The sequence below is a fragment of the Ciconia boyciana genome, chromosome 2, assembly GCF_034638445.1.
Source record: "Ciconia boyciana chromosome 2, ASM3463844v1, whole genome shotgun sequence".
In the NCBI taxonomy this organism is placed as follows: domain Eukaryota; kingdom Metazoa; phylum Chordata; class Aves; order Ciconiiformes; family Ciconiidae; genus Ciconia; species Ciconia boyciana.
This window is the reverse complement of record NC_132935.1, coordinates 160650434-160794612: the sequence shown is the minus strand read 5'-3', so window position 1 is coordinate 160794612 and position 144179 is coordinate 160650434.

Here is a 144179-nt window from a genome sequence, read left to right as displayed (position 1 = left end):
CAGGTTCACTGTCTTTCAGTCACTCTGAGGGCAAAATCTCTCAGCCGAGTGCTGTGGAAATGAATAGGCTACATCCCCTGACAAAGTGGCTGGTTTATCTGCATGTACCTCTTCACTTATATTAAATTAGGTGCCAAATGCAGGCCTCTTCCCAAATTTAGAAAAGAATTAGTTGGATGCAACCAAATGCAATTTGAACAAGGCCGAGAGAATTAATGATCTGTCAAATCTGTGTTTAGTAAATAACAAAGCAAAAATTAAGAGACTGTCAAAAAGATTTGCTTCAAAAGGTAAGTAAGAAGGTTCTGTTATAAAGTGTAAATCAAACCCTTTATGTTTTGCTAATTCATACTGTCATGCTTAGTATTTATTATGTATCCTATGGTTTTCTGACCACCTTACCTTTAATTCAGTGAGACAAACTTAGTAGGTGACTGATTCAGTAGTAATGTAATTAAAATCCCATATATCGTATTGGCCCAGTGTTTAGCAGTGTTTGTCTTTCAGTCCTTTTTGAGAACTTGTTCCTGAAGCATTAGGACATGATTTAGTGGAGATGAGGGATTAATCTTTCTTTACTGTTCTTGTTTTTACAAGACTGTTTCAAAGAACAAATTAAAAAAAGTTATTTGAGTCACATTATAGTGCTAACACAAAAAAAACACAAAAGAAATTATTCTCAGCATAATTACTGCTGAAACTCCAGTGCCTGGTCCCACCCTGTTTACCGTATAGTAAGAAAACTGTGCCGGAGTCATGTGATACAAAATTTTAGTTTCCTTAGCTGTGCACAGTGGGGATCACAATGTACTTGTTCCCTAACCACTCCTAAAGGGTATAAGGGGTTCATCAGTCTGATCCTTCAGCAATCCCTGAATTACACAGCCTGGATTTCAGAGAGTCCTCCAACAGCTCCATTTCAGCCAAATTTCCCCCCAGAACTGGGAAAGTGCTTTTCTCATGAGCAGGCTATAGATTGCTCCATATATCAAACTGAGCACAGATTTGTCCTATGTCAAGAAAGGCTCTTCCCCTGGAAGAGTGTGGTACTAGTGGCAGCTCTGGACTCCCCTGGGCGTCCTTGCTCCTGGGACCTGTGACAGAGAGTGTGCTGGGATGGCTGGTACTCAGTTTCTTGATCTGAAGGGGGTCTTTCCCTTCCCTGCCTTTAAACTAAGCCCAGTCTCTCTGGAGAAGTCTTGTAGATGCTACAGTAATGATGTTGTTCATCTTGCAGCACAAGCATGTGCTCTCGTTGCAACTCCTAAGGTAACTCTAAAAGTTAAAGGATTGTAAAAGCACAGAGGTGGATAATTTGCACCCAAAAATTTTAAAGGAAATGGCCAAGGTACTCTTAGATTCGTTAAAACTGATGGTTAGCAAGGCCATGAAACTGCAGGAAAGTGAATACACTGATGTTTTTAAAGGATAAATAGAATGACTTGGGTAATTACAGTTCTTTCAGCATGACATTGATCCCAGAGAAGATAATGGAACATTCAATCTGGGATTTGACTGATAAAGGATTAAAAAACAGTAATGTAATTAATGCTAATCTACCTAGGATTATTTGAAATAGATCTTGTCAAACTAAAGTGGATGACTTTAACTGATGGCTTTACAGACTGTGCTGAGAAGGGGAATAGTATCCGTTTGATGGACTTGGGCTTTGCTAAAACATTTGCCTTAGTCCCACACAGAAAAATAGAAAATCAACATGGATGGATTAAATTGATTAAAAGTTGCTAATGGGAAGAACTCAAAACATTCCTGTAAATTGGGGATCGTTACTGGGCAGGCGAACTGCTAGTTAAGACTGCTATTTAACACTTCTGTCAACGTTTTGAAAGAAAGCATAAAATCCTTCCTGATAAACATGGTGATGACAGTAATATTGTGGGACTGATAAATAATGAGAGGAGGGGTGATGGACATGGAGTGGTCTGAATCGATTGGTAAACTGAGCTTGGCCAAGCAATGTGCCTTTTACAACAGCAAATATAAAGTCATAAATGGAACAAAGAACAAAGGCATTGATGCTGGACGGAGGCTGCTGCTCGAGCTGATTCCCTGGAAAGTCTGGTCATGGTGGATAAAACGGACTCAACATGGCCTCCTGGCTTGGGAAGTCACCAGATGAGCTGAGGGGTTCCTTACATTATCAAATAGGGGACTATCCAATTTGCTTTGTGAAGTTTTAACATCCCACATCCAGCTAGGTTGTTGCTGTGGCCTGTTTTTGTTTTATTATATGTCTATACACAACTAAAGCCTTCATTTTGCAAGATACATAGGGACATGCTAAGTCCTTTCTTCCATTAAGCATATGCTTAAAGAGTTTGCTGAGCTCGGGACCTTCACCACAAGATAGTCTTCCATTGTCTTGTGGTTGTTTTTTTTCCCCTTGGTTTCATAAACTCATTTGGATGCCGTGGTTTCTGTGGTTTAATTTACTTTCTCTGTGTTATTATTGTCTCCAAACTGTGTATATTTACAAAAGGAATTAAATGAGTACTATTTATTTTACAGCCTGTAATGGCCCTTTTGGAGGGAAGCCATTATGTAGATACTTATAACATACATCTTTTCCTATTAGAGAGCTCTCATGACATAAATACAACAAAACAAATATCGGGCTCAGTCCTGCGAACAGTTTTTCACAAAAAAGGCTTTATTTCCAAGAACAGCTCTGTAAAAACACTAAAGTATTCATTCAGCTTAATAGAGGCTGGGAGAGTCTCCTGATTTTATCCCATTAAAGCAGATGTTTGGTTATAGATGTCTGGGTAAAAGTGTAATTAAAAAATGAATGTGCTTGTGTGTGAGCAAGTGCATGTGCAAAAATCTCAACCAATTTCAGTAGGACTGTTCCTGTTGCTCCCAGTTTCAGCTCAGTAAGCAAACTTAAGGTGATTTTAAAACCCTTTTGTGCTGCAGAGTCAGTACAGAAAACCTAAGCAGAAAACTAAATCTGGACCAATGTATTGAACTTTATATTAAAATGGTGAAAAAGTATTTCTGTTAATAGAGGAGAGGAGAGGAGAGGAGAGGAGAGGAGAGGAGAGGAGAGGAGAGGAGAGGAGAGGAGAGGAGAGGAGAGGAGAGGAGAGGAGAGGTAAAAGAGAAAGGAAAGGGGAAGGGGAATGAGAAGGAAAAGGAAAAGGAAAAGAAGAAAAAAAAAAGGAGAACAAAGGAATGGCAAGAAATAAACTGTTTCCTTTCTGCCAAATAATATGCTAAGTTTGTTCCTTTTAGAAAGCTAATAAAAATAAAATCATTACAGACACCTGCAAACATATTTTTGTCTTTGAACAAAATATGTTAAAATCTTGAGATAATTCAGGTTGGAAGAGACCTCAGCAGGTCTCTAGCCCAATCTCCTGCTCAAAGCAGGTCAGCTCTGAAGTCAGACCAGATCATTCAGGGCTTTATCCAGTCAGGTCTTGAAAACCTCCAAGGACAGAGACTGTAGAACCTCACTGGGAAATCTATCCCACTGCTTGACTGTCCTCATGGAGAAAAATATCCCTCTGGATGGCAACCTTGCCCTCAAGTATATCATCTGGTCATCCTAGTTTGGTGTCTACTGCAAATTTTTGAGCAAGTACTCCATCAGCTCCTCCAGGTCATTGATAAAGATGTAAGGACAGGACATCTCCCAGGATACGCTCTTGCAGTACCTCACTGACTGCTGGCCTCCAAGTGGATTATGACCCATTAACCATGATGCTCTGAGGCCGATCATCCAACCAGCTTTTTATCCAACTGGTTGTCTATCCATCTAGACTGTAACATCCTGACTTGGATACGAGAATATTGTGGAAGATGGTTTTGAAAGCCTTGCTAAAGGTGAGGTAAATGATATCCATTGCTCTTCTCTTGTCCACAAATCCCTTTGTTTTATCGTAGAAGGCAATCGGGTGGATCAGGCATGAATTACTCTGATCCATAGAACTGTTTCCAATCACCTTCTTCTCCTCTATGTGCTGTGAAATTGCTCCATAATTTTCCCAGGGACTGGAGTGAGGTTGACTGGCTTGTTCTTTTGATCATTTTTGAAGATGGGTTCAACATTTGCCTTTCTCCACTCACTGGTCACCCCTATTATTTCTGTGACCTTTCAACAATTATGGAAAGTGGACTCTGTTATGAAATTGGCCAGTTCTTTTGGCACATTCAGATGCAGCCCATCTGGTCCCATGGACTTGTATGTGTTGAGTTTATAAAATCCAGGGTCTGTGGCATGGAGGCTTCTCTGAGCTGCTTAAAGAAGGTTTTATCCCCGTCCTCGCCCCTGTCTGCCGGTTGGTAACATGCTCCCACCCCAATATTACCCTCACAGGCTTCTCCTCTGATCCTGACCCCCAAGCTCTCACCTCCCATCAAGTCCCATACAAGAGCTCCATATATCTGAGCTGCTGCTTCACGTAGTGGAATCCCTCCTCATTTTCCATATGTGTGCCTCCTGAAGAGTCTGCATCCATCCATTACAGCACTCCAGTCATGTGAGCTATCCCATCACCTCTCAGTTATGCCAGAGATATTTTAGTTTGCTGACAGATGGTAATAAAAGATATTCAAATGTTTATTATATGTCTCCTGGAAGCACCTACACCCCCTCAGGGTTAAGCCAGCATCCCAGACTGTAAGATGCTGTACAAATGCAGAGCAAAAAGTAGTCCTTGCCTTGAAAGCGCAAGGCAGTCCTCACCCCTGGCTTGTTGGCAGCAGGTTGTTTGGGAGAACTTTGCATGTTCCTCGCAGCCACAGGAACCAATTTAGCAGAGGGAGAGAAAAGTATGAAGTTGCCTGCAGTGGGTGCCTTGCTCCACTGCCTTGTGTCAGGGGTAGCGATGACTGCTCTTTCAAATTTTGGCTAGGGGTCTATCCATTTTGTCAAAAATACATATGTCTGCTTCAGCCTGGATGAAATGGTGTTGTTTTTAAAATGAGTGTACTAGGGAAGTTTTGCGGAGTGAGTATCATATCTTCTGCCTACAGTCAGTTTTCAAAATAATTGGAATAGGCTTAAATGCAATTAGTCTATCACAGATGAAGCCAAAGGGTCTTATATTAAACATAAAAATTATCTGGATTTATTGACCTTAATGGGACAACAATGATTTATCCCAGCTGAGAATCCGGCCCTGCATGATTATTTATTTCCTTTGTTTTCCTTCTCTTCCTTACTGTGCCTATGCTTTGCTTCTCTCATCCCTCTCTGCTCGTTTTGCACACAGACATATATATACATCTAGACTTGTTTCTCATTCATGGATTTTTCATTTTGCTATCAAGCTTAAGGCTGATTTCTGAACAGAGCCAGGAGTGCTTCAGGTTTTAAGCTCAAGATTTTTTTGCACTCTTTATGCTACTCAAACCCAACAATTGTATGAGATAAAGGCAGACTGTGACTAGCCAGGCTCAAAGATTGTTTCTTGACAGCATTTTAATGCCAGAAATCTTGGTTATTTTATTCTGGTCATTGCTGCTCTGTGGACACAGGAAAACGGTTTTATTCTTTTTGTATGTCCTGGAAAATCAACTCAATTTTCTTTGAAACCCTCTCTTGCCAGAATGTATCCCTCTGATGCAAAGCCTGATATGTTGATATTATGCCTAACTCACAGCTGGGTACCAAAGACCTTGAATAATTTACTTCAGAAGTGAGATGAAACAGATTTATCACCTACTGAATTGATACTTCATGGAGAAAAAAACTTTTTTTTTAATGATATCCGCCTGGTCTGATCCTGAAAATATAGCAACTTAGGACTTTTCTTGTCACACATTGATCAGCTGAGGCACTGGAGCCACCCACGGGACTTGTACTCTTAATAGTGATAAGCTGGTCAATCTTACGACTTTATTCTGGCCATATCACCTTCCTGCTCCAATCTTGGTGACTTTCTGTATTATATATCAGAGCTATTGGACTCTGCACAGCTTCTTGTTTTATCCCATGCTCCAACTCAAGCATTAGACTTTGCCCAGGTTGCTGCCTATTCCACTCAGGAAGGCAAAAGCATGTCCAAAATTAACTTATGGAAAATGGGGAATGTGATGTTGTTTCCAAAATGATTTCTTTGTAATGGAGAGTCCCAGAAAGGGATGAAATGGAGAATAGTCGTAGTATAAGTATTACAAAGCATTTTGCCTGAATTCTTGCAAATACGACAAGTTACAATTAAATGAGCCCCTTTATATTTCCTCCCTCTTGCATGTGTTGGACTGGCTCTTACTTCCTCTTGCCAATGGCTTTGGGAGCTCCCTGTTTGTTTTGATTTAGCTGTGCAGATCTTTGAGGTTCATTGCAAGGAGTAGGTTCATTGCAAAGAGCATTTTTCTGCTTCTACCTTAGCTTGAAATTCACTCTGACAACACTGATAGTTGGTGGAAAGGGAACAGAGGAAAGAGTCAAATTCCTTCAGTCCTTGGGCACTAGCTCAGTTCACCCAGGAGAGCCAGCCTGTGCTCAGCCTCATGTGCCAAAACCCAGCACTTGGCACAGGGGCAGGAGGAGCAGAGGCAGATCGAGGCAGATCAAGGCAGGTAGTGCCTCGTACAGTTTAGTTTTGTGGCATTTCCCATTCTAACTCCTGATTTCGTTTGCTGGTAAGTTTGTCAAACTAACTATTCCAAGTGAGTTCTCCAAGCAAGATGCCACCTCAGGTTGATGTCTTTTTCCTTTTTTTTTTCTTTTCTAATTACAACTAAAAGTATTCGGAGAATGAATCTAGGGATAAAAATGTCATGTTAGCTGTTAGACTTCTTTGCAGTCATGCTGTTGAGAAGCTATAGCCTCCTATGTTTTAAGCCAAAGACTGAAGTCTGCAGCTAGAAGGGCTGTGTTTCAGATCTGTGCTTTTGCCCTTCCTCTGAAAAATCTGCCAACACCAATCTTATGTAATAATCTTCGAAAAACTGCAGTTTGTACATGTTTCTCATCGGATACAGAGATCTCAGCAGCAGAGAGAGTAGGGTGGAACAAGGATCATGGGACGTGAAGTGCAAGGAGGTAGGAGACCAAAGATGGGTCTGGAATAAGAGAGGTCTAGTGATGGGATACCTGAGATGATACTTTGTGGGAAACAGCAGAAGACAGCACCATAACCATTGCAGTGCACTTGTCAGCTTGTAACCCAGCTTTCAGAGACTCAATAACCTTTGGTTGATAGGAAACAATTGCCAAATCTAGTAGTGAATGTGTACCCTAACTGCATTTGATGCTGCTTCTGTATAGGTTGATGACTGCTGATGCGGGTAATGCTACTATCTCATCTGACAAGGGTTTCAGGTGAGATTTTAGCTGAGGTCTAAAGACTTTGTCCTTTGCAAGAAGAAAGGAAAACAAAGAGAACAAGTTAGCCGGGAAACTGATGATTTCAGAGAGCACAGCTAGGGGAAACTGTTGCCTAAAATTGAATGAGAGGAAAAGGTGCCATAGCAGAAGGCAGTAGAAAAATTCTGGTGACCAAAACATTGAGTGAGTAAAGGGGAAGAGCCATACTGTCACAGTGGCTAGAAGGCCGGAAGTCCTTGCTGAGAGACGGACAATAATATTTTAGTTGCTGTTCTCTATTATGAGGCTAGCAGGTATTTGCTGATCAGTTGGCAGAGCTGTAAAGTTTACACGTTATGCATTGGATCCAAAATATTCCTAAAGGTTTCTTCTAATGGTGCCATGAATTCAAGACTTCTTTGCTTCGTGCCCTTCCAGAAAGGGGAGAGCAGGCAGATTCAAACCTTGTAAAACCAGGAAATATGTAGGCAAGCTGTTGTCTTGGAGGCTGGGAAGGGACCAGAGCATCTAAAGGACACAGCCTTAAGAGTTTTGCCTTCCTCCATCTATTTCACCTTCACTTAAACACTTGTATAATGTAGAATCCCCTATGTTTGTAGACATCGCTGGGCTTCATCTTTCTGCAAACGGCACTGACACCTCCAGCTTATAACAAAGGCTACTTTCATGGTGAACTGACAGCCAGACTTGGATCTGGGCAGTGAAGAAAATGAGAAATTTAACAAGTTAACAGGGGAACTGGTGGCTTTGCTGTTTCCTGCAGCCTTCAAATCACGACTGGATGCCTTTCTGGAAGGCAGGCTTTAGCCAGACTAATTATTTGACTTAGCACAAGAGTAACCAGATGGAATGGGATGACTTCTGTTCTGCTGGAGTATCAGGTGATCCCTGCTGACCTTAAAATCTATGAATCTCTAACAAGCAGGCATAAAGAGACACTCAGGCAATGTGCTGTTGTCAACCTGTTGCCAGTGTGGAGTGTTTGTGGAGAACAGGAACTCTTCTTGGTCTACTAGAGCTAAATTTCACTGTGGCTTTGGCAAAGAGCAGTTCAGCTCTGCTCCATCATGGCTGTGTGGTCGACTCACTGTCTTCTGTGAGGCCTGAAGTGGGACTGCACAGGTACCAGTGTTATCCATGTGCTGATAACTGGAGCAGGGCAAAGTTAGCATCACATTATGAGCTTTGCATTTCCTTGTTTCAGTTAACCTCGAATATTCCAGAAGGGCCTAGGGTATAAACAGTTAGTCTTTCTTCAGCACTTTTTGGAGCTGTAGTAAACAATACTATTTACATAGAAAGACATTATGAAGGGGTTAAATTTAGCCACCAATCATATTTTTGTGGCTGCAGTAGTAAGAGTTTTGTCCATACTGAAGTTCATGGAAAGCTTGAGTTATTGACTTCAGTGGGATTTGGACAAGACCTGGTGACCTTCTGCTTCCATTCTTACAGTTAATAATGATGCTTCATTGTCAATAGTGGGGACAGAAGGAAGCCATGAGGAAAGTGTTTACTTTTAAATGATTTGTCTTTAAATGATTTCCACTCTACAAGGTACCAGGCCATAGAGCCTTCTTAAAAAAATGGCTTGGCATTGCAATTAAATGGGTGCAGCTTTTTTCCCTGTACAATACTCATCAGTCTCATAAATCTAAAGAAAATAAATGCTATAAAGCAAATTTATGTGGCTCCATGGATTGATCAACGGATTAGTCAATGTAAGAGGGTTTAGCATCTCTCACAAACACTTCATTCTAGTAGCTGTTGATCATCTGCCTAGGAAAGGGTTGCTAGACTCCCAAATGCATCTCCTGCATACATCTCACACTACTCTGAACAGTGGAGAAAGGGATCTCTAGGATGAAGAGATTAGGCTGTGGACTTAACAGGTAAGCAGAAGGAATGGCCAAATCTAAGGAGAAGATCTGGCGTGAACTTTGTTAAATTATCACACTTTTTTTTGGTATGTGAGGTCCAAGTCAAGGGTATCGTTGCTCTATTGTGCTTTATAGGTTAAAAGGTACCTGGCATTTATAAATACCTGACAGAAATTCAATAGTTACTGTTTATGTTCAAGGTCATGGGCCTGGGAAATTGGAACACAGCCAGAAGTGTGCCCTTGACTGAGGTACCTTGGAAATCTTTCAAAGAGAGGGTGGGCTGCCTTTTATAATATCTTCTGGAGAAGTACCTGATCTCTGAGCAATTGCAAGGAATGCTTTTGTTGGTTTGTTTTTGTTTTCTTTAATGAATGCATTGCAAATTACCACAGCCTCCAGATTTTTAGGGAAAAAAGTCATTAAGAGGTAACCATTCCACTTTTGTAGGATGGTTCGCTGGCAGCATTTGCACTAATTGATCCATTCAGGAGAGTTATGTTGGTAGTGTGAATATAATCGACCCACAGCAGATTATTATTTCTGTCACAGAGCTTCTCTGCAGATGTGATAGAAAGTAACTTTGGCAGGGGCTTACGGGCTTTCAGAGAATCTCATCAGCCTTGAGCAGTACACATACTTGTATGCTACTGAGATAAACATGAAATACAACATTCATAAATACCAGACCCTTGGGCTCAGAACACCTAATGAATGTAGAATGTGTTTCTTATATTTAAGTAGATGTGGGGGAATGCTACACACTAACTGAAAATAGAATACTATTCATGAAACATCCTTTATAAAAATGTGTATTTATGCTTATCCTTAATTAATGCATTGCAATCACATCTCTTCACATTAACTTAGAAAAATTATTGACTCAAATACAAGTTATGTGATCAATCATAGGTCTCTGACTGACAGCTTGCTAGAAACATTTGCATTTTATACCTGTATCATGACAGGTCTGGCAAATTGTATCTTACTAGCTCATTAATATTCAGCAAAATATCGATAATGTCGTTTTGGAAGAGATTTATTTATTTTTGTCATCTCTCAAATAGAAACCAAAACCAAAATTAAGTGAGATTTGGCTCAGGTTACCATGAAAACACTGTACCTATAAAGAACAAACTGTAACTGAAATGTACTGAGGAGATTAATTAAAGAATATCTCTTGGTGTTGGACTTAATACTTTAATCAAGTCCTTTCTGAAATGATGGCATGCATGTAATCCTGCATTTATGGTGGTGGCACTACTAATATAGAGAAGCTGTCATGTGTCAACAGCTCCCCAAATCCTGACACTATTCTCTTCCTACCTACCGTCAGTACATTCCAGGAGTTTTTTGTATTTAAATTAAAAACGAAAATACAGCATGTGCAAAATCTGAAGTAAGCCAGTATATAGATCATTTAAACTGCAATGTATACTACTCCAGAAAGTGGTTTAGACTGCATTTCTGAAAAGAAAATTGTTTAAAAAAATGATACCTTCTTATCCATAGATTTGTGGCTTCCTATGTTTATTTCAAGAAGATTGCCTGTTTTTGGTGACAAATGCACTTTATTACTGTTGTAGCCAAGACAACTGCACAGCAAAGAGGTAATGAACTGTGCATTCAATTCTTTGTGCATGTTATCATCAGAGTCTCTTTCCTGCCTCCAAGAAGTTGTGCCTGTGCAAAGCCATTGAAAACGATGACATTGAAAAAAATGCTTCTGAGAGCAGCTAAGGCTGAAAAACTTTTGCCTTTGCTGCAAATTTAATTTAAGATTTCCAGCTCTTAGCTCAAGCCTTGCACACACAAAATAATCTATGAGATGGAACAAGATGGTGCTTTTAAGTACACAGAGTAGACTGGTCTTTATAGGTCACATAAGCCAGAGTCTAAGTTCATGCAACTCATCAGATTTTGCAAGGCAATTGTTTTGCGGTTCCATACAAATCCTACAAGTTTGTCAATGTCTTGCTCTGACATCATATCTTCCTTTCTGTTCCACCTGACCAGAGAGACAGAAAATTTTTCCCTCAAATGGAGGCATAGGAAGACACAGTTTACAGCAGCACCAAGAGTTTGGCATTCTGGGTCTGGATCAAAGCCTCTCTCTGTATCATCAGATGACTTAGGGATCAGTCCCTGGCTCCCTGATAATCCACACTGTAGTGCTCATTCAGGCTGGACACCAGCACATCCTGGCTGGCCATCCTAGCAGGGTGATGGGCTCTGATATGTTGTATGGATGCCAAAGCGTTGACAAGGTTGGATCTATATTAAATCTGGTCACCTCCTTGGCATCCCAGCAGGCTCTGCACCCTCCCATATTCACCCGTGTCCTCTGTGCACTTTCCATCACAGACCCCTTCTTGCCAACCATTGGCTGGCAACTCATTTCAGAAACACCACAGACTGTCAGTACTGAAGTAATGGAAACTCATGTTTTCATGGAGGCAGCATGGACACACCTGAAATTTTGCCACTGGCAAAACCTTTAGGTGTCAAGCTTTGATGTGGGATGCGATCTATGACATATCTCAGGGGAAAAGGGAGAGAAAAGGCAGGAAAGGGAAAAGAGAAGAGAAGTAGGATGAATGCAAGCCACAAAATTTTAAACATGCATACCTGTATGGCTGGAAGCTTTTGTATTTGCCTGCATATGAGACAAATATGATATTCCACAGCCAGGCCTCCTGGATCACCCCTCTTCAGTCCTTCAGAGCTCTAGGAGATTGACCAAACCCATCCTGGGCCATGTGTGTGACCGGCATTTTGTGATGAAGCTGTTTTGCTATGAGAAATGAGCTCTCAGCAAGAGTACGGGGTATGATGAAGACCATGGTTAGTGGCAGTCTTGCTCAGAGAGAGCCCTGACCCCTCTTGATTTGTGAAGGCCACCCAGGCTGTGATCTTCAGGGCACCTTCATCTCAAAGCATCCTAGGAAAACAGACGGATACCTCCTCGGCTGACACCCCTGCACGCAAACAGCTGACTCAGCTAAGTCTAGGATGAGTAGGGATGCAGCCATATTATGGAAAGACTAGCAGATATGTTGGGATGTCAGTCTTGGGGCCACCATAACCTCCAGTATTATTTTTGGAGGGCTCAATTTCTCTTGGATTTTTTGATTTGACTCTCCAGCCAGACCAGACTGATATTTAAATTTATCTGGTCTCCAGAATATTGTACTGGCTCGTGGGAGGACTGTTTTATCTCTGTTGCGCTTGAGGCTCTACTGAGGTGGAAAGCCTTCATTTAAGTCTGCAGAACGGTTTGTGTCCGCATTAGCTACACACTGTTTTCTGCTTTTCTTTTGTCTCCTTCAGGAGAGTGTGTTTGAGACTGGAGTAGCCCCATGTGAAAATGACTCAGTTCCTGAGTCCATTTCATTTGGAAACCACTGAGAAGCAATAAACAGAGAATCCCACATTGGCATTAATGCAAAACCGCTTTTTAGAGCAGAAGTTGACATTACCAGGCGCCAACTGATGGCTTTTATGAGCCGCTGACAAGTGCTATTTGTGGAGACAATCCAGCATATTAACTGTGTGTAGGGAGCAAGAAACAGGGTTGCCTTGTTTTTATCAGATTATTTAGCATAAAACCATCACTTTTGCTTCTTGAATGTTGACTTACTCCTCTTGCTGCTGCTTTATTTGAACAGATTAAGCCAAATTTGTCTAGGGTGCAATTTTGACTTGAATTAAGATAAAAGCCACCTTTAGTCGAGTACCTCATGCTCTGTATCTTCCCAGCCATTCCTTATCTCTTATTTGAGCACATTACCTACCTCTTTATCATTTTAATTTTGTATCAACAATTGCCAAGATCAGTTGTTACTGCCCTCCCTGGCCAGCAGATACTTTATCAGAAATGATTTGGGATGCCAGACTCTTTCAAAAGAAGAAAGCCAAATTTTAGAAATATTTGTTAGTGTTTAAAGTGGTCCCTAGAGCCTTTTTGGCAAGTGAACAGAGTTCTGTTTTTTAGACAAACTCCTAGTTTTCCAGTGCCTTCTCTATTTCCATGCGAGTTTAATGCCTTGGCTGATAAAATGACAGAATTCTGGACATATTTCTCTATAGACAGATGTTTTCTCTCCTTGTAACCCTGGAGAGAAGGAGAAATTGCTCTGAGTGGCAGAGGGAAGCTCCCAGGGGAGTACATATGGCTGGGTTTTGAGCTTTTGACTTTGCAGGGGACCAGAGCATTATGCCTCTCGCATGTAAGCTTTCTGGTAAACAGAACTACTAGCAGGGCTTCTAAAGTAGGCTGTAGGACTTGGCACAAAAGCAATATCTCCAGTTTATTTGAGATGATTACTTTTTTTTTGCTGAACAACACTAAAACCTTTATTAGCATTTGCCTTCAGATTTCCCACTATTTCACCAAGACAATTCAAGTGGCAGCAGTAGGAGAACCAATGTTTGCAGAACTAGTACCATCTAAGCCAGGTCTTTGAAATGGAGTTGGTGACTTCAGGCTGGTCCTTATTTCAGAACCTAGACTGGGCTATGTTTCAGAGAGAAATAATTTGATGTGATTCTCTGGAGAGACTTACTATGTGATTCTCTGGAAAGACTTACTATGTTTCAGGTTATGCAGTTGGTAAAAGAGGTCTCCAGAATCACCATCAACTTTAGAAAGTGCAGAAGAGTAGCTGAAAATAATTGTTGTCACTGGAGGTCCCACTGCATATACCCCTGTTGGACTGGCTCTCATTTTCAGTGGGATATGGTGGGAAATGTGAGAAAGAGTGTGGGTAACAACACAAACAAACAGAAATGTATTGTCCTTGACCAGTTAATGAGATGTGCTGACCATACAGATCTGCTTTATAGTTTTTGAGATTTAGTTTCCTTCCTCTTCTCAAAATAAGTTGACAGATCAAGGCACAAAACAATCTCTCTGGGCTGTGATTTGGATTGCTATGGCTTGAGAGATGTATTGCTGTGACCAGGACATGAGCAAGACACTAGAATACAGTCCTTGTACAGACACCTGTCAGTAGAAGCTGGTCTATTCCTAATGATACCCAAATATATGCCAGCCTTCAGAGAAAATATCAGTCCAGGCACCCACCAGGTACTTGAAAAAAGGAGTGGCTTTGAGCTATTAGATGTTGAAAGCAAATCTTAATAAATGGAACATTTCTGATTTTGATGTACAGTATTCAAACTCTATGAGCCCCAACATGGTACTTTAAGAGCCTGTTTTGTTCTTGACTGGTTTTCAGTGCATTTGGAACAGGCTCTGAAAATGGGAGGGCATCATATAGATAGAGAGCTACAAATAGTCTGGGCTGGAGAGATACAGAAAAATCTATGTGGTTTGATTTTCAGTCTTTGGTCTGTGGTCCCCTGGAGGGAGGATGAGGGCAGGGGGCTAAGAGGGTCTGTGCTTACTTCTTAGGGATCCTGAAAGAGTAATTAGGAAAAAAAAATACTCAGGCTAACTTCACTATCAGGGGTTCCTGCCTCTGTGGGAAATGTCTGAAGGTCTGCAAATTAGAAAAAAAAAAGAAGAGCTGAAAACCACTAAAATACAGCAACATTGGAACAGCACAATGTTTCCAGACTTTGCTATGAATTCGCTTGCTTCCAGGGGATGCTGAATGAATAATGTGTAACAAATAATTTATTTGACCTGTTTATTTGGGTTTTTTCTTCTGCTTTTATTCTGTCTGTATATCGATCACAGTTTTCAACTGTGCCTCTGGGCTTGTTTGTAAAATGAGGGCCCTAATGCTCACCTATCACAGAGGGGTCTTATGAGCATAGCTGGGTGAACTCCACAGAGTCTGATGGTGCAGCCCAATGCTGCAGGCTCTTTGAAAGTTCAATGAACTTCAGTGTTGAAGAGGCCAGGTGGGATTTGCCTTATAGAGCTATGCAAACAGCCTCACTCTAGGTCTGAAAAGACTTTTGAGAATGTTACACTGGGGTCTGTCAGTGTAGATCCAGCTTGTACAGATTCAAGGCTCTATGCAAATACTTAGAGCAGCCCTAGTTACTAGACTTTTTTCATTCACTCTGTAAAGTCCTCTTGAAGGATTAAAGGTGTTACCAGAGAGCATGATGAATTATTAATTCATAATAAATGTATCTGATTTTAAGTATACTCTGTACATAAAGAGGCCATATCATCTATAAAACAAGCAAAAAGAAAAAAAAAAAGAAAGAATGGTACTTTGAACAATGGCACACGGGTAAGGACTGTATATTATTATCAACTCATGTAGAAAACATCCCAAGGCTTGCTTCTGTGTCTCATATAAATAGGAGTCCTGGGCTAATAGTTGTCTGCCAGCCAACGAGGTAACAATAATCATGGCCCACAAATCACCTGCATGACTTATTGACAGCTTGAGCATATGCTTATTTCAATAAGCAGAGCTCTTGATGGGAAACCTATGGTAGGAGGTCTAAGCTCTGGATCCTACAATGGGTTAAGGAGGACATTCCCAGAGGTCTTTGTTCTGGGAGAGTTCATCACTGGATTGGGACATCCTTCATTGTGTGCATGAGTGTAATGGTGAAGAAGAGGCAGTCTCATAGCTAATGCTAGTTACCTTTCTAAGACTTCCTTTTTGAAAAAAAAAAAAAAAAAAAAAGTGTAATTTTTCCACTTATAACTAATTTTATGTAAAAGAGACTCCTATAGGATCAGTCCTCAAGAAACCACACCCAAAATTTCAGAGAGGCAGATCTTTTCTGAGATATTTTAATAAACTTTCAGTCTGACAAAGCTGGGTACATCATGACAATAATCTCTCTGACAGTACTTTTTATTCTAATCATAGACAAATCAAGAGCTATAATTAAAAAAAAGCATGAAAGTTCACAGTATTTTTGTTTTTGTTTTTATTCCACCAGTTCGATATAGGTCTATGTGGCTTCTTGGCTCTAATCTGAGCTATTGACCATTACCAGCCAAAGACTGAACCCAGCTGATGGATTTATTAACAGACATGACAGAGGTCTGTGTTTGAGCTTGAATGTCTTGAGTTTAACTTCTCTTGACAATCACTCAACTTTGCTCTTAAACAATTTGAAGCAATTTGACCACAATTCCTGACTGCTGCTGAGCCAGCTCTAGTCAATATGTCTATCTCTTTGAGGAAAAACGTTGCAGTTTGTTCTCTGTGAAAGAAGTCCTGGTACTATTTTCACTGGGAAAAAAAAAAAAAAAAAAGTCCTGCATAAAGTAACATGATTTATCTGGCAGAGATATGATGAGGATGTTATTTTTGATGATAGCTCAGCTAAAATAAAATGTGCAATGACTCTAGGAGGTTATCATTTGAGAATCAGAATCTCACGAAGACAGAAAAAGGGCAGCATGAAAAATTGATCATAGGGATACTTATCTTACCCAGAAGACATTTTTCAAAGGGGAACACCTTTCATGCTTTCAAAGGGAGCCCTACCACTTGAAAAGGCATTTATCAGAGACAGGAAACAAGAGTACCGTGAAACTTGCCGCCTGAAACATAAAACTGCAGAAAACCATTCCTGGTTTTGTTGCAAACTTGAAATTTTGGATAAGTTCACTGAAAGCTCTGGGTAAATTTGTACTAATCTTTGAGTGAATCTGGGCAGGTTTATGAGTGTCACTGGAGCCTAGGTAGTTGCAGTAAGAGAACATTTTTGTTTTCCGTATCTTGAAACATCCCCCTCAATATAGAAATCTTCAGAGAAGTCCTGGCCTTAGCCCTGATATTTGGAAAGGGTCTATGTGAGGTACCAGAAGTACTGCCTTTTCTCTTTCATGGGATGCCAGGAAGTACCAAAGCGGCCTAATTATTGTATGAAAGCAATGCCCATTAAAATCAGTAGAAGCAGAAAGCACTTAAGAACCTCAGAAAAACAGGCCACATACCTACATGTTATTTATATATTTAAAAGCCTAATTTTAGTTTGATGCAATAAAAAAAACTGAGATAAAACATGGACTATACCTCAGTCTGTTCCTTGATTTCATCCCAAAGCCAAAGACACACAAGTCTGTGTGTCTTGAGTGCAGTTCTGCTCTACCAACTCAAGTTGGCCAAGCCTTTCGGTTCAAGCTCAAATTTTTAATCTTTAAAACCCAGTTAGATTTTCCCCTGTGAGCATATTCACAGTTATGACAGTCTGGGCGATAAAACTTCACAGATTTTGTAGCACTGCTGCTAGATCTGCTGTTAGGTCCCCTGGAGATGGTCCAGGACACAGGACATAGCTGTGTGATATTTTAAAGGCTGTTACCAATAATCTTCTTGAGCTTGCTGTGAACACAGTTTGCTCCTTGCACTTGTACACTGTATTTCTATTTTCCCTGTGCATTTGGTTTGGACCAGTATAACAACATTTGCTGATTTTGGTGATTTTTTTGTGTCAGACTGAAGGTGCTGGAACTTGGGTGTATTTCATGAATATCTGAGACTCTTTTGCATCACAGACAGATCAACACTAATCTCAGCAAAAACTCCAGGGATTCATATCTCTATGCAGAGGACAAGCACTTTCTTGAGCCAAACTCATGTTCTGACAGCCAATGGATTTAATGCTTTTGCTTTGCACACCACTGCCAGAGTAACTGATGCAGAATACAACAGTGACCTGTAACTTGTCCATTCATCAAAACCTGAACTGAACAGTTTCATGGTGTTTTCTGTACTACTGTATAAATGGCTTGATCCAAAAGCCACTGAAATCAGTGGCAAGATTGTGTTAACTTTGCCAGGATTTAGGCTGAAGCCACAGACACTAGGGATTTTTGAAGGGCAGGTATTTTTGTATGGCCTTTTGAAATCTGTCCTTTTAGACAGATATCCTACATAGAATGTGTGGTGAAGGTTTAAGAGCACAAATCATCAGAACTCATTAGGGCCATCACATAGAGATCCATAAACTTCTATATGGCTTGCTCAGCAGAACTAGATACTTTATAGTCTCTAGACTCTTAAGGTCTCCTCTAGAAGATTATGTTCTTGTAGTTCACACATGACTTCACAACCCAGGGATCCATGTTAAGCCCACGCTGCTTATGGCCTGCTAATGGATTTACTGTTAAAGGTCATAGTTCACTTGCTGTCATACAGAGATGAAACATTACCCATGATGCATGCATTTTATGGAATAAGTAAAACAGGCCAATTGTTGGACAATTCCTAACACCTGTACTGGATACTCAAAAATCCTGTGAAGCTAATGATATCCCATTCAGCTCATGGCAGTGTGCATCGTGCTGTGAATAGAAATGGTTTGCTGTAGTGTCTGTGCCTCATGCTCATTGCCATGTCAGGAAGTGAATGCATATGGACTCTTAGTCGTTGACAACCAACAACATGGTTTTGAAATAAATCACAGTTTTGACATGAATTTCCTTTTGTATAGCACTGCAAAGTCAATGAATATTTACACAAGGCCAAATTCACTCCAAGGACAGTGCTGAACTGAATTTAGCACAGGTACAGAGAAAACAGGAGCAAAGATACACCACTCCTTTTTCTTTTTTATGGTGTGAAGTCTGTAGACTGATTCAGATCTTCATACAAGCTACAGCATCTTCTTCAGACTTTGAAATCCCAGAACTGGTCATAGGAAAAGTTGGTGTCTTCTCTCTTTGGGGTCCCATCCCATTATTAGAGTTGTTTAGAGGGAAAAAAGCCCTCGTAGGTAAAAATTAGAGGGAAAAAAAGGCCTCACTGGTAATGAATGACCAAGGGTGACTGCTCCCCTAGCCCGCAGTAACACCCCAGAAGTGGGACTGGACTGCTGAGAGTCAGGAGAATCATTGAAGTTTCTTGACAAACAACCAGGCAGATGGCCAAGGAGCTGGGGCAAGGTGACAGGAAACCAGGTCTCCAAACATACGTGGCAGGCAGAGCTCGGTTGGCAGTTAACCTACGATCTGTTGGAGCATCTTCAGAACTAATACACCCCTGCAGAGCTTTTCCATTCCAACAAATCCATAAGGTCAAATAACAAAGGATCTATTAATACATATAGCATCGATCTCTGTCTGATCAGGCATCAGTTTTCTTCTCGCCGTTCAACTATGTCTCACTGTAAGGTCAATTTTTGATCTCAGCCTAGTACTAGACTCATATCCTTCCTTGAGCACAGCTTCAGACTGATGGAAAGTTGTTTTATTTCATACATTCTCAAAGGATTATATTTTTATTCCACCATCGTTTAACTATTTATTCTTCCAGCCTCCATTAGTGCATTTGATATCATATTCAAGTTTATGTGCTTCATTCTAATCTGTAGCAACTTCTTCCTCATGTGCATGACTTGCAGCAAGACTGATGTTTTAGTATTTTAAACTGTAGGGAAAGGTAGAGAAAAGCATAGAGAGAAGAAGACAGAAGTGTCTGGCTCACTTCAGCAGCCTTTAATAAAAATCTGGGACAATTCTGGTTCATTTTTGAAAGTGAGTTACCCCCTTGAAATTGCAGAACAACAATGCCATTAAAACAGAGCTATCTCTCTAGGCTCCTACCAGATGTAAATCCCTGTAATACCAAACTGGAGAAAGGAAGGACCAGTTTTAATTCCCTCTAACAAATGTTAGAGAAGAAAAATATTTTGCACTTTAAAATGGTTGGTTTCCAGCTGTGGACTGAACAGAGATGTATAAGGTTAGTTAAGCAGCATTTTTATTTTACAAATGAGGAGACTATGTGTTCATTTCCCCAGGCTGAAAAATGAGATGCTTTCTTCTCCCTTTTTGTCCTTTGGAGAAAAGCTGCACGTAGATGTTGTAGGAAACTGTTATTGCCTGTGACTATAACAGAGGGGAAAGCACAACTGAGGAGAAAGAACTGTTTCAGCCAAAGGTCAGAGCTGGAACAACACAACATTACTATAAATTTTCCATGCATAAATTTAGACTGGATTGCTTCAGTCAACAGAACTACCTTTCAGTTAGTTCAATAAGGGCAAAGCAACTTGTCAACTCTTGAAGCAGAGCTCAGTAAGCTTGCAAGATAAACTACGTAATGTGGTAACTGCAGTGGGAGTGCTGGAGCAGTGCCTGCAGTTGGCAGCAACTGCAGAGGTCCCCCTGGGAAGGACCTTCTGCCTGGCAGAAGACAGCCTGCAGTATGATGTGACTACTGGGCACAGGTGGCCAAACTCCTCTCCCTGGCCACATGTGCAGCCCCAAGCTGTTGCTGCTGCCACTGCCACCATGAAAGGTGGTATGGAGGCCTCGCTTGTCTGAAAATGTCGCTCATTTTCTTTTTCCGCATACAGTGTGGGTCAGTTCAGTTGCAAACACACCTGGGGCCATTTGAGATGTCCAAGGGTCTCCCACCCAACCAGTGTCACTGCAAGAGGCAAGTCTTCTGTAGATCCTGTGTCTTGCCTGCAAGACTCACGTCCCAGATACTCAAGGACATTTTGCATGGCAAGTACACCTATGTTTAGGAAACTAATTATGGCCGCACAAAGAGGTTTGTCTGAGTAAATCTAGATATCTACAATGCAGACACCTGGATGGGCTAGTCAATATGTCCATTGACTACACCATGACTAAATCAACCGAGATTTAGTCAGTATAAGTCACTGGGATCTATGGTGCAATTCATCTCATCCTGAAGCAGACATCTAAAATAGGTCATATGACTCCCACACCAGAAGCACCGATTTCTCTCCATTGAGTATAAAGGGAGCCCAACATGAGACGGTCTGATGTAACCCTCCATTTTTTGGATGTCAAAGGTTAAGTGAGTTCAATCTCTTTCTTGTTGTACTGATCATGTGTGAACCCTGATGAAGTTCCCCAAATCCAAGAGTTTCTGGTTGGAAGAAGGAGAGGTACAGTTTTAGCAATTTATGAACCAAAGCTTTGTTCTAGTGATAGGGTCAGCTCTGCCATCCACACTGATGGTAGGCAGCTCAATGACTCACAGTGCCTAGCTTAGCTCAGGACGACTGACCAAAACAGCTACTGAAACTGCCTATTTCAACAACTATGGGTCAGGTGGCATTGTCCAGCTTAGAAATAAGAGTAAAAAATTTGATTTGCTAAACTGTACAGGTGCATTATTCTGTCTCTTATTAACATTTGTGGTATTTGCAGTATTTAAAGACCATGCCTTTTTTCCTCCTTAGACCATCAGTGCTTGGTTGCAATCCAGAGCAGAACAGCTCTGTAGATAGTGCTGTTGCATATTTCCCCCAATATGTCTGAAGACAGAATTAAGTGATATAAGCAATTATAAGACTACAAGATTCATAACTGACCCCCTTTGGAGTGAGTATATAAGATAAATGGATATGATGTCACTAAACTGCTCTCTGATTATCCTTTAAAATCACAAACACTCTTGCAGGTAACACTTGGGATGTTATGTAGGAACATAAATACAAAATTCATTGATGGTGTATTGATTTTATACAGTGACTCAAAGCATTTATCTTAGCTCTACTTATTACTTGACTTAACTCCAAGGATGGCAGCAGAATCAGATTCTCACTAATGGAAAATGTTTTTCAGGTTTCTCTGAAGAGAGGTACAAATTGTTTGGCAATAGTATTTTCCATAATCACCTGTTTAAATAATTACCAGCATCATCCTCCTGCTGATGTTCTATAATAAACCTAATGATTTCTGAAAACATTGTATAACCTTCTCTAACTGGCCCAGACATGTCAAGGTTTTCTGGTCTGGCAGTCAGCGATGTGAAGAAATCATGCTTAGTGTGTGTAAGCCTTTTTCCTCCAGTGTCAAAGCCAAATGTTTTGCCAAACAGCTTGCTCATGTGTAGTGTCTTCTGCACATATCCAGCTGATACTGCCCTGCATCACAGAGCATTTGGGTTGATTCTTGGATCAAGAAGAGAGGAAATAATTTTGTCTTCGGGATTAGGCTAGTGATTAATCTTTTAAATTTTAATTTTGAATTATTTTTTCAGATAGAGTAACTATGGTTACTTGATGTCATTGTTTGAATTTATGATATTCATATAGTCTGTTCCTGTAGGGAAAGTGGGAAATCAACTCCTCAATAGGGTTGAAAGTGTGCTTAAATAAACAGCAGTATGAAATGCAAAGCATGCTGTGATTTTATTTTGCCATTCCTTTCAAAAGGAAAGAAAACTTGGAGAACATGTTTCAGCAGAAAACTTACTTAGCTTTAATTATGGTAACATTTAAGCTTAATGGAAGCCTGTAAGTTTTCTACAATGACACATTGAATGCCTATGGTAGACAAGGATGGTGGCATGCAAAAATGTTCACAGATGTGCATAGCTCTTCTGCTGATTCACAAGTATGTGGACCAGGTGGGTTCCTTCAGTGCCCCATAGGTGTCCAGTGTAGAAGAGTCAAATATTTGCCCTTGAAATATTGCCCTTTGCCCTGACAGTGAGACCGTCTGTCAGAAGGTGAGAGGTCCTAAGTGAAAAAAATCTGGAAAGAGTCAGTCAGCCTAGAAGGATGGTTGAGATGTGTTTCATGTTTCAATCAACGCAGAAGAAACCTCCCAGAAAAGGGGGACATTGTAATGACTTGAGGAGTTCCCAGCCTGCCTGCCTGAGGACAGGCAGCTTGCTCCCAATCCTACTCTGGAGCACACCTCCTTCAGCTATGCCTGCCAAGGTGTATGATGGATCAAACAACAGATCTGGGTAAAAAGTATTTCCTCTCTTTTTTTTTTTGTAATTTTTAGCCTGACTCAGAAGGCCCCATCAGTGTTTGTGATACCATCATTGAGAAAGGGGTGTTTTATAGGAGGGTAATAGAAACCAGCACTGCAGTACCATCACTTGTGACTTCAATAGCACCAAACCATGGCTCCAGTCTTGACACTTCATGATGGCAGTGGCACATCCCTTTCTGGCTCTGCTTGCTTGGTGGTTCACTTTATTGGTACTTGCCCTTTAAATTGAACAAATAGGAGATTTTTTAATTATCCTTCTCAGTTTAGTGGAAGTGAGGTCATTATTTAACTGTTTAATATTTTCTGTGTCAGCATCATTATTTTTTCCACTAAATGTCCTTATCTTCTGTTGTGCTTTCAAATTCCTGAGAAGCTCACTGGTCCTCTGTAGGATGAAACTTTAAATATATTGATGTTAAAACCTGCAGATACAGATGAGCTAGGATTAATGCTTAAATCTCAAGGGCTTCCAATGTCAAAGACAACATGGGAGTTGTGCAAGGAACTGATCTGAAAATTTCCACAAAGACTGCCTGTCGGCAAACGCCGATTTTCACTCATTCCAGGCATTTCATTTAAAATTCTTGTCCTCAAAAATTAACTCTTTAAAAAAGTTACACGTTACTTCAGTTTCTGGGAGGATTTGTTACACCATGAAGTGCAATTATCATTCCCAACCTGTTGTGAAACAAAGTGCTTAATGCTAAAAGCAGCAGGGATGCTGGGTGTTCGGGTGTCCCTTTTAAAAGCACGTTGGTCTGTGTGCACTGGAGTTAATGCAGTCTGTTTTCCTCTAGGTTATATCTTGTGGTTGGCTGTCTAGTCTCTAATGAAGTGTGTGTTCATGTTGCATCTTTTAGTACTTTAGAAGCTTTTGTTGGCAGCCAATTTTCATGAAACGTCTCCAAGACTTCTGCTCTTGTGTTGAATTTGGTTTTATTACAGCAGGACTGTCACACAGTCTATCTCTCTTGCACACACAGAGATACACAAAGTAACTGCTTAAATTCTATAGCCTTAGAAAAAGAGTTTAAGAACTCTCAGCTGCAAATAGTTAAGCTAATTCTGAATTTGCTTACTGGGCTTGCTTGTGTGCAAATCACTGTTGCAATGGCTGACTTCTGTATTCACTGGTTGTTGCACAAGTTCACGTCTCGACCTTCCAGCAAGGTTCTTGCAGAAGAAAGTTACTTAGGATTGTTTGCATCATGAAAGCGTAAAGGCTATGCATGCTATTGAAAAGAATTTACTGGTTTGGAGGGTTTTCTTTTATCAAATGAATGCTAGGGGGTAACACTTTGTAACTTAGCCTGGTGATTACAGTGAAATTACAGTTTGTGGCAGAAACAGATGATGGTTGTGTCTGCGAGCAGAGTCAGAACATTCAAGTGAGGTTTTAATGAGGCAGAATATTGTTACCCAGCCCTAGATTCAATAGCTTGTCATCTAGTTGTGAGCAGAATAATTACCAGTGATAAGGATTCATTAAAAAGGTAACTTGCTTTTAAAAGGAACTGCTGTCTGAAGCTCAGCCTTTGGGCTATCAAAGCTCTGAGTGGGACGCAGGGGAAGGCAATGAAATGGCAGTCAGTGTGCAGCTCGGAGGATTGGGACGGAGCAGAATGCTTTGTAATGTCACCCTCCATTTGCTAAAAAAGCACGTTGGACAGAAGTAAGAGGAATACCCCGTTGTAAGAACTGCAATGGGACTTATCACTCCTAACCTTTTTAACTATAGAAAATATGAAGAGCTCAATAATATCTGGCTCCACACATGTGCACAGACTAAATAGCAGGGACAAAGGCAGCAAATTGGATCTGAAATGAATCAGAGAGGAAAAGCATTTAGAGCAACAATGGCTCTGGGAAATTCAGAGGTGAAGAGGCTTTCGGGGAGATAGGAAGAAAAAGGAAATCCTTTGTCCTTTTTACGGACGATGTCTTCACAACTTTTTTTGCCCTTCGGGCTTGTGAAGGAGTGATTTGGCTGAATGGCAGAACAGACGGAGCTGTATAAATTTCCTGGCTTCTATGCACATAGAGGAAGAATTGACATCACTTTTTGTCCTCTCACTGAGCCACTTGGTGACAGACTCATAGCTAAGTGCCTTGAGATTAAGTTAGGGCCAAGAATGCTTTTTCTGAGGTTCGAATGCATCTTCCTCCATTGCTGGATAGGACTAACTGGAGGGAGGGGACTGTCATTTGGGGAGAGGGCAGGTTCCCTTCCCTGTGGTAGCCTGGGCAAACAGCAAGTGGGTAATGTTGGAGTATGCTCATGTTCTCACAACGTGGCTAGTTACTGCATTTAGACAATTCAGTTTGTAAAGTATTTTCATGTCGTGGATGGAGTGAGCGTGCACTTCACTCGTTAGAGAGAAGTAAAAATATAGTTTATTGATACAGAATAGGGAGTTAACAAAGTTCAATGCGACAGTGTTTTAACAAGATTCGATGGCGAGGCACACTTGATTATTTACTGCATAGAGGACAGGGTCAGACAGGACTGTCAGGGAGACCCTCCTGTTGAGTCATGAGGTTCGGAAGGATCCCCTTGCTTTCTAAACTCCTTCTCAGAGAGGAGTCTAGGTGCGGCTAGATCCAGTCCTAGTCCCAGACTTGGTCAACGGTTTATATCTAAAGGATTATATATGCGCAATCAATCCTTTATATCACTTAGCTAAGATTTCAAAGTTTAGCATGCTATTAGTCACTTACCGAGGATCTGTTGCGGCAAGGAATCTCTCAACCTCGAGGAGTAACCTTGAGAGGTGTCCCTGCTCGAGGGGAGATCCTGGCGTGCAGCCCGCTGCCGTGCAGGAGAGCTCAAAGGGCTCTTGGGCTGCTCACTGTTTATGGGGATAAGATGATTGACCCATAGTCATATTTGCATGCCAACCACAGGTTTTAGTTTCTTCATTGGGTGCATTGCACAATAGCCCTAGGCTATTGTGTTGTTATCTGTCTCCTGAATCCACTTTGAGCTGATGCAGCCATCGTGACCAGATGCATCCATTACAATCACCACTGGTGGTTATCACCTAAGCAGGGTTGAAGGAGATAAAGGTCATGGGCAGGGGAAGCACACCGTCACACATGTACTCATGAAAGCAGCCAAGGGGGTGTGATTTCACTAGTGGTTTGAAGGCTGGGAGATGTGTGACCAGCTCTCCCCACTCCAGTATGGATACAAGTAGGTGCAAAGCCAACTATTTGTCTTGCTGGTCTTCAATGTCTGGTTCAGTGCTCTAGGACAACTGCCCTCCTGCCTTCCTGTCCAGGCCTCAGTGCATTGAATAGGACATTACCCTGAAAGTCTCCCAGATCAGGTTTTGGGCACGGTTTCCCCGACCTTGATCCGGCAAGAATCCTGTTTGGTTCAGAGAGCACTAAAAATGTGGGCTGTGTGGGCTTTCTCTTCCTGTTCTGGTCATTCTTTCCCTTTGGAAATCTCATCTAATGACACATTTCTCCTCTGACTGCCAGTACGTCAGTGAAAAGCACAGAGGCTAAATTGAGGAGATGAAGGAGGGAAAGCTTTGGGGTTTTTAGACACTTTTCTCTAAAAATTATCGAATTTCTCGAGCCCACATTCACAATAGAAGTGGGGAAGGACTAAAAAATGCAATAGCATTATTATACACTGTGTATTTTATGTATTGACATAATTTTACCTTGTTAGCAGGTTGTGTACTGCTTTTTAGTAATTCTCTAGGACACAGCCCTCTTCTGAGCTCACCATAGTTGTTACTTCCTTTTCTCTACATCTGGGAAGACTTTTGATGTAGCTCATTTAGGGAGGAAGAGGATGGCACACCCCTGCACTGTCTGCTCTGGAGGTTTTCCTGCACCCTTCCTCTTGGGGCTGCTGGGTGTCTTCTGCCGTCTGTCTGTTCATCACTTTTACAGCCTTTTTGGTACTCTTCCAGGGCACTTGCTATAAGCCAGAGACCCCCAGGAACAAGGATGGCAGAATTTCACTTGCATTTCCTTGGGTGCCAGGTCTGGGCAAGGTGGCTGGACTGTCCCACCTGAGATTGCTCAATGCATTTTGGTTTCGTTATTCCAAAAACCATTTTGCAGTTAAGGTTGAGTAGTAAAGCTGAAATCCCACTCCTTCTCTCTCTTTACTCTTGTGGCACTGCAAAGCACATTTTAAGGCACATTTTTGTGCTCTGCATTAAGAATACAGCACTGACCAGGGGCGAATAGTCCCTGTAGCTCTGTTAAAGTTAAATGAGGCTTTTCATAAATCATGACTGAATTTCCTATGTTACATTATGCCACAAATTCTTATCTTAGTGCTCAGTGAAATTAAAATAACAAACAAGGATTGATATTTAAGTTGCATATCTACCTAAAAATATATTACAAACTCCATTAAAAAGTTGAAGAAAATTTAAACACATTAGTTTATATTAATGCCATTAAGTAGAAATACAGTTTATTTTTAATGCTGAAAAATGTTTATTTGGCAGCTTAATTAAATATTTAGAACAAACAGAAACAGATGAGATCTAATTTTCAAATGCTACTCGGTCATATCTGGAGAAGGGTAAATATACCTGCATCTGTCTACCTTTCCAAACAAAAAGGTTGCTAGCTACAGGGGGTCTCTAGAAGATTTATATGTCTCTTTTTGTCTTTCAGCTACCTAAAACAAATAAAATTCATGCTGCAGCTATAATGATGGAAGTAATAAGGGAAATGGTAATCAACCAGAATTTAGCACTCTGAAATTGTCTAGAAATGAATTACTTCAAATGAATGTTTAAATTGCGTAATAATTTTAGTGGAAGATTGAAAATGAGGACTCATCAGACACTGCAGATAGACAGATGGAGAGCTAAGGGTCATCCTTTTCCATGAGTTCAGCCCTCGCTGATGAAAATGGTCCTGCCACTGGTTGCTGTGACTTGCATGCCTCATTCTGCAAGACTCAATCCCTATTTAAATCTTTACACTAGAGGCCTTACCATGTTCTTGCCACTTTGGGACTGATCATCTGCACAGCCTTTTCCTATCATTTCAAACACTGGGTTTACAAGAATTGGTGCAACTGCCCTACACCATCTAGCTCTTGTCCTCCCTGGTCCCACTCCCTGTGTGCGTCTGCCAAGGGAAGGCAGCACACAGATGAGTGCTGGGAGTATTTACAGTTTTTATTTGCTTGGCCCAGTTGAAAATGTCTCCTAGGCACAAAGCTGGAGGGTATCTGTGTGGCTGAATGAGCCAGAACCATTTGACTGAAGGGGAGAAAGCAGTGCCTTGATTCTCTTTTGCTTGTTACAGTCACTTGCACGCTCATCAGTCAGTATGGGTGTACTTCACACCCAGTCAGAGTGGCGAAAATCACAGCAGAAGGTACTGGAGAATCCCAGCTTGGGACCCTTTAGTGTCTTCAGACTGCAAATAGGGCAGGAGTGTGTCACTGTCTTGGCTAAACCTTCTTGGGTCACTCTGGCTTGTGCCAGTCTGGTGCAAGACAAGCCTTAGCACTGAGGTGTGAGATGAATAGAGATGTTTTGCAAAACTTGGATCTCTCTGTCCCTCCTGCTGTAAATCCCACTGTAGGAATTCATTTTACTGAAGGAGAGCAATGCAACCTCAGAAGAAAAAGAGTTATTACTAGTGGCAGTCAGCAAAAGTGGATCCAACACTGTGGGACTGGTGCTGTTCTCTGCTGGTTCAAGGGGATGCATGGTTGAAGCTTTGCTCCTCTCCTTTCTTTGTGTTGCCCTTTTCTGAGAGCACTGAAGAGCTTTCCCTGATGGAAAATTCCTCAGGAAAACACAGCTTATTTTGTCTGCCCTTTCCTCATGGTAGCTACAAACACGGATAAGGAAAAGATGGTAACTGGCAATATCCAATTCCTCCCACATCCACACAGGTCCACAAGACACAATATGCAGCAGCAGTAGGGCTGCTCTAATTTATGGCTGATCCTGAGGGGGCACCTGTTGTCATCTGAAACATCTTTGCTCATCTAAGCCATCTGCATGAGGTTGGCAGATATTTTGTAAGGCATAAGAAGGACCTCATTGTTCCAGACGACAGCTTCCACGTATGAACAGGCTCTAATAAAGCATACGATAATATTTTTTCTTGAGTGCTGGCCCCAAAAGGGAGGTTCATCCATATGCTGGAGTCTGCAGACTGACAATGCACATGCTCCCACGGCAGTATCCCTGAACGTGCAGTGGTGGTGTGTTTCTCTGTTTCAAAGCAGTAGATTACTGTTTGAAAAAGTTCAGTGGCCTTATAAAGAAATGTTTCAACTGGGTGAAATCTCTCTGGCCCTCTGTTATTTTTTTACTTGCCAGCTTTCCCTATCGGTGATTTTTTCCTCCCCTTGTTCAGAGGCTTAACAAAAATCACTAAAATTGCCACAAAGATGTCTGTGAGCAATTCCTGTGTGTGAAAGAAAACAGACAGGAGGATGTTGGAAGAAATGTTTAGTTTTGAAAAACTCTTTTCATTCTGCTGAACTCTTTGTCCTCTTCAATCATGTGAAATAGAAGCAAGCATTTAACTAATAAGACATTTGTGTAAAATTACTTTTTTCTTGCCCTTGTTTTATATAACATGAATCTATCAATTTTTCCTGCATAAACAAACATGATTAATAATTCCTGGATGTTTGAGAATATATCTACCTCTTATCATCAAGTCCATTCAAATGATTAAAAGGAATAATAAGAACAGTATTTCATGTTGAATAAAATGCCTTTTATTTGGGCATTAATGCACTGTGGTCCTTACTTACCAACACGCTAAGCAACTAAATTCTCATGAGGTAGATCAGCCTTTGAGGGCTAATCAGAAACCCAACAGAAGCACATTTGAAGGGGCACATATTTCAAGAGCTGGCTGAAGGATGGATGTTAAGAGGTAGTTTTGAATGCAAACTGCTCAGAGCAGAAAATGGTTTGTTGCCACCAGAAGTGAGTGTGAATCCATGTTCCTGTCTCATGAAAAATGTTGAAGCTTCAAGGAGTTATTTGTGCTAAACCCATGCGCACTGGACACCTATCAAAATGTTTGTGTTTACTTATTTATTTTTCCTGAGAAATGAGGAAGGGAGGTTGAGGAACAGAGGAGACATGGGAGAGCGAATAGCTTGGTAGTCGAGTCCCTCTCCTGCATGCCCTGGGTATGCTCTGCTTGTTAGGAGGGAAGGGGCTCTTTCAACTCCCCTCCGTGTCTGATACCACTCTGAGTAAACAACCGTGCATGAGCACGTATTGGAATAGAGTGGTTTGTGTCTCCTTTCTCTACTCAGCTACTGATTGGGGATTTTGGTTTCTCATCCTCTCCAACAAAAATGACCTGGTCTTGGGGATAAAAAAAAAAAAAATAATAGAGCAAAGGCTCTTGTTGATTCATCATTTTTTAACAAGGAATACCATGCTGAACATTTTCCAATCAATTAGCTCTGCTTTTTTCTGTGTTCAGCTCAGCACCTAACTTTTCTGCTCTGTGCCAGAAGTGATGGCACTGCTGTGATACAGAGGATGAGAGTACTGCTTTGCTTCTTGCAACACAGTGAGGAGAGATTGAGACATGAGAGGCAGCACTTTGTAAGCTCGGGGTGAATCTTGAGCACTCACTTGGTGTCTTGAGAGAGCAATAGCACAGGGAGGCAGAGGACAGACCCTTCAAGTCTTCTGGAGCCAGACCCAGTGAGCTTAGCCTATATCAGCACCATTCCTACTTATGTGAAATACTCAGCTATACAAACCAGAGTAACAAGGCAAAAGGACAACCACCCTGTCAGCATCAGGAGGAAAGGGAGATGAGGTAGAGTCTCCTCTTCCCTCCCCACCCCATCCCTTGGCTCCACAGCTTGTAGGTTTGAGTCTCTATCCAGAGGGCAAAACCTCTTGGCAGCAAAGCATCCTTTTGAGTCAGATCAGCTATGAGAGAAGGTAAAAGCAAGTTGATACATGGCTGAGCACTGAAATGCACTGAAGAGGACCACAGTGGCCATTTGGGAAGTGTACCATTAAATGGGCAACTTTCTACTGTTGTGAGAGCATTCAGTGGGGGTCCACTTAGTTTGGGACCATCAGCCCAGCCAGGCAGGCATAGAAACATGGTGGTGTTTTTCTGTTTCCACTTCTCTTCCTCCTTCCACCCCACGCTCCAAGTTCAGTGTTTTAAGGCTTCTGGAAACCTGAACTGAAGAAATCACCAGTGGGTGCTGCTGACCTGTGTTCTGGTGTTCGGTGGCACTCTACTGCCCACTCTGATACATTCAGAGCTCAAAACATCTTTGTCCTCTGTCATATTTCTACTGGACTTGGTCTAAGTCACAAAGTTAATGTCTCTCTCTCTGTTTTCTTTTTCATTATTTTCTCTCTTTCTTTTGGCCTATGAATATGGGAAAGATTTTATGCTGAGTTCATCTTCAGTTCAACCTTCATCAGTAAATACAAGTCAAAAATTTACCAAAGAAAACTTATTCTGTCAGCACAAACATTCACTCAAGTCAGACCTGCTCGGACAGATGGATGAGGGGAGCGTTACGTGACTGACTTCAGAAGGGTTGCTCCGGCAAGTGTCACGGCTGCTTGAATTTAAAATGTCAGAGACTTGCTCCAGTTATAGCTCCTGCTGGGCACCAAAGCCTGTTGAAAAACCCTAAAAGACAGCTGGAAAGGGAATATTGTAGCAAATGTCAGTGTGTTTTAATTGACTGGTCTGAGCAAGGAAATCCACAAAATACTGAGAGGCCAAATCCTTGCCCTCAGATAGTTGGCTTCAGGAGAACTTGCAGGTGCCTTCAAAGCATACATCATGCATCCCTGTTGTCTAAGAAGATAAGAGTCTAATGCAGCTGGTGAAGTTCAGCTTTGAGTTTGAGAGGTGTAGATCTGTGTTCAGCTCCACAGGTCAGGGGTTCAAACCTTGCTAACGACTCTTGAACAAGCAAATCTCACACATCTATGGCAGAAATCAGCCCCAGAAGTTTAACACCAGTGAGTTCTCAGTAATCTGAGAAGCAATACTATGAAGAAGGGAAGCTTTCTGCCTTTGAAAATGCAATCTCCACACCCTGCTGTACCTGAAAATGTGCTTTAGGAGTGGTGAAAATGTCATGTAATCACCAGCGCTGAGCTCATTGCATTGGACAGCCCTGGCCAAAGCAGATAGGGACCATTTGACATAATTCAGCAATGGGTAGAGATTCTCAATGTTCAGTGCATTTGAGGACTTTGGCTGAGCTAGACTTGAGCCAACCCATCAGGGAGGGCTGCTCCTATTTTCCTTAGTCATCTGTCTCTTCACACTTGTTCATGACTTTCTCCTAAGGAAAGTAGAGAGTGTAGCGAGGTGGCTTACTCTGCAGGGAGAAGGCAGGAGAGATAATATATGTCTCAGATATATAGATGTGCTGTTATGGAGCTAAGGCCACAGGCATGGGCAGGATGGCACAGGTCAAAACATCTTGACTTCCCTTTCAATCAAAAAACTATGACAGCTTCTGGAAAAAAAAAAATCCCTCAGCTATCACCTTCTGAGCTGATGCTAAAATGTTTTTTATATGTAACTAAATAAAAATAAGGCCGGTGTGCAATGATTACTTATTTCTCTCATTTCTCTCATGCTGAGTTTTTGCTCACTTCCAGATACAGGAAAAAAAAACCTGCATTTGAGCTTTATTTCTAGTAATAGTTTTGTGAAGGACTTTCTAATATCTTACAGGGCACCAATGGCTGCTAGAGGATGGGCTAAGAAACAGCATCATAGATACACCTTCCCAGCACCTGGAGCATGTGCAACACGTTGTGATGTTCATTGGCAAAGACAGACAATATGGGACAAGGCAGCAGCAACCAAGGAAAGTTGGTAGCAGGTAGAAGGGGCTTAAGTAGTTTAGAAATAAGATATGAATACCTATTCCTTGTGAAAGTGAGAAAAACCTACTCTACTGTAAATCCTCTGGCATGATGCAGAAAGAAATGAGTGCTGTACCTTGTGGCACAGCCCTTTAAAGAGTGAAAAAGATGCTCTTGGTCTCCTGAGGTTCACTTCAAATAAAGTTCCAGTTTTGGCTTGTGAGGAAGCCAGTCACCTTGCTGCTTTTCAGCCCTGCTCCCACGTGTGTACACACCCTGTGCACAAGAGGAAAGCTCACACTCCCAAGGGGTGCATCTGCTCATGACAACACTCAGGGCAGGAAGAGCCTAGCTCAGCTTTCAAGTGGGGGTGGAGGGTTAAAACAGAAACATAACCTGAGGGGGCTGGTGTATTTTTTGTGTTGTGAGAAGCATCAGGCACCAAAAAGAAATGAAAGAAAAATCCACTTCTGTCCCCAGATATCCAGCAGTCTAAACAGACAAGTGAACAAAAGGTGGGAGAGGAAAGGGATTCTTGGAGAGGTGAAGTAGTGACCCAAGGTGACAGAGCCAGGGCAGGGTTAGCAGAGGAGCCAAAGCTCTTCTAGTTGCAGCCTACCCTTTGTCTATTTGTTGGACAATCTTGACTTAAGATGCCTTTTTCAAAGCCAAGTTAGCAACTGTAATTGCACTCCAGTCATCTTTATTGCATTCTTATAGTTTACGCAGACAGCCTCATAGGCACAGCACTTTATGGTCCTCTAAAATGGCAGGTATCTGCTGTGAGGAGCTCACTTTAGACTGCGCTTAGCACTGTAAAGTAATGGCAGACAATAAACTAAAGAAGACAGGTGGGAGGGCTGTAACATTGAATGTGCTGATATATCAAAGAAAAGGTAATGAAATCCTACGTGGCCAGTTCATCCTTCATCCGTAAAACAGGACAGTTCACAGCAAGGGAGGATTACATTTAAATGCAGCTCTGTCTTACTAACATTTTTTGGCCATCTTCCCTTCTCTCTTGCCTGTGCTGTGATGACCATCAGGCTTCCCCTTTGATCTCAAGCTTAGTGGGTGAACAAGGAAAGAAGAAGGTTTTTATAACCTTTAAGGATAAAGCAAATATAGGTCAAAACCTAACTGTTTACCTAGCATCAATTTTCAAAAAAGAGGATGAGGCTTGACCTGGAAGCAAAGGTGTGCTGGCCAGTGAGAATGCACGTATGGAAAAATACATTGGTAAATGTGAAGGAATAGCAAACACAAAGAGATTAATGTGATCTGCTTGGGGAGACTGGAGAATCACTCTCCTGTAATACCAAAAGCCAAGAGGGTGAAATTGCATTCACAGTAGCAATTCTATAAATGTATGCTATGACTGTTGGAGAATACAGTGTTGTCATTTAGAAAAAAGCAGGGAAAGGGGTAGAGACAACTAAACAGTAATAATCTGATTGTAATTGCACCAAATGTTTCGGAATCAGTGTGAAAACAAGGAACAACCAAAGACATGGAGGTGAGCAGAAATTGGACTAAAAAACAACACAAATGGAGAGCATGCCGTGGTGCCTGGTACCTTCCTTTGATAAAGACATTATATCCATGGAATTTCCCTTGTATAAAAAAAATCAAAAAATCATTTGAGACAGTGCCACACGAGAAACTATCAGTAAAATGAGAAAACACGAGGACCAAGAACATGAGTGCAAGAACTGCGGTGAATAAGGAAATGACTGAAAAGGAGGCTTTAATAGTTGCACAGAGAAGTTACTGAAAATCTTTCTCAAGAATCCCTGCAAGATCATGCAGTAAACAATAAAGGAGAAGTGGTAAAGAAAGACAAATAGCTTCCTTCACAAGATGGCTATGAGCCACAGATGTGGCATGTTATGAAAAGGCAAATACCATGGTAGGCTGCACTGGGAGAAGCACATCCAGTAGAGGTAGGTAAGTAGTGACACCACTGTGTAAGGCACTGATCAGGCATCAGGAATTGTAACACTTTTCTATATAAAATGGAAATATAAAATTCTGGCAGCCTACATTCAAGTGAGATTAATCACAAGTTGACCAGAGCAGGAGAGTAGAGTGGATAAGAGCAAGAGAGTGTCTTTTACGAAAAGAGACTAGAAGAGTGTAACTCTTACAGCCTAGCAAAAGGAGGATGAGCAAGTGTATAACTACTGTCAGGAATTATGTGAGGATGAGCAAATACACAGGATGGGTACTCAGCACCAGAGAAGAGAAGATTAATGCAGGTGAAAGAACAGACACACACAGACTAGCTAGGGATAGTCTTGAGCTAGAAATTTCTATCAGAGGAGCGAGGCTCTGGAACAGTTTCTGGATGGGGTCAGGGTATAAAACTAAACTATTTTGAAGATGGCACATAATTTGGCTGCCTGTAACAGCAGGAGCTAGATGCAATGATCTGGGGGATCCCTTCTCGCCCTGAGCTCCTCTATGTTAAGGAGGAATGGGCAACGTCATGGGTGCATGTAGGGAACTAATCTCCACATTAATTGTTATTCACTGCCCTCTGCTGAGGTGGTGTTTTTTTTGGCTGTGTTGACAGTGTTTGAATACTGGCTGACTGAGTCTTGGATATGATACCTTTTGGTGTAATCTGCACATCTTTCTCGCCAGCCCTGAAAGCATGTCATCCAGCAGCGAGTGCATCCCTGAGCATCCTGCCCTCCAAGAGTATATCCAAAAGAGCTGGGTGTCACTGGGACAAGACAATGCATCATTGAGGCATAAAGGCAGGTATGCAGTTATAAGAGATGCTCTGTTTTATGTGTCTGCTGTGGGGAAGAGGAAATGTGCAAAGTACAGAAAATAAACTGTGGGTCGAGCACTGCCTTTATGATTACTAAGAGACTTCACACTCCATCAATTCTAAGTAGACCTCTGGTCTTTAATCCAATAGTTGAGGCTTACAAACAACTTGCTACCATAACTCACTAAATCTTCATGACTCTCTGGGTCAGAAATGCAGCCCTGGTGATTAGAATTCAATAGATGTCCACCTCTTTACACCAGGATTGGGTCTGGCCATGCAGTCATCCTGATGGCCTTTGGCTTAGACTATGCATTAATTTAGATACAGCACTTACCTCTGCAGTTCAACAGGGTGAAGTTATCAGTTATCTGAATAATGTAATATGAAAGGGAAATACAATTTCATTTAGAGATCTACAGGGATAATTTAGTGTTCTAAATAGCCTCTTGACAGATACCTGCAAATTAAAGGTTACTTTCTTCCTCAATTTAATAACAGAGCTCTCCTAGACGCATCCATCTTAGTTAAAAAAAAAAAAAATTTCAAAATCTAATTTAGCAACTCCCCATATAGTAGTGGGATATTTATAAGAAAGTAATATCTGAATTATTTCAGCTTTTAGTAAATCTATAAATATCACTTACAGAAGTGGACACTGAGACTTCTTCTGTGAGCTGGAATCAGTGGGCTACCATTCAAATCCTCCCTGAAAACCCCCCAGCAGCTGAGCTTCGGATTTCTCACTCCACAAGGAGCTACTAAAGATGGTCATGATTCAGGTAAATGTAAATCAGGTTCATGATTTTGATTTATATTAGTTGTATACAGTGTCTCAGAGCATATTTACAGACATATCTCAAGATTTTCCTAGTTAAAAAATATTATAATCTTGTGGAAATAGGACTGTTCCTTCTGTGCCATGTAGAAAAGAGCTGCCAGATCTGTCTGAACCCCATTCCAGAAGCAGGAGCTTTGCTCTCTCTAGCCCTGCAGATGTCATTGTTCAGTTCCTGGTTCTTAGCCAGGCTATGGCAAAGATGTGTTCCCCAGAGCTCTCCCTCTCAATTTGCTCCACAAGTTTCTGGGGAGACAGTGTGACTTCCTGAACTTAGGCAATGGATCCAAACACTTTGAAGGCCACCACCACATCTGAACTTCTAATGGCCCGGGTTGCACGTTCAGCTGGGCAAAACACCCTGAAGCCCAGACCAGCTGAGTGAAACCCAGATGCCTGACAAGCACTGTGTAAAGACTGGAATGCTACCTTGGTCCTTAACTGGGATCTTTGCATGGTGCCATAGTTGGAAGAACAACCGGGAAACATATTTTGTAGGGCTATGACATTAAGGGTACAGAGACTGAATAGGCCAAGCCTTATTTCCAGTGATTCTCTTAAAAGGTGCTGCCAATAGTGGCTCAACCTTCATTTGGAAGGATGTGAATATGTCTTGGTGCTTATCTGGAGACAGCACTTAGAGGAGCACCACTTGAGAAACAGAAGAAGGAGGCTGCTGGAAATAAACAATCATTTCTTATGATGTCATTGAACACTTATAAATCATGTCCTTGTTTAGACTGGCTGACCTGAGAAGTTTGTACAAACAAAAGTCATTTGTATGAAAGTCTTGGAAGACTTAGAGAAGCATGTATCTGAATTTATTTCAATTAAAATGTGAAAATGTAAAGTTAAAAGAAAAAAGACAGAGTTTCTTTGCCACTGATAGTCATTACCCAAGAAATATAAGATAACTTCTGAAATAAAGAGTTCTGTTCATTGGCATCTAGGCTTCTATACAATAATTTTTTGCCAGCAGAGTTACTTTGCTGGTCAATGTGATGAAGCTGATTTCATCTTGAACTTGGTGTCCAGGCAAAAGGCCCTAGTTCACCTGCAGTTGCACTGCCTTTTGGTGATACAGTTTATTTCAAGAGGATTGAACTGTTGGAGAGATAGGAATTGAGAGCCAGATTCTTTAAGGATGTCAATCAACTTTCCCTCACTATTTTACTGATGACAATATCAATTTGTCTGCTTTCTATGTTCAATTAAAAAAACTGCAGTAGCAGCATATAGAGCTCAGACAACATACATCTCCTGATCAGTTATCAGAGCTTAGCGTTGTGTCCCTTCCCATTATACCTGTGTCTTTCCATATATCTGAAAATGACTTGCTTCAGTGGCCTTCTTTAGTGTGTCGGGGGAAGTATTTGATTTGTGCTAGTCTTTTGCACCCTTTTTGGCCCAGCTGCAGGGGACTGCAAGCAAAGCAAAGACAACAAAGAATTATCTTGTGTCTTGAGCTTAGAGCATCTTTAAAATAACCCAACTGTCTGCTAGAGTCTGAATAGAAGGTCATAGACATCTCCATCTCAACTAGGAGATGTTTGTTCCTCTCACCAGAAAGCCAATGTGTTTAAATAATAAATTTCTACATGAATATTATGCTAATTTGTTATCGCTTGTCTGAGTTATATGATTGGGACACAGTTCTCTGCATTCAGGTAAATGAGGATGGAAACATAGTGCTGCTTCCTGCTTATGGCATTTGCTTTTCTCCCTGGGATGTAAACTCCTCTGGGTCACTATCAAACAACATTTCTGCAGTCTTTTGGTTCTCTGCTCAAAGCTGGGTTTCAGACCAGATCCCAGGAAATGCTGAACATTTTAAATTCCTGTTGAAAAGGACACGTACAGTGAGAGTCTTAACACCTACTCAGGTCAGGTACTTCTTTGATTCTGCTACAAAAGAGGGAAGCCGTGAGCTGCAGTTCCCACAGAGTTATTCAGTGTTTATCTCCAAAGGGGTATGACATTTGAAGCTTAGTAACAAGCACTTACCCTCCTAAGCAGACAAAGCTAAATGCAAATTTCATGGCAATGCAAATGCAGAATTTCCATTTCATGCTTGGAAGAAGGGGGTGGCTTTGTATGACCTGATCCAATTTCAGAGTCTTCCTGAACTGATAGATCTGATCCAAACTAGCTGCTGTTGCCCTTGAGTGCCTGCAGTCCTTGCTATCTTCTTGCTGTTTCTGTATTTCTTTCTGGAATCTGATCCTCTGCCCTTCCCTGTCCCCCAGCACTGATTCAATTTCAGTGCTTTGTGAAGTTCCTCCTTCCCTCCCATGGGGGTTCATTTAGGAGCCCACACTACTAATCTAAACTCCTATCTTTGGCCATGCTGACCCACTCCAGCCTCTCCAAATTCTCATGTTTCCCTGTCTACAGCATTAACACCTCCTTGTCCATCCCATGTCAAAGCATTGAAATCACTCCCCACAAGGGACAGTCCTGCTGGCTGGTAGCAATTACTTGGATAGCAGGTTGCAGGAAAATTAACAGCCATTTAAGCTGATTGATAAATTTTTATTGTGGTCCCACTTCACTGTGTTCAGCAGAAGGCCCTGGGTGTGGCAAGGAGCAGCCTCACTTGGGAGCCACCAGGAGCTTCCTGCCCTGGTGCAGCTGTTATGTGCCCCCATCAGGACTCATCTGTGCAGGTGTAGGGGGAGGTGGTGGTTTTGCCTCTTTGCTTTTGGTGACTCTGTTTTTTTATTCCCCAGATAAAATCTTGCCTTGCCTTGCCTTCCCTTCCCTTTCCCTCCCTTTCCCCATGCACAGCTAGGTACTCACACACAGTATCTGTTGGCTGGAGCAGCTCCCAGATGGCACAAGGCAGCTACCCAAGGGCACGTAGGAAGTCCGTGGTAGAGCCAGAAATCAACCCTCCACCAAAATGCAAAATCATCATTTTCAGAGACTGAAACAATGACATTTTTTTCATTCTTTTAACTCAGAGCACAGGCAAAACACCAGGCCCCGTGATCACTGCCAAGGGGAATGGAAGTGACTCTTTGCTGACTTTGTACAAGTGTTGATGTCCTTGCAGCAGAGATAAGGCTCTAACACAGGGATACAAGTGACCCCCTCAAATCTGCAACTGCAAAGGCTTGGGGCTCCTTCATCCTCTAACAGGGACGTGACATTGCTGCCCATCATAGAGCTGCTGTATGGAGCAGTCAAGAGCTTAATATCAGTGATGTGTTCTGAAATTAGGGAGTGAAGCTTGCTCAGTCCCTGCTTATGAATCACAAAACAAAGCATCGCCACTCCAATCTCAGTTTGTCCACATTTTCAGGAAAAGTAGTGGTGCAGAAACCTCCTCTAAGGCTGCACCCTGTTCTGCAAAACCGTGGGCTAGCGATAAGGAAGAGCAGAGAAAGGGTCTCTCCTGCCCAGAATAGCTCATGCAGAGCAGTGTGAAACCCTCCCCACCTAACCCACAGCACGCTCTTCTAAAGCTCTCCTTTCACTGTGGGATAACACAGCCAGGGCAATGCCATGGCCTTTAATCAAATTCCTCCCCCGAGCAGCCATGCATACAGTCTGGGTCCTCTCACTGCAGTACATTTATTCCCACTAAGTGCGCAGTGCGTGGATAAGGTACTGTCTTGCTAACTATTCCTCTCTTAATAAATTATTGATAAAGCTTCTCCTTGACAGATTGCAAAGCCAGGGAGCCCTGGGCAATTCTGCTCCTCCTCTAAAATGTTCTAACACTTGTATTTATCTGAAGAACATATGCGTGTTTTTCCTGATGACTTTGCAGCTTTTTGAATTGTCATCTACCTCAGGAACACAAATGCTTTGGCTTCCTGCAGACAGGAAAACCACTTTCCCCCCCCTACACTCAACTTTTCATATTGCTTTTGGGTCTAATAGGGAAATACTCTACTGGAGATGTGACCAGACTGCTTACTGACAGATCATGAAGTATTAACTCTAGGCTGATAGCTGGCTTTGGTATAAATGCTCAACAAAGAAGCAAGTTAACACACAAACACTATTTTACAGTTGTAGCTGACTTGTGCTGAACATTGCTCTGTGATCTTGTTGGCAAGGGATGAAGGCAGTACTATCTCCAACAGGCTCCTTAAGGAAAGCCCTGTTGGACAATGTGAGTAAGCAGAAAGCAATCGGATGACTGCAAAATATTTAAACTCCTTCGTTCTGATTCTGTTTTCTTTCTGTTTGTATGCGCTGGCCATGTACATACTCAGTTGTCCACTCTGCAGATCTGTATACAACCTTCTAGCAAACCACAGAAATGATCCATTGGCTGTGGCAAAACCTGGCAGGTTTTATTCAGGAAACCATCCCCATGTGAGCACTTTCTTGACTCAGCTAATCCATCTAAAACAGCAAAGGGTGTCCAATGCTTTTTAAGTCTTAAAAGCATTATGTATAATTAACAGATGTGTGCAGAATGTGTGGCTATTCTCAAAGGAGAGGCCAATGCCAGCAAGATTGACAGTGTTACTGGTTTTATTATTACACCTGGTTCCCACTGGAGCACACAGTTTTTCACTGGGGCGGGGCAGTATTTCACGGTTGTGTTTCTGTACAGCTGAATATCTGAAGAGCCAGAGAGCTTGGGATCATTCAGGTTTTATAAACACAGGAGCACAGTAGGAAAACATCATTTTAGTAGAATTTTCCCAAATACAGGCTCAAATTGACCACCTGGGAGCCAGCATGGCAGATATGGGCTTCTTGGAAGTGTGCCTGGGGGAGGTGTCTGCCCCGACTCATCCTTGTATATCTTAGACCATTAAAAACATGAGGCAGAGCCATGTCTCTGCTGGAAACTGAGTTCCCCAGGCACACTCTGACTACAGTAAGTTGCCTTGGAGGTCTGTTAGCAGCCAAAACCTGACTTATCTCTGGAAGCAGACAGAGCAGCCTTCAAATGGCAATGGAGAATATATTTTACTGTTAGTAAAGCCACATACAGCACTTGCTGTCCCACCCACAACCAAGGCTGAGCTGGGTTCAGGGTACTCTTTGCAGTGCTTGAGCCAAACAGGCAGGCTCAGGGCAGGCAGCTCTGCTGGAGCCATGCCCGTGCACAGGTCATGTCATGTTTGCAGGGCTTTATTGATTACTGGAAGTTGGTTTGCAGTTTTTAGGAAGCGGGGTAACTGTCAAACTTCATATTCTTTCCAGTTTCCCCCAAATCATCTTTCTAAAACTCTGCATCCATTTACTGTGCCAAAAAATATTTTTAAATATTCCTTTTTAAGCCAGCAAAATCTCCTGCTATTTCCATATTTAACTTCAGCGTTATTTTTATCTGCTCTATTTTGCGCTTCTAGAGTCAGGTAGGACTTTTTTATTCTCTTTGAAAGCTGCAAATGCTCCACTGCTGGTCTGGTTTTGTGCTGGTTCTAACCACTGGCTTCATGGGGAGGAGTCCTTCAAATTCCCCAAGGAAGAGGATATAGAAAGGAGGGATGGTAAAAAACGGGCAGAGGTTGGAAGGTGGTCAACACTTACCAGCTCTGTTTCTGTGAGTGGTTACATATATTCTCATTTGAAGCATTCAGAGCTGTCAATGACAGTCCTTGCATGGTAAAAGCTTGCACCTTAAGGGTTTTCTTTTTAAAATTTGACATAACTTTTAACTCCATAAGTCATTAGGTATCATACCCCAGTGGCCATTGTTTCCTCACAGCAGAGAAAAATACAAGCTAGTTTTCCTTCAGTACCCGTGTCCCGCTGGGCCAATTCTTGTTTCAGAATACGAAGTATCATAAAGTTTATGTAAGACTTGTTTTCCCTGTATTTTTCACTAGTACCAATATAGGCTTTCAAGCTAAAGCCATATATACTAACAAACCTTTTTTTCTACTTGTTCTTCCAGAGCTGGTGGTCTGGCTCAATTCTTGATTTGTGAATAAAACTTAAGGGTACGATCTACTAACCTCATTTTGTTTTTACATATCTCCTTTGCTGCCCAAGACATGCATTTAAAACTTTAATCCAGAGAGAACTGATAGGAAAAGCATTGACTGCTGGCTAGAATGGATATTTCTAATCCATCTTCACCAAAGATACACCCAGTTCACCCTCCTTAATCCTAAATTACAACTATTTTCTACACACTTGGGAAAGACAGTTAACATTGAAAACAAACTACCTGGAGTGCCCCAGGGCAACATCTATGGTAGCAATTACCTTCCCAGTAAGGTAATCCCTCTATTCAGCTTTTAAAGGTTACAGTTTTCAGTGCCAGGGTCTTTAGAGGTTTTCAGTCAGGATTATGAGTTTTCAGGGGTCTTGCACTCTAGTTGGGATGTCTTTACATAACTTTTTTTTGCATTACCAGTGAACGCTTTTTAAGACACCAATGAAATGATCATGCAAAGGACACTGACAGAAATGGGACCTCAGATGCCCCCTGACCCATTATAGATATTGCAAAGCACTGTCTCTAGCTATCTCTAACTATGAACACAGTTTCTGGGTCCTGATCTTGGGAACAAGGGGATTATTTCTGAAGCTAATAATGTAAGATTAATCTGAATGAAATCCCTCAGTCCGAGTATCTAAAAATAAGATCTCTTCTCATTTATTTGACAGGTTTTGGAGAAAAGTTTCTCAAAATTGCTGGACCACAGAAAGGTGTCACAGCCCTAGTAGTTGCACCTCACCATGCATGTCCCTTGGGAAAGATTTGCAAAGGCAGCAGGGCTGTGCCAACCAGCTGTGCTTCAGACTTCTGGAGTCCCACAAACCACAACTGGGGGACCACTGGGTCTGAGCCTCATGGGCATGTGCTGAACAAACTGAATACAAGTAAACACTGAATGACAGTCTTGGTCCCCACAAATTTGCAACCTGAAACACAGGTACTTCATTCCAGGAACATTTTCAAAACCAGAAGAGTGATTTCACTGCCAGTTTTGTGCCTCAATATCCTAAAGTATGGCATGTCAAACTGTGGGATAGAATATAGTACAGAGAAGACAAGGACCAGAAGTGACAGCACTGTGAGAAGATGCCAGCTGTGGTCTGGCAGCCATAAAGCTGCTCAGGCTATGGTCCAGCTAACCTATCTTGCATTTACACAGGACATATTAGCTCAGATGCTAACACATCCACACCGTTTCTAGTTCTGGTACTACCTTGGTCATCAGTGGCTTGGGGCCTGTGGGGCTACTTGGCGGGCAGCATTTTAGCAAAGTTTGAGAATGATGTCCTTGAAGCTCATTCTCCTCTCTGGTGGGTATGTAGTGTTATTTTACAAGGATGACACAAAGGATTTCTAGAAACTTTATAGTTAAAAGAAAAACAGTGCAACTGTGTGTTTTATTTCCACACTGAGCTCTGTAACAACTAGTTACCCTGCATAAAAAAATTTCAGTTTGTAGGACATAGATAAAGATCTCACAGGGAAAGACATTTGTCCTAAAAAGCCACAATATAAAAAGAAGTTTTCTTACATCATGTATACACTAGAAGAGCATAAACAAGGCAGAAGCATCAGGCTTTCGCATTTTCTAAGGGATCCTGCTCTGGATTCTGTTGTACTGCAAAGCCATGTCTAACACCTGCGTAACAAACCCATCAACTGTTCCATTCTAACCATCCCCAAGAAATCATGCAGTTTTGATGGTACACCAGAACCTCTTGTTACCACAGCTATGACAATCATAGAATCATAGAATGGTTTGGGTTGTTTGGGTTGAAAGGGACCTTTAAAGATCATCTAGGCTAACCCCCCTGCATGGGCAGGGACATCTTTCAGTAGATCAGGTTGCTCAAAGCCTCATCCAACCTGACTTTGAACTCTTCCAATCATGGCGTATCTACAACTTCTCTGGGCAACCTGTTCCAGTGTCTTCACCACCCTCATCGTATGATAATACAGGAGTTTGTCTGCCCACACCTCTCAACAATACAACTGGGTGCAGACATCTGTAATGTAGACTTCAGCTTATCCATCCAGCCTACTCCTACCACTGCTTCCTGTGCCTGCAAACTCGCAGAGGCAACGCAACCTAGAGCTAAAGGAGGGGTTGGCTGGGAACCTTCCCAGGGTCCACATACCTTTTAAAGGTATCTGGATGTTTACATTATACCTGAAGGGTGACCAAGGCAGTGGGCTGATTTGGATGTGAATAAGGGACAAAGGAGTGGCTGGTTCTGCTCTGGGTCATCAAGTCCAGACACCTTTCACCATTAGTGACAACATTGTAAATCCTGTTCATAATCTGGCCAAGCTCTATCTTGAAATCATCTAGATTTCCTTTCCTCCATTACTTTTACTAGTGGGGAATTTAAAATCTTCACTCTTCTAATAGAAACTGCCATACAATTCTCAGCCCAAACTAACAGACAGCTAAGTCCCTGATACAGCACTTCTTTTAATAGTCCTCCCTGTATGGTTTATACCCAACCCTTAACCTCATGTTATACAGAACGATCACCTCTCTTCCATTTGTTAAACCAAGCAAGTTAAATATAAGATAAATGGCTTTATGTTGAGAGGAGATCAGACTTGTTGTCTCACCGAATTGCATAGCAAATCTCAAGCACCTCTTCCAAACCATGCTTGTTGTTCTAGGCCATGGGGGACTGGAGTTGTGCAGTGAAGTATTAAAGATAGGGATTTTCTGATTCTTGTGGAGAAATACCTGTTCTGCTGTGCCATTACTGGAAATATCTCATCTGAAAAGTCCCTGGCTCACAAGTGACTATTTTCATGCTGAATTCCCTCCTCCCTCAGCCATGCTATTTTCCACTCATGTGGGACTATTCCCAATCCAGCAAGCTTTTTATAGTTCCTGCTATCAGGATTGGATTTTATGTGTTGTTTTTTCCAGCATTCTGCGTTGGAGATTTTTCAGTCCCCTGAGTGTACTGAGATCTCTGGACTTTGCTTTTACCTGGGATATGACTGTAGTCTTCTACATGTGCTCTATTCTCCTGATTGCCTGGGTTTTACAAGCAATTCCGCGTCTTCCTCCTTATTAAAACAAGAAACACAATGCTTATTTCATGTCTTCTCTAGGGCTTTAGTCCCCTCCCAATCCATACTGGCCCTGTCTCTTTTCTTCTTCTTTCTTTTAATAGCTAGACACCTTTCACTACCTCTTATTTATTTCTTTTGCCAGAAATAACTCAGTTTGACTCTTGGCATTTCTCAAACTGTTGACAGCATTAACAGATGAATATTTTGCTGATGCTTCTAAGAGGATAGTCCCAATTTGCCTTTCTTATTCAGGTTGGATTATAGCAGTCATTTGCTAAAAGTGAATAAACAAGAACCCTTTACTTGTAAACAGAATTTAATTGGCAATGGAATAATTTAGAGATAACATCACAGTGCCCTTCTGCCATGGGATGCATCATCACTTCATGCTCATTGATCCCGTTTAATTTCCATGGCACGCAGACTGCAGCTCCCATCAGACCTCTGGAACCCACCAGGGAAAGGTCACTATATTTGACACATGCATTTAATTTAACATCCCTCACAAGAGACTGTCCCTTGATTCCCCATTTCCCTGTCTCCCACCATATGTGACGTGCAAGCTCTGTTGGGCAGGCACAACTCATCCATTTGGTGTGTGGACAGCATCCAGCCCAGGAGAAGTGCATCTCACCACTGGGCTCTTAGATGTCACCATGTCCCTAGTGAGAAAAAATGGTGGTGCTTTGCTCCAGTTTAATCATGTCTCTCAATTCTGTGAGCATTAAAACCATTCAAAGTATTTTCATGTAAGTCTAGCTGACAGCTTTTTTTTTTTGAGTAATGAAAAGAAGTAAGGTGAAATTAAATACCTCTAAAATGTTTTGTCAGTTTTCCCCCTATGTTCCAACTCTGCTTTGCACTGACAGACAAATAAGATGCATATGAAAATAAAATCACCAATGAATAACGCATTTCTTCAGGAGAGCATGTAAAGTCAGGAAGATTGTCTTTCCCATTTATGAATTTAAAGCATGAATAATTTAGCAACATACTGGCACACTAAATATTTATTTGTGGTACCGCTCTGAGCAGAAAGATTAAAAAAGGTGCAGAAAAGCAAACTTTACTTTGACCATAAAGATATAAATAGGAGATTTACAAACTGACTTAAGGGGTTTAGGAACATGTACCTCAGTTGCAATAGGATTTATGCTACTAAATCCCTGGCTTTCTTCTGGAAATGTTCTCTAACATCCTGTGTGGTTCCTAGATACTTACGTTGGTTTGTCTTGATGTGCCTTCTACTTCTGGCACTTTTTGAACACAATATATGTTAATACTCTGGAATCAGCACTTGAAAAAAGACACATCAGCTGCATTGGTTTTAATTATAAATAGACTTCATACAATTAAAAATTAAATCTCCCATCCTTGACTAGTTTTCTGAAATTGGGCTAACAATCTGAGCACTTATTTTGCTATGTGCAAAGCAAATAATGATCAGCCCTTCCTGGAATTAGCCTCTGGAGTAAAGATGGGGTGGAAAAAGAGGATAGCGGAGTTTATTTGCTGCAAATAGAGAGGAAGGAGTGCGGTGATGTGTTTGCCACCGTGTGGTTTCCAAAGATGAAAAGCAAACAACACCTAAAACCCCTCAGGCAACTCAGTGTCTCTGTTTTCTCTCTCAGTTCTCAGATGTCACCATTTGAAATGGTACTTAGGCTCCTGAATCTCTGAGTTACTTTTCTGTATCAGTTTACAGCAATGCATGAAGGGACAGGACAGAGTGGACAACATGTTCAGACACAGCCCCACTTCTAATCACTTGGCTTTATAGTTCATACACCATGATTTTAAGATGGAGCTGACTGCATGTAATTTTAGCTAGAGACAAACAGCACAGGTAAAGCTGTAAAGAGAGATCATATTTTAAATACAGAAGCACAAGATGCCAGAGCTATGACTGAGCATCCGAGTGTTTGCTTTTTGAGTCATATTAGGAGTATCTTTTCAAGAAGTTTTCTCTGTATTGTTCATTTTTCAGCTCCCTTTTTTTAACAAGCGGATCATATTGTTTTCCTCTGCACAGTGGTAAGATGAACACATTTTCAAGCTAGTGAATGAGCTGCCTGCATCCTGCAACATCTCATTTAAAACCAGTTTCTGCCAGATCTCCCACGCAGGAAAAATACCTTGTGGGCCTAATAGGCTGCCCATAGCACAGTCTGGGAAACACAGGCTTCAAATGCAGTGTTAATTCCTGGGAGAGGTCCAAAAAGTTTAAAGTGTGAGTGACATGGCTTTCTGAAAGAAGAGCCGTAGTTAAAAGTTAGGGCGTGCATATAGAAACCGTTGGATGGCATTCTCTGTCTTGTGTTACAGCAGATGGTTGGAGTCAAACTAGTTAATAATAATGGTCCTCTGTGGACGTATAAGCCATAAATGGCATGAAGATAGCAATGTATATTTATGTTAAACCCATTAAAAATATTTGAAACAATCACTAGGATTACAAAATCAGGCACCCAGAGGCTAAGGGAAGCCAGAATTAAGGAAAGACTGCTAATTTATGCACAGCCACTATGATTGCCTTTTAATTTCATAATTAATTATGCACATTGCTCTGTGGTGTGAGGGTTCAGGAGGAAAAAGAGCTCTTTTTTGACTTCTCCTCACCAGCTGGTGGCAAGCCAGAGTGTAAAGACCTGTGTCATGGGTTGCTGGGAATACCTGCTTTTGGGTTTGGGAACCCTGGGAGCAGGGACCTGGGCACAGGGCTCCCCTCTCTCACTGCCCAGAGCAGTGGGGTATGGGTCTGAACCCCCATACCATCAAGGAGGGGTTGGGCTTAGGCTTTCTTCTTGAATGAGTGCTCCAGCTGGCACGACTCTGAGCTTCACCCCCACAGACAGGCTTATGGTGACATTCAACCCTGAAATGTCCCACTCCATCAGTGGACTAGACCTCAACCCTCAGGTCCCAGGTGGAAAACAGAGGCAAGAGCATTTTCCTGCTGCACAGGAATGCTGTGAGGGCAGAGAAGTCCATTACAGACAGATTGCAACAAGCTCAGATAGCAACAGTTAAATAAATGGAAAATGTCTCACACAAGCCTATCAGCTCCTCCACAGATCTTCTCCAGAGCAGAGGCTGGTAATTATAGCTCTGTACATTAAATTAAATGGTGAGTTTGTCCAACAAAGCGTAAGTTAATTAATTTTTACTTGTTCTCTATAAGATTTGAACTGAATTTATTTGTGTTCAAAGGACAATGCCTTAACCCACTGCCTTAAGTGTTTTCTAGTCTCACTGTCTTGGTTTAGCTACAACTCAAATCACATCTCTCTGAAGCTTGTACCATTCACTGGCCAAATGTGTAAAAGCTGATGTTTTTTTCCCCACTTTGCCTGGTAGTAGGTGACCGCATATCTGAAATTAGAATCACGGCCTTTGTTTACTATTTTGAGTATAAATTTTTCCTGCTTGAATTCCCTCTTTATTGTTGACATGGTTTCAGGCTCTTTAATTATTCGACATGATGAATATTTTCATCTTCATTTCACAACTCTGTATATTTTAATTTCTTTTCCCCTTCTAAAAAAAATCATCATTTGTTTTGCCATTTGGAATAAGAAGTCTTCTGGGAGCTTGAGAGAGTGTTAATCTTTCATCTTTCATCTGCAGGTGAAAACAAGCGGCTGCCATGAACTAATCAGTGACACATGCTAATGCCAGCAGTGTTCACAGTGGGACAGTTTTCCATCCTCTGCCTCTGAAGCCTCCTTACTTCTTGCACAGTCGTCTCTTCAGTTTGATGAGCTAAAGGCACTTTCCTCAGCATATCACTGTATTAGCTGGGCGGTGTTTATGGATTTTCTCGACAAGGGATACACAGTGGCGTGGGAAGGCCCATGTGCTTTCACACACACCAGTGCTTTGGGCAGCCAGGCTTGTGGTAGCTTCTGAAGAAGCGGTGGGTGACAACTACTGCTGGGGGGAAGAAGTGTTGTCCACCTCCATTGTGAGCAGCATTGGGCTCCCTGGGGCTCTCCTCCCATTTCCAGCTGTGACCTTTCTCTGTCTTATTCCCATGGCAGCAAGAGCCTGGCCCAAGCCTGGCACCTCTGTGTGGGTAGCGTAGCAAATCCATCCCAAGAGAACCAAGAATACATGTTCTCCCACTGCTTGCTCAACCTGGCACTGTCTTCTGCTCTACAGACATTGCTGAAAACTCCAGTCGCCAGCTGGTGATTTTACTTATGTATCTGTGTTTTCCAAGCTACAGGCCTCACAGGCAGCCTCAGAAATGACCCTTTTGAGGGAGGGTCTTCTATTTTGTCACATTCTGGATCTGGATCTAGAATATGTACTCAGCAACAAAGAAAGAGGCATCTAAAAACTGGGATACTTATTACCTAAGTATACATTTAGAAGTCAGGCTCTATGATACATTGCCCCTGGTGAAAAATCATTTCCTTTGAGAAAGACTTACCTTTCTTCATTTTGGGTATATTGATCTTTCTTAAGGGCAACCTGGATTTTGTAGGATGACTGACTGCAAACGTATATAAAATTAATATATACAGCACTGAGTGAAGATCCAATCAAGAATATTCAAAAGTCAACTTAACAGGAAATAAACTCCTGAGCCACAGTTTGCAATTACTTAAATAAATATAGAGTTACTCCTGCCTATACAGATAAATGTATTTTTGCCTTAGTTTACACTGTCAAAAACTATATTGCAAATGGTTTATCTACATAACTTTTAATATAACTTTTGATAACTTTTTTGATAACTTTTTCTATGGAGGAAGAGAAGTGGTTAACATGCAGCTTTTTATGGCTTTCTGGGAATAAAAGATGAGGAGAATGCTCCAAACTTTTTAGTGAAAGATGAACCAATGACAAAGACGTAACAGAAACCCACATCCCACAAGTGCCTTTCATTAAATACTGCCCAATCAATACAACGCTAAACAAAATTTAGACCACTGGGGTAAAAATAACATATTCAAGATCACTTTGGAAATGGGACTAAAAATAAAGATTAGGTTTTGCTTTGGGATTACATCGTCTAATCCTTCTTCTTTTTTTTTTTTTTTTTTTTTTTTTTTTAAATTGCAGGGTGGTTTGTTTAGTTGGGGTCCTTTCTGGGAAGGGCATATTAAAAAAAAAAGAGTGTTAATAGCAGAGGACCACAGAGGGAAGAAGAGAAAATGCAATCTGCTTGTATCTTTGCAGAGGCAGTTCCCAGCCCTGCAACCCTTGCCAGCCTACCTGCAGCAGGGCCTTGCTCAAGGCAACAGGATCATGATTTGGGATGAGCTGGAGGCTTGAGCTTTCCAGATGTGACATCTGTTTGGTTTTGTGAAATTTATAACTTTTTGGCAGTGTTCAAAAACCCAAAATATATCTGGCAGTTTAGTCACCAGTTGAAACTTGCTCGGGGAGGTTAGTGGGAGCAAGGGGATGGGTGAAGTTGGCTCACTACTCCTCCATGGACATGGGGGTTATCTCCTGCTGGATTAGCTCATCAGAAGGAATTAGAACAGCAAAAGTGCACTGGCTCTGGCACTTCTCAGCCACCCCGTGTTTGGTTGCATCCCAAGCCTGCCTTGGGATGGAGATGGCTTGGCAGTCGCTGTTGATGAAAATGGTTTTACAACACGTCTCTTCAAAAAGAGTAAGAGAGAGCTATCTGAGCAGGGAAGATCTGGTCTGTAGAAAAGATGCAAGCTAGCTATTTTAAAATAAGTTAGAAAGGAGGCATCCTAGGCAACATATATATGGTGGGGTCTCATCTGGAATACTGCATCCAGTTCTGGGGCCCCCAGCACAATAACACATGGACTTGTTAGAGTGGGTCCAGTGGGGGACCACGAAGTTGATCAGATGGCTGGAACACCTCTCCTATGAAGAAAGGCTGAGAAAGTTGGGGTTGTTCAGCCTGGAGAAGGGAAGGCTTCAGGGAGACCTTACTGTGGCCTTTCAATACTTAAAGGGGGCTTATAAGAAAGATGGAGCGAGTCTTTTTACAAGGGTCTGTAGTGTTAGGACAAGGAGTAATGGTTTTAAACTAAAAGAAGGTAGATTTAGATTAGATGAAAGGAAGAAATTGTTCTCTATGAGGGTGGTGAGATGCTGGAACACGTTGCCAGAGAAGTTCTGAATGCCTGTGCTGGTTTTGGCTGGGACAGACTTAATTTTCTTCACAGTAGCTAGTATGGGGCTATGTTTTGGATTTGTGCTGAAAACAGTGTTGATCACACAGGGATGTTTTTGTTACTGCTGAGCAGTGCTTACACAGAGTCGAGGCCTTTTCTGCTTCTCACTCCACCCCACCAGCGAGCAGGCTGGGGCTGCACAAGAAGCTGGGAGGGGACACGGCTGGGACAGCTGACCCCCACTGACCAAAGGGCTATTCCATACCATATGACGTCATGCTCAGCATAGAAAGCTGGGGGAAGAGGGAAGGAAAGAGAGGACGTTTGGAGTCATGGCGTTTGTCTTCCCAAGTAACCGTTACGTGTGATGGAGCCCTGCTTTCCTGGAGATGGCTGAACACCTGCCTGCCCATGGGAAGCAGTGAATGAATTCCTTGTTTTGCTTTGCTTGTGCACACAGCTTTTGCTTTACCCGTTAAACTGTCTTTATCTCAACCTATGAGTTTTCTCACTTTTACTCTTCTGATTCTCTCCCCCATCCCACTGTGGGGGGAGTGAGCGAGCAGCTGTGTGGGGCTTAGTTGTTGGCTGGGATTAAACCATGACAATGCTCCATCATTGGAAGTGTTCAAGGTCAGGTTGGAAGGGGCTTTGAGCAACCTGATCCAGTGAAAGACGTTCCTGTCCATGACAGAGGGGCTGGAGTTAGGTGAACTTTAAAGGTCCTTTCTGACTCAAACCATTTTATGCGTCTATGATTCTATAAATGCAGTAGCTTAATAACAAAAAGCTGACAAATAATAGGGAAAATAAGAGGGGAGCTGCTGTGAGCATGCATATGAGGCAAGCGTTCTGCTGAAGTGAGCCTCCAACCTCTGGGAATTCAGAGAAAAAACAAATTGAATTTCTGTCCATGGTGCTACCATTAGAAGTAGATTTTAACAGTAAAGCACAACAAACTAATTAAAGAGCTATCTATCTCAGGGTGAGTTGGGAGAGGAGAGAAATGTCTGATCTGCCTTTCAGTAGTGGAAGTGAGACTTTTCCATGATTTTATAATAAGACTTTCTCCATTAAAAGAATCGATACACAACTACAAAGGTAGTGACCTCAGTGGGCTAACCAACAATTTTTTAATATCAAAGGAGATTTTACAGAAACATGAAAGTCAGTCTGCTACTGTTGTAGACATCTGTGTCATACAACCAAATTTGTAGTGTAAACATAAAGATTTTATATTTTGGCATAATTATATTCCTTCTTACCATTGGCTAGCCTCAAGGCATTTTTTTACTAATTTTTGCTTACTTTACTTCAAAAAAATATGCAAAATGTGAAGTTTTTATACTTCTTAGACATAATTTTTATTGCTTGTTACATATTCATGGGAAACAGAAGCTGTGTATAAGAAGGAATGATAAAATTATCTGCTCTACCGTAGGACTATATTCAGCCCTACTGTAACCTCACAGCATTTTGGAGACGTTATTACAGTTACAGCAAGGTTAAGTTCAGTCCACATTGCCAGTCTACTTATTTAAATCTGGAGTGGACTGCTTAAACCTTCCAGTATATGCAAATGCATTAGGAAATTAAGTAGTAGTAGATATAATCTGGCAGATAGCACACATACTAATCCAATGTTTCAGCTACTAAAGTATCTTCTATCAGGTACAGTCTGTACTTGATTCTTTTCCATTTGACCAACTTGCTGATATAAGATTGTGATATTTTAAACTGGGTCTTCACTATTCTTTTAAACTTATTCTTATGTAGTTCTTACCACTGCCTACTTGTTTATCAGAGTCTCATATGGCAATACATATGCATACACACTTATGTACTAAAATGGGATGTATTAGCTAAACCTGATTCTCTTTCACTCCTGTAAATACAGAGGTCCTGCTAGTTGCAATGGATTGGCATGCTTTAAAGAGAGCAGAATTTGATCCTTTGTATGTGGCTCACTACCTTTCTGTGAGTAAATGCTGAAGAAAGTTAACCCTTCTCCAAAAGATTCATGTCCTTCCAACCCACATCCACTACTTGATTCTTCTCTATAAATTATTGTAGTGTTTGAGATAGTTTTACTATCTACTGAGGTTTTTGATTCACTACTTTATTTGAAGTGGCACTTTCTATTTCAGGGCACTCTGATTCAAGCACTTCTGAGCTTGTTGTATGAAAAAGGTCGTTTTGATCATCATTGCCTTCATGGAAGTCACAATGCCAAGAAGACACTGCACAGGCTGGGTTTGTACTGCTGCTATCATCACCTGGACTGTGTTCAAACACTCTGAGTTGACAAATGCCTCAGAAATTCAGAGCATCCAAATGGCCTCATGTTCCCTGCAGTTTCTGGAAGAAAAGCCATCTTTGTTTACATGTGGTAGACGGAGACAGGACCTCAGTGGCTTCTGGCTTCTGCCATTAGAATGGAGATGAAGGTACTTGCCGGGAAATGCAGTGTGTGGGCAATGGAAGATAATGGGCCAGCTGGAGGGAGAGATGACATCTGTCTGGTGAGAAGTAGGCAATAGCTAAGCTGAGGATAGACCCTTAAGAACATGGAAAGACAAGTGAAGAGGCTTATATCTGATGGGGTACAGAGGGAAGGTGACTGAAAAATGCATAGAGTTAAGAGAAAAAAAGTAGTGGGAAAAAATATATTGTCAAGAACATGTGGGGACTATTATTGGGCAGAATTACATTTGCCAAGACTGGAGCAAAGGGTGTTAGGAGGCCCATATGAAGAGAGGCAGATATCTGTCTCTCCCCTCTAGTCAGCTTCTCTGTTCCATTTGATTATTTTTTTGGTAACGTTACAACTAAATGCTTCTTGCAGCTAAACTGCTCCTTCTCTGGTGATAAATTAGAATAGAACGGTTGTGACATGATTATGAAATGTGAAGTTACTGAGGAGAACAAAGAGGTGAATTGTTATTAGGAATGGCATTAGGGTGGTGAATAAGGTTTCTCAGCACTAGTGATGTTAAAGGCACTGTGAGAATTGCATGCTGCAGTTTTAGTGTGTCCGCAGAGTGAAAGGAAGACATATGACTTACAATTTACTGCAAGGAAATTGAGTCGTAAGGTCTGTCCTAAACTCCCGGGAGGAATCACTGGGAGAAGTAGCTTGATTTCTCAAAGTCATAGCATCATAGTGTTGGAAAGGAACTCCAAAGGTCAGCCAGTACATCCACTGCCCAAGGAAGGACCAACTTTATCTATGTTATTTCTGTCAAACTTGTTCTTGAAGATGTCCAGTGTTAAAGATTCCTACATTCCCCAGACAGCCCATTCTCATGCACCCTGACCTGCTTATAAAGTGTCTAGAAATCTTTTTTCCTGGTTTACACTCTGTTGGTTATTAGTAAAATATTTTGACCTCCTGTTTTGAAAGTCACTTTGTAGACTCATTGAGATGGCAGCTTGTCAGGATCACAAGGCAGACCTCTAACTCCTGTTGCAATACATTGCTACAGAGGGTCTACTGGTTTAGTGGGCAGGGTTTGGCAGATTTACCCATCGCACAGAATTATGGTTGAGTCCAACATCTGCATCTGGCATCATGCTGTAACACATGTTGTTATACTGCAGTTTGGGAGCTCAGTAACAACATCTGCCCCCTAGCTCCGATACAAAGACCTGAGATTTTGATTTTTTTTCCCTGAGAAAGACAAAGCTGGAGTCCCTGCCCCTGCTTTTTTAATCCAGAAAATAGGGAATCAAATGTGGTTTTGCTTGGGCTGCTGTCAGGTTCCCACGACCTGCCATATCCCTTCTTAAATAGTCAAAGAGCCAGTAATCTGGAGGATGACTCTGCAGCTTGAGTCATCTAAACAGTGAGAAAGGTTGTTTCAAACCTTTGCTGTGTATCCCTGTGAGATTAGAGTTGATTCAGTCCTATGTTCCTTTTGTTTTTCTTATATGAGTGCCATTGTAACACTTTGAAAATCTTTCATCATTTTGTTATTTATGCAGAAACAATGGATTGAAGTCAATAGATTCAGTAGTTCCAGATGCCCCAAAACAGCATTGCCAGCATAGAAAGAATTCAGAGAATTAATCCCTTTGGATTTGTGCAGATACAGGGAGAAATTACTTGTCTGCTTCAGGAAAAAGGGAAAGCAAAACAGGGAATAAATATTAGGCTTAAGTTTTCGTGTAAGATGTGAGCTCCTTGTGTCAAGAGCTTTGATTAACTGCTTAGCTCTAAAGCACCTCATGCAGTGTAGCACTGCTTTAGATGTTTTCTCCTGACTATCATATTAATAATATCTAATAGGAATAATAAAACTGTCTTTGTATCCCTCCATGACCCAGGGCAGGCGCACCAAAGCCAAAATACCAGCACTACATACATATTTAAGATGATTAGTGTTTCTAACCATTGAAAGGTCCTTCCTAAGCATGAATAACTTAGCATACATTTCAAACACGTGTTCTTCACAGTTGCGGAGAACAACTGGTCCCCACATACTTGCCTTGAAAACCTGAGATCAGTGGAAATGCTGAAATAGCAAGAACTCCAGGATTGCACTTTGGGTGAATTTTGTGTCAAGAAATGGTACAGGGACCCAAGGTAACAGGCTAAGACACTTATGCACGTGCTGGTACAATTGGGGTTTTCTTCTCTTCCTTCCAGCCCCAACACACACTTTTATCAACACTTCAGAGTTTGTGTCTGGTTTCTGCTCTTCCTCTGTCTTCTCATGGTTACTTGGGCAAGTCATAGTCTTTCTTTCTTCCTATCACAACTGTCTTTAAAGTGAGTAACTTTCACCTCATGGGTGAAAGAAATGTGCCCTAGTAGGTGAAACATTTGGTGGGGAGATCTGGTTTCCTCTCTTGACTATGGCCTATTTGGTGTCCACAGAGAAGTGTCATCACCTCCCCATGCCTCATTTTCCCCAAGAGTAAACAGACATATTAATGCTTACCTTTCTTTTTTGCAAATAATTTTGTTGCTTGCTGATGAAAGATGTACACAACAGCTAGTCGTTATTATCAGTGTTAACACTAAAGATTTCATAGGTATTTTAGGGAGAAGGAAAATAAATGTACACCCCCAAAAAACCCCAAACCCTGTCTTTAGGAGGTGGATTGTTGTGAACTGGAGGATGTGCAGCTATTTGAACCTGTTCCCTGTATGCTCCTGGATGGAGCTGCATGTCTAGTGCTGTCCTCCAGGCAGTTGACTTCTGTCTGCCGTCTGCGGCTGCGACAGAGTTCCTCTTTCAAATGGCCACAGAGCACTACCAGGATATTTCAGAAGTGTATTGAGACAGTTCATCCTGGAAAATGTGATTTCACAGTTAGTAAAACATTAGACATGGTGATAAAAAGGCTTAATATGTGCTGTTTGTTTTTCTGGCAATAGTGGGCTTTTTTTTTTTATTGCACTTTTGAAGCTGAGCAAAATGAAATCTCTACAGGATTTTCTGAGTGATTTGGTTTTGATTTTCATCTGGAAGATTATTGTTTCCTCACAGACAATAAAAAAAAAGGACCCACGAAAATAGCTGTTTCTCTGGGTTTTTGACAATAACATGCACAAGCCTTAGACACACCAGCCTTGGAGCTTGTCTGAAATATCCCAGGAAAACAGCTTCTTCAGACAAAAAGGGGAACTTCGATCTCTCTTGTGTTGGCCTGTAAAACTATCAGATAAAGAATGTAGTTTAATAGCTGGTTTAAGATAGCCTAAGTCTGCACTGATTTCTGCCCCAGCAGCCTGCCATGACCCAAAATTGTCCCTCCTGGCATGGCAGGGAGAGCCAGTGGAGCTTGATCCAGCACGATGCTGATGCAGCCAAATAAATGAGGCTCCACCCAGAGAGGCTCCCAGGGACCACACAGCCTGGGGCAGAGGGAGCGATGGGACTAGAACTTTCGACAGCAATATCAAATTGTGTAACCATGTTTTCAGGTTTGCAGGCAATTAAGCCGGGACTGCTGAAGCCCAGGGCATTAATATAAACTGTAGCTGGTGGTGATTTACATTAATCCAGGGGCTGTGAATTGTAGCAGTTCAGGAGTAGCTATAAACTCAGTTTGGACACCACTGTGAGGAGGGAGGCAGAGAGCCTAAACTTCAGCCACCCTTAAATTGACTGTGAAATGTGAGTCAGAACCTTGATTTAATTCTGTATTATGGCGGGGATGTTCAAAGTGATGCGTTACATTTTACCTCTGAGCTCTTAGCAGTAAAGGCAACAGGTTGGGAACAGCAAAAGCCAAGCACAGGGCAGGGGGATTAGTATGTGTGCCTCAAATTTAACATGAAACATTTTGCTCACCTGAAGAGTGTCAGGTATCTTGTATTATGCTTCCTATGCTTTCCAGTGTCTCATTATTTTCACTGAAAATGGGGGTCCAAAACTAAGAAGAGTTTTATGCACTGAAACTGTAAGTACCGTGTCTGTGTGGAGGCAGGACTGGGGCAGCAGAATGGTCTCTCAGGAGCTGTATAACACTCCTGTTTTAATGTGTAACATTTGGGATCAAATCAGTGCCAGCTGAAATGGGGTGGAACAAAAATAAAAACAGCAAGTGAGGAATAAACTGTCCAGAGAAGCATAGCTGGGGCTTAGAACCTGCTTCTTTAAAAGCATTCCTGTTCTTTCTGCATTCTCACCTGGACAGGTGGATACTCTTCGTGCAACTCCAAGAGCTTCCCAAAAGTGAAGAGGGATCAAATCTCTTCAGATTCACTGGGAACCAAAAATGTCAGAGAAAAAAACCCTCTTGATAAAGGACATCAAAGACAAAAGGTAGGTCTAAAGGAATGGGAACAAATGTGACTGCCATCCATCATGAGGAAGATGCTGTGGGCTGTGGCTCTTGGAGAAGCCATTGCCTGAGAGCAAACTGAAGACTCACCTGTCCAGCAAATTTCAGGAAATAACAAGAGGCCCTGGAGTCGCAAAGGATTTAACCTTTTAACCTTAAACACATTTTAACCTTTGTGTTTAATAGCCACCAGTAGACCTGCCGCCTATTAATATGGCTTATGACTAATTTGTTTTTTAATCCATTTATTCTTCTAGCTTGTATGACATATCACAGCAATGAGTTCCACAATTTAAGTGTGGTGTGGTGTTTGTGCAGACTACTTATTCTTGTGGCTTACTTATCATATTGTGAGAAACAGTCAACAGCTCAGTCTCTAAGTGAAATAAGGCTTTCTAGCTCTTCTTTTACTTGTCACCTTAGGGCAAAGAACTTCTGTAGGATAGGAATTGTGGGACAGTTGGGATCTTTCACCTGTATTTTCTATTCCTTTGAGATTTTTCCTATCCTTCACCTCCCTTTTATTTCTTTTGATGCCATGCACTGCCTTCAGATACAATAAATCACATTCCATCTATGTTTCTAGTGGGTTTCAACACATTTCGGTACTCCAGACTCTCCTTTAGTGTTTTGCTTTTGTTCTCATGTTGCTCATCAGCCATCCCTGCCATAGAGGCTCACAAAGTGAATTCACGTTGATCATAATTTTTTAATGTGAGCCTCTGCTGTATGTAAGCAGTTCCAGCTGGCTCGGTGCACAGCCCCTGAAAAGCCACAAAGCCAGACATAGTTTTCAGTGGATGTGACAAAATGTGGATTATTTCATTAATTAGCTGCTTGTACCTTATCAGCTTCAGATTACTTGCTAGTACATAACTTTGCAGTCCATTTTTCTTTCCAGTTACTACATATAGAGGTGTCTCTTTATCCCTCCCCTGCAGAAGATATCTGCAGCTTTGCAGAAGATGTCATTCTCTGGCATCTCATTCTTTAAACCAATGCAAGCTAGTAGATTCTTGAGTCTCATAAGAAACATGCTAGCAATATACATAAGATCAAAATTTTTGTTCCAAGAGGCAAATATAATAAAAATAAAGGAAGCAAAGCTGTTGCTTTTGGTAATAGGTTGGATTTCTAAGGCAACAAAGCTGCTACAAGTGGATATAAACCTTCTTGGGCATTAAGGATATAAACTCAAGCACTATCCAAATGAAGGTATGAGTTATGAAGCCAACAGCCTGTACCTCTTCTCTGAGTGATGAAAAAATCGCTCATTAGGTATTGATAGGTTGACAGATTATTTAGAAAACATGCAATGAAAGAATAAGTGGCAGTATGCTGATCAAGGCTCAGGCCTATTGGTTTATAACAGTTATAAAAATTGAAATGTTATTTACTGTTCACAATAATGCTTCCCGAACAAGCAGTACTGTAAATTATAATAAAATGAGCATCTCCTGATCAGATATACTTCTCATGTATATACTTCTTACGTAGCTTATACTTCTTATGCAGCTTATTTACACTCCTCTAACTACCAAAGAAAATGCAATAGCTTTGATCTGAAATGAGCTGAGTTATTATTTCTTGTGTCCTAACTCAGGAAGGCCAAAGAGGAAAGGATGCAAGTTGAGTCAGACCTATGCTGCTTCTTCCATATGTACCCTCATTGTATGCACAGATGGCTAAATAAGCAGACCTCTGACAGTGCTGTTGTGTGTACCATTATGGTAGCTGACAGTACAAGCTAAAGTTGTAGATGTGACTGTACGCTTGCCTTAACTGACAGATCTGTCCTACAGACCGTGCTTCTTAATAAACCCTGTTTTAGTGGTGAAGTGGGGAAACTGAATTGGGTTAACATTTCTATGAAGAAGTACTGTCTCAGTGTCCATTGAAGTCAATAGAAGTTTAGTGCCTTAACTTATTTTTTAGTTGTTACTATGTCAGCTATGGAAACCTGAAACCTATGGAAACCAGCTATGGAAACCTCCCAACAGAAATTTAGTCTTTGTGAAAATGATGATGATGAAACTGAATGTGCTTAGAACACCACCTTGGAAAAATGCTTCAAGTTATTGCAGGGAAAAATAGTTTAGCCTGGCCCACTGGTACATTAATTAGAGTGTGATAGCTCTGATGTGCCTGTACTTCCAACTGTTTAGCAACGAAAAGGTTTTGACATATGAATGCACTACTGGGGAGTAGTAAGTCACTCTGTGTCAGCTGCTTCATGATCATTACCCAGGTACATGCACTTCTCTTAAGGGACCTGGCAGTAAATGTGAGGGATTTTGAGCTAACGCACTTAATGAAAAAGGGACGTGTTAACTTATATTCACTGGGGACTAAAAGCATGAACACAGCGACTAGTGTACAATGACTTGTTAGTCTATGGAAGGGATTCATATTTCTATATCAGTGTTTTTAAAACTCGTTTCTGAAACTCAGTGTCCCCTCTGTCTGAGAGCAACAGTACTCTGCGTTATATAGTAATGTACATCTCCATTTTATGAATATATATGTTTTTTTCCTTAATGACAAAATGAAGTCTCATTTTGTCCTTGCTTGCTGGCAGAAATTTCAGAAGCAGAATTGTTACTCTTTGCCTTGAAGTGGTTATGGGTCTCTTATGTGGCTGGCTTTATGGCTACCATGTCAAAGGTATTTAGTGATTGCTATTGACTCAGTATCTGGATGCCCAACTACAAAAGCCTCACAGGCATCTCATCTGCATGGCTGTCACTTCAGGTTTCTTGAAAAAATAGTCCAGTGAAACATTTGGGGCTGATCGCCAAAGCTGTTAGAAAATGGCAGCCTCTGTATGTAGTGGACATAATTTCAGAAAGTTGATAATGCAAGTGTGGAAACTTCAGGGAAGGTTGTGACTAAATTAGACACCTACAGCTGCCAGGTGCTTAGATGCCCATTTCTTGCCAGCATGAAGGGAACGTAAGAGCAGATGCTTTACACCCAGGGTGGAGGACTGTGCGTCTACCTCGTGTCTCACCTTTCTGGGTGGGGAATGGACCATCAGTGGGGAAAAGGAGAAGGCAGCAGTATTAAGAGAGCTCACACTGTCCAAACCCTCAGGGGAAATAGTTGCAGTAAATCAGGTTTGTCATGGCAGATAATGAGGTCCCTGCTTACTGAAAGTGTTCACCGTGATTTCCAAAGGAGAAGAGAAGGCTTTTAATACCACTCAGTGCAAAGTGTTCCTTTCTGCCATAAGATAAGGGAGGCAGCCACGAATTGGAGCAGCTTTTTCCTCTTACTTCCCTCCATGTTACATCTCCACTCTGTTTTCTCAAAACCCCTTTTCTGCTGCTGGGCCTTTTGCTGCCTTTCACCATGCCCAGCCTGATAACCTTTTGGTTTACTTCCTAGCGTAATATAAGCCTTAAATGTAAAAAGCTTTAAGTACTCAGAAGTCACAAGCCAGATACTAGATCTAGCTGCTCTGCCTATGCTTTCATGTGTTGCTCTTTTCTTAGCATCTCTAGGCTGAAGTGTTTTCGTTAAGGGCACAATATCTGCTCTGTTCAAGTGTAGGCATCAAATTAATTAGCAACATCTTCAAATGAGGTTAAGGACTTAGATCATGAAGTCTTGATCCAAAGATCACAGGGAAAATCCCCATCTTCTCACTTTTTCTCTCTATCTTTCTAGCTATCCAGCAAAAGGAACAAGGAAAATGCAAGGCAGATGTGCTGAAGGGTGACCAGACAAAGTATGTGTTGAAACTTTTCCCTTTGAAGATGCGAATTCAAAGCATAGAAGGGGTTGAGACCCTCTGACCTACACAAGGCCTCCAGACACTCAAAAGCATTTCCTTGGCTGCTTGCAATAAGTGTCTTTTGAAAATATCGCCCCATTTAGAGTTTCTGAGCACCAAGAATTTCTGAATGTTGAGCTCAGTGGAAATGAAGACAAAACATCCCACAGTTTAGTGCTTACAAGGAGACAAACTGCCAAACAGATTCCATTGCCAGATGCTGCGTACTTTGCTTCTTTTATCAGCTATCACCTGCTTTTATACACTCAGTGATTAATGTAGGCCATCCCCAATCCTCAGGCAGAAGTTGCTGCAACTAGATTAATATTAAATACTTCTGGCTTATTAACATAATAATTTTGGTTTTGCCTAATTAAGATCTTTAAGGGATTATATATAGTTTTTTCCACTCTGTATGGCAGCCCTAAGAGCTCAGTAGTTATTGATCAGCCCTTCACCACAAATCCTAATGGAACCGCAAGAGCATGTGATACAGCTCTGATCAGTCGCCACATTGCTAATGAATGCACTTCAAGCAAATTAGATTAGCTTCAGCTTTACGTAGCTCATACAGAAGCTTTGAAAATATATGAAATAAGAGTCCTCCTGATAATTTTGACATTATTAGAGATAAGAGTCTTATCATGACCTGGGGTAGCATCCTAATTTTTTTTGAAAGCTGTGGATCTCTTCTGAATCAGCACACCAGGTTTGTTGTGTTCTGCAGCAAGGAGAGACCAGCAAGATGAGGATAAACGACCATGATACCACCATAGACCCTGGGGATGGGGCAATGGAAATAACAGCAAATGATGATCAAAACATCTGTTTTAAAGCTCAGTCCTGGAACAGTTTGCATCGTCTGTTCAGTGTTTTCCTTTGTAAAATAAAGCACTGCCCACTTCAAAAGGTTCTTATGAAGCTTAGAAGTTACACATTTTGTTCTGCTTCTGCGTGGAGGAGCAAGATTAGAAATAGTGGCTTGACATCTGTTAGCAGAAAAGGAAAGAGGAAAAGGGGAGTTTTGCAACTAGTCTTTCTAGGTCCCTGTACGAGGACTTCTGGAGTGGTAGGTACTCAAAAGGAGCCTTTAATTACGTTTCCTATTTGACTGTGATGAGATGCAGCCCAACCGCTCTGCAGACAGAGTATGGGAGGCAAAAGAAGCAAAGTTTGTCTCTAGGTGGTTGGGAGCAGGCTTCTTGGGATCGAATCCTCTGAAAACTAAACCAACTTCCTCATGCCCCAGATCTGGATATTGAAGTTTGATAAGCATTTCTGACAATGAGGGCTGAGTTATGACCTCTAGTGTGGTGACAATTCATAATCTTCCTGAGACTGTACATGATCACAGCACCCGTGTTAAGAGCTTGCATTGTCTATGCACGTTTTCTTCAACCATCAACAGCTAAAGTCTTTATATTTTACACTACTACATCTCTAGGGTGCTACAAGGCCAAAAAATCCTTAATGATTACCACGTCTTTGGATATTGTGGTAATAAAGCCAATAAAGTTGCCAGAAAAAGTGCCAGTAATTGATTGGGGTGATGCAGCATGAATTGGACGATAGTTTATTTTTAGGTAAGATGTTTTCATCCATTTTAGCAACGTTTCACACTTGTTCTCAGAACCCTGCAAGTCTAACAAGGACCATTTTAGAAATTAAAAATGTATGGCATGAGGCTATTTGATGCTACCATTAAGGCACTTCACTGCTGTATTCCTGGATCATCAGGGGAGGAGGAGGAGGAGGGGTGCCCTTCAAATTAGCAGCAAGCTGCACATTGCACAGCTGCATGGAGGGAGCCTGAGTGCATTTTACTCAGGGAAAAAAAGGTAGTGGTAGCCACAAGAACTGCCTTATATAACAGAAGTGGCAAACAGCCGTTGGGTGTGCAATCAAGAGGGAGAGAAGCCTCAGGACATGACAGGTCAAAACACTTAGGCTACTTTGCCACTGCATGCCAGTCACTCGAAGAGCCCAGTGGCTGTGAAGACACCCCACCACATACATATTATTTGCTTTACTTGTTTATCCCTTCTTTTAGGAGGGTACCGTTCTTTGCCTTTCTGGTCACATCAGTTTGTCTGTGTCCTGATATTATACAACCTCTAATTGTCTGTGCAGACAGCTTTTCTTTGATTTCTGTGTTGTGCATGAAGAATACAGTTGGAAAAGTCAAGGGCTGGGTTAATAACATGCTGCTGTTGTGTAGGTGTGCTCAGCAGTTCCTTTAAATTCCTGTTGGCTAAAGGATTCAAAGCCAGGTGGCTGAAACTGGGCTGCTAACTCTGCGTTTAAACACCTTAATGTAAATGGCCTGACTTGTGAGAAACGATGGACACCCACAGAAATTCCCTATCCTTCTCTGGACACATTTGAGGAATTATCATTAAAAAGACTACAATATTAATCCCCACATCTTCCAGCTGGTTAACCATGAGGGCTTGACTAATGCTAAAGGACTGAGCTCTGCGGCTTCTCTGTGGGGTACATATGTTTATCATCAGAGGTGAGCTGGAATATGGGTCAAGAGGAGGTCAGGACCAAATTCATGCCCTGAATCAGTAACGGAGCTGGAAGGAAAACACAGCTGTAATCATTCCCAGTTTCTTGCTCTAACTCTCGTTGTGGTAAAGCCTGGCTGATTATGGATTGTTGGTGCTCCTTGTAGTCATTATTTTGCTCTCTCCACTTCTGCAAAAGCTACCACATTCATTCTTAGCTTGATTGCCTAATGAAGGAAGATCAGAGGTCCCAGTGTAAGACAGGGTAAATAACCTTTATTTGTCTGCAGGTGCTGGAGCACCTTCCAGAGGAATGTGCAGCTCTGAGCCCATGTCCCACCTGATGGAAATGGACCAGCTTCTCTCAGGCTTTTGTAAATGTTCCTCAGACCACACCCAAGGAAATTAAGCTTTGGCAAGTACTTCTTACTGTTAACACCACCCTCTGCTATCAGGGAAACTCACAAATTAGTATCTTAGGGTTTGACTGAAACTCTCCAGATTTTGGCCATTTCCAAGAACAGCTTTAGGTGAAAGTAGATGAAGTTCATCATCTTAAAGAGGGACACTAGCAGTCAAGAAAAATATCTCTGCTGTAGACTTCAATAGGAAGATTCTGATTTCTAGAGGAAAAAAAATATTTCAGGTTTTAAGAACTGACTTACATTCATGTTTAAATGAGTGATAGCTCAGTATGGTATGATACAAAGACTATCTCCTCCCAACTCAGTGTTGCCATACAATGTTTCATCCAAAGCTCCTTAAAGGCTAACAATGATATCACTTGGTGTCCATTTTTGCACCCCCTGCTTGGGCTGGCTTAACTCCACAAGAAACTCTTCTCATGTTTTAATTTGGTCCTCAGATTTGAAGCTGAAACAGCTTCAGTGCATTCCCTCTGCATGGCAGGACACAGAAGCTGCATTTGCTATGAAACTTGTGATGCAGTACTTCTTAGTCCAGACATGGAGCACTAAATCATGGGAAGGCAGCAGGAAGGGTTGCACTGTGACTGCAAAGTTGTTAGCACTGCTGTGACAAGTAGGTCCTACTTGGTTAAGCAACGTGTTTGTTTCCACTCTTCCTGAGCAAGAGGTCAAGAGAAGTTCAGTGTAATTAACAGTTAAGAGATACATGGGAGGAAAAGTATGAGGCAATGTTTGTTTAAAGAGCTATAAATCTGGTAAAAAAAATATTTTTCCTACCAGAGAGGGAGCTATTAGAATCAGCTTTCGTTAGGAATGCTTCTGTAATAAAGTGTTGTGACTCCATAAAAGAGTGTAAAACTGTCTGAATAAAACCCAAGGAACAGATTTCTGCAGCCCAGGAGCCACAAGGGACAGGAGCACCAAGTATTGCTCATAGCTCTTTTACCTAGGGCTTGTATATGTGTGGGAAGCTGCATTTCTGCAAATGGCCAGTGCATAATGATCCGCTGTTGTCCAGTGGCTGAAATGGAAATTTAGGAGTCCCAGTGGGGAGCTACCCCTCCTGCAGCGCCTGTGTGAGAAATGCTGGAATGCCTTTATAGTGCATGTAATGTAGCGTGGTACACTGCTCTGCATCAGTTCATTCTGGCCACAGCTGTAGCCCCTGGTAATAATGTTAATAACTGTAATGCCATGACTGATAATGGTCCCTGGCATGGGTTTCCCAAGATGCAAAGTTTTTTCGTACCCTGAGGCTGTCCACTGCTATGGGCTGTTCCTTCCCTTCCTCTCCTGGGAGCAGTCTGATGGGAGAGGAATGAGAAGGGTCAGAGCCACAAAACTCAGAGGAGCTGGGCTGGGCCAACACTGCAACCAAAATGGGTGTAGGGGGGGATGCCCAGAGCCTCAGGGCATGTGGGGGTGCTACCAGTGCCTCCCTCCTGGATCTGTCGAGAAGGGCAGCAAGCATGCTAGAAAGGACAGCACAGGACACTGACCCAAAAACTACCTAACTAGTACAATTCCAGCAGTAGCACAGTGCTTGGCTAGTTTGGGGCCATATGTTTATATTTTAATTCAAAATAAGCCAAAATAAGTGCTTGAACAAAGGTGGGATTTTTTTGGAGGGATGCTCTTAAACACCTCTCACGTCCTTGAGCTCCCTTAAAATGCTGGTGTTTACTGGTAAGCACAGCTCTATTATTCTTGTTGGGAGTTGGTTCAACATTTAATTCCTGATAGGTCTTGGTTTTAAATTGTTTCTCTTCCCTCCCATACATTATCAATCATCTCCTAAGGTAGCTTTCCTACTCATGTGCTTTTCCTAAGCACAAGAAAACAAAAATAATAATTTAAAAAATGCTCAATTGAAATTACGATTGAAGTAATCATATTTCAAACATAACAAAGATTTAAAAATGGCCTGCCATCATTTAAGGTGGACATTAACTCCTATCCATGGATCAAACACTCTTTTTAGTTAAAGAATTTGTCCTGCTCTTGCTCCTTTGCAAGCACTCACCACACCTTTTGGTGCTTTAAAAATAATAAATAATAATAACCATCCCAATCAAATGTCACCAAATGTAGGAAATATAAGTTTTAGCTGAAAAGGGACTTTTAAAACTAGGTTTTAGCTCACTGTCAAGGAACATTTTCTATTTCACACCATTCTATGAGCTTTTGGATTTGTAAGGAGAGTACAGATTCTAAAATAAAACCCCTTCTCTCTAAAAGCTTAGAGTTCACACACAGTGTTTTACCATTATTGCTTAGTGGGATAAATTTCTAGCTAAAATTTACACAGTGTTTTATAAACCTCATAAGTTGTTTTCTATGTCCCAAAGTCTCCCTATCTCAGGAAAAAAGGCAAATCATGTAGTTCAGGGAATATAGGAACCTTGACACCTGAAAACAGACCTGAAATCCACCTTGTCTATTACCCTGCCTCTGACACTGACCCATAGGAAATGCTTTAGAGTAAAGCCAAAGAGCTTTGCAGGAGACAGATAGGCTAATTTTCTTCTCCATACTGGCCTCTAATCACAGGAGATTGGCTTAAGTCCTGATGGGTGAGGTTTCAGAACCCTTGAGCATGAAGCTCTCTCAGGACGGAGGAGGTAGATGGCAAGGAAGGGATGAAGATACAAAGCTCACAGGAATCCTGTGTAGACGAATAGCCCCCCCATGTAGGGAAGCTGCTGGGGAGGCAGATGGAGTGCAGACATCAAGACTTTCCACTGATTACACGTGGACACTGGAGAAGAACCATAAATTAATCGGTACAGGTGACACTGGGAGTCTTTTGTAGGCCCGCAGATCAGACCTTCTGGCGTCAACCTGAGGACCTGTCCTCCATAAAAGACAACAATTTCCACCCAGACATCAAACTGAATCTAAGTCATATAGTGAAATTGGTATTAATAATGAAAGCATTTGCATCTCACAGTCTGTGCTCAGCTGGCTGTACTGATCAGGTTCAGATCACCATCTATTTGTTTCAAAGCTATTTTGAATCCATATATTTCAGGAATACTGAAATAGCAGACAAGTCACAGTTTCAAAAAACCCAGGATAAATCCAGACGTTTCATGAGTATCTTTCATTTGTAGAAATTAATACGATGAATTAATTAGGAGGGAGTCTATTTATATTCAAAGCATGTGAAATCATTATCTGAAACTGTGTTTGAAAGATATTTCATACATTTTTTGTTTTCTTCTCCCTCTATTTTTTAGTAACTCAGCAACCTCTAGACCTGAAGATACTTGGAATAGCAGTATGCAGAGGTTTAACAGCAGCTCCCTGGGAACCAGGGAAAATACCCTGGAAAATACGATTTCCTACCCTTGGAAAATACGATGCTGCTAAACCCTGTTCAGTGGGGTCTGAGGTCATGACCACCCCTTTACTACAAGTACATGACTGCATGGTGGCAGGTATGACTACACCACAGCATCTTACCCTCCCCTCCATGCCTGTTCTCATCGCACAGTATATGTTGAGTAATTTGAGGTACTTTCTGCTCTACAGGTGAGCTAACCCTCAGACATATGAGCAGACAGGGAGATGGAGAGAAAGCACCATGTATGGTGCTGCTATTGCAGATGACACCAAGTTGTTTGGGAGTGTTGATCTGATTGAGGGGAGGAAAGCTCTACAAAGGGACCTGGACAGGCTGGATCGATGGGCTGGAGCCAATTGTATGAGGTTCAACATGGCTCAGTGCCAGGTCCTGCACTTGGACCACAACAACCCCATGCAACGCTACAGGCTTGGGGAAGAGTGGCTGGAAAGCTGCCTGGCAGAAAAGGTCCTGGGGGTGTTGGTCGACAGCCGGCTGAATATGAGCCAGCAGTGTGCCCAGGTGGCCAAGAAAGGCAATGGCATCCTGGCTTGTATCAAAACCAGTGTGGCCGGCAGGACTAGGGAAGTGATCATGCCCCTGTACTCAGCACCGGTGAGGCTGCACCTTGAATACCGTGTTCAGTGTTGGGCCCCTCACTACAAGAGAGACATTGAGGTGCTGGAGCGTGTCCAGAGAAGGGCAACGAAGCTGGTGAAGGGTCTGGAGCACAAGTCTTATGGGGAGTGGCTGAGGGAACTGGGGTTGTTTAGCCTGGAGAAAAGGAGGCTGAGGGGAGACCTTACTGCTCTCTACAACCACCTGAAAGGAGGTTGTAGAGAGGTGGAGGTCGACCTCTTGTCCCAGGTAACAAGCGATAGGACAAGAGGAAATGGCCTCAAGTTGTGCCAGGGGAGGTTTAGATTGGATATTAGGAAAATTTACTTCACTGAAAGGGTTATCAAGCATTGGAACAGGCTGCCCAGGGAAGTGGTTGAGTCACCATCCCTGGCGGTATTTAAAAGACGTTTGGATGAGGTGCTTAGGGACATGGTATAGTGGTGGTCTTGGTATTGTTAGGTTTACAGTTGGACTCGATGATCTTAAAGGTCTTTTCCAACCTATACGATTCTGTGATTCTGTGATTCTGTATGGGTGTGACCAGTATGGAGTGCTGCTGGGCTTGGTGTTAGCCTGGGCACCATCCATGCTGGGTACAGGAGGGAAACAAGACACAGGATGATTTTTCTGAAGGTTATAAATTTCTGGTGGGGATTGATCCACAGACCCCAGGGTAAGAGCTGCCAGTGCAAGAAAGATGTTAAAAGGCTGAACAGAGTCCTGCAGTGTGGCCTTAAGGTGGTCAGGGCCAGAAACATGATGACTAAGCCTCTAAGAGGCCAAGCACTGGAGCAGAGGCTCAGGGAGGTTGCAGACTCTCCATCCTTGGAGATATTCAAAACCTACCTGGACAACAACCTAAGCAATCCCATATAACTTTGAAGGACGCTCCCTTTGTGTAGGGGATTGGACCAGATGAACTTGCAGAGATCCTTTCCAAATCTGAACTTTTCTATAGACCTCTCTTCTAGACCCTAACAGACAAATTAAGGACACCTTGTGTTATAAACTGCCAAGATACATAGAAAGGGTCACAAGGGATTTGGATCTATATGGTACAGTCTAAACCACCTGAATCCCTTTGGGATGCAAATTCCTTATGCTTCCAAGAGGAGATTACCAAGGGGGAATAGCTGTCTGAAAAAATGTATCCCTTAGCTCATACATCTCAGAGCAGTAATTTGTGAAGAAATTAAGGACCAGCATCGCTTGGGACTTTGCTTTGCTAGGTGTTCAGCACTTGATCCTGCTCTCAGAATAACTTCAGCCTGAGCTTTAGTCGAGGAGTGTGGTTATCAATATGCTTGAATTTATGCATAAGCTTATGTGCTTTGTCAGATCAGAGTGACAGTGCTCAGAGCCAGCCAGAATAGAGCCCTTGCATAAGCTTACCTTTGTGGCAGGGATTTCTTAAGCTTAAAACCAAAGGTCTCTCAGAGATGTTTAGATGTTTTACATTGTGGAAGTATTTACTTCCATCCGTTAACCTGGTTTTGACTCCAGCTCTCAATTTGACCACATCATTGCTAATGATGTGGTTTGTCATGGGGAATCAGAGTGTCCTGATTATATTTTGTGTGTGTATGTCTTGTGTCTTCTTAAAAAGAAACAGAGTTTGACTTTGAGAATAACATTTGAGAGTGTTCACATGAAATTCACCTCTGTTTGAGGTGTCACATGAATGGTTGTCAGGTAGGGGTGCAAAGGATATGACACAAGTGTGTAAGAGGAAATGTCAAGTGAACTTTTTTTTGAGAGAAAAATGTTTTCCTTTATTTGTTTCTTCTGCTGGGTTTTATCATGAACAGCAATGACAAGAGCATAAGCTTTTCATAGCTGAGTTCATATTTCCATTTGTATTCACAAGAGTAGAGGACGAAGGGGCAGGAAAGTTTTAAACCAGAGCTATGTGGAGAAAGGAATTTCAATACTGAGGGAGATGTCAATGCTTTAATATTTGTTTGCACCTCAAAATGAAATAAGCCTGTGTTTTAAAATTGCAAAAGTTCTGCAAAAAGTTGATTAAAAAGTTCCGGAAAGGTTTTTTTTTCACAGTTTCTATGAAAATAAACATGGTGTTTGGAAGTGCCAGTATTGCAAAATATTGATTCACAAGGAAGTACTTCATTCTGAAAGTCCCCATCAGAAAATATAAATTATTCTTGTATTCCCTAGGAAGAAGAACTCTCCTACTTAATTGATTCCTCTGCCAGACTCCCCCTTCCTCCTTTTCCTCACTGTGTCATTGAAGAAATAAAGTTAATTGAAAATTAGTGGACAGCTCCACTTATTATAGATCACACACAGCAAACCACTGCAACAAAACCAATGAACAGAGGTGCTGGGGGACGCATCCCTCTTGTGTGCTTCTGGGCTCCCTACAGCCACCATCTCTTGAGTGCACAGACAACTTTCATCCTAATAGTCCCAATAATAGCTTCATGGATGACAGGCATTTTAAACTTGAGTTCTTATTTACCTTTTATTTTGCTTCCAGTGAGTCAGTGGGAGTCTTGCAATGGATGTAAGTGGGAGTAAATCCAGGTCCTGGAAGCAAAATCATCTGTGAATTCTTTTTTTTGCAAATGTGTTGAATTTTCATGGCAGGCTGGAGATTATTCTTCTTTATTTGCCAGCAGGATACTCAGACTGGGAAGCAGGACAGTTGTACAGCATGGATTGCAACAGGTGAAGGTTAAGATGTGGCCGTCCGTTAACCTGGTTTTGACTCCAGCTCTCAATTTGACCACATCATTGCTAACCAGGCACTTTCCTGGTCCAGAATATTATTACAGTGGCTCATTATTTCCTTCATTTTCAAATATATAAAAGGTCATTTTCCCTCCATATAGCGTACTGTTGTGTGATCCTACAAATAAGAAATAGCTTATGTGGCTGTGCTTATAGACAGAATAGTTGATATTTATGTAGTTCTCAGAAGAATGTGGAGTTACTCCTCTATGGCATAAAGGACTCTATATTGGTCATTATAAAGCACACTGAATTTGTGCTTTCTCTAGGAATCATAACTATTGTAGAACAACTGAATCACTGTTGCAGTGGGTGTATCACTGGTGACAACTTAAATCTGAGAGAGTGATTGATCCACAAACAGTTTATTAAAAATTAATTTGATGCCTTGCATAATGTTGGCTCCAGTGCTGCTTTCTCTGAAGTCCTGCTTCCTTTGAAGTTTTGTCACTGTCTTCTTCAATATCAAGATCAGATACTTCTTCTGCATAAGTGTGGCCATTCAGGGCAGCGCTGTGCATGACCTGTTTCCTTGATCAAGATTTTCTGTTGACCTGTGCAATCAATTTGCATTTGCTATACTGCTGGACATCTATATCTCAGCCATTGAGCCTGCAAGACTTTCATGCTTTGGGTTTTTTTTGCCATTTTGAGAGTGTGATATTTGTTTTGCTTTATTAACATCCTGAAGTGGTTAGAGATATTGGAGTTGATAATCTGAATGCAGTTAGAAAGGATTTTATCCTTCACATCCTTTATTCTTACACTATGGCATCATGACTTCCCGAGAAAATCCCCAAGTATCTCAATGGCAGTTGACAAAACTTGCATCACTTTTATTTATCATTAGACCCGTCCAAATGGAATAAGAATTAGAAGTCTGATTTTCTTTATAGCATTTTCTTCTAGTCACAGAGAGCAAGTTCACATTTATCAGACCCCCACCAAGTCACCAGCATTGCTCTGCTTGCTGTTTTGCAATTTCATCAGTTTATGACAGAACACTTACATTAGCGTGTTGGTTTCCTTTTTTCCAATTTTCCTTGCTCTGAAAGTATTCCTCCTTTGGATACTTCTGATTATTATTGCTATTATTATTATTTAGATTGCTCTCCAGACACATAATAAAGCATACACGTGTGTGTGTGTGCGTGTGCATGTAATAATTTTTGAACCATTGCCTAGTTTCAGTCAAATTGGTGAGAAGTGATAAGGTAGCAAGAATAATCAAATTCCTAAAGGTTTTGTGGAAATGGGCACCAAGCTGAAGTCTGTAATTGCCCCATCTGAGCTGAAGCCTGCAGCCTGAGGTTCCATGGTACTGAGTATCAGAGATCCCAAACTGAAGAGGTGCCAAACTGAGAGGAAAGCGAGGAGAGAAAAGAGACCTTTTCTGTACTCCAACCATAGGAAAATTTGAGTCAGAGTTTGTACTTTGTTTAAGACCAAGCCAGGTACACACAAGACAAGATGGAAAATGAGACTCCAGTGCTCACAGAATTGTGTTATTGCACAGTTAATGCATGCACAGAGCAGGACCACCACCTCATTTTGCTTGTCCCTGTTCAATCACCTGCTCTGATGAGAAGACATCGTAGTACAAGTAGTTATGACAGATATAGGAGATAGAGCTATAGGTGGTAGTAGGAACAAGGAGACTAAATGTGACAATTCTGCAAATTGTCTAAGTCTAGGAATTTATATTCTCTAACTTTTGTTGATGCATTTTAGAAAAGAATTTAGGTATCTCACTCCACTGATTTAAGGACTTTGAGGATCTGAGTTGGAAAATTTTATCCCAGGTACTTGGTCCAAGGTCACATGTAAAGAGCCTATGTAAGGAGCTGGGACCAAATATCTTGAGACCTGATTAGCCACAGGACTATGTGTCTTTTCCTTTATTCCCTCTCCTGAGGTCGGTGCAGTATCACACACTCCCCTCAGTTATATTCGGCTAGTGGAGAAGTTGTCATCTAATATGCTGAGGATATTGCTTTGTCTCTCATATTTCAAACATTCCAACTACACAGCTGAAGAAAAAAAAGGTCTTCAGCTCCTCATTTATCATTTCTGCTCTCGCAGGATCTGTCACTGCAGAATTTGTTTTCAAAGTGAGTTAAGGGAAAAATCCCTCTTAATTGCTAAACTTTTCTGGTTCTTCTCTTATTAGTTGCAATTAAACACATGAATTATTTAGATGTCTATAGTTCATCAAAGATCATCAGAAAGCATCTTTTTAAAGCACTACAGTTTTTAGTGATACTTTTCCCCTTTTAGGGATAATGTGATGATGACATAAGAGGAACTTGCCAAAAATGCTTTCTGGGGGGGTAATAAATCGATGTAGTAAACATCAGCTCAAGTAATATTGAAGGCAAAAGGCTCTATGGAGATTTGCCATAAGTAGGTGTGTTCTCATCCTCGTGGATATTTTGTTTCTACAGCTATCATATTTCACTGCCAGCATGTTATAATCTGAATCCTTTTGAGGCAATAAAAACAAGTCACGCTCTTTGCTTCCAAATAGTTCGCAAATTGTTCAATCTATTTTGCCATTTCCTTGGAAAATCAGTTCCACATCTCTGTTTTTTTTAGCTCTGGTGAGCACAAAGACAACTGTTTGGAAAAGTCCTGGTGTGTCAGGATATTCTGTGGCCAAGTGGGATCAGCACCTGTCAAAACCACAGTGCCTTTCAACAGCCTTAAGCTTCGTACATGAACACACTTAGCAAAAAATGCATGTATTTCTTCATCTTTGAGAAGAAAGGCATTATGAAAACAAAATGTGGTTACTAGCTTGCAAGTCTATGGTTAAAACAGAAGCTAAGGAATGCACCTTCATGATGTGTTTTTTGGTTTTGGTTTTTTAATAGCAAGAAATAATTTCCTCTGGGTTAGCATATAGTGGCTCATGCCAGTTCCTACAGCAATGGCACACAGGAAATTACACAACTAGCATATAACATCTTTTTGTCACCTGAAGAACTAGGTTACAGATTACTTGGCTGGGATGGTCTTGGCATAATTTCTTATAAATATGCAAACTCATACTTTTTTAGCTTCCACAGGCATTTGAATTTCTTGCAAAGCTTTAAGGCAAATAAAGAAGCAAAAGAGCTTTGCATCCTTGGGAATGGTGAGACCTCTGCAAATCTTAGGCAGGTTTCAAAACTATGCACGTCATCTTAGATATGAACTGGTTACCATTAGCCTTGGGCAGTGTAGCTCCTGTGCTTTCATGCTGAAAACCTACTTTATCCAAGTACAGGTTTTGGTAAGATTTCCAGCTGAATGAGTCTTTTGTTTGTTTTGATATAACCAACTAAACTCCGATATCAGCTTTCTTTTTATTTAAGTAATCTGGCTCTACAAAGCAGGGAGTAAGGCCCATATGCCAGACTAAATACCCCAACAAATATTTAGCAACCAGTGACCCTCTGTTCCAGCCATATCTTGAGGTATGGCCAGAGCTCAAAATGGGAAACTATGATCCGCAGTTAAATTCCAGCTGCAACAGGAACAAAATTTTCTTTATGGATTTGGGGTTGAAAGAGCAAAATAGGCAGTGTAAGATCAAGTTGCAACATGCTATGATGTTCAAAGCTGCAAAGCCACAGCAGGAGTAGGAAAGAGTTGTAGAGGACCTTGAGTTTCACAGCAGACCATCTGTATTTCCGTCCAGGAGAGGACAGCAGCTCACAGTGCTACAGCACAGCTGGCTGTGTTGAGCAGTGTGCGGCAAGACCATGGGCACAGGAAGAGATTTAATGGAGCAGAAAGTGGAGATGGGCAAGTAGAAGTATAAGATGGACCAGCTTCAGCTCCATCATCACTGCTCCACCATCCTTGGCATCACCTCAGACACCCAGTGAAGGCTGTAGGGCTTGGCAGACCACTCTCCAGCCCCCACTTTGGTTGTGATGGAGTCTGTTTCTGTGGGCATCTATTTACATTGTAATCATAATACTTGTTTTGAAATGTTTAGTTTCATTTGGGTGGGCTGTAAAAGCCTTCTGTTTTTCCTCTGCTCTTCAAATTTAGATCTGTTTATGAATGGAAAATGTGGCTTCAAAATTATAACTCAAGAGCTTCATTCTGAAAGCTGTTGAAATGAAATACTCCATTCATGTCAGAAAGGAAAGAGTTTATTTGTGAAACTTGGAAACAAAACTTCAATATTTCTAAAATCCTTCAATTTTTTTCAGCAGAAACAAAAAAACCCCAACCAAACCTCAGGAGATTAGATATGAATCTGCAGGGAGTTTCACTCGCATAAATCTGCATTTCACTCCCACTGAAACTCCTTTCTTCATTCAATTTGGTGGTTAAAAGAAAAAAGAAATAGTCCCCTCCCTGTTTAAGGAAACAAGTAGAAGTTAATGACAGCTATGTCATTTGCAGGTTGGGCCAGGGACTTAGAAGGTGCCAGCACTTCCAGTCTTTTTCCATTTCTCATGGGACTTTGGTGATGGGATTTTAGCCAGTGGGTTGAGGACGCCAGAGATATCCTTGAAATAAAAGCTGCCTGATTTTCTGAAATACCCAATGCCTGCCACTCTTAATGACTTCAGTGAAACTTCATTAAACTGAAAGAAGGTTCATTTTAGTGTAGGTGCTTGGCCCACTAACACTCAGGTTGCTTTATACATTGGATGTCAGCTATAAGGCATAATTTCTGTTACTAATACCTAGTATCTGGTCTATAAACAGTTACGCAAGCGTATTTTAGAAAAGTGGGCAGTCTCTCAGAAGAGAGCATGACATTTTCACACATGTTAAAAAAATACTACTTTACTGTAAGTATGCAGCTCCTGTTGGACTCAGGACTACCAAAGCAAATACTTGTGGAAATTTGACACCAAGGCGGTCGTGTTAGAATGTTCTTTTAAAGCCAGATTTAACAGTTATCTCTTGTTTTTCTTAATTTGTATTAGCTAATTGCTTTTCAAATCAAAATGAATAGAAGCAGAGATCCTCTGAGACTCTGGGAGTGTGCTGGGAGCATGTTGTGTTACATCTGCTCACTTCACTTTGAATTGCATCAGATTTTGTAGTGTAGCAGACTGTTAATGGGTGCTGTCACACGCAATTTGACACAATCATATCTCTACATTCTGAATTTGCAGTCTTGATCTTGCCCCCACTGGAGCCATGAGAAGGGTTTCAGTCCTCTATAAGGGGTTTCTTTTAAATCTACATCTCTGCATTTTGAAAGAGCTCTCTGAGGTTACACTACTGCATAGTTGCCATTGGATGACATTGCTTTCTTTCAGCATCATAGGCCTGTCCCAAAGCCGTCAAAGTCAACGGTCTATGAATTCATTCATTTCACAACTGCAGATTCCTGAGTACTAGTAAAAGAGCCAATTTGCATCACTGAATTCAAGGAGAATATCACTAATAAGCAGCATAACAACATACATGATCACAGTGTGTAGGAACAACCGAAATAATTCATAAGAGGCAAGAGGTTTTTAGAAGAAATCTTAGTGAAGAAAAGGGCTAGAACAGTGAGTGTGGAATAAAACTGAGAGGAAGAAACAGGAAAAGTTGGGCACATAGGGCTGGAGTGAAGACACAAGCGACACAAGGTAAAGTTCAGTCCATTCCACAGGAAAAAGAGAAAGCAAATGGTTCACAGCTATTGCAGCTACTGCAACTGTTCCTGCAAGCTGGAGTCACTTTGGCAAAGTTGCCTCCAAGATCTCAGGTGAGGAGTGGTGGAATGAGGAAGAAGATGGCAGGAGAGGATCACAGGATTCTTGGGTCCTCCAGGTGAGGAAAGATCTCCTCTGCCCTTGAGGCTGTTAATTGTTTGATGCTACTGCTCCCCTTTCTAGCAGTGCCCTGAGAGGTCTTTGCTCTCTGAAGATGCGCACAGGTAAAACAGAATCCAGACTGAAAAATAGACCCCTACATTATATTTTAAAGTGAATGAACTACTTTAAGGAAGTGAAAGCTCACTGGAAATATTACTGGATCAGTCTGTTCTGGAGAATGTTGACGTACACATGTAGATCTCCAGGGTAAGCTATTTGGCTTCAGCAGAGAGATGTTCATTCACCCTGAGAGCCCTGCTAGAATTTGCAAAGCATTAAACTTGCATCTTATACTTACGCAGTGAACCAAACTCTTGCCTTCAGCAACATTAATTTCGGACTGGAGTTAGCCAGTGGAGTTGCTCTGAACTATGGCTAATGGAAATGAGAGGCAAATCTGATCTAGAATCTCATGTGGAAACTGGCAATATAGATTGACTGAGACATTATTTTAGAAATATTTCATAGTCAATCCCATGACTTCAAAGCTCAATGTCATCTCCAGTCTCCTGGCATGGATACATGACATTTATTAATAGAGTTGCTGAAGGACTGGCATCCAGTTGATGTCATCAGACAAATTACTTCTCCATTACCTATTGATTACTGTTCTGCCTGGCAAAGAGTACGTGCTTACTTTTCATACCAATGGGAAATAGAAAAATGTAATAGCTGACCACTTTAGGTAATTATCCAGTTCTTGAAATGTTTCATCTATTGCCAGATAGAAACTGTGACTGTTCCAGCACCCAGTAATCTCTCTTCTCAGCAAGAGAGTCCCAGAGAACATATTGCTCTTGGGTTCCTCACATTTCCCTGGATCTTTTCCATTAGATAATAGATTTAATTCATGCTCCTGTCCTTATTTTACACAGTTGGGGCACACTTAAACAAAGGGTGACTTTATTATGTCTGATCCACAAGATAAGAGAGAATCATTAGTACAGTTTATGAAAAAGTTTGGATCCATCAGGTTTCCACAAAAAATGTGCATTTATTTAAATAGAAATGCTTGCAAGAATGTGTCAGTTTTCACAAAATATGACAGGGAAAAATCAAAGTGATTTTTTTCTCCTCATTTTGCTTTGAGAAGAAAAAAATGCTTTGTTCTGACTATATTGTCCAGATTTGTTTTGCCTAGACTGCTCTATCACATGCCAATATATATTTTTTACAGTGTTGCAAAGGCATCGCATAAGTTGAGATATTACTACCTTATCTCTGCAAAACATTTTGGCACTGCTGAAATTAAATGCTTGTGTAGTCTTGAAATCAAACACTAGTTTGCTGTGTATGAAAAGTCTTTTTGTTTCATTTTGTTTTCCCACCTTTCATGAAACCACCTAATATGACCGCAGATGTTATGATGTGTTCTGGTGACAGAGTAGTATAATCTGTTTCCTAGTCACAGTTGAGACTATAGTTAGAAGATCCAGACTGGTTCTTGTTCTCAAAGAGCTGATCCTTTTATATGGAAAAAAATAGCACAACTCTCCTTCCCATGAAATAAGCCTGGTGTTGTTGCTTCTATGTAGAGGTGATGTGGAGGTGGCAATTTATAGACTTTCTAATTAAATCTGAGATAGGACAGACACAACACTGAGATAGGAGTGCATCAAGATGGGAATGTGATGGGTAAGTTTTCAGGGTGCAGTCCAGTGAAGAAAGGATGGATAGTCATCAACTGCCCTTAGAGGGGTGAGGAAGAAAACACTGTTCCTCTACTAGCATCAACAAATATGGATTTATCTTGTCCAAAGTCTCATGAGTCACTGTTAAAGATGCAAGAAAATTCACTGGACAACTGTGACTAAATTCAGACCTTCTGATCCCTCTGTGAAGCCCAAGAAGGCTAAACTGGGACAGACAGTGGCACTGGAGTAGGGAGAGAAAACTGAAATTCATAGGAAGCATGTGGACAGCCAGCCTCTTGGTGCCAGATTTCAGCAGTGGCCCCGGAGATCATTATTAATATTTTAGTGCTTCCAAATATCTCTTTAAGAGGAAGGATGTGAAGAGGCATTTCTGCTAGAGCTAAGGAACAGCTATACAAGAAAACACAGAAACTACCCCCCATCTCAGCAGTGCTGCAGGCACCCATGGGTGTGCTCTGCAGGTCTGTGCAAGGGCAGGCAAACTGTTGATTTGATCAGGCAAACTGATCTCTAAAACTTCCATGGAAAGGACTTTGATGAACCTTGCCCTGATTTACATCTTTCACAACTCAAAATTTCAGCCAACTTCCACAGGAAGTAAATCAGAAAAGGATTTGTCTCACTGATTATTTAATTCATCTATGGCTGCTTAGCAGCTCTCTAGATTGGCACACAGTGGCTAGGGAACTTCAGGAGACATATTGGCTTCTTGCAGAGCATGAGTAATTAAAAAAAAGTCTTTCTTTAATCTACATTCTGAAGGGCAAAGTGGTGACCCACTGGAAAAATGGTCAATGAGATGGATTTCACCAGTAAAAAAAAAAAAGCAACGCCCACAGGCTTTGTTTTCAAGATTTTTGTAACTACAGCTGAGGGAAGGTTGAAACCTTGTACTAGTCTGTATGACATCTCAAATAAATACATTAAAAAAACCCCAACAAGCAAACAACTATTTATAAACAACAACTCAAACCTATTGTTAACATTTACTGCACAGAGAAAAGCTCAGTATCTCTGGTTGTCCTACAGCATTCCCCTTTCTCAGGCAACAGTGAATCAATGGCCAAATCCTGCTTTCCTGCTTCCCAAACCAGAGAGAAGAAACACCCCACCTGCCTCTCTTTGAAAACTTCAGATGGTTTCTTTACATCATGTGGTTGTCTGAACACTGTGATTATTTGTTAATGTTATGAATGGGAGAATAGGATCATAAAAAGCTGAATGAACTCTGAATAGAGTCAACATTGAGGAGATATAATTTGTTATCTGTCAGCAATAGTGCTTTGTACATAGGAAGTGGGTGCATGGGTTGCAGGGTTGCAGGGTGCATGGGTTGCAGAGCTACGCAAGGTGCATGTTTGATGGGGTTATGCTTTCTCCATTTGTGAATAGGATCAGGTTGTTCTTGATCTACTGCCTCCAGCCCTTTTGACCAGGGTGACTTTTCCTCAGCAGGGCTGAAATCCTAGTCCTTTTGCATTTGCACAGTGAGCCCTGTTGCTCCAGTTGCAGTCATGTACATTTATCAGTAATAAGCAATAATATATGTATTTATCTATATCCATACTTGGGAGTTACCCATACCTCCCAGTGCTGAGTGAGCCAGCACTCAGGCCATCTTTCAGGCCCAGAAGATAAATAAATGAAGAGACATTAGCTTTTTATTACTTCTGCGATGTATGTAAGTGCTTTTGGTAAGTGACTACTACAGTTTTAACAGCTGAAAGTTAAGCAACCTTAAAAGAGAGTACAGTTTTGTGTTCACTGAAGTAGAAAGGATAACTTTTCTGGCATGATGGAGGTTTTTGAATGTTATTACATGCCCTGTGAGCAAGTGGGGTTTTAAGATTACAGTTCCAGAACTGAAACCTATTGAGTGATACATCAGGGACCTGAGACTGAAACATAAGTCATGGGTAGGTCTGTTATCAAGGATGAGGCATGTATGGCATATAATCAGCATCCAAAACATGTGAGCATGTCTCTTGAAAGGAAGTTTGCTGCAAGTTTTAGTTGAAGTGGTGGAGATTTGTTAGTATTTCCAAATAGTTTCCCTTCATGAAAAACTGAGAGCATAATAAAACTAAAGTGAATCAGGCACACATCTCAGGCATGCAAGTGTACCTCACTCGGCCACCACACTTCCTGACATGGGCATGCAGGCAGAAAGAGGAGATTGAGATCTGCTGCTGTTGCAGACTGTGGCAAAGCAGCTTCTACCAGCCTCAGCATGACCAATTTCACCCAGTTATTGCACTTTTTAGGAATAAGAGGCTGTTCTCTGCAAGAACTACCTGCACTAACTACCTGCTTGCCTGGCATGGGGAACTATGTATCAAAAAGGCCATGGCATGAGGTATTTGAAAGAGATTTGTTGTTATGTGCCTGTGCAAATTACAGAAAATAGTAACTGGAATATGAACCCTAAGGATGGGACTCACTTCCCTTAATCTAACCATGTTAAAGTTAAGTAAATCAGGCAAAGTTCCTCCTACAGTCAGTGGATAGAGAAAGATACCTCCAAACGATAATTCACTGTAGCCATTTCAGTATGGAAAAAGCCACCACACTGGGGTGGCAGTGGATGTGCAACAGTGTGTTGCATCTTGGGGAAGAAGTGGATGTTGTTTATTTTGACTTAGCAAGAGTTTTGACACTGTCTCCCATAACATCCTCATAGACAAACTGATGAAATATGGACTGGATAAATGGACAGTGAGGTAGACTGAAAGCTGACTGAACTGCCCGGCTCAAAGGGTTGTGATTAGTGTCATGAAGTCTGGCTGGAGGTGTGCCCTAAGGGTTGTTATGGGGACAAATATTTTATAACATCTTTGTTAATGACCTGGACAGCGTACACTCTCAGTGAGTTTGCAGATGATAGAAAACTAGGAGGAGTGGTTGATATGGCAGATGGTTGTGCTGACATTCAGATGGAATTCAACAGACTGGAAAAATGGGCAAACAGGAACTTCATGAAGTTAATCAAAGGCTATGCTTCAGGAGATTCCATCAGAGAAAGATTATTCTTCCTCAGGTGACAAATTCTGGACCTGGGGGGAATAACTCCACACACCAATGAGGGTTGGGGGCTGACCCACTGGAAAGCAGTTTTCAAAAAGGTCCCTGGAGCATTCTGGTGGATACCAAGTTTACCATGAGCCAGCAATGTGCCCTTGCAACAAAGAAGGCCAACAGTCACCTGAGCTGCACTAGGAGGAATGTTGCCAGCCAGTTGAGGCAGATGATCCTTCCTCTCTGCTCAGCACTAGTGAGACACATCTGAAGTTCTGGGTCCAGGTCTGGGATCCCTGGGAAAAAAGGGGAATGGACATACTGGAGTGAGTCCAGTGCAGGACCACAAAGATTATTAAGAGTCTGGAGTAGCTGACATGAGGAAAGGCTATGAGAGCTGGGACTGCTCAGCCTGGAGAAGAGGAGACCCAGGGGGATTTTACCAGTGTTTATAAATACCTGAAGGGTGGGAATAAAGAAGATGAAGCCTCGCTCTTCTCAGTGGTGCTCATTGACAGGACAAGGGGCAATGGGCATGAACTGAAATACAGAAAATTCCATTTAAACATACAAAAACACTTTTTTTCCATGAGGGTGGTCAAACAGTGGAGCAGGTTGCCCAAAGTGGTTATAGAGTCTCCATCCTTGGCGATATTCAAAGCCTGAGAGGACTCTGCTCTGAGCAACCCACTCTGCCTGGCCCTGCTCTGAGCAGGGGGTTGGACTAGATGATCTCCAGGGGTGCCTTTCAGCCTCAGCCAGCCTGTGACTGCACGGGTACCACTTTGGATTGTGAATGTGAGGTGAGTGTATACACATACGTACACACACCCTTGCCCAACAGCACAATTACTCTGTGAAATCAAGCAATGTGCAGAAACTTCCCAAACAAGCCCCAATTAACTTGGCCAGAAGCAGAAGCACACTGGCTGTGTCACTGCCAAATGTTGCCCTACGTGCTAACTTCTTGCTCTGCAGTCAGGAGAGTGCACTGGCGCAAGACTGATGACTAACGAGCAGAAATATCCTGATTTCATCTTTATTGTTCAGAGCCCAAAGTAGAAAAAATATAAAGATTTCCAAATGGTTGATAAACAGACAAAGCAACCTAGTCCATGACTTCCAAGTGCTGTTGGCTTCATCACTGTGATATTATCCACAGACTGATGATTCCCAGTTTTTACTGGGTAGGGTAAATTGCACAGACATTTCTGTTCTTGTTTAATAGCACTTTCTGCAGATTGCTTCCTTGGATTAACATCTTGCCTTTGTTCAGCTGTCAAAAATAATTCATGCAATAGTGCAAAACATATTTGAGGCAAATAATAGCACAGTAATGAATATAAACCATGTAGCATTGCACTGCAGGTGAAACAAATGGGAAAGAAGATGAAAGAATTAATAACTACAAGTACTGGAAATGGATTCTTTTTTTAAAGATAAACACAGAGTCATAAATATCAGCCTAAAAAGCAAAAGTGTGTGCAGCCTGGAAACAAGGTGAAGACAAGCAGAACACAGTCTCCCCTTAAAGCAGCAGAAAAATAATTAGAAAATGTCTGGCAAGAGAAACTAAGTCATCTTTAAAGACTGCCAACAAATAATACATAATGCATTTGATTATATGCTTTGCTCTTTGCATAGCCAAAGCTTTTGGTGGTGTCAGAGGGAGATCTGGCAAAGTCAAAGGGGTGAAGTGAAGCCCTGAACAGGAAGCCAACACAAATTCTACATCACTTACATCCGTCCCTGCTCTACATAAGATTATAGGATTTTATACCATTGCTCATCACTGTAACACCTGGAAGCTGATCTCAGCAGTACTGATCTACATAATGTTACTTCTCAGCTTATTTATCTGGAACAGCACTGCAAGTTTGCTTGAATCTTCTGGGGGTTTTTTGTTTGTTTGTTTGATTGGGTTTTTTAATGTACTATTACAATAAATATATGTAGTGTTCACTTTGCAAAAGACAAAAGCTGAAGATTTGTCAAACTCCATGAAATAGAATTTCACAAGATGAAGACCTTATTTAAGCACATTTATGCAAGTCCTTAAATCCCTCACTGTTTAAAACACCACTTAAGCACGTGCATAATGCAAAGTATGTTCTTTTAGCCCATTGACAACGAGGTCTAGTAAATGTATTTGCCTAGGAATTTTTCCGGTGGTACAAAAGTACATTTTATTGTACAAGGTTCCTACTTAAAATAATGTCATTTTTTTTCTGAATAAGAAATTAATACAAGGCAGAAGAAGGAGTAAAGGTGGCGCCCCTTCCCAGTGAGGTGTCCTCAGGGTACATACAAAGGAGAGATCTCTCAGGTTGTAGTCATGCTTCAGAACAATAATATCCTCCTTGTCCACATCAGCAGAGGACCGAGGAGAGGGGAGATAGCTCAGACCACATTACATTGCTTTCTAGTAATAGATAGGCACCCTGTCCTTTGCAGTCACACTGTCCATTAGTGGTGGTGGTTAGGACAAGCATGAGAAGGGCAGATATCATCAGGCTGGTGAAAATCAATTACTTTTTTTCTTAACAATTTCAGTAATGCAAAAAATTTCATTCCCCAAAGGAGGTGGTCCATTTTTGTTTCAGAGGAATTTTGAATCATTACATTTTAGAGGAGCAGAGGTAGTTTTGATTCAAGAGCTCCACTTGGAAAAGCAAACCAAAAACCTGATTTGTTTGCTGTCCATGGACGTTATGTTTATGCCATATTAACCTCTTGCTTTGGGATTCCTCCTGGTCATCTCAGGGGACAGAAAAGATTTCTTTTCCCCATTTTTAAGCCATACTTTGGCTGTTGGGAGGGAAAAACAATGAAGAATGGTTATGGTTAGAAATATGTGACAGGCAGGATGCGCTAGGTGCTCCTAGTGGCATCAGTCTTTATATTCCCTATTATTGTGTTTGTCTGCATTGAGGTTCCAGAAAGGATTTTTCTCCTAGGTTTGTTTGTGGGAGAGTAGGATAGTGGATTGATTTCCTCTGTAGCATGGGTTGCAGTTGCTTTCCTAGGGTACCTGGGAAAAAGTACATAGCAAAAGAGAAAAGGTACTTAGCAAGTCCTCTGCTAGAGGAGACATCTAAAGGAGGGAGGCAGCAGCCACACTCCAGTGCACATTACTGATGTGGCACATTACTTGTGTGGGTTTTGTTTTCCCACTCTATGTCTTTGGTCAATGTAGGGTTTTGAGAAGAAGGTCTGCAGTGTGAGGACAAATGTTCTCTGAGCCAGCTAAAGAAAAAATCAGAATGTGTCATTTAGAGAATGTGGCAATGAAACATTTGGGGTTTGCCTTTTTTTTCCTACCTTTTGTCTTTTGCCAAATTTAACTTGAATTCACAGATTTGGGTGGGGAAGCTCAAAAGTTTGAGCCCCTTTTTCAAAGGGAAGTGTTGTACACCAGTCCATTTGTCTCCTCCTGACCTACAGAGCTGTTCAGAAACAAGAAGCTCTGGATCTTTTTAGAAGGACGGAAATAATTTTCCACGAAGATCTGCCTTTCTCATTTAGAAAAATTACATATGTTTTGCCTATGTTTAAGATAAAATGCAGGCTGGATATTAAAAAGGATTTTTGTATGTTGGTATTGAATGGGGTTTGCAAAGCACCTTGATGACTACTTTTCTTTCATTTCAATGAGTGCCGGGTGATTTAGAAAATGCTGATAAGTACCTCTCTTACCTCTCTATAAATACCTTAAAATATCTGACCTGCATGACCTAGATAAAAGCAGACTACACAGTTGCAGTTTGGATGCTTTGTGGATGGTAAATGATCCACACTGATTGTCTGGCTCCTCTCCACAGCAGAGTGTCTCCTCCCACAGTCGCCCTGAGAAGGACAGGACTTTCTGAAGTTAACCAAAGTTATACGCATGAGTAAGGGAGTGGAACTGCTGAAAGGGGGAGGACAGCCTCGTCTGACAGCCAGGAAGATCCTGCTAACTGTGTAGTAGTAAATCTGGGAAATGTTCCCACAGGGGACAGACATTGACATCATCTGAGACACTTCAGTCAAGAATGGAAATAAACAGGGCCAAACTAAGATTTGCTGGAAGAGAAAACACTGTGGGATTAACTGTGTTTTCCAGCCTGCTCACTTCTTGCCTCAGACACACCTTGAAAATTCAGACTATATATTTATTTGCGTATGGATTTGCCAAGGTGTCAAAAGGTTTCTAACGCATCATTTGAAGATGTCCAGATGCTCTAGAGTCTCTCACCATGATGTGCTCACATCCTGCTGGGGAGGAAAGACTTTGTGTGCTTCTTCCATGTCCAATTCTGTTCTACTTTTTGAGACTTTCTTAGAAAAAAGTTTAGGATTTCTTGGACTTTTAGAAGTTGGGGGATTTGGGAACTTAGATTAAAAAATCCTCCTTGAATTCTTTAAGCCTGAGGGATTCTTTCCTTTGCTATTAGATGTTTTTGAGTACAGCGATAGGAAATATCCTTTCTCTATCAAAAGATAAGAAATATCCTGTGGAGAGCTGAGAGGGAAGTTCCATTTAGAAAACATTTCTGAGAAGCAGGCATCTCCAGTGAAGAGGTCTCATTTAATTTCAACATTTTTTTAAAAAATTCTCTCTCTCAAGCTCTCTCTCCTTTTTCCTTTTTACCAAACTATAGCACTTAGCAAATACTGCCAACTGGTGTGTCAGGCGATTGGCGCCAGGCTCTATTGACATTTACATGTCCTTCAATGTGGCAGGGAGTGTTTCCTTGATATTGTGGTATTTTTTTCTCTTGTTTGATGATCTAGCTTGTAAAACTGGTGAGAGTGAACTGGAAAAGAGTGAATACTTCACTTTCTTTTAAATTCCTGTCACCTGTTGTTGTCAGAAGCCATAATGTAGCAAGCTAAATTCCACAGTACAGAAGTGGAGGTATTTTGCTTCTACAAGATCTTTTTATTCTTCTGCAATGCTGGCTCATGAGTTGGTTTTAGATCATTGTGCCCTTCAGCTTGACTTTTTACAGATCCTCTTTATTTGTGGTTAAAACTTTTCAAAGAATGCCACTACATTTTCAGTGAACATGCACCAGACACTGTACATCAATATAAAATTGTTCCTACCATTCTAGCTGGTTTGGAAATAAAAATTAAAAAAGAAAAATAAAAAGGAAATAAGAAAGAAGGAAAAAAAAAAAAAAGATTGTTCCTCACTCCTGGCAAATCCTTCAGAGATCTCCTGACTTTCAGCCCATGGACATTCTAGTTATTAAAGCAAAAGTTGAGCATTAATTGTTACTTGTACAGCATCATGGTGGGAACAGTGAAGCAAAATACCAGTAAGCTACAGAATTAGGAGGCTTAGTGCAAAAGTGCGCCATATATATTTGGCTCAGGACATTGAATTCAGTAAACTTCTGGCCATGAATTTCTGAAAGGAGTCTACCACTGAGGTCTCCAGGAGGAACCAAGGCCTCCAGAGCACAGGGGACTATGAGGTCCTACCTAAGTCAGGCTTGAGGTTTGCTCTTTCCCAGAAATGGCTCAAGGCTCCCCATCTGTGCAAGACAAATGCTATCTGGCAACAACACAAGAACAGGATGTGGAAGGAAGGGTGAGACAGCAAGACACTCACATGTGGGGAATATAAAGCCAGGAGCGAGTGGGTAGAGAGACCCAAGGAGCTGTTCCCATCTTTGCCAGAGCTGGGTTGGCCATCTGACAGTGCACAGGGGTGGACCCTCATGGTGCTGTTGCTGTGGGAAATTATCTCCCAGTGAGAGTGGTAGATGCTCTGCTGCCTGAGCCCTTCTAAACCGCTTGGATTAAGCACTGGAGCTATTAGCCTTTATAGCCCAGGATCTCAGAGGCTTAACCACACTGTAAAGTAAGCATGCCAGTGCACATGCTCTGGCCCTGAAGTTAGCTGGTGAAGTGCTGTCCACACAGCTGTTTCTCTCAAAAGAGAGTGGCTTCCTCCATACCGCCTTTTGGGACCAGTCACTGACCTATATGATCCCCCAGGTACTACCGCCATACTGCCCTGTGGGTGTAGGCTGGGAGTTATCACAAGTGGAAACTGTTCCAGGAGTCCACCAGCAGTAGCAAGCATGGGCTTGTTCCCAAGCCCTCTGAGGGATCGTGGTCCTGTAGGCTTAGGAACTGATGGAATGTAAAGAAAGCACCGTCTTGTCCCAAAGACTTAATAGCACATTCAGAAGTATTCTAAAAATCTTTATGAGATAGATGAGAAAGCATATGGGAAAATAGGACGGATACCACAGGTAAAGATATGTGCTTCACATGCTAGCCACAACCCTAGTTATTAGACACCTGGCCCTCCCCACCACCTAGGGATAATCTCTTCATTAGTTTGTATTAATAAATTCAGTAAACTCTTTGCTAATCCTGGAATGGGCTCTGGGGTACAGCAGCTACAGAAGAAATGGTAACACTGCTGCTTTGAGCCCAGGGTAATTCAGGTGGGTTTGCACCATTCTCCTGGAGCAGAAGGAAATGTGTCCAAGACACTGTATAGAGCTTCAGGACAGGGCTGAGTTTGGGTGGGAGAAAGGACATGGAGGATGGGTCTCCTTCCTTCTCTCCAAGCTTTGTCAGGCTTGCACTGGCCAAGGCAGAGCTGGTTTACAGACAAACCATGCCAATTTACCTGCTGGTAAGTAATAGCTGTCAGCAAATTAATTTTTACTTGGGAATCTCCATACAGCCCTCCAAAGTGTAGATTTTCATAGGCTCGAAAGGCACATAAAAATGCTAGCAGAGGAGCTTCTTACTGTTCTTCACGCAAGGGAAAACCAGCTCTTCTGCATGTGCAGACTCAGATGAGTCTGCGTTTGCTTGTGGTAGAGTTCTCAGTGCAGCAGGGCTTTTATTTTAATGCTGTAATAAAATATCTGACAATAAACTCTTGTGTAATTATCAGTGCTCCGTTTCCATCAGAAACTCCCAATACACCTGACTTCAAAAGAAAAGGTTCTTCACCAGACAGACTAGGGCAGTTATGTCCCGCCAGTAAACACTGCATCTAATATCACATCTATTTTTACTGAAGTCAAAATTATTATTTTAATGCATTATTAGTTGGTATTTTTCACCTGAATGTGTCACATTAAAGTATATCATTTAGCATCCAGGTGCCGCAAAAAACAAAGATGTGAAGAAGCACGATGTCACCTGCAAAAATCAAAACAACTGAACAGAGGGCCAGGCGCTTGCTGATTGCTTCATTGGCAATGTCATAGCAAAGAGCCACATCCTGTCCTTGGTGTCTCCAGTGTAACTTGCAACAGGAGCACTGGCAATGAGCATTTCAATTATATTCTGGTTATAAAGCAGGACAGTGAATGTGATACCTGGGAAGAACTGTGTGCTTGAGTGCAGGAACCCAGAGTATGGAGCAAGGTGCTATCTCAATCAGCGAGAAATGTGGATGGCAAAGATATAATGTGGTTTCTCAGTTAGCTTAAGCAAATGAAGTTTCAGGCTGCCATTGAAAGGGGCAGTACCTCCTCATCTCTGCTGTCCTAATCTGCAGGGTTCCTCTCCTTCTTTTCATGGTTCACTGGGTGAAAACCAAGTTTCCTGGGTGAGTGAAATTTTCAGCCGTCTCAATGGATATGGTTTGTGATGCTTACCAGTCCAGCAGAACTAGGGAACTTCTCACCTTCCAGGTCCAGATATGTGCTTTTGTCATGTCCTGACCTAGAACCATGAGAAGATGTAGATACTCACTGGCCTCTTCTGCCTCATCCTGATTTCCATGGGAAAGAAACCTAGGTCTGTATGCCAGAAGGGAGCACAACACAGTGTGGTAGATCCCCATCTGGACATCAGGGCCACAGAACCCTGAAGCAGTCAATGCCTTTACACCTCAGGTAGAGGCACAGAAAAGAAATGCATGGATTTGTAAAATGCCATACATGAACTCTGCTGCAGAGCTGGAGATAAATCTCTTAAATACCAGTCAACAGTCTCAGTCACAGGGTCATGAGGTGTCTTCAGCATTTACTACTGAACTGAGCTCTGTCTGAACTGGGTGGGATTGATATGACTGTGATGACTTCTGCACCAGCGAGCCAGCCAGCTTGGCTTGAGACCAAACTAGCCAAAGGAATATCACTGTCAATAAGTTATGGTTTCCAGAAGCCAATGTCTTTTAACTATTCTACCACAAGAGTGCTACTGGGACGTGTTTTCTATTATCTAATTTGGTGAAGTCCATCTTTATTTAACATTATTTCAAAGTTTAATATAGTTTGTCTTTTTTTAGGTCACAGGACCCACAAATCAATATGTATTGAGTTAGCCAACCGCAATGAGATAGTTAATTCTCATCCACCACACTTTAAGCACTACCTGCATCTACTAGAGAAGGCAGAATGGGCTTCTTACACTGAAAACCAAGGGAAAAAAAACACTAACAACATTGCCAAGAACTGATCCCAAGTTACTTAAGTTGGAATTTTCACTGAATTAAACCATCAGTTCTTCCATATTGAGCAATGACTTTTTCAAATAAACTCATAGGCATGCATTTGAAGTTTCTAGCTGCACTGTATGGTTTATACTCTATGGCCAATTTCAAACACATTAAAGGCAAGAATGCTACGATCTCACTTATACTGACACAGGTTCTTTCTCTGTTGTATAAATTGCATTTTTTTGCATTTCAGTAAGAAGTTTCTGTTATGAACCTTGGTGCCACAGGTGAAAATAAATTTATTGCAGGGTGTTTGGCAACTAAACAACACCATAAGCCCATCTACACAGCTTACTTTTACATGTAGACTTTACCAGCTGGTAGAAAGTCGTTATCCTATCTGTAACAGTGTGAAAGGTTTTAGATCTATAAAGCACCTGCTGTCATTGCCATTTTTTTCCACAAAGCTCCAAATACTCAGCATTTTCCTTCAAATGCTAGTGTTTAGGTCTGTGTGATCACACACAGCTCTTCTCTTCCTCTGATTAAAAGCAAAGACATTAATGGCTTTATGATTAATGAGAAAAGCTTGGAGATTTCATTATTCACAACTGAAAACTCAGAAGATAAACAGTAATAATCCCAATGCATTTGGCTTAAAATTAGCAGAGTAATATGTAGATAAATATAAGTTAAAAAAAACACAAACAAAAAACCAAATTTCAGACTGGCAGTTATGAATGGCTTGGAAAGGCAATTTATGGTTCAGTAAGAGGGTGGGGGGACGTATTCTTCTCAGCCCCACCATGGCAGGATCCCGAACCCAAGCAATGATTGCTTAGCATTGCTATGATACATATAGATAATATAATTTTCTAAGTGCAGTGTTCAGAGCCTTAGCATTGTTTAGTAATGCTGAATAGAAGATAATGCCTGAAGCAGCTTTCAATCTCTGGGGGATTAAATGGACTACTGCCCTAAGCCTATCAAATTATTACTTTAAGGGTACCTACCAGGTAGTGAGAGACTAGAAAGATGTCATGCCCAGCCTTCGTGTAACATCCTGCAACACCACAGGCAAAGTGGTGCCAACGTGTGACTTGTGTAGCAATGATGGCACCCAAACCATGGCATGGTCATTCTTGACCTGACACAGGTCCAGGAGCTACTTTTCCTGCTTGTGGAAACAGCTCCCACAACCACCACTGATGGAGGTGTCTGACAAAAGAAGTGTATGAGCTTTTGTTTATGCAGAGCTGGGAGTGCAGCCATTTTGAAACTCCTTTCCTTCATCAGTTCTTTACAACCTTTTTGATCCAAATTTTCCATGTTCAGTTTTGCTTCAAGCTGCATTTACGGAATGCTTTTGGTTAAAGTAGTTCTGCTCTTTCAGAAAACAGAGATGAGGAATTATCTCAGCCAGCTTCTATTGAGACATCTCAATATTTTTAAGTACTTGGCTTTGCAATCTGAACTTTTTACTGCTTTTTTGTTCAACAATCTACAACCAGGCAAAGGCCATGCACAAAGAGAAATGTGGATTCCTTGCATTTGCCACTTCTCTGGATTTGGGAATTACATAGTGGTGTGTTTTTTTCCACCCTCTTTTTGTTTATGAACACAAAAGCTGTGAAAACCATGATGCTCCTGTGACATGAAACTTTTGTTCATAATATCCCCAGGAAACAGCATTTGTAATGGAATCAAGCCAAAACTATAGCTAAGATTTTTTTTTCTCATAACATTGCTCAAGTCAGGGAAGAATGTAAACTTTCTACTAATTTTTTCCAGCATTCCCCTGTGTCACTACCTTTCTGTCTTTCTCCATGATTGTCGTAATTCCTATTGACTTTGTATGTCTCATATATTACTATAGAGCAGTTTTCTGGAAACTTTTTTGTGTCTCCCTTGTATCAAACTCTGTGAAGAAGAAGATGCTATACTCACATCTATTCAACTGTCTTCCTACAGAAAGATAGAAGAGCAGGCAGCAAATAAAACCTTGGGAACACTCTAAATAAATGTCTTTAAGCGATTAAGTTGCAGACAACCTGTTGATACGGGTTGTTAAGTTATAGAGATGGCATTTATACCATGTTGCTATGACCATGTATAAATCTCTTAATCACTACCTAATTTTTCCCACCTCCAACATGAACTAGTATCAAGTGCAGATGGTACTGTTGAGGATTAACTCTTAGTTACTTTTTGTGCAGTAATCTGAATGTGTGCAAAGACCTGTACTAACCTTACATTTCATTAAATATTCCTAATACACTACCTTATGTGAACTGCCAATACCCGCAGAGAGAGACCTTTTCAATCAGAAGTTTCTCAGTTCCTTTTAGTGATATCAAAGCTGTTCTAAAAGAAGTTTTCTCCCTTCCCTTGGATCTGGTACCTCACTTAATGTCTAGGCTTTTTTTTTTTAAGTTGCAGTCAAATAGAATTTAAAGGGACTAGCAAACTCAAAAGTTTAATGTTTTGTGCATGTGTTGGCTCCTGAATGTATTAGCCCCTCCCTCAAAATCTTTGTACAATTTTGTAATTAAATCCTCAGAGTTTAAGGGTGAGGTTATACAAGGTCTGACTTGCATTTCTTATTCCACTTCCAACAGAAAGCTGTTCTCTTGAATACATCTGTCTCTGGTTTTGGTTCCAGATAAGACTCTGAACTTCGGTTAAAAGTGATGAAGACCCTTGCAGTGCTCTTTATCACTCTGCATCTTCAAAATTTGGACACAAATGGAGTCTTTACTAATGGGTCTCTTTTATTAAGCCTTGTTCTCTGCAGTTGCAAATGTGTACTCTTCCAGGGACACTTAAAAAGGGAGGGTCCACTCGTTGCCCTTGTTCATAAAGAGCAGCTGAGGTGGAAGAAAAATTATCATTAAAGAATTTTCCTGGAGATCTTTCAGGGAAAGCCTCAAGACTGAGCAAATGAGAAAGGCAATCTTCATCAGTTACACATGACTGTTCAGAGAGGCAAGCTTGTAATAGGAATGATAACAAATGCATTTTCTGCCAGTGGGAGGTTTGCTGGCAAGGCGAGAGCCAGAGGAGGGACACTGGGCTGTACTGAAATTACTCAATGCTAAATTTAGTGGTGTTACAGTCCATACCTGCTGCAGCTTATTTTGAGCTGCCATTAATGTTTCCTTACTGGTGCTGGCAGTGGTGTTATGCACCCTTCTCTACCCACTGAAACAGGCTAGTGATGTTCACCAAGCCCATCCAGCAGTTCTGGTTATGTCACTAATCAACTGAATGATGCAAATTAAGGCATTCTGCCTGAATGGGACAAGAGCCATTTAGAGACAGCCTTGCCCACACCAGGGAGAAGGGATGGGCAGATGTGTTGTTCAAGGGACTATAAAAAGAGTTAGGAAAGTAGATTTGTACCTGAATAGCATACAATGATTGCAACCTCTAGTGCTGCAGTAATACAGTTTCATGACAAAAATATTTGAGCATAGCTAATTTTAATATTCATGGTTATTTTCTGCGGTTTAATAAACAATCACAGCTGAAGCCACACAGCAGCTTTCTGTTCCCATGTCCTGTGACTGGATGGATCCTGCTGTATTTTGCACCCAAATACAGTTGCAAATACAGTTGCACATTGGGGTCAGCTATCAGAGCTACGATGGACTGCAGGGTCCCACTGACCAGTGACAGGAGAGATGTTGGGACAGGTTCACACTGGGACCTGAGATAACCAGCATTTACTCTGATGAGGTCCTGATGCTATGATGTTAGGAATGGGAGAGGAGGCCAAGAGAAGGGAGATAGGTTGGCTAATCTGACCCTTTGTAGAACCTCTGGTCCCACTACCACCTCAATAGGGAAATAAGCAAAACTCTAAATGGATGAAATCAGAAACAAAAGCACCAGAGATGGAATTTTTTCGATTATTTTGATACTTCCCACAACTCTCTGCAATCCTGTTTATGTCTTTTCTCTCCCTGCTATGTGGGTCACAGACAGACTTGCCTGCTCCTAAAAAGTCATTGCATGCTTTTATCTGCTATCAGGACCAGTCACGCTGCTGCACATCTACAGGCCCCATACCTTGCTGTGGATCACGACTGTTATTTCTTCCAGCTCATGAGATGTGCCAAAACCTGCATTTTCCTACACAGTTGCACTGTTCATACAGGTATAAAAGAACTGGAGGGTAGGCTGTGGAAGATGCACATGGATGGAAAGAAGCAGGCTGTATCTCATTTTCCAAGCTCAGCAATTGCTCAAGTTCCCCTAAAGGCAGCTTTCCCAAACCTGCCTCCCTCTTTGCACAGGGCAGGATTCGTCCCACAGCATGCACAGCCTGCCACCCGCAGCGTGCTGCTTCCCCGGCTGCACCTGCCTGCAAACCGCTGTGCATAGCTCCTCCCTGCCGCTCTCTCTGTCTAAGTTCTGCTCTAGCAGCAGGGTGGTCCTCATAGGAAGAGTGCTCAGATCTGTCTGCAGTGGAGTGTGAATTTATCTGCCTGTCCCAGGGCAGCAGTGATTGCTCTCTGCTCAACCTCTCCTTGGCAGCACCAGCTCAGGTCTGGTCATCTGTTTTGCTCCCACTGGGAACATTGTCTTTTTTTTTTTCCTAATCATCTACTAGAAGGGGAGAGAGTGGGGGACCTGCACTTCTTAGGGGATGGACACCAGAAAAGACTGGGCCCAGGTGCTTCCAATGTGTGTGCATATTACAGTAAGGACCAAGGCTGACAGAAATGCCTGCAGTACTGCTTATTAAATTATTAAATCAGTGCTCTCAACTTTTTAAAATACTTTAATGTGCTTGGAGCAGGGAGATGCTTAATTTGTACTTTAGCTAGAACAAAGAATAGGCTGTAAGTTGATTAGATGCATTGCAATTGCCCTCATGTATTCCTCCAGGCAAGCACCCAGGATTTTTTTACTGTAACACATCAACACTGGCCAGTCGGTGGCTGTGCACAAGAGGATAGGAACAGGGGTATTTCCCTGCCTGTCTGTCCAGTTCTTTTGCAGAAGCTGATTCCTGTCCTCAGTCTCCCCTCCAAGCAGGGGAGAACATTGGCTAAGGACTTGTGCATTGACCTCCAGCTGGTCTAGATCAGAACCCAGAAGACACAGAAGTTTGCCAAGAAAAGAGAAGGAAGGGCACTGCAGTCTTTCAAAGGTTGTTCATGCCTCCAGGGCTGATCAAAGAGTCCGACAAGTTGTTCGGGCATGTCACTAACAGGCAGGCATCCAGTCAATCATGTTGCATTTGAGGTCCTTTGCCTAAATGGGGAGAAAGAGCTAAGAGAAAAATGAGCAGTCAGCAGAACGCATCCCTCTGTGTCAACTCAGCCATTCCTGCCCTTTGGTGCATCAGCTGTCTGCCTCGCCTGCTGGAGGAGAGCTGCAAGATAGTCTCACTTTGCATGATCTGTTAAATACTGCAGCTGAGCTTTTCATCATTAGTAACTATTACTAGCTCACATCTACCCAAAAGCACAGATTTGGCAGTGATACGCAGAGTGAGAGAAGAACAGCAGCCTTGGGTGATCCCTTCTGTACTCAACTATCTCCACAGCAATGTGAGTTTAAGAATAATTTCAGCAACAGTTCCACACTTTGGAAACTCCTCCTCGGTCCTCTTTTTACTCCAGCTGTCTTTTGAGCGCAGCCTGTCAATGGCCTCTAGAGCTGTGCAGAACCCTTTCTGTGGATATCAAACTTCTTTTTCTAGTGCTGTTCACTTCTTTCTTTCTGTTTGTACACAGGCAGTAAACATATCTGAATCTGCAGGATATTTTTGGAAAATTAAAAAGAAAAACATTGCATTTATTTTGAGAAAACAAAGAAGGTGGTACATCTTCTGTAACAGAGCCAAGGTGGCTGTTTAAAATATTGATAGTGATACAGAAGGCCTGTTGACAGAATGATAGTTCAGCTTTGCATGTATTTGTCTCTCTCTTTGTTCTCCAATGAGACAAGCCTGTTTATTTATGCTGGGGGCAGATTGCATTGTGCAGATAAAGGCACTAAGAATGAATAATGAACACACTGGACAGGCGAGGAGCTCGCAGTAGCCTTCCTCGGCTGGAGACTGATGACTTTAATTCAGTGTGGTGCGAGGGGGATCATGCACTGCTTGGGGTGGGAGGGAAGAGCTGCCCTTTGAGCCCTGCCGTGCTCAGCCACTTGGGTGGATTTAATCTCACAAAGCTTTAGACATCTATAGCATCATCCTAGGTTTCCTCTACAATCAGTAAGAGAAATAGGCACCTACAGCAGTGTTATAGATGCCTGTTTTCAGAGGAGGTGACGCACCCAGACACTACTCACTCTCTTGCCTGGATCTCTGCTGACTCTGAAGGGAGCCTCGGAGGACTAGTGTGGATCGAAATATTTAAGTGCTCGTAGCTACATTTAGCCAACTAAATGCATCCTTGGTGGGTAGAAGGTTTTTTTCTTCTATCTACTAGAAGCATTCTTTGCTGTAAATGTATACATTCCAACTTTTTATCTGCAACCATTCCCTGGAGGGGAGGATGCACGCGTAGCAAATTTAAGCCTACTGAAAAAAAGCTTGTTTTTCTTATTTACCTTTCTCTGACTCCATAGAAATAGTGCTCTCACTTGCCAGGCTCCATGGATGACAGGGTATAAACCACTGAGTTTTAGAAAGTGTATTGTGAGTGAAACTATGAAAATAACCTTAGTGACACTGCTAGTGGCTTGTGGTTTATGAACCAGTGAGGCACCTCCAGAGAAGGTGATAACAAATTATGGAGGATGGAGAAATAAGAAACAAAATTCTGCTCTCCCTACACTGATAGAAGTGTGGAAAATGGTTACCTGGCAGTGCTCATGGTGGGTTTTATCAAAGCAGTTGCTGCTGGCCTAATTCTCCTCTTCAGTAAGCCAGGTTTTGACCTTCATGACAGCAGAGTTAAGGCAGCCTGAATGTGTAGTACTTTGCTCCATCACCAAGATGAGTGCCTCTGGTGCCAGAAGCATTGCAGGGGTCTCAGTCCATGTGAATAATTTTTCTGCCCTTAGACCCAGCTTGACTTTATATTTGGGAACTATTTTGTCTCCAGGTGCAGCCTCTAACAGTGGAGAAGAGACATCACAGGTGCTTTTCATGAGGCCTTTCCTTATATGTTGTACCTATAGTGTAAAGAAAGACTGCCTTGACTGAAAAGTACACAGTTTTTTGGGGAAAACTGAAATCCCTCCATTGCCTGCTGGAGACAAGAAATAACTGTGCATCTGTTTTTCAAAGAGACAGAAGCATTCTGTTGTTGCCCTATTAAAATAATGACTGGCATAAAGGAAAGATTTTGAAAAATCGAGCAGGGGGAGTGAAAGTGCATATGAGTCTGTGTGCATGTTGCATAAAAGGCTGAGTGAGGATTAATATTATATTAGAAATTCAACAACTCTGAATCACTGCAGTTTTCATTTAATGTTTCACTAAATGACTATAACCTTAAAAGTCAAATACATGACAGATGCACTTAATTACCTCACTGTAAGAAAAATAATGCTCAGGACTGTTAAATAGAAGAAATGAAACATGACTAAGCTGGCATTTGTTACAGTGCCTAGTTTTAGACTTTTCCAAGCCATTTGATGGTAAAGGCAAATCCGTAAGCAGGAGATAGTTACTAATGCCTTTTCATCTTCAGGGTGACAGCAGTCATGGTCAAAGTAATGCTTTCTGTGCCACTCTCCAAGCTGGGCATGGGGCTGGGCTAGGTCCTCTCCAGGATGCTTCTGCCAGGAGAAAGGGAGATCTGGAATGAAGAGAGGAGTAGAGCCTAAGAGCACCAGTCTATCCTCACCACTGTCACCATTGGAACTGGGGAAACTATCCTCTCCAGACCAAGGCCCAGTGTGAGGTGACCAAGAAATTAATAACTTTGGGAGGTTTAAACTAAACAAAGAACAATTATTTTTTAATACATTACTTATTATCGCAAAATGTAATACCCAGTTCCTCACACTCATGGTTCAGCATTCAGGTTGCACCAACAAACATAACATGTAGCTTTTGTGAGCAAACACAGCTGGGTGTCTAATGCAGAGAACATTACCAGCACGGAGAAATGCTTTTTGACATAACTTGTGCTCATCTTTATCTGTTGAGAATCATTTTAATTTTGCAAAAAAACTTGACATTAATGGTAAATCTAGCCATAGGCTGCAAAAAATACACCTTGCCAATGCCCTTGGTTACTCCTTCAGAAGTAGCTTCACAAGGCCTCTGATTGGAGTACTTTTTAATGTAGCGTTTCTTTCTTCTTCCTCTCCTTCTTCTTCTTTACTCAAATTTTTATTCATTACAAAGTCAAAAACTGTTGAGCTAGAAAAATGATCACGTTTAAATTTCTTTTATGTTAAACATGTCAGTGAAGCTGCAAAGTGCTTTTTGTATTTCTCCATTGCCTGAGGCATTTCTTAAAGCCTTTTCTCATGAGCTACTTTACTCAAATGCCTGGGAAAAGGAAAAGAAAAAAACCTTCTGAATGAATTGATTTATGAACACAGCTATTGGTTTTTAGCACACGTTTCATTTTTTGTCTTTCTCTCCTGGATGAAAGATATTTAGTCTATGAATATTATTGGTTCTAAAAACCCTCTCTCATATATCTCATGTAATCACAGAGATTAGAGATAGAGAAGACTTATTAGGTCATTTAATTCATCACTTTACTACTACAGGATGGTCTTCCAGAGTATATACAGTATTTTGTTTTGTTCAACTCAAAATAATTCGGTAGATGTGGGCTTTGAAAATGCCTAGAAAACAATTCCAGTGTCTCATCAGTCCCATGTTGACCAGGATCAGTCAAGATAGCCCACCTGGACTAGCATGGTCAAAGCACAGCTGTTTTTGTGTACAATTGTACAAGATCCAGTGATACGACTGCCACCTCATGTGGCTGTTTCCTCAGCCCATCCATTTCTACATGGCTCAGGTTGGGCCAGCTTTTGATGTGAGTCTACAGCAATGGTCATACTTGTACCTTTGCACACTTCCATCTCTTCCAGCTTGAGAGCTGGGGACAGGAGGGAGTGTTATAAAACTTTCATGTCCTAATTCCTAAGGACACTCTGCATACCAGCTTGCTCCAACAATGACGCTTAGAAATTTCAGATATACCTTTCTGGGTGGTGCTTTTAGGCATGTAGCTACTGTGATTTTCTTTTCTGGAGACTGCACCTTTGAATCCCATGGAGCAGAGTGCAGCAGTAATTTGCTTGTAGCAGATAGAAGATGCACACCAAGTACTCTGTACTACCCCAAAATAGGGACTTTGCCTCAGTTTCTTGCTTTTGCTCAGAATGTCCTAGGTTAAAACTGCTCTTTGCTGGCTGTATTCTGACTGCAATTGGATATTGGCATCCTCCTTCCCATGAGCTGTTTTTTGGAGGCAGCTGAGATCCAAGTTGAAGCATGTAATTGCTCTATTGTATGTGAGTGCCTTTGGCATATTCAGATACATTTATTTTTTAATCAGCAATGAGTATAAAATCCTGCAAGGGCCAGGTAAGCAATTTGTATTTGGTTCTGACAAAGTGTTTTATTTCTGAGCGGAAAACATTGCACTGCCCAAGCAACATAAATGCTAGCTAAGGTCAGTATCTTTTCAACAATATTTTATTTTGAGGTTTCCATCATTATTATAGTTTTCCAATAACACAAAACTCAAATATAAACATTGACTGTCCTATTTCCTTGAAGGGACTGGAGCCAGATCCATTTGCAAAGTCCATCACCAGTCTGAGTTTCCTGTTATGCATGGGACCGGGGTGCAGGTCTTCTGCAGAACTGCCATGGTTGTGTTTGCAGCTCAGAAGAGGGCTCTCGTGCTACAATGCGTGACACATAGCGCAGTGATTACACTGAGCCTACACCAGGCCAGGCCACTTGTTCAAATACCAGCTAATTTTTAACATTTGAAGTATACAGGAATGAGAGTCGAGGAAAAAAGAGCAGAAGCAAAGTCTTTCTGACAAGAGGTCCTTCGGGCAACATTGTGTTGAGGGTAATGAATGGAGTGCTCAGATTTTCCTACTTCACTGTTTGTTTTTGTTTGCTTGTTTGTCAAAATGAAACAAAAGAGCGGCTTCCACATATCTCAAGCACTTCCAGAGGATGCTTTCAAGCAGTAAAGTACCTGCTCTTCTTTTTCAACTGATGTCTTTCACATCCTTTAGTGCTTATTGCAGTAATCAATTTAGGAGACTATGGTGAACATTTTCTTAACTTGGACTCCTAGATACATACCCAGGAACCAAAGTAAGTGCCTGGATTTCTATGTGCCAATGCCCAGGAGCTCACATGGACACAAGGGACTGAGAAAAGGATAAAAACGCAAGGACTTCATAAAGGTCCCTAATTTCATGTAGTTCATTTTGGAAAAATAGTGGCCTAGGAACATCAATATTTATATACAACCACTCAGGCAGACTTTAAAAACTCAGACTCACCTATAATGCTGAGATGTGTGTACCAGTTATGTGCCCTATGGAGACAGCAAGGTCCCAGAAAAGGACCTCCTTAAAGACAGATTTACCTTAAATGCTTGATGACCTTGGATAGAGAATGCAGATGCCTCTGCAAATGCAAAGCTGTCTTGCTGGTTCAGGGTGCTTTGCACTGAAAATGGCCACACCAGTTGGAGTCCAGCCAGATTGCCATTCTTCTGCCAGCATGGACCTATCTTCCTTTCCTAAGCCCTCTAGTGCTGCACCCTCCAGAGGCTGGCTCCTGCCTGACATCTCCCTGCAGCAGTCTCAGGAATCACCCTAGCTTGGCTCTTTCCAGCTTTGGCAGTGGCTGCTGTGAGGTGAACACAGTGTGTTTCCAGGGGACTGCTCGAGATCCCTCCAGACCACTGGCCTCTGCAACCAACAGACTTTGCAGCTTTCTGCACTCTGTTGAGTGAATCTACCTACTAGATCACAAAAAGGGGCTTTCATGTCACTCTAAAAGAGGCTTTTCTTTTTTGCCAGCTCATGTGATGAAAATGCGATGTATGAGAGTGATATGGTTGGGGCCAAGATTTGAAGCAATGCATGCAGGTTGCTAGCTAGAGGGAGTTTCTCTGAGGACAAAGCCTTGCCATTCTTCGCTGCAACACAGCACCATGATTCCTCTGCTCACCAGGACCTCACATACCAGCTGCATCCGACAAGGGAGGTCCTGAAATGGGAAAGACCCTGCTGAGCTCCACTGGGTGCCTGCCAGATCAGGCTGTTTGGCAGAAGACCACGGGGTGAAGACCTTGTTCCAGTACAAAGGTTATGGTGAGATTCAAGAGAAGAAGATCTCTTCCCATGGAGCTACTCTGGCAGGGCTCCAGAAAGAGGAACTTTCAGAAGGAAGAATAATTTTTTTATTATAACTCCTGCAGACATGTCTTTCCTATGTACATTCTCATCCTGCCCACATTTAATTCAACCACTCTTCTTAGCATATCCTATGAATTCGGAGACCTCCCTGCTTGGAAGCTCTTCCTCAGGCTGTCCTCTCTTCAGCTTAATTTCTGCTCTTAGTCTGCTTTCTGCTGCCCTTGGCTCTGATGCAGGAGTGCACTAAAGCTGTGCATCTCAGTGGGACAGACAAGAAGCCAGTGATGATTTTGTGAGCTACTACGGAGCCACCAGGAAAGTCCAAAGCTTTGCACTTGACCCTCCTGTTCATGTACCATGCAGGTGGTGATGGAGGGACAAACCATTTTGATATTTTCATTCATATTGTAATGGAAAGAACAGCAGTAGAAGAGACAGCAAATACTATCATTAAAAAATCCAATTGAAAAAAACAGAAAGCTTAGCTCTCTGATGGGCAGCTTTAAGCATCAGGTATTTTGTTTATTAGGATGTTAACTGATAGAAGAACTAGGAATACTAATTCACAATTGGAGACTTTTCTTCTGCAGAGCAATGTTCCACTGAATACCTTTTTTATAACTTGCTCATTACACAGATTATGAAAAGTGTAAGTTCAGAAGAAGGGATCTAGGCAAAAATTCTAAACCCATTATTTAAACAGTTACTTCTATTAATCATGTGAAATAAAAAGCTTTGGGTCCCAAAGACTCAGGTTGGGAAATTAAAGTTTGGAGTGTGAATCCTTCTGATATATTTTTTTAGACTCGCTGGGGCTTGGTCTTCTTTCAGTATGGATTTTCACCTGTAGCAATCTATCTGATATCATAACTGTCAGGGGAGTTTTTCAGGGTAAATGAGATGAGAATCTGGCTTTCAGTGTTATAAAAAGTTGCTATTAAATTCAGCTGGCTAAATTTTGTCCTCTGCTCAATTGCAGGATTCTGCCCAATAGCAAAGGGAGGTAGAGAAGAATGAGGGAGTAATTGATGCTTCTTCATGTCTATTCTTCACCAAGGCATCACTGAACCCTGACCCAAACATTTCTCCTTGACTGTGTAGCAACACAGTTTCCCAATTTTTATTAATGTCAGTTAATGGCTCTTCACTACCCTTGCTGCTCACTATTTTGACATTTTGGGGCTATATCCACACAGCTTATTTCATTTTTGGCCTAGGACAGAGTGGATCATTGGTAGTTCTCAGCACAAGCTGTGTCAAAGCACAGGGTGGCTGACTGTGTTTGTGCCAAATGTTACTAAAGGAACAACTGCCAGCACATGCTGGCTAAAGATGGCTTGCTTTACTTTTAAAGAACAGCCTGCAAGGTGCAACACCCACTCATCCTACTCCAGCAAGTCATGTCTGCTTAAAGACAAGCAAATATCTGTGAATAATTTCATTGAAATCTACATTTCTGTCTGGATTAATGCTTGCATTGCTGTACCACTTGGAAACGGCAGTCATAAATCCAGGCTCTCAATGTGCTAGGTGCTGTACAATGGCAGGAAAATGAAATTTGGGTTGTTAGCAACATTTTCTTGGGGCCTGCATCCCTGTTCACCCATCTATTGGGTAATCTTAGCACTTTCCTAAGCAATTGCTGTTACTTCTTGGGAGGGTAGCCTTGGTTGCAATCCACTCTGGCTGTTTTAGACATTATATTAAAATATTAGTAAATAGTCTAGTAGTGTAGAAACAGAGGATCCTTGGTATTGTCCTAAAAATACTGCAATCATTGGCCAGCCTTCTTTAAATAAGGATGGAGCAGGAGGTCACCAAGTAGACAATCAAAGGCAAAATCAGCAGTAAGCAGTATTAATAAGAAGAATGAATGGAATAATAACAAAGCAGCATAAAGCTAACAGGCTCTCCTTTTAAAAGGGGATGTGCACTACAGGTTTTTCTACTAATCTTCATTATTTCCTATGAAGTATCAAAGAAGCTGAGGAAGGAGGAAATATTGGAAAAGCAGCGCTCCAAATCCTGCTCGAGGGACAGCTTAAAATTCTGCCTCTCTCATGCAGCTGCTCGTCAGTGGAGCACAGGACTCCAAAACCATGTCTGTAATTCAGCCTTTTCAACTTGATTCTAAGCAAGGCGCTGACAATATCTGGGTAATTGCAGACTACTTGCAGATATTCCCTTGTTCCCAGTTTAAGGTCTCTCGCAACAACAGAAACAATAAAATTGCTTAGATTGTTACTTCAGAAACACTCAGAAATCACTGGTCTGCTTTCCAAGACGCTCCCTTGAAGCATGATATTACCGTTGTTCATGGGGAAGGACAATGAAAGCCAGCAGTAAGTGTTGTGACATACATCTGTAGTAGAAAAGATTTGAAGGGGGGGTATGGAACATGGGTAGAAAAAAGAGAGATCGAAAAGTGCTTTCTGTAGCTCTTTGTTGCTGTTGTGAATTGCATCACAATATATCTTAATGAAGCAGATGTTCAGATAAACAATATCAGGCTACAAACGCTAAAAAATAGAATCTTCCATGGGGCTTGAGTTCCAGCTCTGTTTCCCTTGTTAATCAGTTGTCATGCTCTGCTTGGCACACTGTAAGCACAAAGGCATCTAGTGGATGGAGAATATTTTAGAAATAGTGCCATTACAGTTTCTTAAACACATCTTGCTGTGGTATCCTTCATCATCATAGATGGAAACTTTGTTTTTCACACTTGTGATCCCAACTGCTCTTTCTCCTTTCCTTCTCATGTGGGGCATCGTGGCCCTAATGCACTGCTGTTGTAAAACTGGGAAATAAGTTTATGTAAAAACAGATGAGTTCTGATTTAATTGCTTTTTACTCTAATTATGCGTCAGCACTTGCTAACTGGGACTGTGTCAAATAATCTCCAAAGCCTCATGAGAAAATTGTTATGTTAACATCCACATTTGGTAATACTCTAATACAATTACTTTTGGGACTCTTGCTAATTTTTGGATGTATAGACGACAAACTTGTAAGGTGAATGGAATAAGATCTTTTGGAGAAATAGTCTTGTTTGTACATTAAATATGGGGTAAGAAAGTCATACCTCACTTTGGAGGAGGGAGTCCCACTCTGGATCACCTGTGGGTCTTGCCATTCCCAAAGAGGAAAAGAAGAGATGGTTTTGGAGACTGCTTCAGAGCACACAGCAGCTGCTAAAAAGCTTTGGTGAACCTAGCTTTAGGTTCAGGGCAAAAACAATTAGACCACTGAGTCAAAACCAGCATTTGCACTGGGAACATCTGTTCTAGGTTTGTGTCCAGACTCTGGTGATCTTCTGCAAGCTTGGGCATAAAGTCCAAGCAGCCACCTGAGGAGTGTCCATCAGGGGATGTCAACCAGAGATATGGGCAAAGGAACAAATCAACCCTGTGTACAACGCTTAGAAATATGCACTTATTTTTAAGCTGCCATGATTGATTTTGAAGTGGCCTGCCTGGCTCGTTGACAAGCAGGAATTTGGCAACTGGAAGCATAAAGCTGGCTAACAGGGAAAGGTGCACAAATCTCTGCAAAAACAATGAGCTGGCTCTGTGCAATCTGGAGGCAAAGCAAAAATCAACATGTGCACTGAGGTATAAAATGAACAAATAAAAAGAAAAATAGGACTGTAAAGGGCAACAGCAGTGACTACAGTGTAGCTGTGCTGCTTATGGCCTCCCACAGCCCATGTTAGACAGCACAGATGCTGTAATCGCTCCTCTCATGCTTTTAACTGGGGAGCTGAGTATTTTCCTGGTGATGCGGAAGAGCTGTGTTATGTAGTGGCCAAGACCGTCTGCCAGGACCTTCACAACTGCCTTTATCTAGCACACAGCTAGATAGTGCATATCCTTGTTGTGAAAGTGATACAGAAAGACACAGGTCCCCTGGCCACCCTAACTTAACTCAAATTATAAAATAATAAGGCCTTGAGTTACAAAAGCCCTGCAGTGAAACCTCTGTGGAGACAGCTGGAAACAGAGTAAGTCTACTACAATAACAAGGGGTGGGAGTTAAAATTAAAACTTCTGAATGCAGCAGTGTTTGGGCAGACTGCATGAATATACATATGCTTAACCCACCACGCCCCAGAGTCTGCAGCTGAGTGTGGGTTTGTGTCCACATTGAGTCCTGGGCAAGCCAGGTGTGGGAATGGCATCTGTCCTACAGGACCTGGAGTGGTAAGTGTTTAGAGAAACAAAGCTCAGTTTAGCAGTCTAAAAGACAGAAAATGTCCTAAATGTACAAGGTGGTATAGAGGGTAGAAGTCATGTGGGTTATGCCAAATTCTGAAGAGCTGGTGTTAGGTTTTCACACTTACTAATACATATGGATGCTTAGTGCTCCTATGAAGACAGACTGGATGCTGAGACTCATTATAGACAGGTTTTTTTCCTCAGCCACAAGGACATAGTTTTCTGAAGTGCACAAATGCAGGAAAGGGCCTGAAAGCAAAATTTTACCCTACGGCTCCTGCATCTTCAGGCCTTGCATCTAAAGACCACAGGCTACTGCTGGGCTACGCTAATATGCCTCAGGGAGACGGCTTTCCTATGTGAGTCTCTGTCAGGGACTGCAGCACCATATCTTTTTATTTTATTATTTTAGTTAATGGCTTGAGATGACTCCAGAAAAAGAGGGTACATGAGTAAAAAGGACTTTGTAAGACCTAAGTATGATCACAGAGGAATCGAAACAACTTTCCCCATTCAGACTTATCAGGAAGATCTGCATCTATGGGACTCTTCATTTACAATGCAGAGAAAACCATACTTTAAGAGTGGAGGTCATCTGACCTATTTTAGATGTCTCTTTCAGAATGATGATTTTCCTTCACCTCTGTCCCCATTCACTGGATCTCCATTGACTTTAAAGGGAGCCTACAGTAACTAGCTCAGCTACAGACGTCTCCATTTAGTCAGTTAAATCCACAGGCTGATACAAAGAATCTGGGTCAGAGATGTCAAGTGCAAAACTAATAAAGGAATGAACAGACACATTCATCCAAAATCTTCTATTGGATGAAAAGCTGGTGCACTAGCAGCAGTACACAGCTATTTCCTCCCTTTCATTAAAATGTGATTAACTTGGATTGCTATTCACTTAAAGGTCCTCCTTCACATTTCCCCTTTTCCCTTAGAATTAGCCTTGGAACTCACAGCATTCTCTGAACATCATGACTTCAACCTGTACTATGAGTAGGTTATTTTTTAATCGAGATTACTCTTGTCTAAACAATGCTGTATATTAACAAAAATTAGGTTAAAACACTAATTCAGCTTCCTTATTATTTGAGGAGGGGGGGGCATTTGGGATGTTTAAATGATGTTGCAAACTTAATTAAACAAATCCAAAGGACTCTGAGTTCTCCCAGTTGAGAATATTTCCTGTGCTTCTTTCACTGATGCTGCTGGTCCTCCTAGTCACCTCTGCATACCCCAGGAGATGTGAGGCTTTGCAGAATGAGCTGTTTGCACAGGAGAATTAAATGTACTCAGTGCTCGCGGAAGTGTCCTAATTGATAATATGCCCAAAGCACAGCATGTGGACTGCTTTCTCTTCTTTGGCTGGGTGCTGGGTGCTGGGCACTATCTGGAAGTCTACAGACAGTGATTTATCTGGATGCCTCATTGCAGCTGTGGGGGTGATGGAAGGAAGTTGCCGGAGTCTGAGTTGGAAGTGCAGCAAGTGCGATACTCTGGCACTAATAGCAGACTACTGTATTTCTGTCAGTGAAGACTCTGTCTGGCAGTGCAAGTTACAACCTTTTCCAGTCATTTAAGAGGAGTGCAGGAGCCAGCAACATGAAGAAATCTGTCAGGGTAAATCCTTAATAGCATGAAAAGCAAGGCTAAGACAACAGCCTGTCATTTCAGGTCCTCCTAGCCCTGGCACAATGTGACATGACTTCTGTACTTCATTTTTGTCGAAGTGCTACAATTTCCTGAAGGCCAGGAACAGCTCGAGAGGCCAGATGAACCATGCCAGTCACGGAGACAATTGACTGCTGTCTGGGACTAAGTCTGTGAGGAGTGGAGTATCCCCCTCAGCTCCTGTTGACCTCCGAGGATTGCTGATGCTTCTCAGAGATGTGCTCCATGCCTTATGGAGGATAGCATCTCAGAGGCAACCTGTCTGCAGTCAGAGATTTTGTAAATCCATTTGTTGCCTGGTCTCTGGAAAGCTGGCTGCAGCAGAAATGGCTTCAGGAGTTCTTTGGTTTCCAACCTGAATGCATTGTCCCTGTTATTGGCTCTGTGTGAGACCTCACCGCAGTAGTTTTAACATAACCTGTAATCCCTATGAACATGCAGGGTTTAAGCATGTGCCATCCCTTGCTGTTGTGTGCCAGAAAGCTTTTCTCATTGTCGCTGCCCACTGCAAGTCATTTCTTCATCCCTTGAGTCCCTCCATGCCGCTCACAAGCAGTCTTGTGTAGCTCCCATGGAAGGTCTTCTATAGTACTGCCTGGATATGGGCAGATGGGGAGCTGGGCATTTTAGTACGTTATTGACAGGACATGTTTGATGAGATAGCATCCCAATGTTAAGATTTGCTACTCTTGGGGTAATGAAAGCCTTGTTGTGTGTTATATTAGCCCAGTAGCAGCTCTGTTCAAAGTGTAAGAACAGAAGTACTGTTTACTTTAAAAATACACATTTTTAGTTTTGGAACCAAGTTACAAAAGAAGATTAAACTGCAAAATACATCACTGATACCCTTCTTAGCTACTTCATCATTGCACCTCTCTCTGTCTAGGTTATCTACTTAGTCTCTTTGACTAAAAGAGCTTGTTTTGCTTCTGTGCTTCTCTCAGGCTGCCCAAAAGGGTGATATGGCTCAATACAAGTGTTAAGGTCTTCTTCCACACTCTGCCTTCTACATCACCTCCATCTTTCTCACTCCCTGCTAAAGAAAGTCAATGCCTTGTTTCTGGTGTCACTGCAAGATTTTGTGAATACAGCTTAATGTCTTCCCTACCTTTCTTCCTCATCCTCATCCAGGTTCTCTAATTAAAGTTTCTGTTGTAAAATCTATTTGGTACCTTGCTAGTCTCAGCTAACTTAGCTTCTTTTCTGCAATCTGGATATAATCTTAAACATTATATTATGAAACATTTTAAATGCTCTGCATTTTCCCTGGCTTCACACCGTTTTTGCTTTGCAGATATCATTGATCAAACATTATGCTCCAAATAACAAAATTGGTATGGGGTTTTTCATTTCAGTAGCAATCTCAAACCCTTTTAAATCATTGGTTGTATGGGATCTCTTCTCATCAGAGAGTGTCAGTCTGTGCAAGAAAAAAACAGAGAAGTAACTTACACAGTAAGTTGGTTGTGCCAAACTTGGACCTAACTTATGCGGTGTCCAGAATATCGTTTGTTGCACTGGACCACATTTTTCTTTTCAGTGACACTTCCAAGAAACTCACTACTGACTGACCTGCAAATTTACCAAACTATTGCCTCTCCTGATGATCAGCTTAGGTTCCTTCTGCTGGGCCATAAATCATAAAGTTACTCTGAATGTTTGTACAGTGCATAGCACAGATGGAGCTGTGATCCATGGCTGAGGTCATTAAGCCTCCTATAATGCCAGCAATAATAATAATAACAAGCTTGAAGGAAATCTGTGCCTTCCTAGAGGTGCAGGGAAGGACATCTGCTGTAAGCAATTCTTTCATACAAGATGCAAAGAAATACTGCGAAAGCCGTACTTGTGATTCGTCACTGATTTCTGTGCCATCGTTACCCTTTCTCTAACCCAAATATTTTCAACTTCAGTTGTTCCCATATAGTTAATCCCTTTATTGTCATTGTTGTTTTTGTGGATACAATTTCTCCTCATAAGTGACTTTTTATTGTTAGAAGCATTGTTTCATCACCATATTGTGTTGTACAGCTGCTATTTTTCCTAGAATTGCATTATTTGTCTGTAATTTCCTGCTTAGTACTTCGCACAAAACCCTATTGTCCTTGTCTATAATTTTTGCTTTTTTCCATCCCTGGTCCAGTTTTCCTCTTGTCTGTGATTCAGCCTCCATACACGTTTCCTGTAGTGCCCTTTCCCCTCTCTGTAATTTGTATCTTTTGCAATATTCGCTGTGTTCCTTTCCCATTTCAAAGGAAAGTTGCAGCACTGTGTTGATCAGTTTCTCTATTTTCTTACATGCTGTTCTATTCCAGATTCAGCTATCCTTTCTTTTTCCTCCCATTTCCACTATTGTATTACCAGAGAGTTTCTTTCTTCTTTATTATAATTCATTCTTTTCTGTGGTTTCATTCTGTTGCTTTCTGTCTGTGCCTTTTAAAGCTGTGGCATGTTTTTCTACTTCTAAGATTTTGTTCTCTTTCCAGTACCACATTCTTGATTTACTTACATTTTTCCCACTCTCTAAAACAATTTCTGATACTGTAATGCTATTACAAGTCTGGGCTCACACCATTTCTAAAGTCAATTTTGCCCCTTTGGCGTCATGTCCTGCTGGTCTGCTCTGCAGTTTGGCAGGTGCTGCTGGCCGTGTAGCGAGACCAGTGAATCCAGCACTCAAGGGCAGGCTCTGAGACCACATCTGTCGGTGGGTGAAACACCACCACTGCCAGCAGCAGGACTGGGCTTTTGATGCCCACCTGGATGCTTCAGACCAGCTGCTGTTGAGCCCTGAGGGCTAATGGGGCTGATGCAGGAGGGCAACCTCAGGCGTGAGAGTGTTTTCCCTGCCTGTGGGCAAGCGGTGCGAGTGAGCTTAGCCCTCCCCGGAGGCAGTCGGCAAAGCTGTGGAGGTTTGCACGGGGAAGGACCTGCCTGTGTTTGCAAACTGGTGCTCTCCCAGCCTGCTGCGTGCTGTAGGGCTCCCTGCAGGCAGTGCACTTAACGGTGGGCAGGAGACACAAATCTGCGCCGCTCCCTCCCTGCCAGGGCATTGGCTGTGTGAGACTCCTGCATTTCCCCAATACACCATATCACCCTCTCCTTTCCCACAGAAACATGATGACTGAGCACTGCCTCTCACCTATAGTCGTATTCCCCTGCATCAGCCCAGTTTTTCCTTTCTCTCTTTGCCCCCCTGCCTGTCCCTTGTATCTCTCTCATTGAGCCACTACGTGTCTGCCTAAGCACTCTGAAAAGCAGGATGTAAGTAATTATTTTGCCGTCAAATACTCCATTTTCTTTTCCTTCTCTGGTCTATAATTCTTCTGTGAATGGTGACTGCATAGTTAATCGCCATTCATTACATGGCTGTCAGAAATCCAAGCCCTCGCTCCACTTGATATATTTAATCAGCGTCCTTGTCTTGCATGCAGTAATATGTAGTGGGCTTTAGATTAAATTGTTATTGTTTTTTAACAGCTTATACATCTTCCGATGCAGTCATTGCAGGACCTTGGGGGTGCTTGGATGGAGAGACAGGGATAGAGTGAGCAGCAGGAGAAATAACTGCTCCCAAGTGTGATTGCAGGACATGCAACATCAGCAGTGGCTGAACCAGGACTGATGGGAGGAGGCCACTGCCTGGTAGCTGTCTCCGACGTTGTGTGGCCAGGCAGGGCTCAGGGATCTTGGTCTAGGTTGCAGCTGAAGCAGATGGCACCGCTGCAGACTGCGACAAGGGTTTTCCTTTGAAAAGTCATGGAAATATTTAGTAAGCTTTGAAGCTGGATGGGCCAAGTGTGTAAGTGAAGCAAGTTTTGTGGAGAGAGGTAAAATAGTTTTCTGGATTGATTGTCACCACTGGCCAAAATAGGGAAGGTTTTACGTAAACAAGCCCTTCTTCCAGCCCAAAGTAAACTCTCTCACCTTCAAAGCTAAATTAAGTTGACGGTACAGCTTAAACTACCTTGCTCCTACCATCTTAATCATGAAGGATATACTCTGGTATTGCACCTTCAGCAGCAGCGCAGCCTGTCCTGTAAGCCTACAGCCTGCACTGAGAACCTGCCAGAATAAGGCCAACCTTTAGGCTAGCCTAAATATATTGCCAAGTTCATCTTTTTCATAGGCCTCGCCAACACAGTTCCTCCAGACTGTATGAACAGCTGTAGGCACCGAAGTGGCTCCACACTGTGACAACTTCATCGTTCAATGCTTAAGACATTTAAACAATCATAGTTTGAAGCCAACTTTAATCAGCATTTTACCTGAGAAACACAGATGGCATCTTTATTGTCTGGGCTGAAAGCTTGGATTCTCTCACTGGTTTCTACAATAAATTTAGTACACTTCAGTCCTCCATCAAACTATCTCTTGAACACTGCTCTAGCAGTATCAAAGTCCAGCAAACCATGGTCAGCATAAAAATGGTAACCAAAAAACTATGCTATATAAAAACGTGCAAGCCAGCACACCCACCTACACAAACCCAGCAGTCATCCAAAACACATCAAAAAAGATATAATAGGCTGTCAGGTTTTCAACACCACCACATCTGCTCTAAGGGGAACCATACCCCCCTTGACAGTCTAAAGAGGCTGCTTGCCCAGCAAATATTTTCAACAAAGACAGTGAAATATGATGCAACTTTGAAATATTCTCAGAAACATGTTTCCCAAACCTTACACTGCACCAGAGATCACTAAACTCAACATTAAAAGGAAAATACCACAGAACAACATGTACCAAGTGGAATCAGATTATTCCTTGAGTAATGTGTATGAAAATTGTCAATATATTCCCAATCTTAAAAACATCCCCGAATCCTATGCTTGCTCCTCCCAGAATGTAATATACCTCACCCACTTCACGATGTCCTCACAGAAATTTTATGTATGAAACAATCCCCATGAATCAGAAGGAACTTGCATAGGCAAAGCAAAAGGGAGAAACTGCCCAATTATTAGTAGACGACAAACTTTTACAACAGAGCCACTCAATTTCCACTCTCTCAGTCTTGATCCTCAAGGGAAAGCTACAAAACACCTTCCAAAGCCGACAATCAAAAGACATTACTCATGCTAAGAAAAAATCACAACATCAACAGAGACAAACATTTATGGCACTTTATAATTCTTCCCTTTCACCACCACATCCAACTCACTTCCCAGCGAAACCACCCATGTGCCATGAGCTATAAATTCCCCCTCTCTCTTTTCTCTCACCTTGTGTATCTCTTTCCAGTACAAGATACTGCCGTGTCACCTTTCACTTTGTAATATCCTTCCTTCTATACCACAGGTACCAAACTTTTTTCTTTTTTTTCCCCTAACTGATTAAGACAACCTAGTTAAATTCCATCCTTTGTTCTCAGCTCATACTCACCTTTCAAGTTTGGTGTCCTTATTCCTGGCCCAGCAAAGAGCATTTGAGCCTGAAACATGTCTGTTGTTTCAAAGTAAATCAGTTGCTATAACAAAAGATGCTACCTTCTCCCCACAATCTTTGCTTAGCTTCATGAATAACTTAGATCAGTGCTGAAAACATAACACCCCAAATCTATTTTGTTGCATAAATATTATTCAGACTTGATTTTCATGGCTCAACTTGTAATTTTTTTTTTTTCCTGTATTTTGTTTTTAGACTGAGTGGGAGCTCTAGTGGGCTAATACTGTCTGCCTTATTAGGAATTATATGAACTGGCTTACGTAATCTTTAAAAAGTGTGTGCAGATTTATGTGTATAAAATCACATCTGCATTCACCTGGACAGTTTGCTGTAGCAACACAACACTTCATTCCTGTTCCTTTGGTAATGCATTAGAGGTCATGTTTAACTGCCTCAGCACCTACATGTGAAATAGCAGGCTTTTAAAGAAATATGTCCATGTTAAGCTATAAGGTCTGTGTTTGTGTATCATCTACTGCAATGAGACTCTGATTCATGACTTGGTCCCCTAGGTATTACCACCGAGGAAACTCCATGAGGACCCTAATCTTGCCATTCACGTGGAGTGGTGTCTTGAACTTAACACCAATGTGGTGCTAGATACGCTGCTCAGCATGGGGATTGCAGTCAGCGCTGGGCAAAAGATCTTTCTGAAGCACGAGTACATGAATCAGAGGAGTGCTGGGTTCCTCATAGCAGCTGATCATAGATGGAAAGCCCCCAAGTGATTTACATAGTCTGGCACATCATTGTGAGCAGCAGCTTTTGCCCTTTCTCCCATTGAGCACGGCACATGATGTGACTGCAGGAACATGCCTGCTGCTGCTCCAGAGGGTGAAATGGTTTGATAGTAAAGCAGCCAACAGGCATGAACACTTGAATTCAGGCAGCTCATTTATGCTACCTCTGAACTTTGAACTGGCTAAGTGACTCATCCTGAAGTACTGTTATCATTCCACAAGGATTATATTTTATCTTCTTTTTTGAAATACTTGGTTTCTTTCAGTCAGTAAAAGCCCATCAGACTGTAAATCACTTCTGTACTCCTTGTGTCCTTAATAATGACATATTATCTCCTAATCTCTGTGTACAGGAATGCTCTAGGGAAGCTCTCAGGGATTGAAATTCCAGGGAAACCTTTCTCCAGGTGAACTGAAGCAGGTGGAATGGCAGCTTTTAATGAGACATCTACCACGAGTGATGTTTCAGTTTAGGATAATATGTACCCAGGCCTCTTTCTGGATTAGGTGCAAGCTACCTGCATTGCAAACCTGACTAATAACACATTCAGTCCTGCTTTTGTCAATATTAAATCAATCCACCACAGATTTCATACATGTGACCCTGTGGCAGGGTCAAAGTCACGTGCACACTCCCAAACTGCAGAAAAGACCTGAAGGAAATGTAAGGTCTCAAGAACTGATGGTGCTTTGGCTTTGGTAAATGTCTAAAGTCATTTTGGCATGTAATAGCACCAAAAAAAAGAAAAATCCTAAAAACTCCAGGTGTGTCTTTGTCAATTGTTTATGCTAAGGACTTGTGCCTGTATGAGATACAAAGGGGATACTACTGGAAATTATTTATTTGTAAAAAAATATTAGATGTAGTAGCTCAGTAAAACGAGTGCCTGGTTCCAGTCGGGTGGAGGCATTCAACTGCACAAAAAACACTGGCTAGGGAGTGCTGGGGTGGGTAGTGGTGCTGCAGAAAAGGATTTGGAGATATGAGTATGTGCCATGGCAAATGCATCAATGGGGTCATGGAAACAGGCATCATGTTGGGATGCTTAAAAATGGTGGCATGGGTAATCATCCATTCCCTGCAGAAAAAGTACAGATTCAGCTCAATCACTGCATTCAGTCCAGAGTACTCCAGTAATAATGTGGATCACCCATGGAAGATTTGAGGAGTTAACTGGAGTTGTTTAGTCAAAGATAAGGGACAGTAGCAGCCTTCAGAGATGCAAAAAATTATTATAAGTAGCAAGAGATAAACTGCCCACTCTGTTACTTGTGGGTAGGAAGGAAAGAAACAGAGTTAGAATGCGGCAGACTCTTGTTAGGCATTAGGAAAAACCTTTTAATGTTACGGAAGCACTAGCATCTCCATCTTTGGAGGTGCTAGTGCTTCAGTAGCATCTTCACTAGCATCTAGCAGCTACTCCACACAGTAGCATCTCTACAGTAGCACCAGCATCTCTACCTTTTGCAGGCCCTCATGAAGAAGCTGTGCAGACACCTTTCGGCAATGATATGTTGATGATTCAGAGCAGAATTGACCTCTGAAGGTCTTGTCTGCTATGAGTGGGAAGCCAGCGGTTCGTGTACTGCCCATACATAATTTAGGAAGCTTGCAGCTGCTGTCTATAGGCTTCCAAAACCAGCAATGCTCAAAAGTCCTTGGCAGGACTTTGCTGTCTTTCTCAGCGGCACCCAGGGGTGTATGTGAAGGGAATTCATTTTTTTCTGTCTGAACAACAGAGTCCTCTGTTCACTTATCCTTGGCAAACCCTGTGTGTTCATTGGTGAAGTGAAAGGCAATGGGTACATTTTAGGAAGCTAGACCACTTGCTTTGCCTCAAATATTGGCTTGGTAAAACTGAATTTTTCTTCAAACATGGGTCAAACTTAAAAAGGAATGTCCAGAAGTCATTAAAAAACCCAACCTTTAAAACAAGGTTTCAGCCCATTAATTGCCTTGACAGTTTTTCAACAAGATATTTTATTTTACCCTGGTCATCCTGGCTTTCCATTTTTTTCCCCACGTTCTATATTTTAAAATAAAATATTTAGAGAACAAAAAATAATTGTATCAAGTCCTGTTTTTCCTATCAATCCACAACATTTTTTGAAGCTGGCTGGACACAGACAAGTACATGCCTTACTTCCACTTCGTCTACTTTAAGGTGCAAATAAGCATCTGAAAATTCCATTCAGAGCCTTCTCTGTAAGTTCAAGTTTATGATTTTCTTAGAAAGTTAATTTCTTAATTATTTTCCTACACAGGTCCTGAATGACTCTTCTTTACCCTATGAAGAAACAATAGGATTTAGATTTGATTAGAGAAATGCTACTCTGCTTTCCTACCGGTTCTAGCAGTCTCATAATATCTTAATCCATCTTTAACTTGACCCCACTGGTCTGGCGAGCTTGACCATACTTGGAGAGCAGACAAAGCAATACTACAGGACAAGAAATGCAATGTTTTTTTGTCTGGTGGAAGGCTATGAAAATAGCTGTTAAAGATACCTCTAACAAAACATATTTCTAGAGCCACCAGTGCTACCTGAAGAGCAGGGTGTCCTTGTAAAATCATAGATTCCTTTCTTAGCCTAGTATGTGCAACATTTACAAGCTCATCGAGTAGTTGTTAAATAATGTATTCGTTTCCTAATTATTCTTGCAGACTAGAACAGCTATATCACAGCTATCATGTTGTCCATCTCTGCTTTTCTTATGAGCATTGATATTTGCTTAGCAGGTTTGCCAATTGGATGCTACATTTTCCTTGTTTTGTTTGCAATGAGCATGAACCTGGAAGATCTTACGATCCTTTTGCAAACCATCAGCTTCTCTGCATCCCGACTCATTTCTGGAGAGAGCAGAGACTGAGCACCTCGCAGGGCCAGATTTGCACATGAGTGGAATAATTTAGCATGAAAAATATTGTTGCAGTCAGCAAAATATTTCCCTCTAGGATTAGTGAATGTAACGGGAAAGCAAAGGAAGTTAATGTTTGCCGGAAGGGAAATGAGAAAGCTCCCCAGTATGGGGCTCAACTGAGCAATCAATCTTGAATATGCAGCCCAGCATGCCCAGAGCCAAACACCCTACTCGTTCTCCCCAGCAGGAATTTATTAGTTTGAGACACTTTCCACAGCTTTCTCTCTGTACTCTATTTTCATAGCTTAGAAGTGCTCCTGGAGAGCAGGCACTCTAAAAGTGTGATTTGAGTAATTGTTGCATTGCTCCTTGAGAAAAGCAAGTGAGGAGCACACACATCTCTTTCTCTGACCAAGATGGTTGACATACAGTAGCATGTATTTTCAACTAAATGTGGCACCTAGATGCTTTTGATGGAGGTGTCATCCATAGCTCTGAGGCTGGTATCCCCTCCAGGAGTTTGCCCCAGGGGCACTGCTGAGTGTGCTGGTGGGCTTTTCACCTACAGCCGAGGAGAGCCTGAACCAGCACTGCTGGCTGAGCACAAATTTTGAGACTGATACTCCCTCATCCCCCTGGGCATCTATTGTAGGCCATTCAGGAATATTTGAATCTTCCAGGACAGCATGGCAGAGATAGGAATTAGTTTTAACCATAACCACTGCTTTCTTTAGGGTCTATTGCAATTGTGAACAAGGGAGCTGATCATCTCTGTCTCTGCCGTGCTGGGATTGCAGCTGATGAGACTTGCATTCGTCTCACTGACTCCCTTGGGCTGGTCTCTGGGGTGGGATCACTTTGCTTAACTTGGGATGTCTGCAGGGTAAAAGTTTCCATCTGAGCCAGTCACCCTTACAGTCAGTGGCGATGGACGGGCACAGTCAGGATGTAACTCACCTAGTATCAGTTAGACATTTCTTTTAGATGATTCACACTGTAAAAACACCTATTTCACCAATGACTATAATGGATATCATAGTCTCCACTCCCACTCCAGACACCCGTATTTGGTCAGAATCAGCCCTGTCTGCAGACTTGTGCCATATGTGGGAGGTCTCTGGGGACAGGACAATGCTTCTGTCCATTATACAATGCCTGACACTGTAAGGAACCATACTTCTTACCGAGACCACCAGTTCTGACACAAACCTAGTCAGAAGGTTTGATAGTTAACATGCTATTGCTATCAACTTGTGGTCAATAATAAACATACTATTTCTATCAGCTTGTTTTCAGTCTGTTTTCTGAAGAGGGATTCCCAAGGCAGTAGTAAACTGACCAGAGGTTGGGTCAGAGGCATTGCTGACCTCTGTTGGTGCCACCACTAAATCTTAAACAGCCATTACAAAAGAGACCATGACATTGTTTCAAACAGCCACTACTTAATTTGAATGATGCTTTTATTTGTAAACTTCCATTTGTAATGAATGCTCTCAGCCTGACAAATCTTTATTTTGTGGACTTGGTTAAAGATTTTGAAGAACATTTTTCAGGAAGGGATTGCTTTGATTATATACTTTGCACATAATACTTGAACAATCCCTATCTGAAAGCTGTGTTGTTAAGATATCATTTTACTTCTGGTGGAAGCAGGGAAATGCTGATGGATTGTCTATAAGATGCATGAGCAGAGGAGGCAAATTAAACAGAGGGTTCTGGATGAATAATCATTTTGTGTGCTTACCAGAGGAAATTGATTATCAGACATTCCTGATCAATTCATTTTCCCTACAACTGCTTTTTCACAAGAATGAATATATTTCACTTTATTAAAATTTCATGGTCTAAGGGAGCTTTTAATACCGTGAACCAATAATGCCAATAAACTGTTAGTATGAACAGTCCAGCCTAGTAGTGATGTGCAAAAACTTCACATGCGGAAGTAAAGCAGGTGGGAAAGGCAGGGCAAACAGGAACAGCTAAATGAAAATAAAGAAAGATTTAGTGAGTGGTAAACTTATCCTTTGCTTTTTCCTCCTTGTGTTACACCTTGATTAGAGTTTTCTGGCTGTATCTCTGTCTGGAACTGTCTCCTTGCTCTCTAAAGCATTGTGCACACATAAGGTGAAGAAGAAATACTCTATCAAGAATGTCGCAATGATTTTTGAGACTGGCTTTGCAAAATTAATGATGTCTACCCAATGCTGTTACTAAAACTCTGGGCTTTGAAATTTGTAGCTCAGTGCCTGGAGCCCACAGAAAGCAGCAATACAACGATGTGTCATTAGCCCAGATTTATGTAGAGGGGACAGGAGACACTCATCTTAGGCTGTTCAGTGCAGTCAAGAATCACGAGTTCCTCCACCTACCCAGATGCCGTGGTTTGCTCCATTTGGAGTGGTGACATGACTCTGCATGAACCTGCAGGATTGACTTACCCTCTTACTTTCTTCCTGGCCCTTCCTGGGCCTTGTCAGCTGTGAAAAGGTCCATCTAGTCTCTGCATGGACTATCTGCCATCTTTTGCCCTTGCATTTGCCAGCATTACCAGAAGAAGCTGGAAATCTGGCCCCAGAGATGATCTTTCACTCCTCCTTGGAAACTCCTGGTGGTGTGAGAGGATTTCTGTGTAACTATTTAATGTTTGTGGCTGATTCAAGATGCTACTGAATGTTAAGCGGACATAATTTCTACCCCGATTTCAATTCTTTTTATTACGGGTATGTTTTGGTTCAATTGTGTCACCATCCAGCGTGGGAATGGGAGCCAGAAAGAGTTTGCAAGCTGGCAGAATACCTTACCATGATGTACCTGATAACTACTGTGTGTCTGCTTCTGCAGGAGCTGCTGTGCTAAGTGCGGAGAGACCAGTCACAGGTGATGAAGGAACTGAAACCTGGATTTACCCAATCTAGCTTTAGTATGCACTCAGAGCACACAAGTTGGAAGCAAGCTTACTACCTAGTCATTGGAAAGAAATGGCACTACTAAATAGTGGCTTGGATCCCAGTGGACTATCTTGCTTTGTTCACTGGTCAGGAGGCCTGGGCAGACACCTATGTTTGAGTGAGAGCTATGGAAGACAATCAATTTGTCCTGTAGCGATAGCTGTGGTGCAGCAGGGAATCAGGGCTGTGCCTGTGCGCATACCCCATGCATTCGTTATGAATTCCTTGCATGGTCAGGGACTCCCCAGCTGTACAGATGGGACAGTGGTTGAAGTTCAAGCAATGGATTGACCTGAAACAAGGGTACTGACTGCACTCCTTGCCACCTTTCACACAAAGCATTTCAGTATTCAGTGTAGGAGCTCTCAGGTGGGAATTTTGGAGTGTCCTGAAGACTTCCCCAGGCAGTGCCTGCTGTGCCTAGACCAATTTTTAAGTTTCAGAGCAATTTGTACATTTTGACATGTTGATTAATACCCTGGATGGAGAATCTGGACTCTCTGAGGTAGTTCTCACTGCAAAATCGATCAAACTGTACATAGATAAGAAAATAGACTGTAGAAACTTCTCTTGCAGATACAGAAAAGGTCACAAAGGACAAGTTCTTGTTATTCTGTACTGTTGTACTTTTTTAGTAAGACAGGAGATGTTTGTCTGTAGTTTAAGATAACCAATAACTATGGATGGTGCATTTGCTGTAGTGGTCATGTAGGAGCTGGATTTAAGAACTGCACTTTGGGGATTCTTGCGTAATCCAGATGGAGATGCTCTTGCAAGGCTGCTTGCAATTCAGGCTCCCATCACTATCCAGGCAGCAACCAGACACTGTTCAAGAGTTTTGATTCCCCACAGGAGCATTACCTTTTGTAAAAATTCCAATAAATCAGCTTTTATCAAACATTCTGTTGATGCAACGGTTAGGTGAAGGAAGGTAAGTGAAAGTCATTCACATCTGAACTCATAAAGCCAATTTCTATGACAGCAAATTACCTAATCAAGGAGACAGATATGCCACACAGTATTTAGGAAAATTTATCGTGAGTTTGCGAGACGCAGTGCTTTGCTGTTGCAAATTCTCGTCTATCAGCTCAGAGTTCTGCTTGTAATATTGTGTCCTCCTCTAGGAAACGCTTTCTGCATCAGTCTCAACGGTAGGAATGTTTTCTTAATCAGCTGTAGACCAGTTGGGCAAGAGGGAATAGCAGCAAAGACGAAAGTTATGTCCTTGAATCCTTCATACAAATAATTTAGATTCAATCTGTTTACAGAGGTTGGATACCAGTACATTATTCAAATCCCATTAGACTGTAACATCAAGGGTGAGATGGTATTTAGATAGATCCTGCAAACACAAATCTACATTTTCTTTTCTTAATGCAGTTAACCTAACACATTTCACCTTACAGTTCAGAATAAGCACTCTAAAGAAGCAGAAAGGAAATGTAATTTAAAGCAAAATCCCAGTTTTTTGATTAATCTTGCAAACAACAATGCTGTTTGCATGGTTACAACTGTATTAATACGTCAGGGCTCATCTGAATTTCCAGGTTAAAATCACAACATTAAAATAAACGGAAATTATTTTCATCATGCATTATGAAGGACAGAAGGGCAATCAAAAGACTTAATTTGAGGGCTCCTTGTTGACTGGAATATTGACTCACTGTGATCATTACTGTGGAATTAATCTAACAGAATTCAGACACATAAAATGTAGACTTCTGTGTAGGAGTTGGTAGTTACCCTGGGCTCTCTGTGTGGCCATTGGAAACTCAGCCAGGGAATTTTCAGAGAAGTTAAGATGCATTTCACCTCATTCTAAAGACTTTAAAATATTTGTTTCTCTCCACGAACCGAAGAAAACACCTTGGCAGACGCACTTAGTTGTAGACTGCAGAAGTGTAGTGTTAGCTTAGGTGGAGCCTACACTACTCATTTATAAGAGAGAAGCTGTAGAAACACTTGAACATCTTGGCTGAATCTGTGCGTACTAAACTGGCTGCTTTCCTTGTTGGCCTGGTTCTGAAGAGGGGGGTCACACCACCATGAGTCCATGAAATTCCCAAAGAAAGCCCTGGGAATGAGAGCAGGAATAAATCCCTATCTCAAGCACATCTTATAAAAACTTGGTCTTGCCTCATGGTGTAGGATTATGGGGAGGGGAAATGTCATGCTCATTTTCAGGATGCTAGAAACAGCATAGCTGTAAAAAATTGTAGGAGAAATTGGAAAACCTCTGAATCTTTGTTAACCGATGGGAGCTAGGGACCAGCCTGACCTTCTGGAAATGGTTGCTTGCAAGAACTGATGAGCTATACACATTTCTATGACAGACCTTGGTCAGCAAGTCTCATTTGCTCATTTGTAACTTCTGCTGGAGTAAGTAACTAGATTACAATGTTATAGCTACATATGGTCCTTACAACCACTGAATCAAAACTTCCCTGCCTCTCCACAATCACTGCTGCTGCCAAAACAAAGGTATTTTGCACTAAACTTGAAATCTGTGACTTTAAATCCATCTTGCTCCAACAGCTAGGCTCACTTAAAAAACAATGGTTCGGCCAGATTTTTTAAGAGATTATTGAATCTTGCCAAAATGCAAAAAGAAAAAGAAGAGCTGGGCTTTTCCATCACCACTAATAAAAAAGTGAAAGTGATGAGACAAACTGTGTGTACGGGAAATTAAATCTCTGGGACAAAACAAGCTGGTTAGCTAGAAAGGGAGCCAAGCAACCAGGAGACAGTGACAAAGCAATCATAAAATATCCCAATTTTTGGCTGCCAATTTCTTAATAAATGCTCCCCTTGCTTCAGTGTTTTGCTCTCCACCTTCTGTCTATTCATTTTCTTACCCTGGAATAAAGCTTCCCACTTCATTTCTGCTTTTCAGTTCTGAATTCCAGCTTTCTCAGAGTTATTCTGTGCTGTGCTGTGCTATCTGTAGATGCCAAAGTCTCCAACGAACTATTGCGCAAATTTAGGAATGGCAACAACTTCCTCTTCCAAGTGTTTTCCCAGGAATCAGCACAAAGGTGCTTTGGTCTGTGATGGAGTTCCTAAGTCTTTCTGCAGACAGGTCCTGTCTCTTCTCACTGTCAGCCTAATTTATTATAAGATCTTGACTCTAACAGAGTAAGAATTTCCAAATATTGGTAGCTAACATTAAAAATGTAGAAACAACTATTAATGAGAAAAGCCATCTTAATCATGAGGGCAGTGTTCAATTTAGAGTTGTTGGTCCAATATTTGCTCTCCCTCCTTGAAGACCACCTTCAGGAAGAGGAAGGAGAGCCCTTCAAGCGTAACGTCATGAAGTCTGGCTTAACATTGGCAAGCAGAGCCTGAGATCTGAGAAATTCTTCCAAAGCAGACTGGTGCAGCAGTCCTTCAGTCAACATGATTTCTGGGAAATCCTGTACTACACAACATGCACATATATAATCATGGACCAAAACCTTCTGGGATGACTGCACATCAACGAAACCTCATCGTCTGAGCATCCAACCAGTATAGCAAGGACTGTGACTGTCACAAGATACTATTTCTAAAAATCAAACATCCACAAATAGTTTGAAGACTGGTTGCTGCTGAATGCTCATTGTTATAATTATTTTTAATTATAGAGCTTGTCTTGGTGAAATGTTTATGAGGCTCCCAGCTTTCACTGACTGTCAAAGGGAACAGGAGAGCTTACTCCCTTCATGTCACTGGAAAAATTGGCACAGTGCAAACCCATCAAGTGGAAACAAGGAATTAAGCACCAGTGGTTCGCCAGGCTTTGGTGACAGCCTTCTCCACCCCTCTTTTCATTGCCTTGCTAACAGCTGGTAGATGCATAAGAAAAGGCAAAAGAAAAGAATCCCTTCAACAGGAGACAAAAATGAATCACTTCTTTAGAATAAACATAATTCCTCAACCATGAAGGGCAATTAAACTTATTTTACTAGTGAAAAGGGGAGCTCAATAAAGTTATAAGTGTTTTAAAACTCATAAAAGCAATTTTTACATTCCCCCTTCACGGATGAGCTCTCGCAAGTCACAAGTTTGTGAGCTCATTACCAGCTGCCATTCAGGGAGCGGCAGGCTGTTAAAGTGCTTTGTCAACTCTCTTGGTTTCCAAGCTTTTCACCATTAATTCAAGATCGCTTTTTTTTCCCTTCCATCCAAGGAATTCGAACCCAATAACAATTATGATTAAAACAGGACAAATAATGCATTCAGATGCCCATCTCCTCTCTGTATACGAGCTCTGTAAAATGATCAGCCAAATAATTGGTAGATTTTCTGGTTTTTGTTTCCTCCTCAAGTAGCTGTTGAAAAATAGACAGGTGAATATATGTTACTTAGACTCTGAACACATGATGGGAGAAGGAAAGCTCAAGGCAGTGCGATGGAGCGAATCCTGAAACATAGGAGTGACATGCAAATAACCAGGTTAAAGATAGGCATTTGAAAGGCTGGAAGGTTTAATCCTGATTTATCCATGAGCATAATTGCCACTGTCTGAGCAGATCTATATTGCTTTGAATGTTTGCATCATGTCTGGGGTTTTCTGCATTATTTGGATTTTTTTCTCCTAGTCCAGATAACTTGACTTGCCATAAATTGACTTATTTTAGTCACTCTGGCCTAAAACTGATTTGGATTTACAGACTGCAATTGCCTTCTTTTTCAGTGGTTATACAATTGCACATACAATAGGGGAGAGGAGTGAGCTGGGAGGAGAGTTCTTGATTTGTTTCTGGTGCCAAGGAGCTCACATACAATAGAAATGAACCTTATTTGTGACCTGCTGCATTAACTTCCTGCATCTGTGAATGCTTCAGGAAGTTAATGCAATTCCTACGATAACAGTGAGTGAAAGCTGTATGCAAAAGTCCTGTCTTTTAACAGCAGCTATCTTGTACCTAGCAATATAAAATAAATAGTGAGCTGAGATGCAGTGCTTCAGTCATACCTCCCCTTTCTGCAGTGAACCACACGAAGGGTACCATCTCAGATGAAATTTCAGACACCTAACACAATAGCATAAAATAGACACACCCCAGCTGGTATTTCCAGAGGGGTCAGCATACAAGCAGTTGCAAGGAAGCTGCTAAAAAGTCAGCTTTCATTCAGGCACCTCCATAAGTGGCCACCTCTTAAAAGCCAGCTGCTTTGTTCCCGGGCATAAAATGTTGAAAATGTTGCATCTTTCAGATGTTACTTACCAAAACAACAACATGGCAGGAAAATCACACTGCCTACAAAGTGCCCTCCTGACCTTTTGTTCAATCCCACTCTCCTGCACTTTTTAATGCACTATTTTAAATGCACTGTAATGAAAGGGCAATTAGGCTTCTGCAGTGGTAGTGGTGCAGTTATCTGCAGTTGCTTCTGGAGGCTGATTCAGCAATGCTGGACCATGCCCCATCAGATTTCTTCTCCAAATATCCTCATCAGAACTCCCCAGAATCTGGGCATTGTACAAGCACACGTGTGTGCATATGTATATTTTAGGAAGCAACTCCTCTTTGAACCCTCATGTGTCAGGATTATGAGTGTCATCACATTTGTTCTCTGTGACAATTATACTGCGTCCTTGTGTCTTGCTTATTAAGCCAGAGGCCATATCAACAAACCTACTGGAGATATTCCCAACATTAATCTTGTTTGTTTTTAAACCCTAGCACAGGAAACAATTTTTGAAACAAGGTAAATAAAAAAAAAAGCTATCAATTTTATATTTTTACAATCTTAGCTCTGCTGCAAGAATAAAATTACATCTAAGCCTACACACACCAATATCCTCTGCAAGTTCCATGGGCCAAAGAGGAATCAAATCTCAATATTCAGCCCTCTACATGGTAATTGCAGAGTAATACATGGCTCAGCATCACTTATAGCACCAAAGTCAGAAAGGTTACACTAGCACCAACTGCATGTTAGCAGAATAAACTTCTGAAAATAATACACATTTTTCCCACTTGCAATGGTCATGTTTTTAACAAATGTCCCCTTCAGACACAAATTCAATAAGCCCTTTGTATTCTGTGTGGTGCTCAAATATAATATCGTTATGTGATACACACCATTTTACTGTTTTCTAATATAACAGCTCTCCAGTGTGAAATACTGTTAATGATTAGCATAAAATACCGATCATTTTAGTACAGTTGTAAATCAAAATTTATTTTGTACCTTAGCTGCCATGAGGGTATGATTAAGTTTTATAAAATGGGCAGGATTTGGGGAGCCATTTGATTGGTCAATATTAGCTCTAAGCCACAGGTATAAATCTTTATGACTAAACAGGTCGAAATTCATTAGCCCTGTGCCCCTCCTTAATATCATATTGCTGTAAAATGGCAAGAAAAAAAGTGCCAGTGAAAAAAAAATCTTTGCGTTCATTCCCTGATTTATTTTCTCCCAGCAGAATACAAATATACTGCAGGCTTTAGGCCCACACTTGCTGCATGACGATCTTTAAAGGTCTGTTACAGCCACAAGTTGGCCATCTTTGGACAACTCTGTGAAGGTTGCGCAGCTTGGAGGGACTTGCAAGAGCCAGCATCCTGCAAAAGATGCTCGCCTCTCTCGGCCTAGGCCCAAAGCCATCACTGCTCCTTTCCTGTGTCCAAGGCCAAGACTGAGCAGCACGAAGCCACCTGGTGCTGCTTGGACAGCCAAAATGAGGAGAAAAACACGGCACGGATTGAACAGAAGTCCCTGATGTTATCAAGTCTCAGTCATTGCCTCCTCCATGGCCTGGGGAAACCCCCAGGGCACCTTCTGTTTAAATTAGAAGCACTTAATTTTGCACTGTTTGTTTGTTTTGTGCTCTTAGCCTTCCTCCCCAGTGCACAGACAGCAAAGTCCATGGGAGACAGGAGATTTCAGGTTGACAGTGCTCGCATGTAGGTGCTGCTGCCCAGAGCCATCCACACCAGCATGGCTGTGCTGGAAGGAAAAAAGGGTCTGCTTCTTGCTTGCTTTTTGATTTTCTACCTCCCTGCCCAGGTAGGTGTGGATGCTGAGCTGCCTGGTGCACTGCAATAAAGGACTCCTGTAGACAACTCAGCCCAGCAGCAGGGCGGTGAGGCACCTGCCTGTGCCAGCCACTGCATTTTTCAGAGGTGCTCATGGAACTGAGAAGTATTTCACTTCTACCCCTCCCTTTGGGTAGGCATAGGGAATATCTCTATGCCTCGATGGAGACATTTGCTTTCCTGCATAAAAAAATAATCAAGAAGCAAGAAGCCTCGCTACCAAGTGTGGGCACCTCCAGAGGTTCAACCCTGCTGACAACCTGCCTTGCAGCTAGGAAACTATCCACCGGCTATCAAACTAGCGAAGGGACCACGGGTGGAGTAGCACCACAGGAATGTGTCCCTGAGAAGCTAATGCCCACGCTTGCAGCGGTGTACAGGCACTGACCACTGCTTCAGAGAAGCAGCCATCAGGTGCCTCCGCACCCCGTGGAGCTCATCTCCAAGTGATGGTGATAAGGACACATAGAGAGGCTGTGTCACAGCAGGAGCCCGGCCAGGATCTTTGTCACTCCTCTGTGCCACCTGTCTGGCAGTAAAACTGTAATAATTGTCTCCAGACAGTTAATGATGTGTTTATGTACCAGAGTTTCTAACACTCCATAAGAGATTCTTATCCCTTTAAACATCTTCCTTCAGCCATTTTGAACTGCTGTCCCCATGAGATCTATAAGTGAATATTATTCATCAGTGAACAATGCTAGTGAAGGAATCCAAACAGAAGCTGTTGCTTTATATTTGGGAATTAGGTGGCTTTATTATGGAAACTCCTCTGAAACTTTAATTACAGTGAGTGTTACTTTTGACTGCGCATATTAAAAAAAAATTATTTATCTCTTGTAAATGCTAAAATATTGGCTCCAAAAATGAGTGCAAGAAAATACAGAAAATATGTAGTGACATATTTGTTATTTTGTTTCCTTAAAGCAGTCAGGGCATGACTAGTGCAGAGTTAGGATTAGGATAATAGTAAAACCCCTATTAGATGGGAAATAGCTTTCTTTGCCCAAAGGAAACCTAAAGAGATTTCCCCACTCTAAACAACGAATTTAAAAGAAAGTTTAATCGAAACTGGAAGGAGCACACATGCAAAACTTATTAAGCAAAGAGAACTCATTTCTCATCTGAGTGGTCAGAGATTTATCCTGTCTGTGAAGTCAATATCCCCTGCAGCAGATTTTAGCACCTTCCTGACCTTGTGGCCAAAAAGCACAGCCGAGCAGGCGAAAACTTGCTCATCGCTTCCCAGACACTCACTGCTTCTTGTTTAGGTAAGAAATGAGTCATCTGCAATTTTAACAGGAGGTGTTGCTGGCCTCATGCACAGATTTTTTAACTTCAGAGGGTACTTCCCTGCCTCACACTGTTCCTTCCAAGGAAGGATGTGCTGTTCTGTGTCTGGAGAAGCATCAAGCACGGCACAGCACTTTGATGCATCGTGGATTCTTCAGAGTGATTTACTCTGGTTTGATTTGATTGCTTTTAAAAGAAAACAAACAGACAAATAGCTATGCTGAAATAAAAGCTGTTTCCCTTACAGACTACTATTTTGGGAACAGGAGAGCCTCTTCTTTCCGAGCAGTGCAGGATGGGACACATTTAACTTCTCAGACCCAAGGAGCAGCCCCCTTAACTGGGACTCGTACAACGACACCATTAAGAGTTACTTAATCCCCAGTACTACTTCCGAATGGCATCTCTTCTCTGTTAACACAGATGGCTGAGTGCAGGCTGGGCAGACCTTTACATGTTCTTGTTTGACTCGTGCCCTCCACATCCAGGGTTGATTCCCAGTCTTTAGTGCCTTTGCATGGCCATCTGTTCTCCTGGCTGGCTGCCTGGGGACGACCTGCTCCTACCCTCGCCCTTGGACATATGGTACCAGTGCTGAGCAAGGGCAGCCTCTGCCGCAGGGCGAGAGGCAGCGAGGGCAGGGAATTGGGAAATTCAGGGAAATTCTCCTCTGTGCTCCCCTCCACTCTCAGTCTCTGCTCTGGTGGGAACGGGGGAAACCCAGGCTGAAAAAGTATAGACAGGGAGCCTAGGGGTCCCCAAGGTCCCCAGTTGCTCATGCTGCTCCCAGAAGACTTGCAGCCAGGCAGAGGGGACCCAAGGTAGGTCACCCCTTGGAGCAGTTTACCCTGAGCTCCCTTGATAGTCTACAGAGCTCTTTGAGTTATCAGCCATCTGACTCACTTCAGGCTGTGTTCAGATGAACACATCCACCTCTGAAGGGAGCTGGGGAGGGCTGGTTCCCATTAGACATCCTGTCTGCAGACATCTACCCGCATGCAGGTAGAGCCTCTGCTTCCTACAGGCTTCACCCAGTAACAGCTCCCAAGGATGCTGTGGGGAAAGAGACATCCCGAGGGGGGAGAGCACAGTCCCAGGGCACCCACCCTTTAAGGCTGGATTTGCATTTTGCACAGATGGGTGCATGTCATTTTAAGGTCTGGATACCACAGGATCAAAAACACGTCTACAGTTCTCCTGGGTGCAACTCCTGGAAAGCTGATGTTCCCCAAACCCACCCTCCCTTTAACAGCAATTGCCAAAAATATCCCCCTGAGAGTTTCATTTGTGTACAGGCTGGCAGAAAGCAGCAGGTCGCTCTCATCACACAATTCACGGACAGGGATAATGAGCTCCAAGCTTTCATGCTTAGGGATGATTAGAGCACTACAGTTCTTTGAAGGGAGGAGGTATCCCCAGGGGATAGCAGGCAGCAGGTCCAAACTGATGGAGAATTAAGTCAGTACTTCTTCCAGAAGACAGTCAATTTGCCATGATTTGTCACATATGTATAATTCAAAAATTAGTGTGCAGTTCTGTTCCTTCCTAGATAGTGCCTTTTAATGGTTTTTGGAAGGATTTATTTACAAAGGCTTGTTCCGATATTTTATTAATTTTATTTCAACATTTTATTACAGATAAAAAAAGCTGAGAAAATACTTTGAAATATTGCTACCTCTTATTACATTCATAAACTACCATTGACTAGAGAGTAAAGTACTAGCTATTTTACAAAAAAGTGAAATTAAATTCTTGCTTCACGGTTCACTACAGATTTGGAAGATTCCTACACCCAAACCACACTTTACAGCTGCAGAGTTGGAAAAACTGTCTCAAAATGAAGTGCCTGTAGAGGAGATTTAGGAGTGAATTAATAGATTAAACAGGCCCAAGTTGCTAGATACAGATGATAGTAACTCAAGTGTTTAAATAATACTCAAATATGAAATTGAGGAATCACTAAGTATTGTTTAGCTGCACCTTCCTATCCGAGAAATGCAGGGCAATAAATACAATAATCTCACTGGCAAATATAATACTACTCTTTAAAAGAGCTTTAGGAGTGGTGTAAGGATCCAGAGATTAGTGATTCTGTCTTTTGCACCTTTTTGCAGAAAAAAAGGTATCAGATACAATAAAGAAAAGAGTTAGAAAACACTGATATGAAAAACTGATATATTGTGAAGAATTAATGGGATTTTTGTAGAAAAGAAATGATGTCTTACAAATCTCTTAGGATTATTTGCAATGAGCCAATGAGCATGTAGATAAATAAGGTTTTGTCAGTGCAAAGAAGCTGGAGTTTCAAAAAACTTAAATATCTCACCAAAGACTGTTAAGGAAACTAAATTCTCATGGGATAAGAAGGAAAGTCCTACTCCAGATTAATTACTGAAAGCAATTAACTAGGAATTGCTTAATTAATTAAGCAATAGGGTAGGAATGAACAGTCTGTTTTCACACTAGAGAGAGAGAAAAAATGGGGTCCTATGTTAAGCATCTCAAGGTCTGTGTTTGCATGTTCACAAATGACCCAGAAGAAGGGGAAGATACTTAACCAAATCAACAACTGAGTGATGAGCTGTGGAAGAGTCTTGTGCTATTCTGCAACTTCAAGATAAAAAGACATATTTCATTCATTTTAGACCCCTTTCCCAGCTCCCACCAGCAAGTATGTTATGTGGAAACCCCAGACACGTCTTATCCTTTATATCACTGGTACAAGGGAGGTCTGATGGCTGTGGTGTCTTTACAGAAGAAGTACTACATGGCATGTGGATGCCTCCTGAAGCCATAGGAGATAATTCTTTGGAAAATCCCATCCTTCGACACCAGAATTCTGGCCAGTGTGTGATGTGTATGCACATGGTGCAGTGTGGTTTCCTTGCATGTCCTGTGCCAGAGCGGTGACAGAGGCAGTGGGAAGGAGGAGTAGAGGAAAACATTTGGGCTCCTGAGTGAGATGCCCACATACCCCAAAGCAGCCATAGGGCCATGGGCTTTGTGCACATACAGGAACCCAGCACAGACAATGTGAACACCCTTCAAAGGCAATTTGCTGAACTTTAATTTTACCTTGCAGTGCTCACTTAGCTCCACATATACATACAAACCGATAAACAGAGGCAGACAACACATCACTAGTAAAATAAGTCAAACTGGATGGAAAAGGTAAAGCAATGTCACCGCAGCAAGAGTGAAGTCCAATATAAACCAAGATAGCAGAGATATGAATATATTGGAAAGAATATTTATGAAAGTCGATACTGTAAATCCTTTTAAATCTATCCTAGTTCTTGGCAAAATAGAAACCTGCCCTTTCTGTGGCTCACTGTCCTGGCACTGCACATAAATCCTCCTAGGCAAAAAATTTATGCTGAATTTTTCTTGGCCTTTTTTTTTTTTTGCCTTTACTCTTAAACAAAACACAAGTGTCTACCTGAGCTCAATCTGTAAGCAATCAAGTGTCCAGCTTATGAGCTGAAAATTTGACTACTTGACAGCACACACCACATAAAGCCCAAACAGAGGAACTTTCATCCCACATGAAGGGAAGGAGGAGGCATCTTCAGTACAGTCCTTCACCACCTCATATTCAATCAATTTTACCTCAGTGCTGAACCAGTTCCTTTTATTGTTTCCTGTCTTTCCCTTATGTAGGGTGAATCAGTCCCATCCAGTATTTATGGCAGCCCTTATTTCAAATTGATTATTTTTAGCTCTCGGTGTTCATCATCAGCAGAATTCTCTATTGAAGTTCAACGTGAAATCTAACTAGAGCAGTACTCTTGTGATAATTATTTTATGAATTAATTACAGGTAAGTGGCTGTGCATAAGGGCAATTGTAATTATCTGTATCATACAGTGAACTCCTGCAAACTGTCACGCACTTGGGCTTGTATACTCTTCCCCTGCCTCTTGAGCATAAGCCCATCAAAGCTAACAGAACTCCTTGCACCAGGATATGGCTCACAGGCTGTGTTGATTGAATGCAATATTTCTGTCTTAGGCTTGTGGGTTTTTCCCCTGAAGATCCTATTAGCAGCTTTTTCTTCTCTTCCATATTCTTATTCAGTTGCTATGTGATGCAAGTTTCAAGGTCAGGCAATATCACCATGGGCCTTCATTCCAACACCCCTTCTTTGGGCAAAAATCCCATAAAAATGAATCAGGAAGGAGTGTGGAAGCATCCTTCTAATATTGTTTGCTTGTTTTGGGGATCTGGCTGAGCCCTGATTAGTTATGTGGTATCTCATGTCTGCTGCTCCATTCCGTCTTCTGAATCTTTCTAAGGAGAGTATTAAGACTGAAGCCAAACAATCATGAAATAATACAGACAATAAATTCAGGGCTTACGCACATCTCTCCTCTCACATGCTCAATTGCGGTTTCATGTCTCAGAAACCTTTATGGTTTCCAAAGGTCAAGAGCAGAAGAACTGGGTGTTGCTGGTGCATCCCAGCGGGGAGAGGTTATTTCCCCATATCTCCGTAGGGCCAATGTTAAAGCCCGGCCAGGATCTTCACTACAGGAGCTTCTCCAGCAGGAACTGAGCCGAAGGTGCCTTCAGCCCTGCTTGTTCTGCCTGTGGCCTGACACCAAACCTGGAAATGGTTTGCAACTATTTCTCATTACCACAGTTGCTCCCCATCCCTGACCATTCCTCTTTGCTCCCCACGTCCCTCATTCTTCTTTAGGCAGCATTCTTCTGGGCTGGACTCCAGATGCACAGGGGCATTTAGGCACTTAATTCCAGTGTGGAGCAGGGAGATTTAGGCACCATTGTAGATCTGGGTTGAAGGAAACTATCTTTCCCCCAGCTGGCTTGGCTGTGAACATCTGTAGGAAAGACAACTAAGCTTGTTCAATATAGACTGGGGCATAACCTGCAAAGGCAGGTGAGGGTTTAATAAGGTATTCGTAGGTATTCAGAAACTATCAGTATCTTGTGCAACTAGCACAGAGTGTGTGTAAGGGTACTGAAAAATTTCTGCTGATCAGGTAGGTACCATCACAACACTTGGGAGGTGGGCAAGATCATAGCTCTGCCCTGATCTGAGGGATTAAGGGTCCCTTTGCTCTCCCCACCTCCCATGGGGACATCTGCACATGTTCTGTGTAGCCCCCTAAGATCAGCTCCAGAAGGAAAAGTAGTTTTTGAAATCAGAGAAGATGGTTTGTGTGGGAAGAAGAAAAGATCAAAGACTAATTAACTTAGTTCTTAGGAAATGAACCACAGCTCAAGCAAGAAAGAAACTAGGAAAATAAGAGAGATCTCAGGCTGCAGAATTCAGATCTGGAGAGCTGAAGTACTCTGCACAGTCTGCAGTGAGACCAGGAGGTCTTGTAGCATTTCAATAACAAAGGTGAGACAGGGTGAAAATAGAAACACTTTTCTACAAAACCAGTTACAAAACAGTCAAGGAAAGCTAGAGAAATGTATAACCTCTGCTAAGTGCTGTCTCAAATGCGCAATTTTTTGCAAATGTCAAAATCAATATAAATTATGAGGAATAGAAGTCATTGCCCCAAAAAGTAACTTTGAGAACATTTTAGTTACAGTGCTGGAAGGCACTGCATGTTAATAGCTCTTCAGCCCTTATTCAAGAAGTTCTGAGTATTTAAAACACCAGTGGAAGTTAGGAGAGTTGTAGCTTCCAAACAACTCCAAAAATCAATCTTTTAATGTTTCCATCTTCTGGCCATTGTAAAACATTTTAATAAAATTTCTGAACATCCACAGGGCAAGTAGCTAGTGTCCTTCTCTTTACAGAGGAAAACCAGTTTGTTAGACTTTGATTCTCCCAAAATCCCCTGAGCAGAGCTAAATGAGAGAACCTGGATTAGTAAAATGCATGGGAAAGGGTTAAAACAGAGCAAAGGCTAAAACCTGGCCCTGTTGAAGTGTATCCAAAACTTCCATTGACTTCCATGGGGGCAGAACAACACATGGGCTTTGGAGAGGATGAGTTTAATTTTCTAACAGGATTAACACAGCTGCTCTGAAGGAGGTTCATTCAGACCTAACTGCTTTCAACTTTCTCGCAGTCTTTTGCAGACCTCGTCTTTGACGTTGAAATGGCTAAGAGAAGGTCAAAAACACAGCTGAGCTTTGGATCCCAGCCTCGCTGGGGAGAGAAACCTTCATTTCTAAGAGCCAAATTGGGAGCTGGACTTGCCAAGACAAGGCTCTGAGGCCAGAGCCTTTCCCGTCCATTTTGCAGGAGGTGTTTCAATGGATGCCCCTGCCTGGAATGTGTCTATTGAGGGGAAAGTTTCCTGGAAGTACCAAGCTGACATTTTGCATGAGCCCTCACAATCTCATGACCTTGTCAAGTCACAGGGTTTGAGGAAGTTAATGCCACAAGTAGGCTAAACACTCAGCAACACCCAAACACCTCAACCTTGCTTCACAGGCCTCTGCATTTAAACAAGTTGGGTGTTGAGCTCTTCTGAAAATCAGGCAATGATGCTGAAATTCATCTGTAGTGTAGACGTCCATATCTGAGCAAGTTGATGGATGCCACAGAGGGTAGGGAACAGCTGAAACAGAAACTAAGGGCCATATCACTTGCTAGTACCATCAGAAAATCTTGCAGTAGTCAGGGAATAAACTGTAGTTGCCCTTGCTTTTCTTCATTTCTGTCTCATGGCTGCCCATGAAACCATTCTTTCTACTGTCCAAAATAAGTGGCAGGACACAGCCTCCAGGAATGTATTTCAGACTGCTTGCATGATAAATCACCTTTCGTTGCGAAGGGTGGAGAACTGACAACCCAGTGTCTATGCTTCTTAGCCATGTCCCTTAGAAAGAAAATTGCCTCCATCCATTTTGAACTGTTTGTTTAAATACTGGAAATAAGAAAGATATATTTACATGAAAGTAAATTTCTTTTTTGTCCCTAGACACATCCATAATCTTGTCTTCTACTGTGGTTGAAGCAAAGTTCAAAAGTGATATGTGGCCAAAGACAGGTTTATGATGATTTCCTTAGAATTACCTATTTATTTATGAGCTAGGTTAGCCTGACTTAAGTAATGTATTTGGAAGTCCCAGTTCTTTTGTCAGGAATATAAAATACCATGAGTGTTTGAGAAGTTGATTCTTATTAATTCTGAACCCTTTCAAAAGCCAGTTTTACTGCTGTCCTTTCAAGTGTTCCTCTCTAAGACCAGGTGCTGACTTCAGCAGCTCTCCTTGGGAAGTTATCAAAACCACTGAAAGAGAACACTTTCTGGGAGTCAGCCTGGGAGAAGGCACAACTTATAGTCATACCGGCTCAGCTGCTTAGAGACAGACAAAGTGACATGTCTCTTCCATCTCCTTATACTCTTGAGTTTGAGTGGCTCCCATATCTCAGCTTAGATCACCACTTTCCTCAGGGCAGAAATGTGGGATTCTGGTTGGTGTCCTAACATGACCTTTTATGACTTGAGTCTATAAAATAGACTCAGTAAAACTGAACTCTGCAGGGCCTACTCAGTATGAGCTGGGGTATCAGAGGAGGCAGAATATGTCTCAAATGTGGGTCTTGTATTTTCCCTTTCCAAGGTTTTACACCCTCCTGTTAAGTAAATTGCTTTACACACCAGACCTTCTTTATAGAGTTGTAAACTGTAATGTTTTCCCAAGTTGCCAGTTTCCGATCTGTTGTTTCACCTTCCCCTCCACACAGGTGAGCTCTGGGGGCTGAAGAATCAATTCTCATCTTCAAAGATGTTAACACAGCTAATAATATTGATAGGGTTACCTTCATCGCCAGATAAAACTGGCCAACTCTTACTCACTGCTCTGTATGTCAAAAATTTCTACCCCTCCTTTAGAAAAAAAAAAAAAGGCTAAAATTCATTCTTGACCCATATCTTATAAACATATGCAGACACAAAGGAATGTGGGATATGACTGGTGACAGAACTATTTTCATCGTTTTTAGACATTTTATGAAAAGAGCACCCAAAGTTATAACTATTGAGGGATTTAAGGCTCCTACATGTCTCTCAGTTACAATAAGTGTTTACTGCAATGAGAGATCTCTGCTGTCAATCTGCGTTTCCTAACTTTTGACTGCTTGACTTTGCAGTGTCTGTAATGATCTTCTAATGAAAGTTTTGTTTAACATGAAGGTTCCTCCATCTTAAAAACCTAAACATAACCTTCCCACTACACAGGATAAATCTCAGCATATGGTGTCATATAGATTAGTCCATCTGCCATAGCCAGCGGAGTGAAAGCATGGTCTTTGGTGATGGTCACTTGGACCAATAAAGCAGAGCAGTAGTAGGTCACTGTTTCCAGTGCAGACTGGGACTGAAAACAGGGCATGTAGCTGGCCAGAGGGTTTCACACTTTTCCATTGGTGGCTGGAGAGTCTAATGAGGGTCTGAACCTCTTTTCCATCTGTGGCGGTGAGAGCTTTTTCTGCCCACCTTGTAGCACCAATGCACCAGGTGTCTCTCCCTTCCCTTTTTTCCTCCTTGGTCCCAGTTTTACTCCCCTTTCCTTGGCTCCTCTTCTACCTCCTAGTGCTCATCTCTTTGTCCAAACATTTTTTCTAACTTTCTTCCCTTATCTCTACCTAATTTAATTACCTCTTTCACCAGACTGTCTATCTAGCCCCTCCCCACATTCATACTACAAGTGTACTGGGAGCAAAGAAGAGAAAGCCGTGGGAAGCACAGGAGAGACAGAAACACTTCTGTTTCCATGCCTGGCCTCCCCCTGACATTGGGGAGCTGGAATGTGGTGCAAGAACATCTGGGTCTGCCCTGGAGCTAAGAAGAACAAACTCAGTCACTGTCTCCATGCAAGAGCAGTTCAGGAGGAGTAAGAGCTGAAAGGCTGGAGAACCTTCAGTGAAAACCGGAGCCTGGAAGATGTTTGCTGTCAAGCTTTCAGAAGTCTCTCCTGATTTGGAAAAAAAGGTGACTTCCAAAAACTTCAGCTCAACAGATTTTCTAGGGATTTGCACAATTAACCTTGGCATAAAGATAACTCTCCTGCCATAGTTTCAAATGGGGGAAGGTTTACTAAAGCTGCTATGAAAAGTCTCAAGGGTTGCCTGGCATGAGCAGTGCAGCATGTTTTTCTCTATCCTCTCCTCAAAACAGCTGTGGTGCCTCTGCTGAGAGTTTCTCTATAAGTCCAGCCTGAGGCAGACACATGGTGATGAGTTTTATTCAGATAACGGATGTTTGGCAAAATTATAAACAACTGAAAGCAGGTCATTAAATGGGGACCTTAGTAATCATGCCCCACTCACAGTGTGTGCAGGTACGTGCCTTTTACATGTGTGTGTCTGTTCACAAGGCAAGAAGCATAAAGGAGGTTGTTTTTCATCAAGTGAATAGTTTTAATACCTTGACATTGCCCCTGAATCAAAAGGTCATGGAAAAGTCAAAGCACACAAAACCCACCTTGCTCTACAGGTCTCAAAGTTGGCTGAATAAGAATTGCTTCAAGGATTAATTCAGGCGAGCAACCTGCTCCGGCCAGGATACACAAACCCTTGCTGATGGGATTCATAAAACGAAAAATGAAAAGCAGTGGAAAGTCTCATCTTGCAAACATTTGTTCAGAAAAGCAGTTCCACTGAGCAGCCATGCTAATAAAAAAAGAGCCGGCAATAGCAGCCATTGCCAGGACTTTCATGCTCTGCTTAGGCTGCACCTTTGATCCTGCACAAAATCCCCAAAGCTTCATGCCACCTGATGACGATGTCCTGTCTCCTGTGAATGGAACTGGTTTAAAGAAGGGATCCATTTCTAAAGGACCCAAAATGTGTGATACAGGCTCTACTTCGGAAAACCCATGTGATTTCACAAAAAGAGGGTTATGCTTCACTAGCTTGTTAGAACATGTTGAGTTTTACTGTCAGTGTAAAGGCTTCTGTAATGAAACTGATCACTACGCTGGGTAGTATTCATAAAGCTTTTAACCCAGTTCCTTGGTTTCCAGTTAAAATAACATCTAAGAAGTGGAGTTACAGAGCCATGAGATATTAGTGCAGTGCTTAAAATTAGGTTAATTCTAGAAACCATCTATTTAAAAAAAAATTTTAATGACCATGAGAGACTCTGCAGAAGCCAGCTGTGGGATGTGAGCTTTGGTATTGTTTATATTAACACTGGGCATAATGACACTGAAATCAAGGTTTTCTGGTTTGTAAATTATGCTAAAGACCAACAAATGATAATGGGCTTTGAAATTGGACTCTGAAGTAATATCAAATAGTGAATGTGATTAAATATAGATAAACAGAGAACAATCAGTCATGGAACAAGAAACCAAAAAAGCAATTGCAAAAATGGAAATTTACTGCTGCAAACTGCCAAGAAAAAAGATTTGTAAAAGAAAGAGAAAATGGATCAGAAGATGTCCTGAGTTCAGGCAGCAGCTTCACTAATGAATGCAAACAGGACTTTGCACTGCTGGGGAATATAATCATTCGTAAATCAAAGGGAGAGATAGTACAGTGTTTCTGTACAATGTATTAGTTAAAGGCCATCTATAGTAACTGTCATTATGCTTTTGAAAGAATCTGATTTCTCTTAGTGAGGAAAAATAGAGATGAAGCCTAATATTATACGTCTCAAAGATTCAAATGATGAAGAAATTTAATAAAAATTAGACTTGTTCTTCAGTGCCTGATGAAAAAGGCCATATGAGTAAACATTCTTACACTGAATTAGTAACATTTCTCCTAAGAAAAAATACACACAGGTAGGTGTAAGAGAGAAGAAATATAGTCACCTCTGACAACTCTTATCCAAACACCCTCCACCTCATGCCCTCCTCCTGCCATACGAGGGCAGCACTGTTCACTGGGGCAGATGGCAATGAAATATTCAGAAGGGGAAGGTTCCCCTCTATGAGGTGTCCTTGGTGCAGTTGTGGAGATGCCAGAAATGTCCTGAGGACCGAACAGCTACTGTTGCATACCATTTACAAAGAGATGTGCTCTGCTCTAGAGAGCTTTCAATGCCAAGAGGGGAAACACAACCAGGGAAAGCAAGACGTTTATAGTGACTTGATAGGTGGTAGGAGTAGAACCAGCACCCACACACCCCACAGTTTTGTGGGTTTAGAAATACACTACTGTGTTTCTGAGGTGTAGAACATAAGTACAGAGAAGATTAATTCTGTTCAAAGCTTTCCCATGGGCTTTTTCAGGAACCATGCCTTTTTTCATTTCTGACCCTCAATTTCCAGATCTGCCGTGTGCCCCTTTCCTTTATTGGTGCTGCTGTAAAGCTGAGCTCTCTAATGCATTTAATACATCCATCCTGTACAGCACAAGCTGTTCAGCATGAATGTATTGCTCTTTGCTCGTCTCTCTTGTGTTCCCATGACACTATTGTTGACAGGTTTTGAACACGTCACAGATAGAGAGGAGGGGAACAAGAAATGAATCAAACTAAAATCCCAGGCAATGAGCTTTCTTGCTTCTGAAACCTCTTTTTGCTTTATGTTTGATGAGAAAGTTCATTTATTACCTTGTTTTTAAGTGAGTTGCCTATTCTACCTTCAGGATCCTAATTGCTTTTCAGATTGTGTATATCATTAATACTGTATATCTTCATTTTCTAGCCCAGGTAGTAATCGAGCATTCAGTCATTGTTATACTTACCATTCTGCCAACATTTATTAAAATTAAGCAATTAACTATTGTCTTAAATGGAGTTTAGAGGTAAGGCTCATTAGTTTCATACTCATTACAATTAAGTGGGATGATAAATGTAAAATTATTTTATCGCAGCTTTGTACAGAAACCTTGTTTGATTATGCAGTGTCAATGTTCACTTTGTGCTGCACTTTTGCAGTTCGTCTGGCCCCATTTTATGAAAACACAAGTCATTACATGGACACTCTTATAACTGCGAAATCTCAGTTCATTCACAGACCCTGTGTTTCACATTGTAGTTCCCCTGACTCACATCCAGTGCAACGCAACACTGCCTGGTGAGAACTGGATCTGCTGCCTTCTGAAAGCAGCCAGACCTTCCAGTCCCAGGAGCCATTTCCTTCTCTATCTTGGCCCCTTGGCGTCTGATTTCCCCCCTCACTACTTACGAGTACAGCAGTTAAAAAAAGGCCCATGCATTAGCATGAGGAGGCTGTTATTCCTCCATTCCCATGGTGAGTTTCCCCACGGTACCGTAAATGCTGCTCTCTCCAGGTTAGCTGGTTGTGATGTACGATGTCCTACTAGGAGGCCCACGAACTCTTCAAGCTGTGGCCCTCAAAGCATGTTGAGAAAGATTACTCAGAATGAGAATTTCGGAAGACACTAATGCACTCCCATGGCTGGTAGACAGAAAGCAGCACCTTTCTGGACAAGTCCTCCAAATCCAGGTATCTAAAGCTCAGGTCTGTCACACAGAGTGACTTGATTTCAGAGGCTGATTTCCCCCCTGCACTTAGCTCAGCTATGAACCTTTCAGATGAAGTCCTTTTATAATTAAGGTCCTTAATGCAGACGAACCTAATGATGTAGCTACGTGTTCAAGAAGAAGGTCAGAGAGATGAGGAGTGCTGATGAGGTCCAGAAGGAGTACTCAGGGGCATAATGTTAAGACATATGATTAAGTACCTTGCTGAATTAAGGCCTCAAGATCTAAATATATGCAACCAGGCTCACAGATGCTGGGCATTGGCCTCCTCAGAGGCCCCATACCACATCAATTCAGACCTGAGGACGATACAGCTGCTTCACTCCTTGAAAGTTTCTCGTTTAACATGTAACTTCCAGGGTAGTATTTAACCATATTCCCCAGTTTGGCTTGTTCTTTCTCTAGTGACACAAGGGGAAATAATACGATTAATAGGTAAGATAGGAAAGTCTGAGGGAAAAATAAACAATAATCATAGTCATGAAATGCCCCCTTAGGGCGTAACTCTAAACAATACAGCTTTTCTGTGCCTCTGGCTAGCAGCTGAACAGAGCACTTTGAAGGTGTCTGCAGTTCTCAGAGATGGGGTATTCTTGTCCAGATATCCAAGTATACTCGCCCTTGCAGGACATGTCTTCTGTTGCAGCTTTTGTGTCACTCAAGAGGTGTTGTGGTTTAGCCCCAGCCAGGAACTAAGCACCACGCAGCCGCTCGCTCACTCCCCCCCGGGTGGGATGGGGGAGAGAATCAGAAGAGCAAAAGTAAGAAAACTCGAGGGTTGAGATAAAGACAGTTTAATAGGTAAAGCAAAAGCCGCGCACGCAAGCAAAGCAAAACAAGGAATTCATTCACTGCTTCCCATGGGCAGGCAGATGTTCAGCCATCTCCAGGAAAGCAGGGCTCCATCACGTGTAACGGTTACTTGGGAAGACAAACGCCATCACTCCGAATGTCCCCCCTTCCTTCTTCTTCCCCAGCTTTATATACTGAGCATGACATCATATGGTATGGAATAGCCCTTTGGTCAGTTTGGATCAACAATCCTGGCTGTGTCCCCTCCCAGCTTCTTGTGCACCTGGCAGAGCACGGGAAGCTGAAAAGTCCTTGACTAGTGCAGTAACAACTAAAACATCTCTGTATTATCAACACTGTTTTCAGCACAAATCCAAAACATAGCCCCATACCAGCCACTATAAAGAAAATTAACTCTATCTCAGCTGAAACCAGGACAAGAGGTAAATTGCATCACCACTTTGCTTATATTCTTTTTAGAAGATGGAGGAAAGCCATCAGAATAGGGAAGGATCTGGATCTGCCTGGCTCCACACATCACTAGCTTCCTCCCCTGTCTCCACATTGAGATAAAAGGGGCACAGTTGGTAAATGGCTCTTTGAAACCTGCCAGGCTTTCCTCTCAGTTCATGACAGCTTTGAGAATCCCTGGGCTGGCTGCAAAAACGCTGCTATTGTAGTCCTTGCTCCGATCTGTTCGTGGTTGTGAAGCTGCACTGCTAAAACCAAGGGGAGTCTGGCTTCTATCTGCAGGGAAGTCATGATCAAATACCTAAGAAATGCTTAAGAAAATTGCACTGAGTCACAAATGATCTTGCTCATCACAGAAATACTGGCAGACAAGGAGGACTCTGTTCACTCAGAAATCCACTGGTGAGTCCCTCAGCAGATGCCCAGGCTGTGGATATGTGCTCTGGGGTGTTGGGTTAGTCAAGTCAGCTTCTGGAGAGAAGGAACTGTGTGAGTTTCCAGAAATAAATCTCTTTTTGGATTCTCTTCTGGATTCACAATCGCTTTTTAGCATAGCTGTGCAAAAACCTGTTTTTTTCAGTTCATTAGCCAAAATGAAAAATGGGGCAGGGAGCAGTGGGAAAGAGGAAAGCATTTATCTCAGTTGAAAGTCAAAACCTTTGCAAATGGGAAAGTAACAAATAATTCATATCACACTGGATAAAATCTTGTGCTTGGTCCAAAACAAAATGCTTATGTGAGGAGTCTTTTTAATGTTTGAATGTTTAATAAAAGCAGTCAAATTAAATTAAATCTGACTTTGAATGAAGGCCTCTTCTTTTTAAAAATGTCAGAGCAAGAGGTGAGAAGGCAAGCCAGAAGCCTACAAAGTGCCAACAGAATCACAGAATAATTTAGCCTGGAAGGGACCTCTGGAAATCTCTGGTCCAATCCTCATCTCAGGGCAGGGCCAGCTCAGATCTGCTTGCTTGAGGCCATGTTCAGCTGAGTTTTGAATGTCTCCAAGGATGGAGATTTCACTATGTGTTTGGGCAACCATTAAGCAAGACCCCTTCTGCAGGAGGGGAAACCAGGAATGCAGACACATGATGCACCAGCTACCTGCCACTGCTCAGCAGCAGGGCAACAGTCATACATCCAGTCATACATACCATGTCAGGCATCCAGTGTATTTGACATTGTCTGGGCTGCTCTATAAATGAGCAATATAAACAGCTTTTTCAGAGACTCCAAGAAAATCAGATTTGTAACCCAGCCACCACTCACACATTGAGTTAGTGAGTAACACTGAACCTGTATTGTGCACAGGTCACATCACTGCAACACCTGAGCACCACACTGGCTAACGGTGCTGATTCTCAGCACATGAGTTTCATGAGGAGAGACAGTGCCCTTGGAAACCTGCAGAAAGATTCATTATTCTTTGACTAGATCTGTAAATAGAGCTTATAAAATGTCAAATGTGACCCAAAGTGAGGCCAAAAAAGCCAGTTTGGAGCTGGCCAGAAACTCACCTGACAGTGAAGTATTTGGAGATGATATAAAACTGGTATTATCACTTTGGTTTGTAAAACCCTTTCATTGAGATCCTACCACCTTAACCAGTTTTTGGTGATAATTTTTTCTATAAATTCAAAGGCTTCATTTTTGTTGGTGGTTTGACCAATTAATTGTAATGTGTAATACAACATACAATTTAAAATAACAAAATAAAACCAAACAATTGCTGATTAAACAAAATTACTTGCTCTTTTCAAGAAAAAATATTTCAGTAGGGACAAGAACTTTATTTCATACTATTCTATGTTAAGGGAAAAAAAAAACCATACAAACCACAAACAAATAACACTGAGCTTGTGTTTTCATCATAGTACCAGATTAAATTTCAAATCTGAGAATGCTTCTTGGGTCAGAAATTTTGTTTTTCAGCTTGTTCTCATTTCCTGGGAGAGTTGGTGAGGTAGTAAAGCAGACTCCAGAGAAGCTACAGATACTCCAAAAACCTGTAAGTAATATTCTAGGAAAGTTTCTTTGTGGTTTTGTTTGGGCGGTACCGCTTCGATGTAATCAAGAAGAGAATTTGTGCCTTTCTGGGGAACTTTCACAGAATCAGTTGTTGCCATTCTTCAGCGTCAAATCCTCAGGAGCCAGCGGATTCATACTTTCAGCAAATAAGTAAGATCAACACTGAATTATTGGCTTCAGCAGTGAAATTCCAGGCAGCAAGCCTCATTCCTCTTGTTTGGAAAGGGAACTTAAATGAATGAAATTCAAAGCATCTGACTTACAGTACCACCCTGCAAATGGCCTATAACTCCTGTAAATCGCTCTCAAATGCTAGCTTACCAGAGAGTTTCTGCTCATGATACACTCACTCTGATTTAAAAATATCTGCTAACTGCATGTGTAGGAAGCTCAGGTCACCTGCCTTCACCCACATGTCCTGTGTTTACCCAGAAAA